Source organism: Lactuca sativa, chromosome 5, assembly GCF_002870075.4.
Source record: "Lactuca sativa cultivar Salinas chromosome 5, Lsat_Salinas_v11, whole genome shotgun sequence".
Classification (NCBI taxonomy): domain Eukaryota; kingdom Viridiplantae; phylum Streptophyta; class Magnoliopsida; order Asterales; family Asteraceae; genus Lactuca; species Lactuca sativa.
Genome location: NC_056627.2, coordinates 85,720,622 through 85,864,800, shown reverse-complemented (window position 1 = coordinate 85,864,800; position 144,179 = coordinate 85,720,622). Strand labels below are relative to the sequence as shown.

The 144,179-nt window shown below is 40.1% G+C and overlaps 3 protein-coding genes across 4 annotated transcripts; 1 reads left to right on the top strand and 2 right to left on the bottom strand.

Moving 5' to 3' along the window:
• Window positions 1-68,199: 68,199 nt before the first annotated feature.
• Window positions 68,200-71,132, bottom strand: LOC111912091 (uncharacterized). Its single transcript, XM_023907834.1, has 3 exons — window positions 70,950-71,132; window positions 70,242-70,898; window positions 68,200-68,226 (listed from the first exon to the last, which is right to left on the bottom strand). The coding sequence occupies exons 1-3, from the start codon at window positions 71,130-71,132 to the stop codon at window positions 68,200-68,202; spliced, it is 867 nt and encodes a 288-aa protein (XP_023763602.1).
• Window positions 71,133-75,478: 4,346 nt separating this feature from the next.
• Window positions 75,479-76,885, top strand: LOC111912096 (lactoylglutathione lyase). Of its 2 annotated transcripts, XM_023907840.3 has the most exons (4): window positions 75,482-75,664; window positions 75,735-75,962; window positions 76,126-76,201; window positions 76,626-76,885. In XM_023907840.3, exons 1-4 carry the CDS (start codon window positions 75,584-75,586, stop codon window positions 76,652-76,654), a joined length of 414 nt encoding a protein of 137 aa, XP_023763608.1. In that variant the 5' UTR covers window positions 75,482-75,583; the 3' UTR covers window positions 76,655-76,885. The 2 variants fall into 2 exon arrangements, with proteins under 2 accessions (XP_023763607.1, XP_023763608.1); XM_023907839.3 differs by lacking the exon at window positions 76,626-76,885 and having other exon boundaries at window positions 75,479-75,664; window positions 76,126-76,324.
• A 7,423-nt stretch (window positions 76,886-84,308) lies between these two features.
• Window positions 84,309-129,195, bottom strand: LOC128134162 (zinc finger BED domain-containing protein RICESLEEPER 2-like). Its single transcript, XM_052771630.1, has 5 exons — window positions 128,800-129,195; window positions 89,014-89,136; window positions 86,384-86,455; window positions 84,418-86,272; window positions 84,309-84,328 (listed from the first exon to the last, which is right to left on the bottom strand). Exons 1-5 carry the CDS (start codon window positions 129,193-129,195, stop codon window positions 84,309-84,311), a joined length of 2,466 nt encoding a protein of 821 aa, XP_052627590.1.
• Between the last annotated feature and the right edge of the window lie 14,984 nt (window positions 129,196-144,179).

Here is a 144,179-nt window from a genome sequence, read left to right as displayed (position 1 = left end):
TGCGAGATTTTCAAATTAGAGGGGCTGAAACTGTGATTTTCTGTAAAACAGGGGACTACTAGTGCTCCAAGTCCATTTCAAGGGTTAAAAATGCTTTTCATATTTAAAAAGGACCAAAGATGCAAAAAATTTCTATTTTGGGCCAAAAGTGTAAAAACTGCGAAAATGAGGGTTTCAGCCAAGAAAAACTTTATTTGATGGACTAAAACTGTTTTTCAAATAACTTCGAGCTGAAAAATAACTTTTCTACAAGTTTTGATACTAAAGTGTCAAGAAAATGGTTTGAGGACTAAAATAGAAATTTATTTTATACAAAGGGTTAAATGTGTAAATTATCCAAAAGAAAGGGGCTGCAATAAAGAAACATCCTAATGTTTTAAAATACTAGCATCTTGACTATCGGCAAATTATAATACACCTTCAACACCAAAAATCGTTATCAAACGAATTGATTCGGTCTCGAATCAATAATGAATTCGAAATTACTAACACGACGAAACTTCAATACACACGCGGAAAATTCGGGAAGTCAATACACACGTGAGAATACACCAGACGTCAATACACCGTCTTTGGGCCCAAAAGTTTCAAATCGTGTTTGTTGGGCCTAGCTAGCCCAATGGCATGATCTTTAGGCCCGAAGGAAACTCGCTTACATGGAGTTGGATTTTATACGACCTAATTTCGTGTAAAAGGACTTTTACAGGCTTTGTGCTGTTGGACCCCAAGGGCCCTCTGGTACTGCTAGTAAAGTCGAGAATTCACCAAATGCGAGTCGGGCTAAGGGCCCTTCGCATTCACGATAGCCTTGAACGACTCACGGAAAATATCGGGGCTTCGCACCCTCTTTTCCTCCTCGGTTGTGGGGCTACATGAAGTCCGGGTGTTTGGATTAAGTGAATAGTGCGAGTGACGCCTAAGGGATCGTTTGTATGGTTGTAAACTAGTCATTTTCATTAATGTGTGTTTATAAGAATTCACAATTCATAATTAATCCAACGTCACCGGGACTCAACGAATACACCTGTCGTAACGAAATAACAAGATACAAATTATTTGATGCAAAGTATTAGGAAAACATCGGGTTTTCCTAGGGTTTTCAATTAATACACCTACGAGTTACATACTGAGTTTTAGAAATTGTTCTTTACATTTATAGAAACAAACAAGCATACTTACGGATCTTCACGCTTTTTGTACTAAGTTCGTTTCAGAAAATATCGGATTTTCTGGTGATTTTCAAAACAATACAAACCACTATATTTCAAACATTACTTATGAACTCACCTACATTTCATATGTTGACGTTTTTCAAAATACTTGTATTCTCAGGTAACAGGTAAATCGAAAGGGAAATATGTATTCAGTAACGTCTTGCTATGGTTTTAATTAGTACCGAACAATTTACTTTTGGACATGTAATGTTTTGAAACAATGTACTGAATGTAAACGCAAACAGTTGTAATATTCCAATGCTTGGTATTGTATGATGTTATGCTTCATGTATATTCATTGTGATGGTATTCAATTGAGTCACAACAGCCCCCGGACGTTTCCGCCGTCTGGTTCGGGGGTGTGACAGGTTGGTATCAGAGCTCTGTTTATAGTGAACTAGCATATCGAACCATACATTGATATGCAACTATAAACCAAAAGAGGGACTAACATAACTCTGAACAAAACAAGTAAAATACAACAATAAAACACCTTTGCTTGCATTAGGAACAAGGAACATAACGCCGAACCAAACAAAATAATGTTAGTATCTCGGTTAATTCAGGACTGTTCTTAGCGGTACCAAGGAGTGGATGTAGCCTGATCAACTACATTCTCTCCAAAGTATAACTAACACACGTTCTGATGAGATCGTGATAGCTAGGGAACCTAAAACTATACCCCTTTATCACCAAAAAGAGAACGTCTGTTTAGTCTGCAATAGTGGAAGAGGCATAGGATAATATTAGTGAACTTTTACATGTTTGCTATGTGTTGCGAATCTAGGATTGTATGCTAAATGATAGAAGTACTTAAGTTCATGCCATACACCTAGTCAGTAGGACCACAACCCTACGGAAACCACGTACACCCAACATCTTTCCGTTTCATGACAGAAAGATGCCTCGCCGACCTACTCGCGGAAACCCTGGACCAACCCACCTGAAGTTGACTCCACTGCATTCCAGGCGGCCGTGTCTGCTGCGGTCACCGCAGCTATGGCACAACTCCACCAAGGGAATAACGGAGGAGGCAATGGGCAAGGGGCCGGGAGTTCGAACAACGGGATGAATCAAGGACCTACTAAAACATGTACCTACAAGGGCTTTACAAATGTCAAACCACGAACTTTTAACGGCACTGGAGGAGTGATCACTCTGAAGCGATGGATCGAGAAGGTGGAATCGGTATTCGAGATATGCGATTGTCCTGAGCAGATGAAAGTGAAGTTCGCGGCCTGCACTTTTGTCGATCAAGCGCTCACCTGGTGGAACGGACATGTGGAAGCCATGACACTCCCTGTAGCCAACTCCATGCCGTGGGCAGAGATGACAGAAATGTTGATGGCTGAATACTACCCACGAGGTGAGATTTAGAAAATGGAGCAAGAGTTGTGGCACCTCACTGTGCAGAATGCGAATATCGATGCCTACATATCGAGATTTAGTGAACTGTCTCTATTGTGCCCGGGTATGATCACCTCGGAAGGAAAGAAGATTGAGCGATTCATCTGGGGACTAACATCACCAATTCAAGGAAATGTGATAGCTGCAAACCCCGAAACATTTGACAGTGCAAAAAGATTGGCAAAGAAGCTGTATGACCATAACAATAAGAAGGGTGAGAAGCTAGCGGAGGCTGAAGGAAAGAAGGAAGATGATGGCAAGAAGGGGAAGAACAATAAGAGGAAGGGGCGTCAGGGCCCCGAGACCTCTAAAAAGCAGCAGACAGTGGTGGTTAACGCTGTCACCGCACCGGTTCCAGCCACACCACATGCTCCAGCCTCAGCTGCTTCAAATGCTTCCAGACCTTATTCTGGTAATCTTCCCAAGTGCAACAAGTGCGGTTTCCATCACAATGGAGAATGCAAGGAGTTGTAGTGCACCAGTTGTAACCGAAGGGGACACACGGCGAAGTACTGCAGGACCTACCCTCCCCAGAACCAACAACAGGGAAACAGCAACAACAACAACAATTGCAACAACAACAACGTCACCACCGGCGGCAACAATGCAGGGCCTAGCCACACCTGCTATGGGTGTGGGAGGACTGGGCATTTCCGCCGAGACTGCCCTAACAACAACAATCCAGGAAACGGAGGAACAGGAAGGATGCTGACCATGGGTCAGGGAGAGGCGATTCAGGACCCCACTGTTGTTACCGGTACGTTTCCCCTAAACCACACTTATGCATGCATCCTATTTGACACCGGAGCGGAGCGAAGTTTCGTAAGCAATAAGTTTAAACATTTATTAAAACAACAGCCCCAGAAGCTAAATGAAACCTTTACGGTGGAAATGGCCAATGGGAAAACCGAATCCACCGGAGAAATCTACATCGGATGTACCCTAACCCTCAATCAACACGTCTTTCGAATAGACTTAATGCCGGTATCAATTAGGAGTTTCGATGTGATTATTGGCATGGACTGGTTAAGCCCCCATCATGCTGAAATTATGTGTCATGAAAAGGCCGTTCACCTTCGCCTCCCCAATCACAAAACCCTAGTAATTTACGGGGACAAACCTAGCATGAACCTTCGCCTCATCTCGTGCATCAAGGCACAAAAACATCTACGAAAGAACAATTTGGCGTTCCTGGCTCACATAGTGAATAAAATCAAGGAAGAGGTTAACGTTCAAGACATTCCCATAGCATGTGAGTTCCCAGACGTGTTTCCTGAAGATCTTCTAGGAGTACCCCCAAAGAGACAAGTGGAGTTCCGAATTGACCTCGTTCCAGGAGCAACTCCTCTCGTTAAGTCACCCTATCGGCTAGCTCCTGCTGAAATGCAGGAATTGTCCAGCCAACTCAGTGAACTCTTGGACAAGGGATTCATCCGCCCTAGTTACTCGCCATGGGGAGCTCCAGTCCTCTTTGTCAAAAAGAAGGACGGATCTTTTAGAATGTGCATCGATTACAGAGAGTTAAATAAACTCACTGTTAAAAATCGCTACCCACTCCCACGAATCGATGATCTATTTGACCAGCTCCAAGGAGCTAGTTATTTTTCTAAGATAGATCTACGGTTCGGATACCACCAACTCAAAGTCCGGGAAGAGGATATTCCAAAAACCGCTTTCCGAACTCGCTACGGACATTATGAATTTGTCGTAATGCCCTTCGGTCTAACGAATGCCCCTGCCGCATTTATGGACCTGATGAACCGGATCTGTCGACCATTCCTTGACAACTTTTTCATCGTCTTCATTGAAGATATTCTCGTCTATTCCCGAAGCGAAGAAGAGCATGGCCAACATCTCCGACAAATCCTAGAAACTCTACGATCGGAAAAGCTATACGCAAAACTCTCCAAGTGTGAGTTCTGGCTCCGGAGTGTGAACTTCCTAGGTCATGTAGTTAGCCAAGATGGAATTCATGTGGATCCCTCTAAGGTCAAAGCTGTTGAAGGATGGGCAATCCCGACAACACCCACGGAAATCCGTCAATTCTTGGGTCTAGCAGGCTACTATAGGAGATTCATTCAAAACTTCTCTAAGATCGCCAAACCACTTACCTCGCTTACACAAAAGGGCGTACCATTCAAATGGATGGACAAACAAGAAGTCGCATTCCGAACCCTGAAACAAGCTCTCTGTAGTGCCCCGGTACTATCACTACCGGAGGGAACAGAAGATTTCGTGGTCTACTGTGACGCGTCAAATCAAGGCTTAGGTTGCGTTCTCATGCAGCGTGGAAGGGTGATAGCTTACGCATCCCACCAACTAAAGACGCACGAAGCAAATTATACAACCCATGACCTAGAATTGGGAGCCGTGGTCTTTGCCCTAAAAATTTGGAGGCATTACCTTTATGGTACAAAGTGCACCATCTTCACGGACCACAAGAGTCTCCAGCACATCTTGAACCAGAAGGAGTTGAACATGAGGCAACGAAGATGGGTTGAATTACTAAACGATTACGAGTGTGAGATCAAGTACCACCCAGGCAAGGCCAACGTGTTAGCTGACGCATTAAGTCGGAAGGAGTACTCTAATCGTCGTACGAAAACTCTCTCAATAACCATTCAATCTCACCTAGCCACCCAAATTACAGTAGCCCAGTCAGAGGCCATGAAGACGGAAAATAGAGCAAGCGAAGCATTGCGCGGAATGGAGAAGAACCTAGAAGCAAAGGAGAATGGAGTATACTATTTCATGAACCGTATTTGGGTCCCTAAACTCGGAGGATTTAGGGAGGTAGTAATGAAGGAAGCCCATAAGACGCGATACTCCGTTCATCCCGGCTCAGACAAGATGTATTTGGATATTAAACAACACTATTGGTGGCCCAACATGAAGGCGGAAATTGCCACCTATGTTAGTAAGTGCCTTACGTGTGCCAAGGTAAAGGTGGAATACCAGAAGCCCTCAGGGTTATTACAGCAACTGGTAATCCCTGAGTGGAAATGGGAGGGGATTTCTATGGATTTCGTGACCAAGCTACCCAAGACGTCGGATGGACTAGACACCATATGGGTAATAGTTGACCGACTGACGAAATCTGCCCATTTCCTACCCATAAAGGAATCCTACAAGATGGAAAGATTGACACGTTTATACATTCGAGAAATCGTGAGACTCCACGGAGTACCAGTGTCTATTATCTCGGATAGGGACAGTAGGTTCACTTCACGTTTTTGGCAATCTCTCCAGAAGGCACTGGGAACTCATCTCGACATGAGCATCGCTTATCATCCACAGACGGATGGTCAAAGTGAACGAACCATTCAAACGCTCGAAGACATGCTCCGCGCATGTGTGATAGACTTTGGTAAGTCTTGGGATACCCACTTACCCTTAGTAGAATTCTCACATAACAACAGTTACCATTCGAGCATCAAGGCCGCTCCTTTCGAAGCACTATACGGGCGTAAGTGTAGATCACCGTTATGTTGGGATGAGGTGGGTGATACCCAACTAGCAAAAACGCATACATCGGACAAGGCACTAACAGGACCGGAGATCATTCGTGAAACCACGGAAAAGATTATTCAAATCAGAGCTCGATTACAAGCATCGCGCGACCGACAAAAGAGCTACGCAGATAAACGGCGAAAGCCCTTAGAATTTCAGGTCGGGAATCGAGTACTGTTGAAAGTCTCACCCTGGAAAGGAGTTATTCGTTTTGGAAAATGGGGAAAACTGAACCCACGATACATTGGACCTTTCGAGATCGTCGCCCGAATAGGTCCAGTGGCGTATAAACTGCAGTTACCCGTAGAGCTAAACAGTGTACACCCCGTGTTCCATGTCTCTAATCTAAAGAAGTGCCTATCAGATGAAACACTCGTCATTCCCCTTGACGAGATCGAAATCAACGAGAATCTCCTGTTCTTTGAAGAACCGGTTGAAATCATGGATAGGGAGGTGAAGCGTACTAAGCAAAGTCGCATCCCAATCGTGAAAGTACGTTGGAACACGAAGCGTGGGCCAGAATTCATGTGGGAACGCGAGGATCAAATGAAGCAAAAGTACCCTCACCTATTCTAGCATTCTCAAATCTAGCTTTCAAACAGAATCTCGGGACGAAATTCCCTCTAACGGGGGGATGATGTCACAACTAGAAATTTTGTGTCTTGTAATCACTACACTCAAGTAAAATGTAGAATCAAAAACTTAAGAGCATGTATGATACTTACTCTATGAGAACAAAATTTCAATCCAATACACCATACAAGTACTACAAATAGTCAACAAGCAATTGGAAATCCTAGAAGTTCTTGTTAGGTCCATTTTGGACTAGGAGTTACTTATTGGACTCAAGGGCTTTTCAAGGAGATTTTTCACAAAAATCACCATCCAAGGTAAGGTTATACTTAAATCTATGAGCTAGGTTCCTTGATCTATCAAACATCTCTTCTTAACTCATAAGAAATCATGATCTTGCATCCTAGAATCACCTCAAGGCCGAGATCTTCATCAAAGTGTGCTAGGGCCGAAAATCACCTCATTTTCTTCCATCTTTTCTCCAAAACCGAAACCACACCCAAAGGTGAGCTTCATACCCCATATTTTTCGGTTTTATAAGTTTTGTGGGGGGGGGGGGGGAATACAAGAAAATGTGTAGATCTATGAGTATATGTATGCTTTGTATGATTTCTATGCTTATTTACATGTTTATACGTGATTATGGTGTTGAAACTAGTCAAAAGGTCCTTAAAATTGAGATTTGCATTAGGATGTATGAAACAAGTGTTAAACATATTATTACACACAAATCATTTCTAGAGAAATAACCAAGTTGGTTAATATGAACTCATTGGGCTAAAAATCCCATTTTTGGACTCAAAATGTTAAAAATATAAAGTTATAGGGCCCAAAATGACAAAATACAAATTCTGATGGATGAAGTGAGTCAAAACAGTTTCAATAAGGTATTTTCCAGAAACTTACTCTTTGGAAGGATTAAAATGTGAATTTTTAAGCATAATGGGCCAAAAATGAACTTTTCGGCCCAATAAAGCCCAATATGCGAGATTTTCAAATTATAGGGGCTGAAACTGTGATTTTCTGTAAAACAGGGGACTACTAGTGCTCCAAGTCCATTTCAAGGGTTAAAAATGCTTTTCATATTTTAAAAGGACCAAAGATGCAAAAATTTTCTATTTTGGGCCAAAAGTGTAAAAACTGCGAAAATGAGGGTTTCAGCCAAGAAAAACTTTATTTGATGGACTAAAACTGTTTTTCAAATAACTTTGAGCTGAAAAATAACTTTTCTACAAGTTTTGATACTAAAGTGTCAAGAAAATGGTTTGAGGACTAAAATAGAAATTTATTTTATACAAAGGGTTAAATGTGTAAATTATCCAAAAGAAAGGGGCTGCAATAAAGAAACATCCTAATGTTTTAAAATACTAGCATCTTGACTATCGGCAAATTATAATACACCTTCAACACCAAAAATCGTTATCAAACGAATTGATTCGGTCTCGAATCAATAATGAATCCGAAATTACTAACACGACGAAACTTCAATACACACGCGGAAAATTCGGGAAGTCAATACACACGTGAGAATACACCAGACGTCAATACACCGTCTTTGGGCCCAAAAGTTTCAAATCGTGTTTGTTGGGCCTAGCTAGCCCAATGGCATGATCTTTAGGCCCGAAGGAAACTCGCTTACATGGAGTTGGGTTTTATACGACCTAATTTCGTGTAAAAGGACTTTTACAGGTTTTGTGCTGTTGGACCCCAAGGGCCCTCTGGTACTGCTAGTAAAGTCGAGAATTCACCAAATGCGAGTCGGGCTAAGGGCCCTTCGCATTCACGATAGCCTTGAACGACTCACGGAAAATATCGGGGCTTCGCACCCTCTTTTCCTCCTCGGTTGTGGGGCTACATGAAGTCCGGGTGTTTGGATTAAGTGAATAGTGCGAGCGACGCCTAAGGGATCGTTTGTATAGTTGTAAACTAGTCATTTTCATTAATGTGTGTTTATAACAATTCACAATTCATAATTAATCCAACATCACCGGGACTCAACGAATACACCTGTCGTAACGAAATAACAAGATACAAATTATTTGATGCAAAGTATTAGGAAAACATCGGGTTTTCCTAGGGTTTTCAATTAATACACCTACGAGTTACATACCGAGTTTTACAAATCATTCTTTACATTTATAGAAACAAACAAGCATACTTACGGATCTTCACGCTTTTTGTACTAAGTTCTTTTCAGAAAATATCGGATTTTCTGGTGATTTTCAAAACAATACAAACCACTATATTTCAAACATTACTTATGAACTCACCAACATTTCATATGTTGGCGTTTTTCAAAATACTTGTGTTCTCAGGTAACAGGTAAATCGAAAGGGAAATATGTATTCAGTAACGTCTTGTTGTGGTTTTAATTAGTACCGAACAATTTACTTTTGGACATGTAATGTTTTGAAACAATGTACTGAATGTAAACGCAAACAGTTGTAATATTCCAATGCTTGGTATTGTATGATGTTATGTTTCATGTATATTCATTGTGATGGTATTCAATTGAGTCACAATATCCCTCAGACGTTTCCGCCATCTGGTTCGGGGGTGTGACATCATCAAGGATACGGATAAAGTTTTCATGCACCATTTCTTCAACTCCATCACGACACGTAACATAAAATCTGAGAACCATGGATTGGTTAGTGCTCTTGTAACGCCTCGATTCTCAAGTATTGTTCAAATAAGATTTCTTGGGTTAAGCCCTACTCAACGAGTTAGTTTCCCTACTCGTCGAGTAGCAGCGGGGTAGGATCGTGAGTTAAGTGACCTACTCGACGAGTCCATATTGGGACTCGGCGAGTAGGATCTGGCAGATGAAACCCTAAATTCCGGGGTTTGCCCCCTTATTTAAAGGAACTTCGGCCTCCTTGGGCCACTTTATAGTTCTAGAGAGTCCTGCAGAGCCCTTATACGTGTTCTAGAGAGTCCAGGGCCCCCCGTGTGTGTGCCATTGTGTGTGTTTGAAGCTTGGAAAGAAGGTTGGCTAGAAGAGAAAAGCTATAAGTGCAAAGGAATTGAAGTAAGAAAGGTGTGGGAATGGGGGGGAAAGTTTAACTTGGTGTGTGTTTTCTCTATTTGTGTTTGAATCCTCTTGCAGGTTCCTTTCAATTTTCACTTATGTTTTAGAGGTAGTCGCAAATCATCTTGAAGGACCTCTCAATTGCATTCATTGGAGTTGGAGAAATCCCATGAAGGAGGAGAGGTAGTCGCAAAACACCTTGCAGGATCTCTCAATTGCATTCATTGAAATTGGAGAAATTCCATGAAGGATCTCATATTCGCATCTGGAGGATCGTCAAGGAACATATAGTCCGGAAGAACCTAGTCTTTTGGAGGGGTAGTTTGTTTTGAAGCACAACCAAACGGTCGGTGATGTCTCAACAAAATGTCGCCGATGCCTCAAGCACCCTAGGCGGAGAATCTGGTTGTAAACAAGTTTTGGTTTCCAATTAAATTTCCTAGACCAACATTAACTTAATCTAGGTTGTCTTATCCGCATCTATTTTCTCTCTTTCTTACTTCTAATCATGAATGTACTGTGATTGCCCAGCGTCCTGCTGGCTTTTTTAATGAATATTTTAACCTTGCCGTTAAAAAAAAAAGGTGTGGGAAGCAGAAATTACCTCAGCTAACATCCCTTGGAGGTATCAATTTGCCATACTTACTTCCCTTTTTCCTTTTGTTGAGTTTATTTGGGGGTTTTCATGGATTTTGAGGTTGATAAGGTGGGCTATGGGCTAGATCTGAAGTTGTAACTTCAGATCTGGACCCTCCTTAAGTTTTAGAATCATAAAGTTGTTGTATTGGTCGTGAATGAGGCCCTCCTTGGGCATCGGACCCCATTAAGAGCTTAAATTTGGCATTTAGAACCTTTGTAGCTATGCATGCATGTAAAGTTTGCAACTTTATGTGAAAAGCATTGTGATTTGGATCCGCTTCATGGATCAAAACAGGTCTGAATGGACTCGGCGAGTCACATGAAGATGGCCGTGAACTCGACGAGTTGAAAGAACAACTCGGTGAGTCCAATGAAGATTGCCATAAGACCCGATGAGTTGAAGAACAACTCGGTGAGTCGGATGAGTTTTCTCCAGGATATGTTTGCATGTGTATACGTCGAGTTGCAAGGAGGAAACTTGATGGGTGGCCTTAAGGTTTGATCGAGAATCAAAGGAACTCGACGAGTCACCCCGATGACTCGGCGAGTTGGAATGTGCTTCAAGGAACTCGGCGAGTAGCTGAGGGTACTCGGCGAGTTGAGGTCAACATGGACTGTTGACCATGAATGAGGACTTTGACTTTGATCAGGGGTTGACTAGTGGGTTATGGAGTACCTTATAAGGTTAAGGACTTATGAGTATATTGTACTATGATCATAGGTGGTGGAACCTGTGTCGAGTGATCCGAGATTTGGACTTTACCTTCCGAGTTGACATCTGCGAGGTGAGTTATCATCACTATATCGATAGGGTCTACGACACTAAGGCCGACCCTTTAGTTGTTATTGTTATGATATGCTACATGTGATTATGATCTGTTTGATCGGAATCAAGGTAGACAGTATGTTATGCTTTTATAATCCATAGGGATTTGTATGTTAGTGACCTGCTAGGTCGGTGCCCTAGTTACGAGAGGCCAAGATACCCTATGAGCAGTCTGGGGAGACTGTAGGCTCACGTGGCAGACCAATCATGCTGAAGGCTCGGGATAGATCCAGACAGACTGTAGGCCCAGTAGGGCGGTCCAGTCAGGCGGATGGCCCAGTATGCATGTTGATTGATTGATTGTTACCGATATGGTATTGTCAGTGTGGTATTGGTATTTTGGGGGTAGCTCACTAAGTCCTCGGGCTTATAGTTTTCAGTTTATTGTTTCAGGTACTTCGGGAGATCATGGCAAGGCGAAGGCGTGACCGTACCGCTCCTCATCCTTATGTTATGATTTTGGGACACTCTGATGGATATTGATTTGAAAACATTTTTGTGAACAATGATATTTGATTTTATTTATGATTGAAAAAGTTTAAATTTGGCATAAAATTTATGAATGTTACAAGTTGGTATCAGAGCCTTGGGTTGAGTGAATTGGAGGAACACTCGTGTGAATCCAGTCTCAAATCAAGGAGATTTTCGGAAAGTAAGTTTTTAAAATGGTTTTCAAAATAAGGATGGAGGATGCAGAGGGTACGATCAGGAGGAGCCTGTAAGTAAACCCCAAAATACCATACAGTTATTTGATATTCTGATATTTTAGAACAGCATGCTAGTGCTAGGCTAGGTGTGACAACCCGAAATTTATCCCGTCATTTTAACCACATCTTCCGTTAATAAAACCCGCTTTATTAATTTTCCGTTAACCTTTTGGATTAGGTTAATTAATTTGGGACTTTTATAATGACTTCTTAAGGGTTTCATTAATCCCTTGAAAAGTTCTAGTTACAAACAAGTCGAAATATGACCATTTAATCGGGTGCGACCAAAAGCCTCGTTTAACGTCAGTATTGGGTAGATTTCCACTGAGCCACAAACTCAAGCCCCTATATAAGGGAGAGTAAACCTCACTTCCACCATTTTCACTCTCTCTCTACAACTCGCTTTCGATCCAAAAACACCCATTTCATGCCCCAAACTAGTAAGTAATCTACCCTAACTTGTTGTTTAGCTCATTTATCATGCAAATTCGTGTTTAAGACATCAAATAGGGGCCAAATCATGTGTTTACGGACCAAGAACATTCTTGGACCATGAACACCCATAAGTGGGGTTTTGAAGCCCAAAAACCCTCCTAAATCACTCCTAGGGCTTAGATATGACTTGTGGACTTACACCTTCAAGCTTAGAACACCAAAACCTTTCATTTTGGAGAGTAAACTTGAGTTTACGGCCCAAGAACACTCTTGGACCGTAAACCCCTCTTCAAGGGCCGTGAACACCTTTTAAGGTGTTAGAATTGCCCTCAAACACCTCCTAAGGCTTGGGGAAATGTCTAGAACCAACCACAAACGAATATGGGGCTTTAAACATCAATTAAACCATGAACTTAGGATTTTACGGCCGTAACCCCCCTAGGATTGGTCCATGGGCCGTAAACTCCCAAAAAGTGGCCAAATGATGCCCTAACTTCTCCATTTGACTTGGAAAAATGCATAGAACTTTATTCTCTATCATTTAGGACCTTAATACACCAAAGGAAAGAGAATGTAAGAGTTTACGGCCATAAAATCCTAGTTTAGGGCCGTAAACTCCTTAAATGGTCCATTTGGAGCCTTAAACCCCGTTTATATGCCTTATATTTAGACCTAGCCTAATTCTACTAGTGAGATAAGACCATTAAGCATCCTAGAACACCCCCACCATGATTTTACGGCCGTAAACTCATGGGGAGTTGGTCATTTGGGCCAAAAACTCTATAAATAGTTTACTCTTGAAGAGTAAACTCTCTAACTAGGCCATACACTCCTTTAGATGTTACCCGGGACACCCCTAGCACTTAACCAAAGTGTTTTCCGCACTTTTGGATGCGTATACGTGTCTAATTAGTATTATATTTACTAATTGTATGTAAACATATGTTATCATATGTTAATAGGTCACTAAGTGTGTTCAAGTCTTTACTTGGCACCGAGCACCCAACCGGCACCTTCACCCGATCCACTTACAACAGGTGAGTTCATACCCCTGAATGAACCTTTTAACGATTTTAACTGCTTTTATAGGTGGAATACAAGTTGATCTATACAGTAATTATATCAATCACATGTGATTGATAACTGTATAGCAAAATCGATTTTTGTATGTTATACTGTTTTATAAAGCTTAAGATTTTCCAGTCTCGTTTTCAACTCTTGTTAACGGTTTTTCCAAAGGTTTTTCTTCACTTAATCTATTTTATACAAATCTTTTTCAAAGTCGTTATGAAAGGTTTTTCAAAGGATTCCAAAGATTCTCAAACTTGTTTTACAAACTGACATCAAGTAAATTTCTTATGTGTTAGTTTTCATCAAAGTTTTCTTCTATGCTTTCATTTCTTTAAATGCATGCCTGTATTTGTATAGTTATATAAATAATGTTTAAAGGACTTAGGAAGGCTAGTTCGCCCTATTTCCTTTTCCTTGTTTGGATGTGGTCTGGTGGGTATCGGTTATCCGTCCGAAGGTCGTTTAAACATTAGTTATATATCATGTATACATATACGGACATAAAGGTTTCCATCGGCCAGTTCATTTTCCTTGGGTAGCAAGGGCATCCTCCGACTCGTCACTCATAGATCAGAGACACTAGTAAATATTATAGGAATAGTTAGGAAGCTCTATTTACTCTTTCTAGTATGAGAATTCCAAAGGATTCAGTTCATTTGTGAGTCTCTATCATTAGTCCAGTACCTACATCAGAATTCAGTATACGAGATGCATCTTCAGGACACGAATTTCCTCGTTGTCATGTTGGTAACCAGAGTCTCCTGTAGGGAGAGTGGGCATTGTGTTTATAGATCTATACGAGACTGACACTCCTGTACCCTGACTGCTAGCTACAGTCCACGGCCTACCAAGCCAAGGGGTGACAAATGTCACATTTATTCCGATGCTTGCAGGGCGTCAAGTACTCTAGTGTCAATCAGTATGGTTACGAGTATCTCCATGTTTACCTTATAATTTAGGGCCTTAAGGTAACGAGAATTAACACTGTATTCTTAGAACAATACTCTTAGGATTACTTCTTTGTTTTAGACCTTACTAGCCGTATCGTTCATTTGATACTATCTGGGGTCTGTGTCTCTTTGTTTTAGACCTTGCTAGCCGTATCGTACATTTGATACCGTCTGGGGTCTGTATTTCCTTTTGTTAGACTGAGCCAGGCGTATTATTCATTCGATACTCTCCTGGAGTCTATGATTTCTTTTGCCTTAGTCGACAGTATTTTCTGCTGAGGCATATGTTATTTTCCCTTAGTATTTTTACTAGTGATATTCTCCTACTTTCTTTAAAGTTAAATACCGTATTTTGTGTAATGATAGTATTTCAAGGAATATTTCTCTTTAAAACATAACATTGTCAAGTCTTGGTAGAAGATTGTTTTTAAATAGAAAATATAGGATTTTCTAGAAAGGACGCTAATACATCATAGATTCTAAACTACTACTTTTATAAAGTTATTTTGAATAAAAGGCTTACTTACACAAATGACACTAAATACTTATGAACTCACCAGCATTTATAAAAATGTTGATACTCGCTTTCAAAATAACTTGTATTCTCAGGTCAGCAATAGACAGGTACATCCCAGGAGCTTTTGGTGAAGACAGTTTAGTACCGAGCTGCAAATATATTAGTTTATGTATTACTTTGATGTTTCTATGCAATGTAACCTATGTAAAATTATTACTATTAATGCAATGGTTGTTGTACTTTGATTACTATACTGTATATGTTGTGATACTTGACATGACGTCATCCACCCCAGAACGTTTCCGCCGTTCCTGTTTTGGGGTGTGACAGATTGGTATCAGAGCATTGTTTATAGTGAGCTAAGTATATCAATTCATAAAATATGTACAGCCTATAAATACATAGGGATAAAACACTATGACCAAGAATTATACTTTAAAATATAACCATATTTTACCAAAGTATAAGAACATCCAGAATCTAAACACTTGAACACAAGTATCACAAGAAGAACAAGAATAAAAGTCTTCGGATGTTGAGCATTACCGTCAAACCTGGGCAGTTATGTAATCATAAGCTGGAATAAATGTAACCTGATCAACTACATTTATTCGAGATGCGATGAACGTGTGCTTGGGAGTGATAGTGGTGTTGCAACAGGTCTAAAACTTACCAAATATGAATGCCAGAGCCAAACTTAAAGTTTAAAAATACTATGGGAGTATTTTGGAATACTAAAAGACTCACATTAATCCCAGAATCATATTCAGAAGTTAAGAATCAAACAAGAAAAATTAAAATACCATAGGGGTATTTTAGGACCCATACATAACCTTTTGTAAAAAACTAAAAAGATCCTTATTGATATACCTATGATTACAAAGGGTATACTTCCAAGGTTATATATAATAAGGATCCCATAGACTAAGAATGTGTGGTTTCGCTCTACTTCCTTTTCTTGGTTTGGATGTGGATATAGAGTAGTATCACATATTCGAAGGCCTATCGGGTCTAAACTATGTATAATTTGTGTACCCTATGTAATTGTAGCAGGACTCGATATGGATCACCCAGTGAAATGTTAATAATCTCTTAGGATTCTCTAGACATTTCCATTCTCGCACGAACCCTGTAGAAAACCCTATCCACTTCAGTGTTCGACAGAAGAGTTGATTCATACCCTGAAGAGGTTCATTGAGAAGATTTCCAGTTCGGAAAAAAAATGAACCAGGACGAGACTATTGAAACCACCAAGTGCCTATGCCTTTTAGGGACATTGGTGTGAAGTCCGCCTGAATATCTGGAATTTCCAGTCATCCATCCTGAAGCGATGACACTCAGAGTCGGGATCAGAAGAAAGGCGGAGTAGAGATTCAGTATGACTATACGAGAAGAAAACCAACACCGGTCCCGGTCAAGGATATGAGGTAGACAGAGGGAGCCAGTACATGGAACCCGAGAAGTGTCTTTTCTTCGTATCCGTCACGCTAATACACCCATAAAATAATACAATTTAGCGAGTTAGTGATTACACTACTCACACTATGTGTTAGGCAAATCGCCTTTTCCCCGTCGCAAATAATACGATTAGATCATATCTCAAAACCATGATTAAGAATGTTTAGCCATAAGCCCTCATGAACCTTTTCTTCGGTGATTTCATTCCGAACTTCCCTCAAATCTTTCCAAGCCAGCGAGTGAACCTTTCCCAGTATAAAGGTAACTTAGTAGGAACGACTTCCATCTCATGGCTTCCGATACTTTTACTCCTACCTTGAATACCCGGATTACATCATAGGGATGTAGGTCGACACTCAGACAACCAATATCCGAGGCGCGGGAAAAATTTATGCCTAAAATAGTAAGGATAGATACGTCCAGGCTTAACCATTGTCTCTCATCAGCTTGTGTTCCTTTCCGTGTAGGAAAACCATGCCTCCGAAGAAGCGTAACCAATCCGCAAGCAAGAAACCTACTCTCTTATTCGATGAAGCTACGTTCCAAGCTACAGTCTCGGCAGCCGTAGCAGCTGTCATGGCTCACCTGAATGCTAACAATGCCAATGTTGGCAAGAGCCCTATCAGGATTCCCAATCTTAGCAATGGACATCAGCAACCAACATCTGTATACCCAGCCATCCAAGAACCTCAGCCAACTCCACTGAAGAGAAAGTTCAAGAACGAGGAGGGAAGTACCTCATCTCAAGGATCTTCCGAAGGTCAGCGGGCTGAGACGGTCAATACCCCTGTCAACCCTTCCATCCCGGCTTCAAGAAGACCATACCTAGGAAGCCTTCCCCACTGCAGCAAGTGTAGCTACCATCATCATGGCGTATGCCGGGAACTCTGTTGTACGAGGTGCAACATGAAGGGGCACCTAAAGCGAGATTGAGTTTATTACATCAACCACCAGTGCGACGACCAATCCAGTATGCCATCTATGTGGTGAGATTGGGCACCTAAAGCGAGATTGCCCAACTGAAAGAAGAGACAAGGACACAGGAGGAGTCTAACTCTAAATGCCTAAGGAGAAGCATCAAGGAACCCGGTAGATTTTGGTACGTCTCTCAATCTCAGATAACTAACCGAAAACATTAAAAGGCTAATTCTAAATGTAATTACTTCCCCGTTAAGGTGAAAGTTACAGCACTGTTATAAAATTTAAAATTTCATCAGGTAAAACTATAATGGCTAGATATATACGTTACGACCGTGTATAATTAAGATGGATAGACCTAGAGTGAGTGATGCCGCCTCATTTCATGTTCCTCGTTTGGTTGTGGATTTAGGGCGGAGTCGCTCAGTCAACAGTCCTCCCCACCTTAATTATACATGACTAGTATATGTTAGGCGATTATAGAAAAGCCTCGTGAGAATCCATTCATGAAAGGTACTCTATTCAGAAACACTCAGGACCCTCTATAGTTCCGCGTCGACTCTATCAATCCAAGTATCCATGACAGTGATACACGGGACGAAACCCGAGACGCCTAGGACAAGTGTGCCCGTTCCGCACACGACTCTATCAACCCTCATTCTATATCATGTCGATGTATGCCAACTTCGACACCTCTATCAATCATGGTTTGACTTAGTGCAACCGTGTGTAAATCCCTAGTGCCGCGTAAAAAGAATTTTCACCGTAGCCATTTCGGAAAATTAGGGTTCTTCCGAACCTAAAAATAATAAAACCTAATGCGATCTGTCAGACGTCCCTCTCATCTCAAACCTTCCGAAGTACCCAGGAGAAGGGCACCGCGCGCTGTTAACCAACCCCTTCTTAGACAGATAGAACCTAAAGCGAAAGACACTGCAGGTATTCCAGAAGACGATAACCACCCGAAGCCTACTCCCTAGATCCCCCAGAAAGACCCCTTCGCACTTCACAATCAGGTTCGTGAAGCTAGAAGAAAGAACTCATGGGATTGACTACTATTAACTGAGTATATGCATGAGTGGTATATAATTGAGATAAAAAAGATTTAAGATGTGTGCTTCCTCCCTACTCCCTGTTCCTCGTTGGGTTGTGGGTCTTGGGTGGAGTCGCACAACTGAACATCCTACCGACCTCAATTATATACGACTTGCGTACACCAAGTACTAGTGGTTAAGCCAAGTATGAGCTCTACCCCGAACCTCATAGTAAAACCCTTCATCCTATCCCATAGAATAGGAACTAGAGTCAAGAGAACCACTGCAAGTTGAGCTACTATAACGACCACAAATCCGAAATTTGTTGTCATCCCGATTCAGCCAGCATAGTAGCTAACACCCTTGGTTGGTAAAGAAATCTGAGTCGTAAGAGTCAAGGACATTGACTACGACAATCCATTCACGCTTAATCCCCCGAATTAAGCATCTCAGCGGATATCCCTGAAATCCGGAAGCTGCAATAAGTTAAACTATGAGAAAAGTGGATGAGAAGATAGAAGTTCCAAGTAACGAAACCCTATACTTCTATACTTAACCTAAATCAAGAAAACTCAGAACCCCCGGAAGAGTAGTTGCTGAAGATGCTCGCACTACTCAGGCACTTCGTCCTCCCCGTTACCAGCGAGTAGTGCCCGGGACACTCTGCCTCCTTTCGTGGAAGAAGTAACCGTCGTCCTGTAGACGATAGACTGCATTCCCGAAGTAAACACTAGAATGCCAAGAACCACAGGATAACCTCTGCAGCCAAGAATACTTGAATAAAGTACGAAAGTAGGTTGCGTTAAGCCTTATAACCCAGATTCCGAAGGGATTATAGACTTGACGCCAGCCTAGGTGTCAGTCGATGGGTTATACTAGAGCACACACTTTTCTGCAACTAAAATAAACCGATGCCTTGGAGATTAGGGCATGTCTTAGAGATTCATTAGGACTACTAGGTGTCCCAAGAATGCTATCTCTCGCAGTGATGGTAGAACCACCTCCTGAGATGGTCCAACACTTCAGAAAATCTCCAAAGATTGAGTTAGCCCTGAGCAGAGCTTGCTGTCTATGAAACAACAAGGCAAGTAAGAGCATGATTCTTTCCCGTTAGGAATCATATGGTGAAGGCGCTAACTAGATGATAATGTAAATTTTAAAAACTTTCTCAACAATCGTTTGGTTGAAACCCTATCTCACCAACCCTAAGAGTTTCCATTAGAAACATCTCAAGAATCAGAAGTATAGATTCATTTTGCACAAGATTAAGATAGTCACCCTGTAGCAGATAGATACCCGTAGACATCCAATTCACCCGATGATCCAGAAAACCTCTGAAAGCCAATCGATAGGAAACACGAATCCAACGACAACTCGCGCTTTCTAGGACCCAACCTGAAGAACTACACTTCCGGTACGAGAGAACGTTTGGAACTTCAGAATGACGATCACGCCAGTGATGATCTGGCTATAGAAATACACTATGTTCTAAGTACTGAAAAGCTATACCCTTCCAAGAGCTTAGGACCATCCGAGATTCTTTACAAAGATTGGTCCAACCCTCGTCAGACCACGACTACCATCGGAAATTTCTTTCAAGTTTCAAACCAAGTCAATCCACTTCTTAGACTTGAAAAGAGTCGCCTGACGTCACTCTTTGTATCCCACTCATCTTGATAGAAACCATTGAGAACCCTAACTTCGTAGACGCACCTGTAGGAATCACTAACTGAACAAAGCGGAATCCGCATCCCGTAAGTGAAGGATTGTTAGAATGCCAAACAAAGGCCAGAGTTCACTTGGGAGTACGAGGACCAACCGAATAGGAAGTACCCTCATACCTCTACCCGATTGTTCATGATAACTTCCTTGCCTAAACCTAAATTTCGGGACGAAATTACCTCTAACGGGCGGATGATGTGACAACCCGAAATTTATCCCGTCATTTTAACCACATCTTCCGTTAATAAAACCCGCTTTATTAATTTTCCGTTAAGCTTTTGGATTAGGTTATTTAATTTGGGACTTTTATAAAGACTTTATAATGGTTGGAACACATTAGAAACACCCTCATTAATCCCTTCAAAAGTTTTAGTTACAAACAAGTCGAAATATGACCATTTAATCGGGTGCGACCAAAAGCCCCGTTTAACGTCAGTATTGGGTAGATTTCCACTAAGCCACAAACTTAAGCCCCTATATAAGGGAGAGTAAACCTCACTTCCACCCTTTTCACTCTCTCTCTCTAGACTCTCTCTCTACAACTCGCTTTCGATCCAAAAACGCCCATTTCGAGCCCCAAACTAGTAAGTAATCTACCCTAACTTCTTGTTTAGCTCATTTATCATGCAAATTCGTGTTTATGACATCAAATAGGGGCCAAATCATGTGTTTACGTCCCAAGAACCTTCTTGGACCTTGAACACCCATAAGCGGGGTTTTGAAGCCTCAAAACCCTCCTAAATCACTCCTAGGGCTTAGATATGATTTGTGGACTTACACCTTCAAGCTTAGAACACCAAAACCTTTCATTTTGGAGAGTAAACTTGAGTTTACAGCCCAAGAACACTCTTGGACCGTAAACCCCTCTTCAAGGGCCGTGAACACCTTTTAAGGTGTTAGAATTGCCCTTAAACACCTCCTAAGGCTTGGGAAAATGTCTAGAACCAACCACAAACGAAGCTAGGGCTTTAAACATCAATTAAACCATGAACTTAGGAGTTTATGGCCATAAACCCCCCTAGGATTGGTCCATGGGCCGTAAACTCCCAAAAAGTGGCCAAATGATGCCCTAACTTCTCCATTTGACTTGGAAAAATGCATAGAACTTTATTCTCTATCATTTAGGACCTTAATACACCAAAGGAAAGAGAATGTAAGAGTTTACGGCCATAAACTCCTAGTTTAGGGCCGTAAACTCCTTAAATGGTCCATTTGGAGCCTTAAACCCCCTTTATATGCCTTATATTTAGACCTAGCCTAATTCTACTAGTGAGATAAGACCATTAAGCATCCTAGAAAACCCCCACCATGATTTTACGGCCGTAAACTCATGGGGAGTTGGTCATTTGGGCCAAAAAATCTATAAATAGTTTACTCCTTAAGAGTAAACTCTCTAACTAGGCCATACACTCCCTTAGATGTTACCCGGGACACCCTTAGCACTTAACCAAAGTGTTTTCCGCACTTTTGGATGCGTATACGTGTTTAATTAGTATAATATTTACTAATTGTATGTAAACATATGTCATCATATGTTAATAGGTCACTAAGTGTGTTCAAGTCTTTACTTGGCACCGAGCACCCAACCGGCACCTTCACCCGATCCACTTACAACAGGTGTGTTCATACCCTTGAATGAACCTTTTAACGATTTTAACTGCTTTTATAGGGGGGAATACAAGTTGATCTATACAGTAATTATATCAATCACATGTGATTGATAACTGTATAGCAAAATCGATTTTTGTATGTTATACAGTTTTATAAAGCTTAAGATTTTCCAGTCTCGTTTTCAACTCTTGTTAACGGTTTTTCCAAAGTTTTTTCTTCACTTAATCTATTTTATACAAATCTTTTTCAACGTCGTTATGAAACGTTTTTCAAAGGATTCCAAAGATTTTCAAACTTGTTTTACAAACTGACATCAAGTAAATTTCTTATCTGTTAGTTTTCATCAAAGTTTTCTTCTATGCTTTCATTTCTTTAAATGCATGCCCGTATTTGTATAGTTATATAAATAATGTTTAAAGGACTTAGGAAGACTAGTTCGCCCTATTTCCTTTTCCTTGTTTGGATGTGGTCTGGTGGGTATGGTTATCTGTCCGAAGGTCGTTTAAACATTAGTTATATATTATGTATACATATACGGACATAAAGGTTTCCATCGGCCAGTTCATTTTCCTTGGGAAGCAAGGGCATCCTCCCACTCGTCACTCATAGATCAAAGACACTAGTAACTATTATAGAAATAGTTAGGAAGCTCTATTTACTCTTTCTAGTATGAGAATTCCAAAGGAGTCAGTTCATTTGTGAGTCTCTATCATTAGTCCAGTACCTACATCAGAATTCAGTATACGAGATGCATCTTCAGGACATGGATTTCCTCGCTGGCATGTTGGTAACCAGAGTCTCTTTTAGGGAGAGCGGGCATTGTATGTATAGATCTATACGGGAATGACACTCCCGCACCCTGACTGCTAGCTATAGTCCACGACCTACGAAGCCAAGGGGTGACAAATGTCACATTTATTCCGACGCTTGCAGGGCGTCAAGTACTCTAGTGTCAATCAGTATGGTTACGAGTATCTCCATGTTTACCTTATAATTCATGGCCTTAAGGTAACGAGAATTAACACTGTATTCTTAGAACAACACTCTTAGGATTACTTCTTTGTTTTAGACCTTGCTAGTCGTATCATTCATTTGATACTGTCTGGGGTCTGTGTCTCTTTGTTTTAGACCTTGCTAGCCGTATCTTACATTTGATATTGTCTGGGGTCTGTATTTCCTTATGTTAGACTGAGCCAGGCGTATTATTCATTCGATACTCTCCTGGAGTCTATGATGTCTTTTGCCTTAGTCAGCAGTATTTTCTGCTGAGGCATATGTTATTTTCTCTTAGTATTTTTACTAGTGATATTCTCCTACTTTCTTTAAAGTCAAATACCGTATTTTGGGTAATGATATTATTCCAAGGAATATTTCTCTTTAAAACATAACACTGTCAAGTCTTGGTAGAAGACTGTTTTTAATTAGAAAATATAGGATTTTCTGGAAAGGACGCTAATACATCGTAGATTCTAAACTACTACTTTTATAATTTTATTTTTAATAAAAGGCTTACTTACACAAATGACACTAAATACTTATGAACTCACCAGCATTCATAAAAATGCTGATACTCGCTTTCAAAAAACTTGTATTCTCAGGTCAGCAATAGACAGGTACATCCCAGGAGCTTTTGGTGAAGACAGTTTAGTATCGAGCTGCAACTATATTAGTTTATGTATTACTTTGATGTTTCTATGCAATGTAATCTATGTAAAATTATTACTATTAATGCAATGGTTGTTGTAATTTGATTACTATACTACATATGTTGTGATACTTGACATGACGTCATCCACCCCAGAACGTTTCCGCCATTCCGGTTTTGGGGTGTGACACTAGGGATCTTCTGGAATCGCATGATAGATTTTCCTGATTATATGATGCCTATTCGCCTAGGGTTTCTTGTAAATGGAATTGACATCATAACTGTAGATGTTTAGTGTATGCATCATGGTTGTGTATAGTCAATATCTTATAGCCTGGGAATGTCTGATTCGACCTTAGTGTAGGATTAGATATTCGTAAGTTTATCGGGTCCAGCGTTATGTGCAACTAGCATACACTAGCACTGCTGGGGCTGATGGAAGTCTCATGGATGTGTGAGTTGTGCGGAGCTGTAGGATCAGTTGTGAGATAGGCGATGTCCCCTATTAGTGAGGGTTGAGCGCATATTATGTTGAGTATAGTATTAGGGCGTTGTGGTGATACTGGAGACGAATATGGGTAGGTGTGGAAGGTAGTATGGGCCTGTACTACTGGAAGCATAGGACCCATACGCGTAGCAAGGAAGTCACAACCTCTAGGTTTTGAGGGTATTGGTCTCCTGACATTATATTGTTTATCTGACATATTGAGTATATTGCAGTGTGGTGGTGACGAGACGTTTTGCTGATGGATCCGGGTCAGGATCGGGGATGTGAGACGGAGGGTCAGAGGTGCCGGTAGCACTTGAGCCCGTGGTTCAGATTGGGACTAAGGAGCTGGATGCCAGGATCCGGTAGATTCTGCATGATGAGGTCGCTGCGGCTTTCTGAGCGCAGCTACCAGATATGTTTGGGTCGATCAAGATCGCGATGGTTGAGTATTTTGATGAGCGATATGCAGGTCTGGCAGAGACAGCAGCCGCTGCAGCCACTTCGGTTGTAACTACGGCAGGGGTTGGAGGAGGAGACGGCAGGGCTTTCTAGTACCGGGACTTCGATAATACGAAGCTCCCAACATTTGATGGTACACAGGATGCGATCAGGGCTATGCAGTGGTTATCTGACGTGGAGGGCTGTTTCTTCATGTGCTCATGTCCTACTAACCAGAAGGTCAGATGTACTCTGAACCTGCTTAGGCTCAGGGCAAAGGATTGGTGGAGATTGATGACAGTTTCATATTCTGATGATTAGCGGGCTGCTATTACCTGGGAGGAGTTCCGGGATATGTTTCACACCCGCTACGTTCTGCGCGTGGAACAGGAGCGACTTGCTCAGGAGTTTTTAACATTGAGAAAGGATGGGGAATCTGTGATGGAGATTACCCAGATGTTCACTGAGAGGGATATGTTTTGCCCAGAGTTTGCGTCAAAGCAGTCTCAGATGACTCGTTATCTGATTATGCTCAAGACGGATATACGGCGGTTTGTGTCTACACAGCGTTGTGATACCCACCTGGATCTTCAGGAAGCCGCGAGGCGGCGCGAGTTGGAGATAGAGCTGCAGCTGAAGGAGCAGCGTCAGGCACCGGCACAGTCTCAGCCGGCGCCTAAGCGGTCTAAGACCGCTGATACATGGTCTAGGGGTCAGTAGAGTCGCACTTCCGAAAAGTGTGGCAGGGTTCATTCGGGAGTTTGTAGAGTAGGAGGTGGGTGCCACAAATGTGGCAAGGAAGGGCACTATGCTAGGGACTGTCGTTAGTCCGCCCTTCCCGCAGATATGAGGATTTGTTATCATTGTCATTAGGTTGGTCATGTGAAGACCAACTGTCCGCAGCTCACCGCCAAGCCGGCACAGGGTTCCACGCCAGCTACTGTGAGGATTGGAGATGGGAGGCCAGTCAAGGTAGAGCCTCCGAAGGCTCAGGGTCGCGCCTTCCAGCTCACGGCTGAGGAGGCCAAGGCAGCACCGGATGTGGTTGCTGGTACATTTTTAGTGAATTCTTTGCCTGCTTTGGTTTTATTTGACTCGGGGGCGAGTCGGTCGTTCGTATCTCAGACATTCAGTAGAGGGTTTAGTGTGCTGATAGATGATCTTGAGTGTCTGTTGCAAGTTTCGATCGCCAACGAGCACGTGATTTCTGCTTCTTTGGTCTACCGGGGATGCGAGTTGGAGATTTTCGGGGTGTTCTTCCTGATAGATTTGATTTCTATCCCCATGGGGGATGTATGCGTGATTGTAGGGATGGATTGGCTTAGCCGTTTTGGCGCCATGATCGACTGTGAGGGACAGCGGGTGGTGGTTCAAACCCCAAGTGGGGGAAAACTTGTAGTATATGGTGAGGGCACTAGGTTGGGATCAAGGTTTTGTTCGGCAGCCAGGGCTCGACCGTATATTCAGCACGGGTGTGCCGGTTATTTGGCGTATGTGGTAGATACGCAGGTTAGAGAGCAGCTCTCAATTTCAAAGGTCCCGGTGGTTAGAGAGTATGCTGATGTGTTTCCGGAGGAACTACCCGGAGTGCCTACGGAGAGACAGGTTGAGTTCAGGATTAATCTAGTGCCAGGTGCTGCTCCTATCGCCAAGGCACCGTACCGTTTGGCACCGTCTGAGATGCAGGAGCTATCATCTCAGTTGCAGGCGCTACTGGGTAAGCAGGTTATTCATCTGAGTAGTTCACCCTGGGGAGCACCGATCCTTTTCGTCAGGAAGAAGGACGGTTCGCACAGGATGTGCATTGACTATACGGAGCTGAACAAGTTAATGGTGAAGAACCGTTATCCGCTCCTGGGGATAGACGATCTATTCGATCAGCTGCAGGGTGCATCTTGGTCTTCCAAGATTGGTTTTCCAAGATTGATTCGAAGTCCTGGCATCATCCAAAGGCGTTATTTCGTATTCGTATTCGTATTTGTATTCGTATTCGTATTCGTTCTATCCTAATGGTTATCTTTGTATTCGTATTCGTATTCGTTCTATCCTATTGGTTATATTCGTCTTCATATTTGTATTCATACTATCCTAATGGTTATCTTTGTATTCGTATTCGTATTCGTTCTATCCTAATGGTTATCTTCGTATTCGTTCTATCCAATTGGTTATATTCGTATTTGTATTCGTATTCGTACTATTGGTAATTTATTAGTATTATTATTAGTTTATGATTAGTATGATTCCTTTTACAAAGCTTAATATGAAACATGGATTATATCACTTTTAAAAGGAATCCACATTTAGTCTGACAGTTTATTCTGCAATTCGAACCATTGATTAGTACGATTTTCGGTATTAAAAACATATGTAATATAAAACATTTGAACTGAAAATAATAAGTTTAAGTACAAGATTTCCTTGTACTTTTTCTTGTATTCCCCCCTGAAAACATTTGAAAAACACGGAAAAAGGGTAGGGGTATGAACTCACGGGTTGAGGAATGCGTTGATTTGGATCCTAAAAGTCAGTTTTGGGTTTGCAAAGGCACAAGATTCCTATGTCTTATGAAAAGATACACATTTGTATCTAATTAGGATTTGAATTATTTATTAGTTAGGGAAAAACACTTCTAGTTGCGAAAACACTCCATTACAAGTGTTCGAAAGGACCCGGGTGACACCTATGCACACATAAAGCTTGGATATGGAGTTTACTCTTCAAGAGTAAACTCACACAGGAGTTTTCGGCCCTAAAGTCCCATTCCCCATGAGTTTATGGCCGTAAACTCATGGTGGGGTGTTCTATGGTGCAAAATGGCTTTGAATCATTTGAGGGATAATTCTAGGGTTAGATTCAAGGCATGGGAAAGTGGTTTGAGCAATTTAGGGACCATTTAAGGAGTTTACGGCAGTAAACTATATGTTTACGGCCGTAAGCTCTTGTATACATAACCAAGATGTGTTTTTGGTGGTCCTTAATTAATCACATGTGATTTCAAGCCATTTTACAAGCCAAGGAGTAAAGTTTGGGCACCATTTGACATTGTTTTAGGAGCTTACGACCCAGGACCCCATCTTTGGAGGGTTTATGGCTATGAACTCCTTAGGGGGTTGTTTTCCTCATGTTTAAGGTCCTTAAATCGATTGTGGTTGCTTCTAGATTTTTGTTCAAGGCTTAGGAGGTGTGTAAGTGGCAATTTAACACCTTAGAAGGAGTTTACTCTCCATGTTAATGAGTTTACGACCCAAGCATATTCTTGGGCAGTACTCTCATGTTTACTCCTCAAAAATGATGTTCAAGGTGTTCTAAATCCGATTTGATAAGCCATTAAGTCATATCTAAGCCTCAAAGTTGGTTTGGAAGGGTTTTAAGGCACAAAAAACCCCCATTTTTATGTGTTCACGGCCCAATCATGCTCCAAGGCCGTAAACACATGTTTGTGGTCCTAAATCATGTTTTGAACTCGAAATTGAAGGCTAAAAATGTTATACTGGGAGTTAGGGTAGTTACCTTGTTGATTTGAAGCCTTAATTTGATGTTTTTGGACCCTTAGATTTGATTTGAGGAGAGAGGTTAGAGAGAGAGTGAAAAAGCTTCAAATGAGGCTTAAACCACTTTATATATGGTTCAGGTTTGGGATACGGTGGAATTCTACCCGATACTGATGTTAAACGGGGCTTTTGGTCGCACTCGATTAAGTTATCATAATCCGGCGGGATCGAATTTAGAAATTTTCAAATTAATGATTTTGGGCCATTTTCATGAGTTTCTAAGGGATTTGAACACTCATGAGATTAAAATAAACTTATAAATTTAAATAACTTAGCCCAAAAACGAAATCGCTAAAGACGGGTTTTACGGACGAAATGGGTTTCGGCAATTGACAACTCTGGGTTGTCACATTATCCCCCCGTTAAAGGGAATTTCGTCCCGAAATTCAAAGATTAAGATACAGATCATGAATTTAAAAAGAGATGTGGATGGATCTGTTGCTTCGGGTCTTTACGCTCCCAAGTGGAATCGGGTCTCCGCTTGACATTCCAGCGAACCCTCACTATCGGGATGCGGCTTTGTTTCGCACATTTGATCTCTCAATCCATGATCTCAATTGGTTCTGCCATGGGGTTTCAGTCTTTCGTTGATTTCGGTCTCATCAAAGGAATTGCTAGGGTTTTGTTAAGCAGGCGCTTCTAAGGATTCGATATGTGGATGACAGAACGGATACTGCTAAGTCCTTGAGATAATTGAAGTTTGTAGTTCATGGTTCCGATTCTGGCGGGGATTTCGAAAAGTCCGATGTATCACGGGTGAAGTATTTTGCGCTTCCCAAAGCATATCTTGTCTTTATGGGATAAGACCTCCAATAGGACACAAGCTCCAACCAGAGGGTGCATCTTCATGTGGCAGAGTAGCTAATGGTTAGATGATTCCGAAAGAAATTTCTAGGTGGTTCTGCAATAATAGACGGCGGGACCCAAGAATTGATGGGTTTCCATGGGTATCTCTGGTGCCGACTAATTCCCTATCGCCTTAGTGTTTGGAAAGGTCCACGGGATGACTGCTTTGCTTATCTACATGACCAGGGAAACTGGTTTGACCGAAGGGCACCACTACTAACTCGTAGTGATCATATCAAGCCTTGATTGTTGTATTGGAAACATCATCCTCACTGAGGTTTGGCTACGAGATAGTTCCATGGATTAGGCCATTGCTAGACCTGACAAGACGTGCGGAAGGAATTCTCGGTAAATCTTCGGAAAAGACATCAGGGAAAGAGTTGCAGACTTCCCATTTCCTGATGATCACATGGACGAGGAATGCATGGGAAACTTTTTAAGCTTTGATGCACGAAATGATGCGAAGGTTGGATTTAGGTTTGATGCCAAAGATCATGAGAGTCGGGTCAGAGGAAAGATTTAGATGGACGACCCTTTCGAAATCAAGAATAACAGCATGAATGAGACTCAGTCATTCCATGCCAATGATCGCATCAAAGCTTTTCATGAAAAATTTGCCATTTAATCGAATGGAACAGAATAATCGTCCGGATTGAGGATACGATCTATGGGTATGACGTTAGTGTTCTCTTTCTCACTTGTTAACCATCTTAAAGGTACACGTTTCGGTTACTAACGAAGGACTAAGTTTAGAAAGGTGTTTGAATGGATAGTTAGCAAATTTCTTTCAACATTTGAATCGAAAAGGATCACAGGCATAAAATTAATCGAGGAGAAATATACTTGTGGCAACGGTGGGTTCGGCGGCTATCCTTTCTTATCCCATAGTTAGGACTCTCCCGGTGTTGCCAGATGTTTTTGCCTTTGGGCAGTTTCGCTTGTAATGTCCAACATCTCCACAACTGTAACAGTTCTGACCGATACCAGCTCCGGAAACCTAACTAGTTGATTGGGTTGGTGCTCTGCATCTTCGCATGAGGTGACCTTCCTGGCCACAGTTCTTACAAAACATTGCACGACAAGGACCAGGGATACGATGGTGGTAACTACATCAGTTACCCCAAGGGAGGATACCAGCATATCCGGTGATAGGTGCTTGTGCTGAGGAACCGACAACAGAAACAGTAGCAAGGGTAGTGGCAGCATGGACTGCCACTACCTGTTGTTTCTTCGAGGGCTCCGAGGAAGACAGACTCTTCTTCTTCTTCTTCCAAAACTTTCTTTTCTCACCACTCTTCTCTGTTGGCTCAGGAGTGGTGGCCGCTTCCTCTGGGTCATCGCTATGGTCGATCAAGGTTTGCGCTAAGCATTTGGCGTTGTCATAGGTATTGGACTTCACAGCTAAAACATTCCCTTTGGTTGGCTGGGTCAATCCCCAGATGAACCTCTCAATCTTTTTGCTATCCGGGGTAACCAATTCCGGACAGAGGAGCGCTAAGTCGTCAAATCTGGAAGTGTAGGCGGCGATATCGGAACCCTTCATCTTCAGGTTCCAGAATTGGTTACGACAGTAAACTATATGTTTACGGCCGTAAGATCTTGTATACATAACCAAGATGTGTTTTTGGTGGTCCTTAATTAATCACATGTGATTTCAAGCCATTTTACAAGCCAAGGGGTACAGTTTGGGCACCATTTGAAATTGTTTTAGGAGCTTACGGCCCAGGACCACATCTTTGGAGGGTTTATGGCCGTGAACTCCTTAGGGGGTTTTTTTCCTCATGTTTAAGGTCCTTAAATCGATTGTGGTTGCTTCTAGATTTTTGTTCAAGTCTTAGGAGGTGTGTATGTGGCAATTTAACACCTTAGAAGGAGTTTACTCTCCATGTGAATGAGTTTACGGCCCAAGCATGTTCTTGGGCAATAAACTCATGTTTACACCTCAAAAATGATGTTCAAGGTGTTCTAAATCCGATTTGATAGGCCATTAAGTCATATCTAAGCCTCAAAGTTGGTTTGGAAGGGTTTTAAGGCACAAAAGAACCCCATTTTTATGTGTTCATGGCCCAAGCATGCTCCAAGGCCGTAAACACATGTTTATGGTCCTAAATCATGTTTGAACTCGAAATTGAAGGCTAAAAATGTTATACTAGGAGTTAGGGTAGTTACCTTGTTGATTTGAAGCCTTAATTTGATGTTTTTGGACCCTTAGATTTGATTTGAGGAGAGAGGTTAGAGAGAGAGTGCAAAAGCTTCAAATGAGGCTTAAACCACTTTATATATGGTTCGGGTTTGGGACACGGTGGAATTCTACCCGATACTGATGTTAAACAGGGCTTTTGATCGCACTCGATTAAGTTATTGTAATCCGGTGGGATTGAATTTAGAAATTTTCAAATTAATGATTTTGGGCCATTTTCATGAGTTTCTAAGGGATTTGAACACTCATGAGATTAAACTAAACTTATAATTTTAAATAACTTAGCCCAAAAACAAAATCGCTAAAGACGGGTTTTAGGGACGAAATGGGTTTCGGCAATGAACAACTCCGGGTTGTCACATTATCCCCCCGTTACAAGGAACTTCGTCCCGAAATTCAAAGATTAAGATACAGATCATGAATTTAAAAAGAAATGTGGATGGATCTGTTGCTTCGGGTCTTTACGCTCCCAAGTGGAATCGGGTCTCTGCTTGACATTCCAGCGAACCCTCACTATCGGGATGCGGCTTTGTTTCGCACATTTGATCTCTCAATCCATGATCTCAATTGGTTCTGCCATGGGGTTTCAGTCTTTCGTTGATTTCGGTCTCATCAAAGGAATTGCTAGGGTTTTGTTAAGCAGGCGCTTCTAAGGATTCGATATGTGGATGACAGAACGGATACTGCTAAGTCCTTGAGATAATCGAAGTTTGTAGTTCACGGTTCCGATTCTGGCGGGGATTTCGAAAATTCTGATGTATCACGGGTGAAGTATTTCACGCTTCCCAAAGCATATCATGTCTTTCTGGGATAAGACCTTCACTAGGACACAAGCTCCAACCAGAGGGTGCATCTTCATGTGGCAGAGTAGCTAATGGTCTGATGATTCTGAAAGAAATTTCTAGGTGGTTCTGCGATAATAGACGGTGGGAACCAAGAATTGATGGGTTTCTATGGGTATCTTTGGTGCCGACTAATTCCCTATCGCCTTAGTGTTTGGAAAGGTCCACGAGATGACTGCTTTGCTTATCTACATGACCATGGAAACTGGTTTAACCAAAGGGCACCACTACTAACTCATAGTGATCATATCAAGCCCTGATTGCTGTCTTGGAAACATCATCCTCACTGAGGTTTCGCTACGAGATAGTTCCAGGGATTAGGTCAATGCTAGACCTAACTAGACGTTCAGAAGGAATTCTCGGTAAATCTTTGGGAAAGACATCAGGGAAAGAGTTGCAGACTTCCCGTTTCCTGATGATCATACGGACGAGGAATGCATGGGAAACTTTTTAAGCTTTGATGCACGAAATGATGCGAAGGTTGGATTTAGGTTTGATGTTGAAGATCATGAGAGTCGGGTCAGAGGAAAGATTTAGACGGACGACCTTTTCAAAATCAAGAATAACAGCATGAATGAGACTCAGTCATTCCATGCCAATGATCGCATCAAAGCTTTTCATGAAAAATTTGCCATTTAATCGAATGGAACAGAATAATCGTCCGGATTGAGGATACGATCTATGGGTATGACGTTAGCGTTCTCTTTCTCACTTGTTAACCATCTTAAAGGTACATGTTTCGGTTACTAACGAATGACTAAGTTTAGAAAGGTGTTTGAATGGATAGTTAGCAAATTTCTTTCAGCATTTGAATCGAAAATGATCACAGGCGTAAAATTCATCGAGGAGAAATATACTTGTGGCAACGGTGCGGTCGGCGGCTGTCCTTTCTTGACCCATAGTTAGGACTCTCCCGGTGTTGCTAGATGTTGTTGCCTTTGGGCAGTTTCGCTTGTAATGTGCAACTTCTCTACAACTGTAACAGGTCTGACCGATACCAGCTTCAGAAACTTGACTAGTTGATTGGGTTGGTGCTCTGCAGCTTCGCACGAGGTGACCTTCCTGGCCACAGTTCTTACAAAACTTTGCATGACAAGGACCAGGGATACGATGGTGGTAACTACATTGGTTACACCAAGGGAGGATACCGGCATATCCGGTGATAGGTGCTTGTGCTGAGGAACCGACAACAGAAACAGTAGCAGGGGTAGTGGCAGCGTGGATTGCCACTATCTGCTGTTTCTTCGAGGGCTCCGGGGAAGACTGACTCTTCTTCTTCTTCTTCCAAAACTTTCTTTTCTCACCACTCTTCTCTGTTGGGTCAGGAGTGGTGGCCACTTCCTCTGGGTCATCGCTATGGTCGATCAAGGTTTGCGCTAGGCATTTGGCGCTGTCATAGGTATCCGACTTCGCAGCTAAAACATTCCCTTTGGTTGGCTGGGTCAATCCCCAGATGAACCTCTCAATCTTTTTGCTCTCTGAAGTAACCAATCCCGGACAGAGGAGCGCTAAGTCATCAAATCTGGATGTGTAGGCGGCGATATCGGAACCCTTCATCTTCAGGTTCCAGAGTTCATTCTCCAGTTTCTGTGTTTCACCCCGAGGGCAGTATTCTGCGAACAGTAGTTCCTTCATAACTTCCCAACCCATAGCATTTGCTACAGGTAAAGTTAAGGACTTGACTCGGCCGTTCCACCAAGTCAGAGATTTATCGGTGAACGTGCAGGCGACAAATTTTACCTTGTCAGATTCTAAACAGGCACAGATCTCGAAGATAGATTCGATTTTCTCTAACCACCGAGTTAGAGCAATGACACCCCATGTGCCTTCGAAGAATGTGGGTTTTGCTTTCATGAAGTCTTTATAGGAACACTCCTTCCGGTGTCCCTGATTACCTTCCTGGTTTTGGGTTTGGGTACCACCCCCTGAACCACTGGGGTTTCTGTGGGACAGGGCGGCTGCCACCACAGCGACAACAGCTGCCTGGAACACAACAGGATCAAACTGAGGAGGAGGTGGTGGTGGCGGAGGGTTTTTATTCTTTGAACTGGGTCTTTTCCCCGGAGGCATCTTGATCTAAAATAGCCAGGAAAGAGAGGATCATAAGTCCTCTGAATTGAATCAAGAGATATGGAACAGAGGATATCTCATTAAGACAGATATAGAATTCTATTGAGCGATAAAACAGTAAAGAGTTATAAAAGCAGATAAATTATCGCTAAAGGAATGATCAAGGAACAACGCTTGAATGAGGATTTCTACAATGGACTGGCTCGAGAAATACTCCCATAGTATTTCATGATTCGCTGCAACAACGGCTCGTTGTTTGGGGTATTGAGTAAGTTTTAGGTATGCTGCGTACCACAGTCATAGGAATGGCAACGGGGCGGGTTCGGGGCGGGGCGGCATATCCCATACCCGAACCCGATATTTATATTTGTCCCCGAACCCGACCCGAAACCCGACGGGTTTCTTATCGGGGCGCCCCGTCGGGGCTAAAAATATCCCCGAACCCGACCCGAAACTCGATATAGACCCGAAACCCGACCCGAAAATGGTGGCAGAAAAAATTAGGAAAACTACAATGAAACAATTGAGAAATTAAAACCTTACAAATGCTTAAAATACAAATAAGTTCTTAACATAAGTGAACCAAATAGAAATTACTAAAGTCTAATATCGTAACTAAATTCATCACAATAGTGAGAAATTGGGAATACGTGATGGGATTGAAGGTTAAAGTCTTCGGGTGGCTGAAATGGGTAAGAGGGATGAAATCTCATTATATATATATATATATATATATATATATATATATATATATATATATATATATAATTTTTCGGGTCGGGGCGGGTCGGGGCATGCATACCCCACTCCCTGACCCGAACCCGAACTAAAATCCCGATAATGACCCGAAACCCGATCCGAAACCCGATAAGAGTGACCCGACCCGCCCCAAAATCTTCGGGGTTCGGGTATTCTCGTCGGGTTCGGGTTTTTTTGCCATCCCTACACAGTCACTCCCAAGCACATGTTGGCCGTCTCTCGAATGAATATAGTTGGCCAGGCTATATTGATCCTAGACACGACTACATAACTGCCCATGTTTAACCGCAACATACAACACCCATTTACTTATGTTTTGTTCTATTTGTAGTTACGGATTTCGACGGTTGGATATACTTGTATACTTTTGAAAATACTTATATTTTAGGGTATACTTTTAGTTCAGAGCACTTAGGCCCCTTAGTGTTTATAGTCTTATACCATGTAAGTTTTGGTATACTACTTCACTATAAACAAGGGCTCTGATACCAATCTGTCACACCCCGAAAACCAAAGGCGGAAACATTTTCAGAGCGGACTCCACGTTGAGTATCAAATCCAATGTACATAGTAACACAGTAAACACAAAACATTACATTACATAGAATTGTTTACATATGTTTGAAAGAAAGTTATACAAGTGTGATATACATATAACGTATGAACAAAAGCAAAGAAGAGTCTTCTAACACTCCGTCTTCTCCAAAAGATGGCGGTGTACCTGTCTAATGCTGACCTGAGAATACAAGCAGTTTGAAAATCAGCATAAAGCTGGTGAGTTCATAAGCGGTTTAGTTTTGAAAAGAATGAGTTTCCTTTGGTTTTTCTGAAAAAAAGTGTATCCAAGAAAATCCCATATTTTCTTATGAAAACAGTTTAGTTATCTTTTGTTACCAATTTGATTACGGGTTGTTACGTTATTCCAGGAAAATCCCATATTTTCCTAATAGTTTAGTTATCCATTCTTTTCTTAATTCGTTTACGAGTTGTTATATTATCCCAGGAAAATCCCATATTTTCCTAATAGTTTAGTTGTCCATTCGTTATTTAATTCGTTTACAAGTTGTTACGTTATCCCAGGAAAATCCCATATTTTCCTATGTATTGTGGTTAGTTCTTAGTTTAGATTTCGATGTACTAGTAACTACCATACTTAGAGTATTAGTTAAGTATTTTGATATCTTAGTTATCCTACATTCGAATGCCGATTATCTGTTATACTTAGTTGTATTTTTGAATATTTGGATTCACTCAGAAACGTACATTAACAGTATTTTCGATGTTCTGGTGATTTCCAAAAGAGTACATTAGACGTATCTTCGAAACTCTGTCGACATCCTAAGGCGTATGTTTTCGAAACTCAATCGATGTCTAGAGGCGTACTTTCGAATTATTTTCGAAACTCTGGTGACACTCAAGGTGTACCTTAACTGTATATTCAAAGTCTTGGCGTCATCCAAAGGCGTTATTACGTATTTGTATTCGTATTCCTATTCTTATTCGTATTCGTATCCGTATTCATTCTATCCTAATGTTTATCTTCATATTCGTATTCGTATTCGTATTCGTTCTATCCTATTGGTTATATTCGTACTCGTATTCGTATTCGTATCCGTACTATCCTAATTGTTATCTTTGTATTCGTATTCGTATTCGTTCTATCCTAATGGTTATCTTCGTATTCGTTCTATCCTATTGGTTATATTCATATTTGTCCTGTTGGTACTTTATTAGTATTATTCTTAGTTTATGATTAGTATTATTTCTTTTACAAAGCATAATATGAAACATGGATTATATCACTTTTAAAAGGAATCCACATTTAGTCTGACAGTTTATTCTGCAATTCAAACCATTGATTAGTACGATTTTCGGTATTAAAAACATATGTAATATAAAACATTTGAACTGAAAATAATAAGTTTAAGTACAAGATTTCCTTGTACTTTTGTTTGTATTCCCCCCTGAAAACATTTGAAAAACACGGAAAAAGGGTAGTGGTATGAACTCACCGGTTGAGGAATGCGTTGATGTGGATCCTAAACGTCAGTTATGGGTTTGCAAACACACAAGATTCCTATGTATTATGAAAAGATACACATTTGTATCTAATTAGGATTTGAATTATTTATTAGTTAGGGACAAACACTTCTAGTTGCGAAAACACTCCATTACAAGTGTTTGGAAGGACCCGGGTGACACCTTTGGACACATAAATCTTGGATATGGAGTTTACTCTTCAAGAGTAAACTCACACAAGAGTTTTCGGCCCTAAAGTCCCATTCCCCATGAGTTTACGGCCGTAAACTCATGGTGGGGTGTTCTATGGTGCAAAATGGCTTTGAATCATTTGAAGGAAAATTCTAGGGTTAGATTCAAGGCATGGGAAAGTGGTTTGAGCAATTTAGGGACCATTTAAGGAGTTTACGGCAGTAAACTATATGTTTACGGCCGTAAGCTCTTGTATACATAACCAAGATGTGTTTTTGGTGGTCCTTAATTAATCACATGTGATTTCAAGCCATTTTACAAGCCAAGGAGTAAAGTTTGGGCACCATTTGACATTGTTTTAGGAGCTTACGACCCAGGACCCCATCTTTGGAGGGTTTACGGCTGTGAACTCCTTAGGGGGTTGTTTTCCTCATGTTTAAGGTCCTTAAATTGATTGTGGTTGCTTCTAGATTTTTGTTCAAGGCTTAGGAGGTGTGTAAGTGGCAATTTAACTCCTTAGAAGGAGTTTACTCTCCATGTTAATGAGTTTACGGACCAAGCATGTTCTTGGGCAGTAAACTCATGTTTACTCCTCAAAAATGATGTTCAAGGTGTTCTAAATCCGATTTGATAAGCCATTAAGTCATATCTAAGCCTCAAAGTTGGTTTGGAAGGGTTTTAAGGCACAAAAAAACCCCATTTTTATGTGTTCACGGCCCAAGCATGCTACAGGGCCGTAAACACATGTTTATGGTCCTAAATCATGTTTTGAACTTGAAATTGAAGGCTAAAAATGTTATACTAGGAGTTAGGGTAGTTACCTTGTTGATTTGAAGCCTTAATTTGATGTTTTTGGACCCTTAGATTTGATTTGAGGAGAGAGGTTAGAGAGAGAGTGCAAAAGCATCAAATGAGGCTTAAACCACTTTATATATGGTTCGGGTTTGGGACACGGTGGAATTCTACCCGATACTGACGTTAAACGGGGCTTTTGGTCACACCCGATTAAGTTATCGTAATCCGGCGGGATTGAATTTAGAAATTTTCAAATTAATGATTTTGGGCCATTTTCATGAGTTTCTAAGGGATTTGAACACTCATGAGATTAAAATAAACTTATAAGTTTAAATAACTTAGCCCGAAAACGAAATCGCTAAAGACGGGTTTTACGGTCGAAAAGGGTTTCGGCAATGGACAACTTCGGGTTGTCACAAATTTCATGGAATTGCATCAATTCACTTTTGCCTAAAGTAACTAAGATTGGGAATTTGTAAAACATTTAGTTACTTTTGTATTTCTTTATACTTATAATGGAAGGTTTCTGTCCTATCCTACCCGTTCGGCTAACGACCCTCCACTAGTCAAGAGTGCGGTGGGTAAGAGTGGATACCCATTCAATCGCCATTTTATAGACAATTTCCTTAAACACCCCTTATAGACCAGCTTCGTTAATGGGGCCTACTAACGGTAAGACTGACTTTTACTGATACATATATATATAATGTTAGACTTTTTTATGTTATATATAGTATAGGGTGTATTTTACACTTTTAAAATACTAGGTGGCCAAATTTAACGATTATACTTTTAATTCAATTAAATTTGTAACATCCGGATTCCCAGGTATATTATTTTGTTCATCTAATTTTTGGAGTTTGTGGAGGAGCTCGGCGAGTTGGTGCCAAGACTCGCCGAGTAGGGTCGCGGATGTTCATCCTAGTTCACGTCCGGATTCGGCAAGTCCATGGGTGGACTCGGTGAGTCCACGCTGTTTAGTGAAGCCCTAATTTCCAGGGTTTGGGACCTATTTAAAGGCCCTAATGGCCGTCTCTAGCGGCTACTACACCTCAGAGAGAGACCTAGATCGTTTCTGAGGTAAGGAGTGGACATTGTTGATCATTTGTTGGTGTATATTGAAGGACAAGGTGATCAAGGCAAGATAAGGCTAAAGGAAGTGCAAATCTAGTGATTTCAGAGTTTAAGGGCTTCATATTGAGGTAATCTTTCGGGCTTCTCTAGTTTTGAGTGATTATTCATAGAGTTAGGGTTTTCTCTCCCCTTTGAAAGATGATTGTGTAGAGTATTTGGTCCCTACTCGAGTTTGTGCCTTGGATCTGGACTCAATGAGGTCCGGAGACCTTAACCCTTGGAGCTTTATGAGTCATTTTGGGGTTATTGGACTTAGGTTGCCATTTTTGAGACTAAATCACCACTTGATGCCATGTTGTTGATATATAAGCATCAAGATTCGGACTTTACGTGACATTCATGCTTGGGAAGGCGAGATCTATGCATTAGGGGCACAGATCTGACCTCAGGAGGTCAATAGAGTTTGTGCATAGCATGAACTCGCCGAGTTGTTCTTGAGACTCGGCGAGTAGAGTTAGGGTTTCACGTAAATCACTCAGTGAGTAGACTTGCCGAGTTGGGGGATAACTCAATGAGTCAGAAGGGGATTAGAGGACTGGAGTTCAAGGCGGAACTCGAGGATTTGTTCTTGAGACTCGACGAGTTGAGTCGGGGTGGCCCCACAATTCATGCCCGGTGTGACTCGTCGAGCATAGGGAGGGACTCAACGTACCAAGCGGGACAAAGAGTTAGTGGACATGTGTGTATTCACCGAGTCACCGGAGTGTACTCGGCGAGTTGGGTCAAAGTTTGACCGTTGACTTTTGTTGACTTTTAGGGTTTGGTCAACAATGGGGTCCTTGAGTCAAGAGGGGGGTAAAATAGTCTTTTACCCATCTGAGGGTGCCAATAGAGGGTTAAGTCTAGTCTCGGGAGTTATATTTATGACAGTATTTACTTTATGTGAATAGGTGGAGGCTAGGCAATATTTCTACCTAGTCAGAGATTTACCGAGACATCTGAGGTGAGTCTTCTCACTATGCCTTACCCGATGGGGTAATTAGGTGACCCTGAAGGGTCTTACGTGTATGATGTATATGTGATGTAAGTTATATGTGATATGTTTTGTGATATGAGTATGATGTGGGCCGGAAGGTCAAGATGATATGGACCGGAAGGTCAACGGAGTTATGGGATGGAAATCCCCTGAGACACTTGGATCGGAAGATCCTACAGAGTTATGGCCTGGAAAGGCGTATGTGTTAGAGTGGTATTTTGGGGAACTCACTAAGCATTTATGCTTACAGTGTTGTGTGTTATGTGTTTCAGGTACCAGTGATGATCGCGAGAAGGCGCCGGCATGATTCGTACACACACATATTGGAGTTTAAATATTTTGATCTTGGGGTTTTGTACTGATACAATGTTTTTATTTATGAATGCAAATTATATTTCATGGTTCTCAAAAGAGAAAAATTGTTCATATTTTTACAGTGTTACAAGTTGGTATCAGAGCCTTGGTTTGAGGAATTTGGATACATCTTCGGGCGTATCTGAACTCAAACTGGGGATTTGAGGAAAAACATTTAATAATAAAGTAATTTTTTGAAAAAGTGTAAAAAGAGTTTTGAGACAAACAGAGCAGAGCCGTGTGTACGATCAGCCAGCGCCCGAACGATGATTTCCCAAAATACCCTCATAATAGGTGTTATCAGATATGCTATGTTATGTTATATGATGAATTACGATATGCATGCTAGAGTAGACTAAGTATTCTTATTAGGACTAGAGTGGTCTGATATATGATGCCTTAGTCTAGGGGTTTTGCTGCTAGAAGTGCTTAAGAGTGTTTGGATAGCAGCGAGGTACTTATGGGAGATTTGCTAGTGAGTAGCACATGATAGAGAGAGTAGAGTACTTGGGATTTGGGGCTCAAGGAGGAGGACTTGGGATGAATGCTGATGCGGTATGGACGGTAGTTTTGGGCCCGTACTACTGAAGATACCAGGTTGGTGCGCAGTCCAAGTAAGAATCCTTAGGGCACTAAGGAACAAGTGGGGTGGAGTTATCGAGTGCGATTATACTCGAGTGGGTCCACAATATTGTTATGTTGTATTTCAGAGGGAGATCATGGTTGGGACACGCCACACACCAGAGATCAGTGGGACGAGTGATGAAGAGATCTGTAGGATCATCCACGAGGAGGTGGCTGCGGCCATCAGAGCTGAGATTCCAGAGATGTTCGGGTCTATTAAGACCACTTTGATTGAGACTTTTGATGAGCGGTATGTTGCTCTTTCTGATGCTGCTGTTGCCGCAGCCACTGCGGCCGTTGCTGCTGCCAGGCCGCAGGGGGGTGACTCGTTGTTGTACCGGGAGTTCAGCAACACGAAGCCACCAGAATTTGACAGGACTCAGGATCCGATAGCCGCGATGAGGTGGATTTCTGACATAGAGGGTTGCTTCTACACATGTTCCTGTCCGAAGCATCTGAGAGTTTGGTTCGCGCTGAACCAGCTTCACTTGGGGGCAAAGGACTGGTGGAAGTTCGTGACAGCGCACTATTCCTTAGCAGAGCTTGCTGCGGTGACCTGGGAAAGGTTCACCGCTATGTTTCGTGATGAGTACGTTCCCCCGGTAGAAAGGGAGCGTTTGGATCAGGAGTTCTTGACCCTCAAGCAGGGTACTGAGTCAGTTACTGTGATTACTCGGAAGTTTCACGAGAGGGCGATGTTCTGCCCTGAGCACGTATCAACCGAGCAGGCACGTATGAGCCGAAATCTGAGCATTCTGAGGAGAGACATTCGTGAGTTTGTGGCAAACTCATCATACCGGCCATTTGCTGAGCTTCATGCAAATTCCCAAAAGAGGGAGATTGAGTTGGAGACGCAGGCCAGGGAGGAGGCCGAGTCTCAGAGGATGGATCGGCGGCCGGAACAGACTCAACCGGCAGCCAAGCGGGCTAAACCCGCCAATTCGAGGTCTGGGGGTCAGAAGGGCCGCAATTGTGGAAAGTGCGGCAAGCGTCATGATGGAGTTTGTAGGGTTGGTACTTGCTACAAGTGTGGCAAGGAGGGGCATATTGCCAAGGATTGTCCCAAGGGATTCATGGTCTGCTTTCATTGCAACCAGACCGGGCACCGGAAGGCGGAGTGTCCAAAGTTGCGAGGGACGACACAGGGAGCATCTCAGGGATCTGCCCCTGCTGCTGCGAGAGCTAGTGAGACGGCCGGTGAAAGCCGAGGCGCTGAAGGCGTGAAGGAGGGCGTTTCAGCTGACAGCGAAGGAGGTCCGTGCAGCACCTGACATCGTGGTTGGTATGTATTCTATCATGTATTCATTTTTATGTTGGGATATTGTTCTTATATTATGTTGTGCGTAGGTACTTTTCTTGTGAGTTCTGTACCTGCTCTAGTGTTATTTGACTCGGGTGCGAGTCGATCTTTTGTATCATTGGCATTTAGCCGACACATCAGTATTAGTCGAGAGGCGTTAAGTTGACCTCTTAGAGTTTCCATAGCGGATGAGAGAGCGGTGTATGAAACCGAGGTGATTCGAGGTTGTGTACTTGAGATTTTCGGGGTAGATTTTCGGGGTAGATTTTCCGATCGATTTAGTCCCCATTGCGATGGGAGATGTCTGTGTCATCGTGGGCATGGACTGGTTGAGCAGATTTGGAGCGATCATCGACTGCGAGCGACAGCTGGTGACCATGTGATACCCTGGTGGGGGAGTTCTTACAGTGTATAGCGATGGTACACGTTCTGGGTCGGCATTTTGTTCAGCCGCCAGGGCGAGACAGAGTCTTCAGCAGGGATGTGAAGGATTTATAGCATATGTGATGGACACGAGGGTTGATTCAGAGAGACCGAGGTCAGTGGAAGAGGTTCTGATAGTGCGTGAGTTCCCGGATATATTTCCGGAGGAGTTGCCGGGTGTGCCTCCCGTGAGGCAGGTAGAGTTCAGTATCGATTTGGTCCCGGGGGCTGCGCCTATCGCCAAGGCACCCTATCGCCTTGCGCCTCCAGAGATGCAGGAGTTGTCCTCGCAGATTCAGGAGCTGCTAGGGAAGGGATTTATTTGGCCGAGCAGTTCGCCATGGGGAGCACCTATCTTTTTCGTCAAGAAAAAGGATGGTTCACACCGGATGTGCATTGATTACCGGGAGTTGAACAAGTTGACGGTCAAGAACCGTTATCCGTTGCCGAGGATTGACGATTTGTTCGATCAGTTGCAGGGAGCATCTTGGTTCTCCAAGATTGATTTGAGGTCTGGATATCATCAGGTGAGGGTGCGAGATGAGGATATCCAAAAGACAGCGTTCAGGACTCGTTACGGGCATTACGAGTTCGTGGTGATGCATTTCGAGCTTACCAACGCACCAGCGGTGTTCGTGGACCTCATGAACAGGGTGTGCAGACCGATGTTGGATTGCTCGGTGATTGTATTCATCGACGACATTTTGGTGTATTCGAGATCTAGAGAGCAGCATGTGGAGCATTTAAGGGAGATCCTAGGGGTTTTGAGATCGGAGAGGCTTTATGCCAAATTCTCCAAGTGTGATTTCTGGTTGCGAGAAGTCCAGTTCCTGGGACGTCTCGTTAAACAGAAAGGGATATTGGTCGACCCGGCCAAGATTGTGGTGGTGATGAGTTGGGACGTGTCGAGGTCACCAACGGAGATCAGGAGTTTCCTAGGACTGGCAGGCTATTATCGGAGGTTCATCAGGGATTTCTCCAAGATCGCCGTGCCACTCACTAAGTTGACCCGGAAGGGTGTAGCTTTCGCTTTGGGTCCAGAGCAGCAGGCCTCCTTCGAGACACTTCGCCAGAGACTATGCGAAGCCCCGGTGTTAGCCCTTCCGGAGGGAATGGAGGATTTTGTGGTATATTGCAATGCGTCGATATTAGGGTTGGGAGCAGTGCTTATGCAGAGAGGTCATGTGATAGCATATGCATCGAGGCAGTTGAAGCCTCATGAGGCGAGGTATCCTACCCACGATTTAGAGTTGGGGGCAGTAGTGTTCGCCCTCAAGATCTGGCGTTACTATCTGTATGGAGTTCGGTGTACCATATACACGGATCACAAGAGTCTGAAGTACTTGATGGATCAGCCCAACCTGAATATGTGACAGAGGAGATGGTTGGATGTGGTAAAGGATTATGATTGCGAGATCCTGTGTAAGTCCCAAAACTAAGGATCCAATTTAGTAATCAATGAAGTTAATTGCAATTAGATTGAGATTGAGATGAAGAAGAAGTAGAATCAAGCATGCACACATCTATATTCAGTAAATGTCAAGTACATCTTGAGAAAAGTACAACTACTGCAGAGTTCTGACACCAAGCCAAAAGTACAGACTGACACAACTCAGTTGCTATAAATAGTACTCCTCCTACCAGCACAAGAGTGTGCAGCCAAACACATGTGTGCGGCCGCACACACTGTGTGCGGCCGCACACACATGTGTGGCAGCACACATTTCATGACAACATACAATCATTGCAAAATGACACGATCATCTATACAAAATCATGCCTAGCTCAAACCACAAAATTATGTTCTTTCAGTCTCCCCCTTGGTTTGAGACTAGCATAGTCTTGTCATCACTCCTTTGGCTCCTCAGGAGGCTTCTCAAACAACCTCAGATCTGATCTCCCCATTGATCCCATCCACAATCTTCCATTTATGATTGTAGCTACCATTGCAGTGTATTCTTTAGCAACAGCTTCCATTACGTCTGTTCTGCAGATTATCTGGTGACGAGCCAAATTCCGGATATCCCTTTCTCGAAAACGAAGAAGATATTTTGCATTAATCAGCCTCAAAACATGTTCTTGATCTTTGAATTTGATAGCGGCAGTTGCAGTTTTGTCATCGTATGCCCAAAATTCCATATTGTCAAGATATCCCTCCTGGAAGTGCTGAGGGATTGGAATTTCTTTTTGCTTTTTTGTAGCAGGCCATAAGATAATCTTCATAGGTTTGCTTGTTTCTGGGTCGAGAACATCCTTATCCTTTCGATAAAGGGATTTGGCAGCCTTCATACTGGGAAAATTTTCTTTGACCTGCCTATCAAGGAACCTCTTAAAGTTAGATGCACTTGCATCTTGTGAGGGATTGTGAAAGGGGACCCTAGATAATTCTGCTAGATCAGTCTTAGTCCAATAATTGAAATCATGGGTGCTTTTGTAACACTCAGATATTCCTGAGTTTCGCTTTACCACCCACAAATTCGTTTCTGGATCGAAAGCCCACATATGGATACCAGATCTGTCACCATACTCATCGCCAAACTTTCTCTTTTTTAAATCTGTTACAGTTAGAGCAGGGTCTTTTTCTTTGCGATTCTCATTGGTATTTTTCATGAATAGAAGTCCTTCGCGTTGATTTGCAGTCACAATCCTTTTACCCTGTTTAACTGTGATTCAGGCTCTACTTCCTTCTGGTTCTTTTTCAAATCTGTCGACAATGGTAGTTGTTCTTGGAGCAGGTGGGTCAATAGGTAGACCATCAGTTGCAGGAGGTGATTGAGCAGAAGGAGGATCAACTACTCCATGAGGCTGTTGGAAGAGGGCTTTGACTTTTTCACCAAAAGCATCATACAATACGTTCTTGAGATTGAAATAACTAGCTAGAACATATCCAAGACTCGTTTGTAGATCTTTGATTTGTTTGGTCTTTTCTTCATCCTTTTCCCTGAGCTCAAAGATATATGTAGAAAGTTGATCCATTTGAATTGACTTTTCAATGAGCTGTTGGCGGAGAACTCCAATTTCCTCTCGAAGATCAGACGAAGAGAATTTGTCATCATCTGTCCGACCCTCGTTAAATGATATTCCTTTCCCGCGTGAAGAGGTTGGACTAGATTGAGCAATTGGATCTGATTGATGCTCCTTACAATAGATTCTCTTTCACACACCCACTTTTTTTCTCTAACTTTCTCTCTCCTCTCTAGCCTTCTTACCTTTCTAACCGTACACTCCCACATGCACTCCTCTATGTATATGGACCTCCAGCCATACACATGTGTACAGCCGCACACCCTGTGTACGGCCGTACACAGGGTGTGTCGCCGTACACACAAACCGCAAACACATACAACATTACATAAAAATATATTTTCCTAGAAAAGCAAAGTATAAATCATATTTTTGACCCAACATCCTGTATCACCAGGGTAAGGCTAACGTGGTAGCTGATGCCCTGAGTCGTAGGGCGGAGAGTGTTCCGATGCGAGACGTTTGTATGAGATTTACAGTGATGACTCCGGTGTTGGACACCATTCGAGGAGCCTAGGCCGAGGTCGTGAGACCAGAGAACCAGAAGAGAGAACGAGTTATCGGACAAGTATCGGAGTTCGTTACCGATAGCCAAGGGCTTATGACTTTTCAGGGTCGGATTTGGGTACCGTTTGTGGGTGGGACGCGCACCATTTTGATGGAGGAGGCGCATAGATCGAGGTTCTCGATCCATCCCAGGGCCACTAAAATGTACTTGGATCTAAAGAGGGAATATTAGTGGCCCTGTATGAAGAGGAACGTCGCATGGTTCGTTGAGAGGTGCCTAACCTATCGTAGGGTTAAGGCCGAGCACCAGAGACCACATGGTAAGTTGCAGCCATTGGAGGTTCCCGAGTGGAAGTGGGAATAGATTACCATGGATTTTATCACCAAATTGTCAAGGACTGCAAGGGGCGTTGATGCAATTTGGGTGATTGTGGACAGGTTGACGAAGAGCACTCACTTCCTTGCTATCAGTGAGAGCTCTTCCGCTGAGAGGTTGGCAGAGGTGTACATGAGGGAGGTGGTATCACAGCATGGAGTGCCGATCTCGATTGTCTCATACCGAGATGTTCGTTTCACTTCCAGATTCTGGAAGAAATTTCATGAGGAATTAGGTACTAGGCTGCATTTTACTACCGCATACCACCCGCAGACTGACGGACAAAGTGAGCGGACGATTCAGACGCTCGATGATATGCTCCGGGCATGTGTGTTGGATTTCGGCGGGAGTTGGGACACGTATTTTCCCCTGGCGGAGTTTTCCTACAACAACAGCCATCATTCGAGCATTGGTATGCCATCCTTTGAGCTATTGTATGGGAGGAGGTGTCGGACCCCCATTTGCTGGGGAGAAGTAGGGAAGCGTGTGTTGGGTAGTACAGAGATCGTGCTTCAGACGACTGAGCAGATACAGCAGGTCAAGTAGAGGTGGCTGACCACTCAGAGTCGTCAGAAGAGTTATGCGGACAGGCGTCGGTCCGAGCTCGAGTTCCAAGTTGGCGACTTCGTACTCTTGAAGGTCTCTCCTTGGAAAGGGGTGATCCAATTCAGGAAGAGTGGCAAGTTGGGGCCCCGATATATTGGTCCTTTCAGGGTGATCGCGAGGGTAGGTAGGGTAGCCTACCGTTTGGAGCTACCTGCAGAGCTAGGTCAGATTCACGACACCTTCCACGTATCGCAGTTGAGAAAGTGTATAGCCGACAAGTCGGCGGTGGTGCCATTAGAGGATATTCAGGTGGATGTGGACCTGAACTACATGGAGAGACCAGTGGCGATTCAGGATCGAAAGATCAAGGTTCTGAGGAACAAGGAAGTGCCTCTGGTGCAGGTCCAGTGGCAGCATCGGAAAGGGTCAGAGCTTACTTGGGAGCCGGAGCATGAGATGCATGAGCAGCATCTGGAGTTGTTTTCAGAGTGAGACTTCGAGGGCGAAGTCTGATTCTAGTGGGGGAGAATTGTAACATCCGGATTCACAGGTATATTATTTTGTTCATTTCATTTTTGGAGTTTGTGGAGGAACTCGGCGAGTTGGTGCCAAGACTCACCGAGTAGGGTCGCGGATGTTCATCCTAGTTCACGTCCAGACTCGGCGAGTCCACGCTGTTTAGTGAAACCCTTATTTCCAGGGTTTGGGACCTATTTAAAGGCCCTTATGGCCGTCTCTAGCGGCTACTACACCCCCACTACAAGAAAAAGAGCCTTTTACGACGCGCAAACCACGACACTCAGTGATTTATGTTACGCAAAAGAGAGTGACATTAAAGACATGTCATCTCTTCAAAAAATTTAAGGATTTATGTCACGCATTATTGCGTGCCCTTAGGTTAGTGTCTCATGTAAAGAAAATAAAAACACGGAGTGCACTTGTGCGTCCACTAACAGTGTCGCTTTATAATTATTTAATGAAACACGCCTTTTAGGCGGGACTTATCAAACACGGAGGAAAAAAAATCCCCAAAATTTTGGAAGACCCGCTCATTCTTTCCTCTCCACTGCCGATGACCTTCAATTTCTCCCCTCCTTCTCTCTGTAAAACCTAGCAGCCGCCACCATCAGAAACATTGGCTTCGTTCTGTGTTGTAAGAACGCGAGTCTGATCCTTCATTAATATCTAAAGGGGGAAAATCCCCAAAATTTTGAAGAACCCCGCTCACTCTCTCCTTAGATCTCCACCCGACGGATCGACCTTCATTCTTCCCCCTCTCTGTAACACCCTCGCTTCTTTCAAGAAATCGAGGACCATTCTCTTTCGATCGTATCTTTATGGTGACGATTAGACACAATAATCTCAACATAAAATTGGTAACTGAACCCCTCTTCACCTCTACCCTACTCCATCTACAACGAATCCTCACATTTACAAACCCTAGTCCAGTTGCGCTTCTAGCCTTGGTGTTATTTCTTCATCTGTTCAGCAAATAAGGGGAACACAAATTCTCATTAATCCCTCAACTTCATCTTCTCAATCAAGCAAAAAGGATTCTGATTTTTTTTCGTGCATCTGCATCATCTCTGCTGCAATTTCACATGGTATTATCGCTTTCTCCTTTATGCCTCCCATTTTTCTTGCATCTACTTCTCAAACTTTTGATATTTTCCTGCATTCGCAAGTCAAACTTCTTATTTTTTGCTTGCATCTTCTTCTCAATTAAGCACAAAAGTATCACATTGTTTTGCAATTGATGTGAGTTTATAGTTGCATCATTTTTTCTTTTTGTGCAGCGAGCTTTACTTGCTGAGCCAGCTGCTCGATTAGAAATGACACCAATGGTCTGCTCATTATTTATATCTCTCTCAACTCTCAACTCTCAAGCGTCTTTGATTTGTTTTGCGATAATATTTACCATTTTGTCCTTGGCTCAGGCTGCTAATGCTGCTTGGAACATGGGGGAGTGGGATCAGATGTCTGAGTATGTATCTAAACTGGATGATGGTGATGAAAGTAAACTCAGGGTGTTTGGGAACAGTTCTGAATGCAATAAAAATTGCATCCAGATCATCTGCAACCCCAAAAAAGGCTTGAAGAGCAAGGAAGTGTTTGGCAACTGAGCTTGCTGCTCTGGTTAGTTTCCAAATTCCAACATCAAACCATAAACCCTAAACCCATGTGTGTACTGACTATGTTAAAATGTCTCTGAATTAGAAGAGGTATTCTTATTTCCTTTAATCATTTTGCTACTAATTTAATGAAATTTCTGTTCTAAAGGATCATCATAATTCATATTCATGTTATTCTTGTTTTTGACAGGTCATCGATTACTATACTCTTCTAGTTGGAAACTCTATTTCCTTAAATGCCATGTCATCATTAACTATTCTTAGTTGCTATTCCAGCACATTCGCAAGTATCTACGCGAGTTACTTTCTTTAATATCAGAATTATGGTCATCATTCAGTCTCCCAGCAGCTAATCGTCATGTTCATGGACCCCCGGAAAGTGTGCTTCTATTATCTATCTTTTGTACAATACACAGGTGTCAAAGGGCAATAATGTAATTTGACTTTCTGATCAGATCCTGCACCTAGTTGAACAACTTTGTCTGGCCCTAAATGATGAGTTCAGGAGATATCTTCCTATAATTCTTCTATCTGGAGATGGAAAGACTCCACATTATATGAAAGTTGATCGGGACAAATGAGCTGATGAAGATGATGATGCAGGTATGGTGATTGTTACTAATTTTGTCACCCAGCATTTCTATATTTAATCATGTTATATGTATATTGTATTCAGAAGTTTAGTTAAATATGTTTTTTAGGTCCTACTGCTGACCTTGACATGGGAATAATGGATTTCTCAGTAAGAAAATAGTTTCTTAAAATATTATTACTGAATTTTCTTTCTTTTTATATCACTAATGACTTATCCTCATACAGAAATTTGGTGACGTGGGAGGCATGGGCATGCCTGACATATCTCATGTTTATTGTGTAGAGTGGCCCTGCCATTGACATGACAACAGAGGATACATGGGGCGTCAACTACCGAGCCCTACAAGATCTGTTTGAATTAACAGAGGCAAGGATAGATTTAATAAAGTATGAGGTTGGAGTTCAAATGCTTGAAATATACAATGAACAAGTCAAAGATTTGTTGGTAATTGATGGCTCCAATAGAAGATATCCTTTCAATTCTCTACCCTTCCTTCTCATGTTTATTATTTTTTTTAATTTTTTTAAATCTTGACAACCTACACATTGGATATATGAAACAAGTCCCAACTTAATGATCTTAATGTTCCGGATGTGTCTTTGGTTTCTGTTAAATGTACACAAGATGTTCTTCATCTCATGAGAATTGGTCTTAATGTTCTGGATGCGTCTTTGGTTTATGTTTATTGATTCTAATTTAAACAATTTTGTACTTCAATTTTGCTCCAACAACATCAGCCATTTCGTTTCTCTTTTCTCCCATTCCCATACCACCTCTAAAAAAATTATGTGCTTCATTTTTTTGGTAATCAGGTGAAGTAGAACCTGGGATTGTTAAAATTCTCTGTGATGAAAAGTTAATTTGTTTCTAAACTCCTGAATTGAATCATAATTTTTCCCCTCTTCCTTTATCATGTCGTATATCCTTCTCTTTGCATTCTTAGATAGTTACACATATCTGTTATAAGGGCACATAATTCTAATTTTCTATCCATAGGAAGGTTATTACATTTACATGTCATCTGTTAAAATGTGTTTGAGTGAGTGGTCCTGTGTTGTCCTATTTCTATCTGTACATTTCTTATCTTGTATAACAGGCTCTTGAGTTATTATTTACAGCTTGTCTCTAAGACTAAGATATTGTTCATCCTTTAGTGTTTTTTTTCATTTATTAATAAATTTCTCAGTTTATTCATTCCAGATAAAAGTCAGATTTGATTTCCAATTTGGTGTATCTCCCAAGATTTTGGACCCTGTATACCCAGTACACGAGTTTCCTCTTCCTCTACATTTAGCAGAATCAGGTCTCGGATAAGATGGCATTCATCAGGGAGCACTTCCCTATGGAGTTAAGCTTATAGCATTTCCATTATTCTTTCTAATTAAAGCAAGACTGGACATTTGAGGTCATTTGTCTGCTACCCTTCTCTTCTAAGTAGTCATCCTTTTCGTTGTTGTGTGTTTGTGCATGATGTGTGTTGGCCTTCTGCTGGGGCTGGGAGAGTAAACAAGGGATCAAATTTATATATTCATGATGCTAATATTGCTGACAAGATAGAGAACCAGGATGGAAAGAAGCTGAAAGAGAAGGATATGCTTATAAATATTGCTGGAGGAATTTCCTTTATGCTCAAACACTTCAAGCTATACATTCTTTAAGGAATCGTTTATCCATATTTTAAAAGATGCTCAATTACTTGAGACTAAATCGGGGATTAGCAACAGATTAAGTCATAATCAATCATCGGTTAGCGCCATTATATGCTCAGGCCTTTTTCCTGGGATTGCATCTGTAGTGGTATGTATGCTTAATGCTTATTTATTTAATTTACAATTTACAATACAATTGATAGATATATGAATCCATATGTTACTTAATTTTGTTCTTTTTTATTTTTAATATGTGCAGCATAGGGAGACATCAATGTCCTTCAAAACTATAGATGATGTCCAAGTCTTACTCTATGCAGTATGTATTAAAGAAATAGCAATGCACTTTCATTCATTTGTTTCATATTTTTTTCACATTTCTCTAATGATATTTTTCCTTGAGTCATAGAATGATTGGTTCATATCTTGTTTTTTGATATTTATACGCAGTTTTTTTCTTACGTCGGTGGTGGCGAAGTTCAAGATTAAGGGAGACTTGTAATCATGTTTGGCTTTCCTTTCCAGTAAGAAACAGAGTTGTATGATTATTTGTTAGTTTTATAGGAATGTATAACACATGTTAGCAATGTATTATTTTTGTTTAACATTTGAATGATTTTTTGTATGACATTATAATTTGTGCAATTTATTTTATATTATGCAATGGATTGTATTTTTTGTATATGGTATTTTATTTCTGTTATAAGAAATTAAATGAAAATTTAATTTAAAAATTAATAAATATATAAATTTATTTTTTTTAAACATTTAAATTTACGATATGCAAAAATGTATGTCATCTTCATTTATGACATGGCCTTTCTTGACAGGGGCTTTCTTGATACGCATTGCGTGTCATTAACACGCGCGTCGTAAGGTTACGACACGCGAATGCGTGTCGTCTTCCTTTATGACAGGGCCTTCCTTGATACGCATTGCGTGTCGCAACCGCGCGTCGTAAATGCGCGTCGTCTATAGACGACGTGCAAAAGCGTGTCGTCTCTCTTTATGACAGGGCCTTCCTTGACACGCATTTGCGCGTCGTCTGAGCGTTTTACGACGCGCAATGAGCGTCGTAAAAGACCTTTTTTCTAGTAGTGCCCAGAGAGAGAGCTAGATCATTTGTGAGGTAAGGAGTGGCCATTGTTGATCATTTGTTGGTGTATATTGAAGGTGAAGGTGATCAAGGCAAAAGAAGACTAAAGGAAATGCAAATCTAGTGATTTATGTGACAACCCGATATTTCAACTCTATGTAATGACCTAAAAAGTCAAGTATTGTAACCACTTTTATGATAATGAAATTAACTTCGAAAATAAAATGTCCAAAAAGTTTCTATTTAATTACCTACTATGTTAGATGTCATTAAACCGTGATCGTCCGTGAAAAGAACGCCCAAATCCGACTTCGTAAATTGAAGTTATGATTTTTCCAAGTTCGGCTTAGCGACAGACAGCTAAAAACTCGAATCGGAGATCGAGCGACTTTTGACCAGAATGACCTAAACGAGAATCAAAGGTCTCGACAATGGTATTTCAGCGGTAAAAAGTCTGGCAAAAACAGACGTCAGATAAAGAAGTTATGAATTTCTAACGAAATTTCCATAACGCGACCTTTTAAAAATAAATAATAAAAATAATTTCAAAATTTGCCGACGGAATCAAAACAAAAGTTGTAGAGAATAGTCTCACCTACGCGTGGATATAAAGAACGTCGAAAACGGAGTTCGTATGAAGAAGATATGAATTTTAGAAGTTTATTAAATAAATAAAATATAAATTTTATTATTAATCCTTGGTATTATCCGAAGGAAGAGTCAGCAAGTCTATCCGAGTTACGCCCAGCGTACAGGCATACGCCCAGCGTACTCAAGGGCTAGGCTTCAGATCGTCCACGTCTTGCCCTATGCGAAGCTAGCAGCCCGTCCCATCCGAACTCCGAGGCAGTTGAGGATCCGGTCATGCGTGATGCACGCGTACGCCCAGCATACCGAGGCGGTTCCCACCCCCTATAAAAGGGATGCGAGGGTTCCGAAGAAAAGTGCCATTCTCTCTCATTTCTCTTGCGTTGTTGCCTCGTTTTCCGTGCCCGTGCTAAACCGAAGCCCTGATCACTTTGCTCAAGTCCCGAAGGTCGTTTGTGCTCCCGAGATTCCCGAGAATCCCAAGAAAATCCGTTTTCCCGAGAAGAAATTATGCCCGGTTTTCATCTCACCTTTCTTCGATCTTTCAAGTGAGTTCATACCCCTTAATTAAACCTTTTTAAATATTCTAAATGCTTTTATATGCTTTCAAGGGGGGGAATACAAGTAAAACACACGATTATTATCGTGTGTTATATAAAGATTTATTATACACTTTTATTCAACCGAATCATATGTGGTTTATAAACTTTATAGGGAACTTTCGTATATAAAATAGATTACGATAACATTATATCTTTTGAAATGTAAAATGTTGTCATATATGTATAAATTAAACATTTTGCATAAATTACATGTATACGGGTCTATCTTAGACACTATAAAAATCTATACTTTCATAACAAGTGATTCATTTTCTAGGTATTTCTAAACAAACGAGACACACTTTTAGAAAGCTATAATAGGTATAGTTTTACGAGAATATTGCTAACTTTTACATACTAGAAACACAATTTTCAAGAAGTCACTTTCATATACAAGAACAAACGAACATTTTAACACGTAAATCTGTTTTTATACTAAGATTTGTGAGACATTAACTTCACGTATTTTCGAGTACACATTTCAAGTCCTGTATTATATACTAGAATCCCTTGGAGGGGGAGCATGGTGTTTGTGTATAGATCTATACGGGCTTGACAGCCCGTGCCCTGACTGTTAGCTATAGTCCACTATTTGGGGTGACAAACGTCATAACATTCCAACGCCTGAAGAACGTTGTGTATAGGCAATCCGAGTCAATAGTATGGTTATAAAACTCACATGGGGTATTAAAAATACAATGATTTATGAGGTTTTTCAAACATATTGGATATTTTACACGTACATAGATTTTCTAGAAACAAACATTTGTCTTGATAGAAGGCTACATTTATGCTAGTAGAAAATATGGGATTTTCTAGAAACAAACAAAAACCAAACATTTCATTTCATACAAACATTGTCATTTAATACTTATGAAACTCACCAGCTTAAATGTTGATCTACTCTTTCAAAACTACTTGTATGTCCTAGGGATTCAGTAATTACAAGTATCAAAACAGCTTTTGAAGAAGGGACGTTGCGTCGTCGGTTTAATTTCATATTTTGGCATCATACTATAATCGGTTTTGAACATGTACTTTTTAACAATGTAAACTTTCAATTATATATATGATGGTTGTATTGCTTTCTTTACTATGTATTCATTTGTTATGCTACCACATGAAGTCATCCGCCCCCGAACGTTTCCGTCGTTCCGGTTTGGGGGTGTGACAATTTCAGAGTTCAACGGCTTTATATTGAGTTAATCTTTCGGGCTTCTCCAGTTTTGAGTGATTATTCATAGAGTTGGGGTTTTCTCTCCCCTTTGAAAGATGATTGTGTAGAGTATTTGGTCCCTACTCGAGTTTGTGCCTTGGATCTGGACTCAAAGAGGTCCAAAGACCTTAACCCTTGGAGCTTTATGAGTCATTTTGGGGTTATTGGACTTAGGTTGCCATTTTTTAGACTAATTCACCATTTGATGCCTTGTTGTTGATATATAAGCATCAAGATTCGGACTTTACGTGACATTCATGCTTGGGAAGGTGAGATCTATGGATTAGGGGCACAGATTTGACCTCAGGAGGTCAATAGAGTTTGTGCATGGCATGAACTCGCCGAGTTGTTCTTGAGACTCGGCGAGTAGAGTTAGGGTTTCACGTAAATCACTCAGTGAGTAGACTTGTCGAGTTGGGGGATAACTCAGTGAGTCAGAAGGGGATTAGAGGACTGGAGTTCAAGGCGGAACTTGCCGAGTTGTTCTTGAGACTCGGCAAGTTGAGTCGGGGTGGCCCCACGATTCATGCCCGGTGTGACTCGTCGAGCATAGGGAGGGACTCGACGTACCAAGCGGGACAAATAGTTAGTGGACATGTGTGTACTCGCCGAGTCGCCGGAGTGCACTCAGCGAGTTGGGTCAAAGTTTGACTGTTGACTTTTGTTGACTTTTAGGGTTTGGTCAACAATGGGGTCCTTGAGTCAAGAGGGGGGGTAAAATAGTCTTTTACCCTTCTGAGGGTGCCAATAGAGGGTTAAGTCTAGTCTCGGGAGTTATATTTATGAGAGTATTTACTTTATGTAAATAGGCGGAGGCTAGGCAATATTTCTACCGACTCAGAGATTTACCGAGATGTCTGAGGTGAGTCTTCTCACTATGCCTTACCCGATGGGGTAATTATGTGTGACCGAAGGGTCTTACATGTATGATGTATATGTGATGTAAGTTATATGTGATACTTTATGTGATATGAGTATGATGTGGGCCGGAAGGTCAACATGATATGGACCGGAAGGTCAACAGAGTTATGGGATGGAAATCCCCTGAGACACTTGGATCGGAAGATCCTATAGAGTTATGGCTTGGAAAGGCGTATGTGTTAGAGTAGTATTTTGGGGAACTCACTAAGCATTTATGCTTACAGTGTTATGTGTTATGTGTTTCAGGTACCAGTGATGATCGCGGGAAGGCGCCGACATGATTCGTACACACGCACATTGGAGTTTAAATATTTTGATCTTGGGGTTTTGTACTAATACAATGTTGATACAATGTTTTTATTTATGAATGCAAATTATATTTCATGGTTTTCAAAAGTGAAAAGATGTTCAAATTTTTACAGTGTTACAAAGTTGTGAACCAAGACTTTATGGATTTATTAAACCTCTTTTAATTATACACTTTAATTAATTAATAAAACCATAAGGGTGTGATTTGAACTTTTCAAAACAATATTAGGGTTTTAGAATTTAACATTTCTAAATTAAACTTTTAATCAACTTTTAAATTCCAAAAAACTTGAGGGCAAGTTTTGAAACATTTCAAAACATTAGGGTTTTAACTATTTAAATTTCAAAACAAAACTTTTGAGTTCAAACTTAAACTATAAAACCTAAAGGGGAAAAATTAAAACTTTTTTTTTCACAAGATAATTCAAATCTAAAGTACAAATAATCAAACTTTATCTAATAAAATAAGTGATTATCTAAATTTTGACAATTATCTTCTATTTTGGTAAAGATAATCACCAAATATTCATAAAATTCGGATTTTATAACAACATGTTTATGGTAATTATCCAAAACCAAAATAGGAAGAAAATCGCGAATATGAGCTGTCAGACGCTTTGAGTCGTCGGGTCTGGACTTGGACTCGTCGAGTACAGCTGACTCGGCGAGTTCACCAAGTGACTCGGCGAGTTAAACACTCAGAAGCAAAAAATTTCAATTTCAGTGTTGATTTCGATCAAATATGCATCAATACAATAGAAGCCAATCAAGGCTCTGATACCATTGAGGGGTTTTAGCCATAAGAACATCCTATGTGCTCATACAAACCCTAATGCCTAGATCTAGGTTTCTCTATTGTACATGCAATTCATCCAAGACTTTAAACCCTAGATCTAGCATACAATTAATCAAATTAACTTATGAATGGGTTTTAGATCTTACCTTGATTGTTATGTAGCAATAACAATCCCAAATCCTCCTTGTAATGACTTTAGAAAGCTTAGAGTCACAAATATCACTCCTCTAATGGTTCACAAACACCAAGAGCAAGAGGATGAAGAACAAGGAGAGGTGAGGCTGCCCAAAACGTGTGAAAACCCTAAGGAACAAGTTCACCCCGTTTTTGAGTCTCTAGGATCCTTTAAATAGTGAGGCTATTAGGGTTATCTAACAAGGAAACCCTAATTTGGATGCTTAAGCCCTAAGCAACCCATGGACTCCTTCCTTAGAGGCCTAGGACGATTTCCAATGGGTTTCCCCATAGAATTCATCCACCCCTCTAATATGGAGTCCATTAGCTGAATATTCAACTATCACACAATTGACAATTCTAGTCCCTTAAGTTTAATTAATGTCTTTTAGCCACAAACTTAATTCTTATTAATTCTTGACTAATATTAATTAAACAATATGATTTTTCCTTTAATATATTATTCTCATAATATATTAATAAATCATAATTAATCCTCTCTCTCCATAATTCATCCTATCAAGTTGCTTTGGTGAAGGCAACCCAAAAGGACCATGCACCATCGGGTCAAGTACATTCCAAAATAGTTATGGACTTAGACACTAATCCAACAGGAGAGGATTAAGGGAGAAACCACCAGGTTTATTCAGGATAGCAGCAGATTGCTGATCCGTTACGGTCAGTTTTGGGTTCTGATGTCCAGAGGGTTCCGGCAGACGGTGATGGAGGAGGCTCATAAGTCTCGCTTTCCTTTTCACCTAGGAGCCACCAAGATGTACCGTGATTTGAGTTCGAGTTATTGATGGCCCGGTATGAAGCGAGATATTGTTTGGTTTGTTAAGAGGTTCTTGACCTGTAGGATGGTCAAGGTCGAGCATCAGAGGCTGCATGGTAAGCTGCAGCCTCTGGAGATTCCCATGTGGAAATAGGAATGGATCGCGATGGATTTCATCATGAAGTTGCCGAAGACGGCAAAGGGGTTCGTTGCTATATGGCTCATCGTGGATCGATTGACCAAGAGTGCCCATTTCCTATCCATACGGGAGAGTTCGTCGGCAGAGAAGTTGGCCGACCTGTATGTCCACGAGATTGTCTCTCGCCATGGGGTCCCAGTTTCCATTGTTTACGATCGGGATGTCAGATTTGCTTCCCGTTTTTTGTAGAAGTTCCATGAGAAACTGGGTACAAGACTGCATTTTAGCATGGCGTTCCATCCGTAGATTGATGGGCAGAGTGAGCAGACCATTCAGACGCTCGAGGATATGTTGACGGCGTGTGTCATTTATTTTGGTGGGAGTTGGGATTCCCACCTACCGCTTGCAGAGTTCACCTACAACAACCGCTATCATTCCAGTATTTGCGTCCCGCCTTTCGAACTGTTGTATGGGTGGAAGTGTAGGACCCCAGTCTGTTGCGGCGAGGTTGGGCACAGGGTGATGGTTCGGACAGAGGTAGTTCTACAAACTACTGATATGATACAGCAGATTAGACTGTGACTAGAGACCGCTCAGAGTCGGCAGAAAAATTATGCCGACCGACTTCGATCTGAGCTGGAATTTCAGGTGGGCGACATGGTTCTCCTAAAGGTTTCACCCTGCAAGGGTGTGATCCACTTCAGGAAGAGGGGAAAATTGGGTCCCTATTACATTGGGTTGTTCAGGATTGTTGTCAGGGTTGGCAGGGTGGCTTATAGGCTAGAGCTTCCGGAGGATCCTAGCCGGATCCACAGCACATTTCATGTTTCGCAATTGCGAAAATGCATTATGGACCAGGAGGAAGTGGTATCGTTGGACGATATTCAGGTCGATGAGCACCTGAACTATGTGGAGAGGTCTGTGGCTATTTTGGAAAGGAAGAAGAAGATCCTGCGGAACAAGGAAATACCTTTAGTAAAGGTACAGTGGGAACATCGGAGGGGATCCGAGTGGACATGGGAGCCGGAGGCGGAGATGCAGGAGCATTACCCGACATTGATTATTCCCGCGGACTTCGAGGGCAAAGTCTAGTTCAGTGGGAGAGAGTTGTAACGCCCCGATTCTCAGGTATTGTTCAAATAAGATTTCTTGGGTTAAGCCCTACTCGACGAGTTAGTTGTCCTACTCTTCAAGTAGCAGCGGGGTGGGATCGCGAGTTAAGTGACCGACTCGACAAGTCCATATTGGGACTCGGCGAGTAGGATCTGGCAGATGAAACCCTAAATTTCGGGGTTTGACCCTATTTAAAGGATCCTCAGCCTTCTTGGGCCTCTTTACAATTCTAGAGAGTCTTGGAGAGCCCTTATACGTGTATGTGTGTGCCATTGTGTGTGTTTGAAGCTTGGAATAAAGGTTGGCTAGGAAAGAAAAGCTAGAAGTGCAAAGGAATTGAAGCAAGAAAGGTGTGGGAAGCAGAAATTACCTTAGCTAGCATCCCTTGGAGGTATCAATTTTCCATCCTTACTTCCCTTTTTCCTTTTTTTGAGTTTTTTTGGGGGGTTTTCATGGATTTTGAGGTTGATAAGGTGGGCTATGGGCTAGATTTGAAGTTGTAACTTCAGATCTGGACCCTCCTTAAGTTTTAGAATCATAAAGTTGTTGTATTGGTCGTGACTGAGGCCTTCCTTAGGCATGAGACCCCATTAAGAGCTTAGATTTGGCATTTAGAACTTTTGTAGCTACGCATGCACGTAAAGTTTGCAACTTTACGTGAAAAGCATGCCTTAAAAGCTTGGATCTGTGATTTGGAGCGCTGCATGGCTCCAAATAGGTTTGTATGGAAAAAGGAATGAATGGACTCAGCGAGTCACAAGGTTGACTCGGCGAGTCACATGAAGATGGCCATGAACTCGACGAGTTGAAAGAACAACTCGGCGAGTCCGATGAAGATTTCCATAAGACTCGACAAGTTGAAGAACAACTCGGCGAGTCGGATGAGTCTTCGCCAGGATATGTTTACATGTGTATCCATCGAGTTGCAAGGAAGAAACTCTAAGGGTGGCCTTCAGGTTTGGTCGAGAATTGAAGGAACTCGACGAGTCACCCCGATGACTCAGCGAGTAGCCGAGGGTACTCGGCGAGTTGAGGTCAACATGGACTGTTGACCTTGACTGAGGACTTTGACTTTGATCAGGGGTTGAATAGTGGCTTATGGAGTACCTTATAAGGTTAAGGACTTATGAATATATTATACTATGATCATAGGTGGTGGAGCCTGTGTTGTAACAACCCAAATTTCGAGGCCAAAAATATCATTTTTAAAATTTAACATGTATTAAAGCGTGTTACTAAAACATTGTCAAAGCTACATTAATTATAAAACATAAGGTTATGTCTCAAAACAATATCATCGGAAACAAAGAAAATCAGAGTACGATCCCATAAAATCCAGTGAGGAAACCATGTGTGTGATGCGCTGCTACACCGTCGGCTCTTTCCCCTTCGACGAAGAGGTACCTGAAACCACAACTAAAACTGTAAGCACGAAGCTTAGTGAGTTCCTCCATCATACCATATAACATATAATATCATCAATATCTTTCAACCGGTAACAGCCATTGGTATCTTTCAACCGGTAACAGCCATCGGTATCTTTCAACTGGTAATCATCATCGGTATCTTTCAACCAGTAATCCTCATCGGTATCTTTCAACCGGTACTGGGGACTATATCACCCCCTATCGCTAGCATACAATAACGAGATATGAACATACAATCAGGCATAACTGGGTACTGACCTACCCTACGGTCCTAGAGACCGATGTCAGAGAAAACTAACTCCTACTACAGACAGCATATCATACATGCATATCTCGTAACCAAGGCACATAACCAAGCCAAGATAATTATAACGAAGACAACCATCTACTAGATACTTCTTTTTGGTGGCCCGGCATTATGGCCTCAGACCCACCCCTACTAGAAGGTAACTCACCTCGAAAGGCTGGTTGCAAAAAAGTTGATCCGCAAATGTCTGACTGCTGCTCCGGTGATCCTTCGGCTATATTTCCATAAAACACTTAATCAGACATTGATACTATTCCCAGGGTAAAATGACTATTTTACCCCTGACCGATTCCAAACCAAAGTCAAGACAAAGTCAAAGTCAACTTCCAGTTGACCTGGCTCGCCGAGTTGGCTTGCCAACTCGTTGAGTCCATATCCAGTCGATTGTCCTTACTCCCGTCCCTACTCGTCGAGTTAGGCATTGACTCGTCGAGTTCTCTTCCTAACTGATACTCAATGGTCCTTCATCCAACTCGTCGAGTTGATCTTCATCCGATGAACACTCTAGACAGTGACTCGTCGAGTTAATAAACAACTCGTCGAGTCTATTCTTGAGGCAAGAAGATTGCCTTGGACCCGCCGAGTCAGGGCGTTGACTCGCCGAGTCCCTCCATTGTTTAGTCTAGCGTCCGACTCACTGAGTCCACCTATGGCTCACTACTCTACTTACATACTTAGAAGGGGAAAAATCGGGGACTCGCGACTCGACTCGCCGAGTCCGAAGAACAACTCGCCGAGTCGCGTACATGCAATCTCTATACACTCGATTCTGCTTGAATCCAATGCATTCCATTCATAGATCTGGGTTCCTAGGGCTCGATTAACACGTAAAGTTTCCAACTTTACGTGTATATAATCATCAATGGGGATTTTAAGGCTCAAAACACACTAAAAGGGGGTAGATTTAGGGCTTTCATGCAATATGGCCCCATAAAGGTATTAGATCTAGGCTCCTGGAACTCGAACATAGCCAGATCTAGTGGCTATTCAACCCATTATGATCCCTATACTACTATCAAGCTTGGAAATGGTTCAAGGATAGCTTTAACGGTGTTCTAATGGGGATTAAAGCATAGAAACAGAATAGATCCGAATTGTACCTCAATGAACTCTAGATTAGGTCCTAGATCCTTTCTTTTCACCTTCTCTTTTGATCTTTCCTTCCTTCTGTTCTTCAATCTTCAAGAAACAAGCACAAAAACCTTCAAATCACAAGAAGAGGGTTAGGGCTCGGTATAGGATGCTCTGAGGGTGAAGGAGACTAGCTTGGGATGCATAAAGGGGGTTGAAATAGGGTGTGGGATGCGTAAGGGGGGTTTAAATAGGGTGCAAACCCCTGAAATTAGGGTTTCTTCCATACTAGTGGACTCGCCGAATCCAGAGCATGGACTCGCCGAGTCTCCAACTTAAACGTGCTCAATATCTCATCGCTACTCGTCGAGTCTAACCTACGACTCACCGAGTCCAAGGCTAAAAATGTAAACTACTCAGATAAATCATACATACCAGGAACCAGGTGCTACAAATCTCCCCCGCTTATTTTAGACTTCGTCCTCGAAGTCTGTTGCTCGATCCTGAAACATCTCGGGGTAATGCTCCATCATTTCCTTCACCGGCTCCGAAGTCCAGTCCGAACCCTTCCGGTGCTTCCATTGCACCTTCATGAGTTCCACCCTCTTATTCCTCAAATCCCTTGACTTCCGGCCGAGGATTGCCACTAGTCGCTCAATGTAATTCAGGCTGCCATCGACCTGAATATCCTCCAGGGGTACTACTGTTGAGTCGTCTACCAGACACTTTTGCAACTTAGATACATGGAAAGTGTTGTGTATCTGACTGAGTTCAGCTGGTAGGTCCAGCCTATACGCCACCTTGCCCACCTGGGCCAGAATCCTGAAGGGTCCAACGTACCTGGGGCCCAACTTGCCCCGTTTCCTGAATCGGGTGACGCCCTTCCATGGTGACACCTTCAGGAGAACCATATCCCCGACCTGGAACTCCAGGTCTGATCGGCGCTTGTCGACGTAACTCTTCTGCCGACTCCGTGCAGTCTGAAGCCTGCTCCGAACCTGCTGAATCCTCTCGGTCGTCTTGAGCACCACTTCGGTGCTCCCCAGGACCCTCTGACCAACCTCACCCTAACATATCGGGGTCCTGCACCCCCATCCGTACAACATCTCAAAAGGAGGACAGTTAATACTCGCATGGTAGTTGTTGTATGAGAACTCAGCCAAAGGAAGATAGGTATCCCAGCTACCACCGAAGTCTAGCACGCATGCCCGCAACATATCCTCTAGAGTCTGGATGGTCCGCTCACTCTAACCATCTGTCTGCGGGTGAAAAGCAGTGCTAAAATGTAGACGAGTACCCAGCTCGTCATGGAACTTCTTCCAAAACCTGGAAGTATACCGTACATCTCTGTCTGAAATCACGGAGACCGGCACTCCGTGCCGCGCCACCACCTCTCGGATGTAGATATCGGCCAACTTTTCAGCCGAGATACTCTCCTGGATCGGTATGAAGTGGGCGCTCTTGGTGAATCGATCCACGATGACCCATATAGAATCCACTCCCCGTGCGGTCCTGGGAAGCTTGGTGATAAAATTCATCGTGATGTCTTCCCATTTCCACATTGGGATCTCCAACGACTGCATCTTGCCGTGTGGCCTCTCGTGCTCGGCCTCTACCTTCCTGCAGGTCAGGCACCGCTCCACGTACCAAGCTATATCCCGCTTCATGCAGGACCACCAATAGTCTAGAAGAAGATCCCTATACATCTTCGTCGCCCCCGGATAAATGGAGAAGCGAGATTTGTGCGCCTCCTCCATCAGAACCTGGCGCACACCCCCGTGATATGGCACCCACACCCTATGATGTAGTGTTAGCAATCCTCTATTGTCATAGTCGAAGGAGGAAACCTGTCCTAAAATCCTCTTGCTTTTCCGATGTTCCTCCTTCATGGCCTCCTGCTGGGCCTCCCGAATCCGCTCCAACAGCGGAGTCACCACTGCCATCCTTAGGCAGATATCTCGGATCGGTGCTGCCTTGCGGCTAAGCGCGTCAGCCACCACATTGGCTTTCCCCAGATGGTAAAGGATCTCACAATCATAATCCTTTACCACGTCAAGCCACCAACGTTGTCTCATGTTCAGATTCGGTTGGTCCATAAGATACCTCAAGCTCTTGTGGTCCATGTAGATGGTACAACGAACCCCATAGAGGTAATGACGCCAAATCTTGAGAGCGAACACAACAGCCTCCAGCTCCAAATCATGCGTCGAGTAGTTCGCCTCGTGAGGCTTCAGCTGCCTCGAAGCGTAAGCAATAACGTTCCCTCTCTGCATCAACACTGCGCCCAAACCTGAGATGGACGCATCGCAGTACACAACAAAATCTTCCATGCCCTTTGGCAGGTCTAAGATTGGTGCCTCGCACAATTTCTGTCTCAACGTCTCGAATGCGGCCTGCTGCTCGGGGCTCCAACGAAAAACCACGACTTTCCTCGTCAGCGTGGTCAAGGGTACGACTATCTTGGAGAAGTCCTGAATGAATCTCCGATAGTAGTCTGCCAATCCTAGGAAGCTCCGAATCTCGGATGGAGACCTCGGGACCTCCCATTTCATCACGACCTCTACCTTGGTCGGATCCACTGATATTCCGTCCTGGTTGACAAGGTGCCCCAAAAACTGCACCTCGCGCAACCAGAACTCACACTTGGAGAACTTAGCATATAAACTCTCTCTCCTCAAAGTACTCAGAACCTCACGCAAGTGCTCCTCATGCTGCTCTCGCGTCTTGGAATAAACCAAGATATCGTCAATGAAAACAATCACGGACCGATCCAACATCGGCCGGCACACGCGATTCATGAGATCCATGAACGCGACATGAGCATTGGTGAGCCCGAAAGGCATCACCACAAACTTGTAATGACCATAGCATGTCCGAAAAGCAATCTTCTGCACATCCTCCTCTCTGACCCTCATCTAATGATACCCTGATCGCAAATCAATCATGGAGAACCAAGATGCTCCCTGAAGCTGGTCGAAGAGGTCATCGATCCTCGGGAGTGGGTAACGGTTCTTCACTGTTACCTTATCCAGCTCCCGATATTCTATACACATCCGATGCGACCCGTCTTTCTTCTACACAAAAAGAATCAGGGCTCCCCAGGGTGAATTGCTCATTCTAACGAATCCCTTTTCTAACAGCTCCTGCAGCTGTGTAGACAACTCCTGCATCTCAGGAGGAGCCAACCGATACGGTGCCTTGGCTATCGGGGCCGCACTAGGGACTAGGTCGATCCTAAACTCCACCTGCCTCTCTGGAGGTATCCCAGGCAACTCCTCGGGGAATACGTCCATAAACTCCCGCACCACGGGCATGTCGCCCACTGTCACCTTACCCGCCTCCCGGGTGTCCACAACATAAGCGAAATACCCTGCGCAACCCTGCTGCAGGTAACGCCTAGCTCTCGCTGCTGAACATACAGCTGGTCCTCGTTGTGGCCTCTCGCCCTGAACTACCAACTCTCCCCCACTTGGGATCCTGATCCACACCAGCTGATGTGCACAATCTATCACTGCCTCATTGGGGCTTAACCAATCCATGCCTATAATAACCTTGTTCCCCCGCAACGGTATGCGAACCAAGTCTACCAGGCAACGTTCCTCGAAAAGCCTCAAAACAAAATCTCGGTAGACCTCCGATGCTTGCATGGATCGGTTGTCTGCAATCTTGACCTCTAGATGACAGTCCAACATGCCCGAAGACTCAGGAAACTTCTTGCTAAGCGCAAGAGAGACAAATGATCGGGTAGAACCCGAATCAAACAACACCTAAACTGGGATACACAGAGCACATATCAATATCATAACATCATACAAATAAATCAGAGGGAAAGAATCATACTCATCACCACATCGGGTGCAGCGCGTGCCTCCTCAGCTGTCAGCTGAAATGCCCGGCTCCGAACCACTGGAGCCTCCGACTTGGCCTTCCGACCATCCATAGCCCGTGTTGTCGCTGACGCTGGCGCCACTGCCGGCGTTGCTGCTGCTGCTGCTGTCAACCTGGGACAATTGTCCTTTTTATGGCCCCTCTGATTGCAATGGAAGCAAATCAGGTCTGATGTCTGAATCGCAGAAGTAGGGGCAGTACAATCTCTGCCAAAATTCCCAACCTTGCCGCACTTATAGCAGCCTGAACCCGGCCCAATGCGACAAACTCCCTCATGTGACCGACCGCATTTCCTATAGCGGTCCCGCCCTGACTCGCCTTTCGGCCTACCATCGGGTCCCTTGGGCTTCTTCCCCGAAGCCCCCATCGTCTGCCCCTCAGCGGCCTTCCTCTTCCGTATGTGCTCCAAATCAATCTCTCTCTCTAGCCTTGGCAATCATGAAATCCAAGGTACGGAAAGCAGAGAAACTAACATGCTCATGAATATCATCCCGTAGCATGTCATGGTGTTGGGTCCTCCTCATATCCTTATCCTCCGCATACTGGGGCACCAACAAGGCCCTCTCCCAGAACTTGGCGGTGATCTCCGCCACAGTCTCCGCAGTCTATCTCATATCCAAGAACTCTCTGGCCAGCTGTTGAAGCTCCACAGCTGGCGAAAACTCAGCCCTGAATCGGGTCACAAAATCTGACCACGTCATAGCCTCAATGGCTAGGACTCCAACCGTATCACCAATCAACTCCCACCAATCTCTGGATCTATCCCTCAAACAACCTGCAGTGAAACGGACCTTCGAACCTTTCGAGCAGAAGCTCGTCAGCTGCACAGACTCAATGTCTGCGATCCATCTCCTAGCAGCAATGGGGTCCTTCACCCCATGAAAATCCGGTGCACCACTCCCACGGAAGTCCTTAAAGGACAGTGTACGTGTACCCACCTGGCTAGACGCCAGATCACTCCTGAATGCCCGGAGGCGATCCTCCATCAGCTCGATAATCCCTTCCTTGATCGACCCGAAAATGACCGGGGTCGCCTCAAGGGTACATCTCGTAATCTCAGACACGATAAACTCGCGTAACCCATCATCGACATGCTCGGATCCCGCTCCCGAACCAGATCTCGATCCCCCTGCTCCATGACGTGTGACCACCATTCTTAAAATAAAAACACAATTGTCAGGATCACATATACCCCTGAAAGGTCTCACACATTCTCCAAGTTTCCAGGTTCCATCTCGACCCTCCTTGAATCGAGTACGGATCCTCTGCTTTCAGTAGTACGGGCCCATACTACCTTCCACATCTATCCGTACTTTCCTCAAGGATTGCCTTTACTTCACCAAGTCCCTTTCACTGATACTCTTCCCACTGATCACATCCTACGCTTCTCTAGGGCACTCTCCGACCTACTCCCCGCCATCAACTGCATTAGGAGTCCTTACCGCGTTCCCCTAACTAGCTTGAGGATACTGCTACATATCCGTTCACTAGTTAGTCGAAGTTGGCCAGAACCCCCATAGCACAAAGCAAGCAGCATTCGTGCATTGAGTAACCAAACTAGGCATAACCTACGCAGGCCATCCTACTGCTGACTAAACAGTCCTAGCTTACAGCTCATACAACAAGCATATAAGGCATCCTTCCTAGATCCTTAGCCCTAACTAGCATGCAATTCTCAGAATCATATATCAGGTACACAAGGCATCCTCCTACATCCTTAGTCCTATTCTAGCATGCAGTTTTCTGAATCAAAGCCATACAACATAACATAACAAGTATGGGTATCTTAGGAAAAACTTACTTGAGCCCGGCCGGTCGCACGCATCACACACTTCGTCTTTCTTAAAACTTCCCATTTTAAATTTAAGAAAACCATTTTCCTTGTAAAAATTCTTTTAGTCCCTCGTTTTGAGTCCAGACACCCCCGAGGGTGTGTCCGAATCCCTCAAACTAAGGCTCTGATACCAACTTGTAACATCCCAAATTTCGAGGCCAAAAATTTCATTTTTAAAATTTAACATGTAATGTCTCAAATCAATATCATCGGAAACAAAGAAAATCAGAGTACGATCCCAGAAAATCCAGTGCGGAAACCATGTGTGTGATGTGCTGCTACGCCGCCGGCTCTTTCCCCTTCGACGAAGAGGTACCTGAAATCACAACTAAAACTGTAAGCACGAAGCTTAGTGAGTTCCCCCATCTTACCACATAACATATAATATCATCAGTATCTTTCAACCGGTAACAGCCATCGGTATCTTTCAACCGGTAACAGCCATCGGTATCTTTCAACCGGTAATCATCATCGGTATCTTTCAACCGATAATCCTCATCGGTATCTTTCAACCGGTACTAGGAACTATCTCACCCCCTATCGCTAGCATACAATAACGAGATATGAGCATACAGTCAGGCATAACTGGGTACTGACCTACCCTACGGTCCTAGAGACCGATGTCAGAGAAAACTAACTCCTACTACAGACAGCATATCATACAGGCATATCTCGTTACCAAGGCACATAACCAAGCCAAGATAATTATAACGAAGACAACCATCTACTAGATACTCCTTTTTGGTGACTCGACATTGTGGCCTCAGACCCACCCCTACTAGAAGGTAACTCACCTCGAAAGGTTGGCTGCTGAAAAGCTGATCCGCAAATGTCTAACTGCTACTCCGGTGATCCTCCGGCTATATTTCCATAAAACACTTAATCATACATTGATACTATTCCCAGGGTAAAATGACTATTTTACCCCTGACCGATTCCAAACCAAAGTCAAGTCAAAGTCAAAGTCAACTTCTAGTTGACCCGGCTCGTCGAGTTGGCTTGCCAACTTGTCGAGTCCATATCCAGTCGATTGTCCTTACTCCCTTCCCTACTCGTCGAGTTAGGCATTGACTCATCGAGTTCTCTTCCTAACTGATACTCAATGGTCCTTCATCCGACTCGTCAAGTTGGATGAACAACTCGTCGAGTTGATCTTCATGCGATGAACACTCTAGACTGTGACTCGCCGAGTTGTATGAAAAACTCGTCGAGTCTGTTCTTGAGGCAAGAAGATTGCCTTGGACCCGCCGAGTCAGGGCATTGACTCGCCGAGTCCCTCCATTATTGAGTCTAGCTTCCGAATCACTGAGTCCACCTATGGATCACTGCTCTACTCACATACTCGGAAGGGGAAAAATTGGGGACTCGCGACTCGACTCGCCGAGTCCAAAGAACAACTTGTCGAGTCGCATACATGCAATCTCTATGCACTCGATTCTGCTTGAATCTAGTGCATTCCATTCATAGATCTGGGTTCCTAGGGCTTGATTAACACGTAAAGTTCCCAACTTTACATGTATATAATCATCAATGGGGATTTTAAGGCTCAAAACACACTAAAAGGGGGTAGATTTAGGGCTTTCATGCAATATGGCCCTATAAAGGTATTAGATCTAGGCTCTTGAAACTCGAACATAGCCAAATCTAGTGGCTATTCAACCCATTATGATCTCTATACTACTATCAAGCTTGGACATGGTTCAAGGATAGCTTTAATGGTGCTCTAATGGGGATTAAAGCATTGAAACAGAATAGATCTGAATTGTACCTCAATGAACTCTGGATTAGGTCCTAGATCCTTGCTCTTCACCTTCTCTTTTGATCTTTCCTTCCTTCTATTCTTCAATCTTCAAGAAACAAGCACAAAACACTTCAAATCACAAGGAGAGGGTTAGGGCTTGGTATAGGATGCTCTGAGGGTGAAGGAGACTAGCTTGGGACGCATAAGGGGGGTTTAAATAGGGTGCAAACCCCTGAAATTAGGGTTTCTTCCAGACTGGTGGACTCGCCGAGTACAGATTATGGACTCGCAGAGTCTCCAACTTAAAGGTGCTCAATATCCCGTCCCTACTCGGCAAGTCTAGTCTATGACTCGCCGAGTCCAAGGCTAAAAATGTAAAATACTCAGATAAATCATACATACCAGGAACCAGGTGGTACATGTGTCGAGTGATCCGAGAGTTGGAGTTTACCTTCCGAGTCGACACCTATGAGGTGAGTTATCCTCACTATATCGATAGGGTCTACGACACCAAGGCCGACCCTTTAGTTGTTATTGTTATGGTATGCTACATGTGATTATGATCTGTTTGATCGGAATCAGGGTAGACAATATGTTATGCTTTTATGATCCGTAGGGATTGGTATGTTAGTGACCTGCTAGGTCGGTGCTCTAGTTACGAGAGGATTCTATGATTGATGATCAGTGAGATAGATATGCTTGATGTTTGTATATGTCAGTATATGATAGTTATGCGCACATGGATATTTGCTTGTTGGTTGGGTTGAGGCGGTCCTGCTTTGTGTTGAAGGCCAACATACCCTATGAGCGCCCCGGGGAGACTGTAGGCTCACATGTCATACCAGTCATGCTGAAGGCTCGGGATAGATCTAGAGAGACTATAGGCCCAGTAGGGCGGTCCAGTTAGGCTGATGGCCCAGTATGCATGTTGATTGATTGATTGATTGTTACTGATATGGTATTGTCAGTCTGGTATTGGTATTTTAGGGGTAGCTCACTAAGTCCTCGGGCTTATGTTATGATTTTGGGACACTCTGATGGATATTGATTTGAAAACATTTTTGTAAACAATGATATTTGATTTTATTTATGATTGAAAAAGTTTAAATTTGGCATAAAATTTATGGATGTTACAACTCTCATATTTATAGTTAATCGTAACTTGATAATCGAAGACCAAAGAGGTGACATCCGTATGCTAGAATCCACGGTTTGTGCTCGTGTTCCACGTCTAACGACCAACAACACTTGTCTGAAATCACCTCCCAAAACCATTATCTTTCCACCAAATGGGAGCATCACCCCAGTGATATCTTTCATTGTACGGTCAACCGCCTCCAATGCATGTCTTTTAGCCATCGACGCTTCGTCCCATACGATTACCTTTGCAATCCGAAGTAGTTGAGCAATACCACTTTGTCTTGAAATCATGCAAACTAATTTATTTTCAAGATTGTGAGGAATTTTAAAGCGAGAGTGAGTTGTTCTCCCCCCAGGCATGTTATTAGCCGCAACACCCGATGGAGCGGTTGCAAGTGCAATATGACCACACGAATGAATATTAGCAAGTAGAGCTTTGTACAAAAATGTTTTTCCTATTCCACCAGGACCGTCTATGAAGAACACTCCAGGAATATCATTATGGACATGCCGCATGATCTCATCATATGCAAATTTCCGTTTAGGATTAAGAAAATCTATTGCTTGTAAATGTTCAGATTCTAACATTATAGAACACTCTTCTTGTACCTCACAAAAAACTCCAGATTCTAAATCGACATTTCCATTTATCTGTGGAAGATCAAAATCATCAATATTGTCCCCCATTTATTGTATGAATACCATGATGTCAGTGAGGACCATATTCTGGACTCTCTCAACACTTCCGTATTGTCGCCTATAATCTTCTGAAATAGCATTGTAATGGTCATCCCATAACTTACGAACATCTCCTGGCTCACAAAAAGTCAATATCGTTGCAAATAGCCTTCTAAGAGCATTAGGAAATAAAAAAGAAGTTACCATCATAAATAGTTATCTTTTTATAAATTTGCGAATATCTTAAGATACCATAATAACAAAAAAGGAAAATAAAAACATCCATAATTTATAATGTATAATAAAAAAAGAACAACTTTTATCGTGTGTCCATCTAACACCTTGAATGAAAAAAGACATGAATAGTAATTATATTTACTAATAATTACTCCAACATATAATCCTTAGAGTTTTAATGGTATTTCCATATGTATTAATAATCTAAGGTATCACCATATAAATCATTCTAGCACAACAAAATAAGTCTCTATGATTATTATATTGCATCTAATATATAGTTATGGTAGCCTACTTTAAAGCATTCATATAAAAAAAGTACAAAATATGAATAAATCATAACTCAAATAAGATAGTGCAAAAGAAATTATAGATTTTGTAAATTACCTGATAAGATATGAGAGTTGTTGAGTATGTATGTTGACGAGAAATGAAGTGGATGGGGTGATAGTGGCAATGAAGAGGACTCTGGAAGGGATGATAAAAGAATAATGAATAAGACTCAATAGAGGGGTTACTACCATATATTAGTCATTTTTGATAGTTTTTTTTATTGCTTTTAGAGTTTTCAATATCATTATTTCTAAATTCAGCTTTAAAACGATGGTGTTACATAAATTGTCATCTCTGTTGACTTCTTTTGAGTTTTTAGTCTCAATATTTCCATCTTGAGCTTCTAGCCTTCCATCTATTGCAATTTTGTAAAAATGAAAATAAGATTTCCAGTAGCGTCCTGTTCCCAATTAGGAATGATGTCTTTCCTCCTTTTTTTTTTTTTTTCATAAAGCTACTGTCACACTTTTTCTTTTGAACAGTATCCTACTCTTTTTCTTAGGGTTTGAATTAAATGATGCTGGTGCATGAAGACAATCAAAATCTTTTTATCATACGCTTAATATAAAAAGACAAATAAATTTTAAATTACAATTGAGTAGACCAAGCATTTCTATTGATAACTTTCTTTATATTTTTCTACAATATAATAATATAAAGCATTTTTCCATTTAAATTTACCATATGTAGAGTATTGGGAATATAATCAAAATGAAAACCATTTGCATTATTAATTTAACAATATCTCCTTTATATTGAATATATCCTTTTCATATTGCTTTATGAGAACCATATGCTTATTTTCAAACTTTATACCATGTGGTCATTATAGATTAAGTAACATTCCTCTCATCTACATACTTATTTTCTATCGTATATAATTTTTATATATTAATATAGAAGACAATGTATATGCTCTTTATATGTTAACATAATAAAGATATAAATTGAAAATATATAAAAGAAATATAGATACCACATGATCGTTATAGATTAAGTAATAATCGTCTCATCTATAAATATGACAATGTATATGCATTTTATATATTAACATAATGAAGATACCACGTGATCATTATATATTAACATAAAAGACAATGTATATGCATTTTATACATTAACATAACAAAGATATAAATTGAAAATATATAAAAGAAATATAGACTAAGTCATTTTCCTATATAATAGATGGTAAATTGAATTAATAATTATGAAATGTTTTGAAAATAAACGGAGCTTGCACACATTTTCAAGTTTACGAAAGGTTGATTGAGGTACACACTTTACCATGACAACATGCATTTTTTTATATTTTATATTGTTATCTTTGCTTTCAACTCACCGATTGTCTTTTTTTTATCCTCTATTTATCTTCTTTTATCATATATTGTGAAATTGAAAGATATTAATTTTATTTGTCAAGAGTGTCAAAATTTTTTTTGTAAATGAACCTATATTCTACATTATAATTTATTATACATTTCACTACACAACTCAGTTAAAATACAATGTTATAATAATATAAAAGTTCAGTTTTAAATATTTTAAATAAAAACTATCATTTTATAATCTCAATCGCATAGGAAATTCACTCATAATATTATATCTCGTATTAAATTCAGTGTTTTAAAGAACAATATAACTTTTTAATATACAAAAAGAAATATAGACTAAATCATTTGTCTATATAATAGATGGTAAATTTCAATAATAATTATGAAATCTTTTGAAAATAAACGGAGCTTGCACACATTTTCAAGTTTACGAAAGGTTGATTGAGGTACACACTTACCATGACAACATACATTTTTTTTTATATTTTATATTGTTATCTTTGATTTCAACTCACCGATTGTCTTTCTTTTATCCTCTATTTATCTTCTCTTATCATATATTGTGAAACTGAAAGATATTAATTTTATTTGTCAAGAGTGTCAAAAAAATTTTTTGTAAATGAACCTATATTCTACATTATAATATATTATAAATTTCACTACACAACTCAGTTAAAATACAATGTTATAATAATATAAAAGTTCAGTTTTAAATAAAAACTATCATTTTATAATCTCAATCGCATAGAAAATTCACTCATAATATTATATCTCATATTAAATTCAGTGTTTTAAAGAACAATATAACTTTTTAATATACAAAAAGAAATCTAGACTAAATCATTTGTCTATATAATAGATGGTAAATTACAATAATAATTATGAAATCTTTTGAAAATATACGGAGCTTGCACACTTTACCATGACAGCATATATTTTTTTATATTTTATATTGTTATCTCTGATTTCAACTCACCAATTACCTTTTTTATTTATCCTCTATTTATGCAATAAACTTTCATTTACATACGGATATTTGATAATATATATATATATATATATATATATATATATATATATATATATATATATATATATATATACCATAACATGTAACAATATTAAGAAAATTTTATCATATTAGACAGAGAAAATTTCATATCTATTGATAAGAACATATTTATATAAACAAAGTAATATTCCTATAAAAATTTAAAAACAAATCTTGTAGATATGTAGATATAAAACTATAATCACAACTATAAGGACATAAACAATTAGATCAGGGAATACAACCAACAAAAATAATACACACAAACATTTAAACACATATACATAGATCTATAACACATTTGTCAGATTAATACACATACATACAAAGATATTGCTAAGAACCACCCTAACAACAAAAATAAGAAGAAGTGAAAGTTACTTCAAAGATCTGTAACCGATCTATATTGTCTCTTCCACCCTCCTAGTCATCTCTCTTTCTTTCTCATATCAGAAAAATGTGAAGATGCCTACTTACTCAGATCCACATATCGACATAGGTATCTGCAAAATACCACACAATCTAATGAACATGCAAAACCCTATGTTAAATAACGAAGCTCCAGAAATACGATACCAACGATGACCTTCTCCATGTTCTAAAAATCCCAAATATAATACTAATTTGGGTTTACTTGGCAATTTGGGGTCTCATGAAACAAAATATTACCTGAACATGAGGGGTTCAAACACCGATGAGGCTACTCCCACTTCTTGTTCCCTACAAGCAAAGAAAACAACCATGACCTAATTATATAAAGAAACAATTAAGATACTATGTATTAATAAGCTTTGCTTTTATACCTTGATTATATGAAGCAAATCTGAACATTTTATAAATATGAAATCTTTTGATTGCGGTGAGGAAAGGATGCGTTGGGTGCTTTAAAAAAATGTTCAAAAAATGGCGGTGGTGGCCGTTACATCAATGGATACTTCAACGACTAACGACTGTAGGAGACGGGATTGAAGAGGGAAAGACGTAAAGCTGAGATAAAGATGGACTTTCAGTCTTCGACTTCAAAGATGGAAGATGGAGGTTACGAAGTTGGATCTGGTGCTCATACGGTGGTTAGTCATGGTGATGGATGATGGTGACAACTCGGGTTGTATATGGTGTGATGAAGAAGACATAAGCTAAAGAGTTAGGGTTTATGAGGTGTGTTTTTATGTTATCAATGAGGAGTCCATGAATGCTTTGCAAATCAAAGATTCATATTAAACACGTTGGCAATCCATGTAACTGCCATGTAAGCAATCCGTGTCATTTTGTCTTTTAAGACAGTTGTGCTACACATTGTTGTATATTGTGCACATTAAATTGTATTTAAGAGTTATTGCTTAAAAAACATGTATTTTGTGCATGATAACTTGTATTTAAGAGTTTTCCCATAAATGCTTTATAAGTAGTAAAGATAAAGATAACCGAACAACTGGGACCGAAACCGGTATTGAAACTGACGGTTCAATTACCGATTCTTATACTATCATAATACCAATTCCGGTTCCGATTCGAATTCCGAACCAGTTCAGTTTTGGTTCGGTTCTAACACTCATCCGTAGACTCCATCCTAAAGAAAAAGAACCAAACGTTTCCCACAAGTGCTGCATACAGTGGACACGCGTCCCTCCCTATCTGACTCACAAAAGCAAGCCTTCCTAAAGAACTCAGATTACAGAAGAAACAAAATCATTTTATGGAAAATGGCAGCAGTAGGAGCTTTCCTCAACCATGTCGCCAGGGAATCCTCGGATATCGATCGACTTGCTAACTTTTACCAAGAGGTTACAACTGACATCTATTAACTCCAATTTTCGACTCTATTTACTGTAACGATGATTTGATTTCTCATAGATATTCGGATTTGAACGAATAGAAAGCCCTAAATTCGACTGCAAGGTCATATGGCTAAAGCAATCGCCATCTTTTTGTCTCCACCTGATTGAAAGGGACTCAAACACGAAACTGCCAGAAGGTCCATGGAGTTCCAACGATGCTGTCGCAGACCCTAAAAACCTTCCCAGAGGCCATCATCTTTGTTTCTCTGTTTCTAATTTTGACTCCTTCGTCAAAACCCTAAAGGTATCTTCTCTCTTTTCCCGACATACATGTTTCACCCAAAACTTCAAATTCAACTGAAACACTGTAATAATAACTAATAAGTGATTCAGATTTCAGATTCAAGTATATCTTCTCCATGCATTAAGTAGAAAAACATATTAAGTCGTTCTTTTGTGAAATTCAGGAGAAAGGAATCGAGACACATGAGAAGGCTCAACCGAATGGGAAAACCAAGCAAGTCTTTTTCTTTGATCCCGATGGTGAGTTTTACTCAAAAAAATCTGTTTGTTATGAATTTTTTCGACTTAATGTTGGGACTTAATGGGGAAAGACTTGTTTTCCTTACTTTCTTTATCAATTAAGATATGTACCCATTAATGGCCTGTTTGGATTAGCTTTTTAGCTTATTGTTTATAATTTGTAGCGGGAATAAGCAATAAACATGAGGAGGGATGCTTATTAAAATTAGCTTATTTTGTTTAATAAGCTGGATTTTATCGAAACACTCAAATTAGCTTATCGTGAGAATAAACAATAAATATCTTTTTTTTTTTCTGTCCAAACACCCCTAAGTCCATCAAGAAAAAAAAAACACTACCTCGTTTTTTTTTTCTTTTAGTTTTATTATATGGATGTTTTCTTTGTAAGATATGTTGGACATCATGTGTTGTGTCCCCTGTGTAGGTAATGGATTGGAAGTTGCTAGCGAGTGATGAGCTAGAATAGAAATGCTTTGTGTCCTTTTTGGTAACAAAAAAATGACAATATTATGTACCTTAGTTATGTAATAGAAAGTTAGAAACACCTAAAAGTGTATGATGTATGGTTTTGATAACGTAAATATTTTCTCATAAACTTTAGTAGCTAGTTATATGTTTCGTTAATAATGTTATCAGACTTTAATGGTTCTATTGTTATAATCAAACGAGGGACTATTTGCATCAGGGGATGTAGGATTTTTTTTTGTGAGGCCTTTTGATACAAGAATTTATGTCATGATTTATGCAAAATAGTTATTCTTCTGTCCCATGAGTTGACTATGTCATGTCCTAAAAGCGTCATGATGTTGTCATGTGGATATAAATAAGGTACATCTTCGTCCATTAGGTAGTTGGCATTAGATATTAGATAGTTGGAACTCTTATATCGTATGTAATACCCAAAACCAAATACAAACTACATCAAAAAAAAAAAAAATCCATAACATTTAGATGGAAGTTTTTCTTCCAAAACAACATTTGTACCTTGGAGTGTACTTCGTACTAACAAAAGGGAAACGAGTAATATCATATAACGATAGTTATGGAAAAACTATACATCAACCTAACCGGGTGTAAATTTGCATGCACAAAAACTGTAACACTTAAACAATTTCTAAATTTTGTCATGCATTTTAAAATTAAGCGATTTCTTTGCATTTACTACCTGTACATGCATCGAAAATGAGACATGGAGGTAACAATAAACTATATGTAGCTTAGGTTCTTTTTCTTCTTTTTTAGTTTCTTTCTTTTTTTTTTATTTTATATATAAAATTGAAAGGTTTGGTACTAAATGATATAGACGTTTTGAATGAATTTTGTTCCAAACGAAACATGTTGTTTGGTTTGGTTGTTAAATGTACATTTTAACCTTTGTGACGTCTTTGTGCTGAATGAAATATTGATTTTGATGAAATATCTTAGGTCCCGTTTAATAGTACTGAGAAATATTTGCGAGGGTAATAAATTCTGACTGTGTAAAAAACCATGTTGTTTGATTGTACATCTGACTGAATGTGCTGATTGATAAAAGATAACCAATTTACCTAGCTACTCTATACAATTATAGACGAAGTTGCTGAATAATTTTAAAAACATATAAATTCTCATACAAATGTTAATTAAACATAAATCATAACTAGAAAAATCGAATATTTTTTTATTTAGTTTTATTTTTATATAGTTATAAAAAATAATACATTTTTTTATTATAATCTAATTTTTTTGAGAGAAAATAAAACATAATTATGATATTTTAAAATATAACATACGAAACACAACCAACCCATTTACTTATTGTATGTTTCATATGTACAAAACCAACCCATTTTTATTCCATATCTTTTTTAGAACACATGAAAATTATAAAACTAGAAAAACAAGCATGTGAGATGTTGGGATATATATATAAACTATACTAAATACATGAAGTAAAAAAATGTAATTATAAAGACAATTAATAAGAAACAAGAAACGATAAAATAAGCAACTATCTAGAACAACACCAAGGTTAGAAGGAGATACATGACTCAAGAGCTTTTAAAGCAACAAACTTTGATAACACCCCTAAATTAGCATCCAACTAGCATATTTTGAAGGATTTGGCTTGATATCATCATAAAACAACAAAAATCAACCGGGAAATGGGATTTCTTTTGATCACTAATTTATTCAAAAGATTTATGGGAACTTTACTGTTGTGTTTCCATTCCATCATCTCCTAATCACAAATATCATAAAAGTTATCAATACAATTATTATGCTATATCCACAAGTTAATCATGTATTAAGCAGATAGATTTTGAGTCAATTTTATTGGGTGAAAAAAGGAGCTCGACACAATAACTATAAGAACTTGAATTGAGTTCTTAATAAGCCAACATTCAGAATACATAAGTAGTTCATGTAATTAGCCGCAATTCAAAACTTTAAACAATAGAAAATGAATTGTAACATCCCAAAATTCATGACAAAAAATTTCATTTTTAATTATTAAATAAAACCATAATTATCAAAGCATCCATAAGTCAAAGTATCCAAACATCAAATCAGAGTATAATATCAAAACATCAGAGTAAACATTACAGGCTAAACATCGTAGTGTGTATAATGCAGTCATCCCGAGCTCTTCCTTTTGCTACCAGAAGTACCTGAAACTAAAACTGAAAACCGTAAGCACGAAGCTTAATGAGTTCCCTATACTACCACACACATAATCACATATACTGGGCCCCCGCCCGGCATCAGGCTCTACTTGGCATCGAGCCCCACTCAATATACAGATTTGTTTATCCCAGGTCCTGCCTGTCACTAGGTCTCGTCCGTTATACATATACAATCAAAATCACATAATCATGCTAGCACATAAAGACAACATACGCATATCTATAAGTTCTAGTCCTAAGGCCTCATCTATCATGGGCCCCGCCCCTACTTTGCTAATGGTAAGATATGGAACCCCGTCTACACTCAGTTAGTGGTGAGATACGGGACCCCACTTACACTCACTTCCCTAACCAGGCACATACAAGTATCACACAGACAACAAGTATAACTAAACATGCACACATTCATTGGGCACCGCCCGACATCGAACCGTAGTCCGGAACATACATATTCCTCGAGCCCCGCCCGACATCAGACCGTAATCCGAAAAGCATACAAACATTCATCGGGCACCGCCCGACATCGAACCGTAGTATGGAAAACATACAATCATAAATATGGGCCGATATTGGTGCCTTCGACCCAGTCAAACAGGAGGAAACTCACCTCAATGCTGAATCTCACAGTAAGAAATCTCTTGCGACTGCTTTGACGACTCCCTGAGCTATCAGTACATAATAACACCCAGTCAAATCCCTTAATCTAAGCTTAAGATAAAATACCATTGCGCCCCTTACCTATCTAGTCCATGACTAAGGCCCAAATCCATACATAAAGGCCCAATTACTAGTTAGCCTTTCCAAGCCCACTAATGGCCCAATTTTCCAAATTGGGCCCAACTCCTCAAGTAGGCCTTCCCCTTAAGCCCAAACATATTCTTAGCCCAAAATGTCTGATTTTTGATGGTCCACTAAGGCCTAAAGTAAAAAGTGTAAGGAATGGCCCAAACCAAAGCCCACATATGTGAAGCCCACTTTGATTGAGTACGCAGGGCGTACTCAGTTGTACGCAGCGCATACTGGTTCATGACCTGTACCCTGCGTGTACCAGTTTGTATGCCCAACGTACTCTTTTGTTAAGTCTTTTTTGTTATTCAGCACTTAATGCTTCAAACAAATGGTCCATATTACAGATTTAAGCCCTACTTAACATCTAAGCCCATAAAGCCACTGACTTGGTGGATTTCATCCCCAAAAATGACAACTTTATGACTCTAGGTCCCAAATAACACTGAGAGGGGCAACTTTAAATTCCCAAAACGACATGGACTCAAGGGACTTCATTAATGGGACCTAAAGAGTCCATAAACTCAACTCAAAGGGATCTAAGAAAATAACCACCAAGTTTAAGACTTTATACCTCTAATGAGAGCCAAAAGCTGATGAGTTTTTGGATCTAAAAGCTCACTCTTATCCAATAAACTTTCAAGAGGGAATACATTCTTCAAAAACACCAAAATGCTCTTCTAATGGCTTTCTAAGCTCCAAGAACACACAAGGTAGGATTAGGGTTTCGTGGGAGCTGCTAAGGGTGTAATGCCCCATTCCTGGTATGCATCAGTTCATTTAATGTTAACTTTGTAAAAAGCTACTCGACGAGTTGGTAGCCCTAACTCGTCGAGTAGATGCCGGATTGGACGCGGGGTTCTAAATGGTCTACTCGGCGAGTTGAAGCCTGGACTCGACGAGTAGCTCTATTAGGAGGAAACCCTATTGTCGGGGTTTTGCACCCTATTTAAGCCACTTAACCCCTTTTGGGCCTCCCTTACCAGCCTCTATGTCCTCTAAAACCCTAATTCATTGTGAGCTTCATTCTTGAGAGATTATTGAGGTTTTGAGTGTGTTTTGTGATATAGAAGAGAGTTGGAAGAGCTTGGAGTGGAGAAGATCAAGATCTAGGATTTCATCCATCTTTGGCAACCTTCTGAGGCAAAAAAGCTCTTAGCTTGATAACCCATAGCTTAGATCTCTTTTAGTGTTGATTTATGGGTCTTTTTGATCCCTTTGAAAATGATAAGTTACTCTCCATGGGTTGTATGCCAATGAATCCCTTTTTCTTGTGATATTTAGCCTCTAAAACCATAAAAGAGGTCTTGAACCCGTTTTTTCCAAGAAATGGTCAATTTCCTGGAAGTAGGTTGCTATAACTTGAGTTTTGGTCCATTTGAGGTGTACAAAGCCATCAAGTCTCCAACTTTATAGAAATGGACCATGGAAACGATCTGGATCTGTATTTTAGAGCCTTAGAAGTGTGAAATTAGCTGTTTAGGTTAGATCTGCAATGGACTCGACGAGTTAATATGGGAACTTGGCGAGTCCGATCAAGGACCCTCGATGATGTTCATGAAACTCGGCGAGTTGTCAAGGAACTCGACGAGTTGAATCATCTTGTCCCTTTTTTTACTATGCTAGGACTTGGCGAGTCTGAGGACGACTCGACGAGTTTGTTCGTCCAGTCGCAATGATGGGTAGCTTAGGAACTCAACGAGTCATAGGGTGACTCGGCGAGCCGAGTCGTGATTTTAGGGTTTCTGAGTTCTAGAACTCGACGAGTCAATAGGCTGACTCAGCAAGTTAGGTCAACCTGGAAGGTTGCCTTTGACTAGGATGTTGACTTTGACCAGGGGTTCCTCACTCGATTTTTTGGCCCATATATGTGATATGTTAGTAGGTGAGTGTGGGCGCAGCCCGAATCTCCTAGCAGTCGAGTATGGGCGGGGCCCGAATCTCGTAGTATTATTTGAGTATAGTTATGTGATTGCTTCATAGATATACTTGTTGTCTGTGTGATAGTTGTATACATGTTAGTAGCGGAGTGTGGGTGGGGCCTGAATCTCTTAGACATCGAAGTGTGGGCGGGGCCCGAATCTCCTAGACAACAGAGTGTGGTTGGGGCCCTAATCTCCTAGACAACAGAGTGTGGGTGGGGCCCGAATCTCCGAGACAACGGAGTGTGGGCAGGGCCCGAATATCCATGAGAGTGGGTTGGGCCCGTATCTCCTAGTTGAATGCTATTTGTATGGTATGTGGTAGTTTAGGGGAGCTCACTAAGCTTCGTGCTTACGGTTTTCAGTTTTGGTTTCAGTTACTTCCACTAGCAAAGGGAAGGGCTCGGGATGATCGCATAACACACACCATAGTCTTTAGCCTGGGAGATTTACTCTGATATTTGATATGAGATCTTGATATGTTGACAGATATTATGATATTTTGAGACACATGGTTTATGAATTTATACTATGGCGATGATATTATGGTTTTAATAATGATTTAAAAACAAAAATTTTGGATTGTGTTTTTGGGACGTTTCAAGTTGGTATCAGAGCCTTGGTTTGAGGGATTCGGGCACACTCTCGGGGGTGTCTGAACTCAAACTAAGGAATTTGTATGAAAATTTTGAAAAGAAAATCATTTTTATAAAAAGAACTTTAAGAAAAAGAAAAGAATTTTAGAAAATGGAAAGAATTTTGAAAGAGAAAAAGTGTGTGGTGCATGTAATCAGCCGAGCTCAAGTAAGTACTCCCAAATTACCCATACAAGTTTATGTTATGATATGTTTATCAGCCTTTTGAGAACAACATGCTAGATTAGGACTAAGGATCTTGGAAGGATGCCTTATGTGTTTGTTATATGTGTATCGGCTTTATGAGAATTGCATGCTAGTACAGTTTAGTCAGGGATAGCCTGAGAAGTATATGTTTGATTATGTGCACCAATGCTCGAATGCTGCTTGCTTTGTGCTTTTAGGAGTTCTAGTTGTCTTTTACTAACTGGTAAACGAATGTGTTAAGTTACATATTACAAGGACTAAATAATTTCAGAAGGTTAGGTCCAACTCTATTTCGCAGATCTTGTTTGAGTCCAACCGTTGTAGGGTAGGATCTCTCATTCGAAGAATTATCTAGTCTGAGTGATATGTAATAGTATTCGCGAGCTAGTTAGGGGAAGACGGTAGGGACATCTTATGCAGCTGATGGCGGAGAGTGGGGTGGTGATTACCCTAGGGCAAGCCTAGGATGAGAGTAGCGCATGAAGCAGTAGTAGTAGTAGAAAGGGCTTGGTGGAGTCAAGGCAGTTCTTGAAGAAAGTACGGATAGATGTGGAAGGTAGTATGGGCTCGTACTACTAAAAGCAAATGATCCGTACTCAAATCAAGGAAGGTTGAGATGAATCCAGGGAACTTGTAGTGTATGTGATCCGTCGAGTTATGTTAGTATTCAGATGTTTGTTATGATGTGTTTCAGTATGCTGGTTCTACTCCCTAGACCAGAAGTTGGCAGTTCAGGTGCCGGTGAGGGATTGAGCTCAGGCCCTGGAGATGAGCAGGTAGACGAGCAGACTAGTGAGTTCATCTCCTTAGAGATCACGTGCAGCATAGTAGACCAACTCCTGTGATCTTTAGCACGATCAATGAGGGCATTCTTGAGCTTTTGGATGAGAGGTTGAGTGTTTTCCGCACTGAGGTGGCGGCCATGATGGGGTCGTGTACACTGACTTTCAGCGAGTTCAAAAATTGTGGAGCTCCCGACTATCATGGGGCTCGGGACCCCATTGCGAGTACCAGATGGTTGGCGGATGTCGCCAACGCATTCCGCACCAACAAATGTCTCAAGGGGGACAAGGTTCGACTTTCGTCCTGTCTTCTGAAGGACATGGCACGTGATTGGTGGGAGGAGGTTGGACGAGCCATTGGTGATGATACAGTTTTGGATGCGATGACCTGGAGTGATTTCAGGATCAGGTTTAGGGCTGAGTTCACACCTGTTATTGAGGTGCAGCAGCTTAGTAGGGAGTTCCAGGATCTCCAGCATAGGGGTGTTGATCGGGTAAAATTTTCGGGTTTCGGGTAATTCGGGTCGGGTAATTCGGGTTTTTCATGTTAAGAAAATTACCCGTTACCCGACCCAAATTAAATTCGGGTAATTCGGGTTCGGGTAATTCGGGTAATGGGTCGGGTTCGGGTAATTCGGGTATTACCCGATTTTTTTTTTTTTTTTTGAATAGATTTTATTGGCATCTAAAAATAAATTCAATGAAAAAAATATGTCATGATCTAACTTTGAACATTGAGATTTTTTAGTCAATTTAATCTAATCTAATAGAATAAAAAAATAGTTTAATATTTACACTAGATTTATTATACATTGTTTTAGATGAAAGATTTGTAAACTAAAATACTAGAAATAAGCCAAAATCGAATGACAAAGAAAAATATACACAAATGCATTTTGATTAAATAATAACAACCAAAGTCAACCATTTAAATTACTTGATATTAATGTATATGCATGTATTTTGCATTTACCAAAAAACTCAGGTTTTAAATCTAGAAAACATAGATAACCATTACATATTATAAAAATAATAACATGTCATGTTCAAAAAGACATTCATAAATATACTTGTTCTTCTTGCAACTACTCGTTCTTCTTGCACCTTCACTACTTCATCTTGCTCAATTCTATATAAAAAAAAGTCAAATAGTGTTAGTATTAAAAGGAAAAGATATTAAATTTACAGTCATTAAAATAATCAACGATAAACATTTACCTTTGTCAATTTTTTGATTTTCTTCCCAATCTTTTTCATAATCGATTGTGTCACTTATGCTACCCCGAATCCAATCTTGTGTACAAATTAAACTTTCAACAATCTTAGGAGTCAAAGAACTCCTAAACGGATCCAAAACCCTCCCACTAGTGCTAAAAACGGATTCCGAAGCCACGGTTGAGACGGGAATGGCGAACACATCTCTTGCCATCAATGATAGAATCGGGAATCTTGGACTATTCACTTTCCACCAATCTAGAATACTAAACATTTCTGAGTCGTCTTCAACACTCTCTTGCAAATACTTTTCTAACTCCCCAATTGATTCAACTATGTTCGTCTTCATCTTTTCTCTTAGTTTATTTCTCAAAGGGGGATTAGGTGCCATAAACTCCGGGTTTTGGCGTTTCCCTAGTATCGATGATGAAGTGGTAGACTCGGCGGTACTTGAAGTAGAACTTGGAGAATGAATTCTAATATAATCATTATATAATTCATACATAGAATCCATGATATATTTCTTTTTGGCCTCCACCCCCTTTTCTCCATAACGATCCTCAAGTAGTATAACCAAATACTTTACTTTGTTCCTTGGATCAAGAATCAAAGCAAAGTAGAGCAATAAATTCATTTTTTCTATGTCGCCAAAATACTTATCAAACTTTATTTTCATGGCCAATGCAATATCACAAAGACTAGAATCGGAAATAGCATCATCCAAGAGCGTACGAATGGAATATATATCTTCAATGCATGTGTTTGATGTCACATAAAGTGTCCCAGAAATCCTCAATGTAACATCATGAAAAGGTTTTAAAAAATGACATACATTCCTAACCCTTTCCCAATCGCTTGATGAAGGAATCGACAAACCCGCCTTTTCAATTTCACACCGAAAATCAAATTCCTCAAGATCATATCTCTCAAAAGTTTTTTCGTAAGCTTGGGCAATTTCCAACATCTGGTAAGTAGAGTTCCATCTTGTTGGAACATCTCTCTTCAAGTGTTTTGTTATACCGGGATTAGCAACCTTAGCAAACTCGGTAAACTTATGAATTCTAGAAGGTGATTGTCTAATCCATTTAACCGCCCATCGAACTATCTCAACCGCCTTATCAACTTTTTTTATGCCATCTTGCACCACTAAATTTAAAATGTGGGCAACACATCGAATGTGCATCCATTTCCCATTTAGAAGACACTTGTTGGAGTTTTGAAAACTTTTTTTCAAGAAGTCAATTGCCACATCATTTGCACTTGCATTGTCAACAGAAATTGTTAAAACATTTTCTATTTCCCACTCCATTAAACATTTCTCAACCATTTTTCCAATATCAACCCCACGGTGACTCTCTTGAGAAGAAAAACACAGCACTTTTTTTTTCAATTTCCATTCGTTATCAATAAAGTGGGCGGTGAGACACATATAACATGACTGTTGTTTAGAAGTCCACGTATCAGTGGTCAAACATATTCTACCAATGTTTTTTTTAATAAATTCACGAATTTTTTCTTTTTCATCTACAAACAATTGGTAGACATCCGTTGCACTTGTACTTCTACATGGAACTTTAAACAATGGTTGAGTAACACTATTGTAATACCTAAAGCCCGCACCTTCTACAAAGCTAAATGGAAGTTCGTCAACTACTAACATGTGGGCTAGAGCCTTCCGACTATCATTTTGATCAAATTTCCAAGTTGACAATTTGTTTTCATCACCATATTGGAAAACTAGTTGTGTTTGCCCACCACTAAGTTTATCCAAGTAAGCTTTACATTTAGTCAAATGATAACCTAGATTTTTGGTCCCATAACCACTTGATTCGCACTTGTATTTCCCGCCACCACAATGCTTACATTTGCATCTTTGCACACCATTTTCGTCCTTATACCTTTCAAATTCTTTCCAAACTTTCGATCTTGGATTAAATTCTTTAGTTTTTTTAACATTTTCTTGTGGAACTTGATCATTGGTTGGATTTTCAACTTCAATCGTCTCATCATCCACTTCAATATATTCATCCGTTTTTGACATCTAAAACAAAAAAAAAAATCAAAACAAAAAAACTGTTAAAAACATAATAATGAAGAAAAAAAAGATCATAATAGTTTATTGTCTAAATCGGTATAAGATCATGATAAAAAATTACACAATTTGACTAAGATCATTTAACATATTATCTATCCAACTTACCTGTTTAAGATAATAAAAACTTCGGTAGAAAACAAAATTATTACATGTCTAAAGATGAATAAATTTGAAAAGAGTAAACAACAATTCGTCATTATTCACTATTATTACATTACCCAAAAAGAAAAAAAAAATAGAGCAGGTGATATCTAGAACTCATTTAACTTATTGTGCCAAACTTGGTGTCTCACAGTAATTCTTCTTCCATCATATGTGATAGGTTTTGTGAGAGAAGTTTTATAACAACCCTTGTTATACTACATTCCAATTGTCGTTACTAAACATCTATTTTAAAAAAAGATGTTTAATTCCCATAATGTATCTTTATGACAAATTTATTATACTACATTACAGTACACCGATCCACCATTCATTTGTTTGACATAAAAAAACTCAAGAATGCAAATAGAACACCAAAAGTTGAACATAACCAGGTAACAAGATTCAGAATGCAAACAGGAGAGCAACACAGCATAAAGGAATTAAAAATAAAAAAGAAATAGATGCACACTACAAAACCTTAACTTCAAAATTGAAATCGTTAGTTATATTTGGTGGTCGATTTTTCACACTAAATCAAAGTGTATAGCTAAAATCGAAGTAATCAGATTTAGAAACCAAGATTGCACACCTTAATATCATATGATTAACTAAAATAAATGGCGAGAATTGATGACCGGTACAAGACTGAGAACTAACCTGCGATGACGAGCTGCTGACCGGCGACGACCTGATGACCGGTGACGATGACCTGATGACCAGCGACAACGATTGATGACCGGTGTTGACGATACGAGGAATGACGGACGAGGGTTTTTTTTAATAAAAAAAAATCTAGTTGTGGAGAGTAAAGAGAATAGAATGAGGGGATTGGGAGGGGAATTAGGCGGATTACAGACAATCGGACATATACCATACAGGGATCATAAATGGGTTTTAGTATTGGGCCATTATTTTTAAGGAAAAATCGGGTAATCGGGTAAACCCGAAACCCAACTAAGATACCCTTTACCCGACCTGAAAAAAAATCGGGTTACCCGAATACCCGAAAAAGCTAACCCGATACCCGATTTACCCGACCCGATTTACCCGATACCCGAAAAAATCGGGCGGGTAATTCGGGTAACGGGTATTTTCGACAGGGCTACTCCAGCAGACGACAGAGACAGTGGCAGAGATTACTGCTAAGTTTAGGGAGAGGTCCCTTCTCGTTCCACAATACGTAGCGGACGAGGAGATGAAAAAGGCCCGATACCATGAGATGTTGAGGAGTGATATCAGACAGTTTATGAGCTGGTTCAACTGCAGGACGCTAGAGGATATGATTTTGAGGGCTCGTGAGAGGAAGCCAGAGGCAGTGTCTGGCACGGAGGGCTCGGGAAAAAAGTCTACGGTAGATTCCCGAGTGAAGGGCCAGTAGGGCCAAGCCACTGTGGCAGGGGGCATGAGGGGCCGTGTAGGGCGGGTAGTTTGGGCTGCTTCAAGTGCGGATGAACTGGACATGTCAGCAGTGATTATACTGCTACTACCACCACCACTATTACATCTGATTAGATTTGCTTTCAGTGCAATTATAGGGGACACAATAAGTCCTAGTGCCCAAGTCTAGCATCAGCAGGACAGGTGGTGGCACCCGCTCATACCAATTTAAGGATTACATACGGCCGTCAGGGCCGGGCTGAGGCGCCAGTGGCGGAGAGCAGAGCCTTCCAGTTGACAGCAGAGGAGGCACGTGCAGCCCCTGATGTGGTTACGGGTATGTATCTCCCCCATTATCTCTTTATTATTTCTGATTATTACTCATGTTTGTGTGTTTGTTTATAGGATCGTTCTTAGTGAACGGAATATCGGCAATGGTACGGTTTGAGCTAGGTCTAACCGATCTTTTGTGTCGCGCACACTTAGCAAGCGATTTAGTAGAGCTCTGGGGGAGTTGGATTGCCCTTTGATGTAGGACAAAATTGCAAGAATGGTCCCTGTGGTATGTCGAAAATTACTACTTTGGGCCAAACACGTTTGGACTAGCACCAATAGTCCAAAAGTTATCATTTTGTTGCGGTTTTGGTCCAAAACAGCTTAAAAAATCTAAAAATGACGGATTTGCCCTTTTCCATTTGTTTTTTGCTTTTCTTTTTGTTATTTAATTATTTTATAACTAAAAAAATATAAAAAATAAAATAAAATATTTCTCTCTCTCTCTCTCTCTCTCTCTTCTCTCTTCTCTCTTCTCTCTCTCTCTCTTCTCTCTTCTCTCTCTCTCTCTCTCTCAGGATAACAACGAATATACCCTCTCTTCCATCATCTTCCTCACCGAGCTCTCCATTAAAAGCACATCATAATCTCTACAAGTTGAAGCCGAAAAAGATGAATCACCGAACCAATTCATCAATTCTTCAAATTACAAACATCTTCTCAAAACCCAGACCCTCACCTCTAAGGAAAATCCACTCTCCAGAAAATCTTCCGACATTGCCACCGTTCGACCACCACCCGCCACCACCATAGTCCATCATCTCCATCTCCACCTAAATCAGATCAGATGAACATACACACAAAATCAGATCAGACAAACACACACATACATACACTAAATCAGATCAGATCAGTTAATCACACACATACACACACTAAATAAGATGAACACGTATACACACTAAATAAGATGAACACATACACAAATGAAATTTGATTAAAACACACAGATTAACACAAACATCCATCAATTTTACAATAGATTTAACACAAACGCACACATAGATTAAATACACACACAAACTCGAACAAGACCAACAAGAGATTAAACACATACACACAAACACCACAGTAGATATGAAAAGCATTAGACACCCACACAAACGCCACAATAGAGAAAGGGTTGCACTAAGGTTTTTACAAAGGTTGTCATCAGAGAAGAAGGGAGAGGAAGTCGTCTGTGGCAAACCTCCATAAAGAGAAAGGGTTTCTCTGCCTTCACCTTCTCCGCCTTCATTGAATCACATTTGAGTGTATGTGTCTACTTAGAAATCTGAAGAAGAAATGAGGTGCTGCAAACCCTAGCAACTCGAAACGACCACCGCTATGATCTTCAACCCATTGTTTGGGAGGAACATAGATCTGAAGAAAGGGGGCGACTGGTGAAGGAAGAACTGATAAAGAGAGACGAACTGATTCGGGTTTGTTTTCATGTTCATCGATGTAGGGTTTGCAAAGGCGAAGTCTTCGTCAAAGCAAAGGAGATAGAGGATGACGACGACAGTGGTGGATTCTGGACGAGCGATTTCTTGCGGGCACAGTTGACACAATCGATGCACAAATCTTGAAGGTGGATTTCACAGATGAAGTTGGATTTGGGGCAGGATTATGGTGAATTTCCGATTGAGAAGATGCATCTTTTTCTTGAGCTTCTTTGATTAAGGTTCCTCCCGTTAATTTCTTTTCAACCAACGAGAGAGAGAGAGAGAGAGAGAGAGATTTTATTTTATTTTTTATATTTTGCAGTTATAAAATAATTAAATAACAAAAAGAAAAGCAAAAAACAAATGGAAAAGGGCAAATCCGTCATTTTTAGATTTTTTAAGTTGTTTTGGACCAAAACCGCAACAAAATGATAACTTTTGGACTATTGGTGCTAGTCCAAACGTGTTTGGCCCAAAGTAGCATTTTTCGACATACCACAGGGACCATTCTTGCAATTTTGTCTTGATGTAGAGATAAAAGATGATACGACCGTCAGGGTTGCGAGGGTTCATAGGGGATGTATGTGTTGGGTTTTGATCATTCTAACACTCCTAAGTGTACATGCAACCCTAAATACCTTGGATCTATGTTTTCTCTATTATACATGCAAATATGAACATCCAAGGTATTATCCTAATCTAGCATACATAAACAATGAATATAACAAGGTAGAATACATACCTCTTTGATGTAGAATGTCTTCATGAAGCTTGAGTGCCTAGTGCCCCAAGTGTAACACCTCAAATGGTTCACACAACACCAAATACACTTGGAATAACTTGAGAGAAACTTGAACACTCCATGAAATCGTTTAGCCCTCACCCTCACACATAGTGCACGATTTCTTGAGCCATGGGATTCTTTTATATGGTGGCTATTAGGGTTACACCATGTAACTCATGACTTTAACCATTCCTTATGCTCCATGGATTTTAACCTCCATGGAGCATCCATGGGTCACCCCATGGACTTAGTCCAACATAAGGAATCTTGGATCACAAGCCCACATATATAAGAATGAATGATTTACACAATCAACCCATATATTTAATTAGTCTCCTTTTGATCACTTAATTAATTCCAAATTAATTCTTGATCAATACTAATTAAATAACCTTATTAATATATTAGAACTTATAATATATTAACAAACCTTAAGTGTTATTTCTCTCATTTTAGTCTATCCAAATGCATGATGTCATGCAACCCAAATGGACCATGCCGGGTCGGGTCAAGTCTTACTAATTATAGTTATGGACTTAGACATTAATCCAACAGTCTCCCACTTGGATAAGTCTAAAACTATTATTGCGTATGACTTCAAGAACTGACTGGAAATCGTAGCTCTCAATAGCTTCTGTCGAACTCTGAACTTGTAGATGAACTCTGACCTTTGTCAATGACTTGTCCATTAGATAAGGGATCGTATATTCCTCCATTCTAGATATCATATGTACTGAGACATGGATTATAATCATTCTCTCTGTCCATTTGTTGTTTCCCGATTTCCGATTTATGACGACTGACTAATTGAACAAATCAAATCAGTCCTGGCCCGGCCGAGCACTTCCATTTGTCATCATCAAATCATCAAGGGGCCCACATATATCACTTTTATCCCGAAAGTAAAAGGAATGGATAAACTTCGACTCATATGACTTGTTCTACTACTTGTTGAATCATACACAAAGGCAAGTTTTATAACACCGAGTTACCGTATGCGTTTTCGTGCAATCAATGTACAACCAACTCATAGTAACAACTCATATCTCTAGGTTTGAAGAATATAAGATATTATCGTCTCATGATTACTCATGATAAAATGCATGAAGTGATTCCAATGAGCGCGGGTTGAATCCAATACTCAGAACTTATGAGCACTCATGAGTGTTGTAGCCCTTTGTCCAACATCTTAGACCTCTACAAGCCAACCCATGACAGTCTTGATTCATATCTACTTCCAACATATGACCGACTGTGGATGGTTTGAATAACTTAGTCATTCCGGAAGAATAACCTAGTTTATTCTGGAAGTCAAAACATGCAAAATGAAACCCAAGAATAATTGAATCTAATATGGTCTCAGAGCTTATGAATATAAATAAAACACCTTTTATTTATCACCATATGATTACAAATTATTCATTGTATACTGTTTCAACTATCAACTTTATTCTTGAATTAAAACAATAGTTGTCCCATGCTCCAAGCATGTACACTATGTTTTTCTAAACACTAGTCATGCCACACACCAAGTATGCATACTATGTTTGTCTATGATCTTTACTTTGTGAAATAGATCAATTGAACATAACTCCAATGATTCTTATTTCACAGTCCCAAATCTTTACTGCAAATGCAAGAATTCCAAATTCATGCCATTTACTGAAATCTGTTAGATTCTAAACTTATATGCATTGATCCTCTTGTGATGATTATGCACAAAGTCAGAAAGACTTGACAACAAACATTACAGAGCATTCCAAAGGATATCAGCTCCTTGGAAACATCCTTCTTGCATTAAGTTTCCTAATCTTACATAGATTAAATAATTTCTAACTTTGAAACATTTCCAGATTCCATTTTGACTATCACTTCTGAACACGAGTTGCCTCCTTACATATTATGTCTATATGGTCCTTCCAGAATTATCACTATACTTCCAACTGTCCTTGAGCACCCAATCTTTGGTAAACCTTAGATTGTCCTCGACAATTGATTAATCCTTTTAGTCATATCCAATTCTAGACCTTTTCCCTTCTTAATGCCCCAGGCATTCGGAAAATTTTAGAAAGGATGAATATAGCACATGTAATCGATCCTATATCTGAAGCATATGGGACACGATTCATGATGTCTCACATAAAGACTAAACCAGTGTTTTGCTATAACATTTCCATTTATATTTGCCAAGTTCTCATAATTTAGATTATGAAAAGGAATGCCGTAATCATAATTGAATTTTAGAACGCATATAATGGACCCATATACAGAATTTCCTTATGTTGAGCCATTCCAACATGAAATTCATATATATATATATATATATATATATATATATATATATATATATATATATATATATATATATATATATATATATATATATATCCTTGACTAAATACGATTAAAACCTCAATCTAAGCTTTTAGATTTGAGATGAAGTATAATTTCCTCTCCCTTAATTATATCAAAACAACTTTTTCCCAATTGAAACCTTTTGTTTTCTATAATTAACATTGCTAACTTGCAATACTTATCATAATTATCATGCTCCCACTAACATGATGATTATTAGCATAACACTTATGCTCCCACTAGCTTTGACATGTACTCAGAAATCAGCTGGACTTCTAGAAATCAATACTTCATTGACTTTCTTACCAAAGTTCATATTTCTGATACTAGATTGTTTTGATAAACTTTATCAAAATCATACACCTTCCCTTAGATAGCACACTTGTATATCTAAACAATTATGAAGAGGGGTGTCGTAATCATAATGGTTAGACCTTTTTGCCACTTCTCACAAGTCCAGGTTAGTGTGCCGGTAAACCACACACACTCCACTAACGACTTTGAGAATGCAAATATAACAATTGCTATCTAGCTAAAATCTACTTAGTGAAAGTGTTTCCTCACCATCATTTTCATGAATCGGAGAGAAACCTTATGACACTTAGATTTACTGGTGTATGTGTTCTTATCCATGTGAATTGTCAAAACCATAGTCACAAGACAAGGATAATGAAAAATCCAAACTCATATGGACTGAACTCAATCTTAATTTCTTGCCACCTGGCAGCTCAAGGGCCTGCCATTGCTTCCAAGTTGTTGTGCAACCAATTGAGAACTCTAAGAACTCATATGCAAAGACAAATTTAATTGGAATGAGCACAAAATATGTCAACACGATAGGTTATAAACCTTAATTTGTGTGCTAGTGAAGAACTTTAGGTTTTATTCTTGATTAGTTCTTGAGACTTTCAAGACTTTTAAGACTCCCACTGTCCTCTTGACATATAAGACTTTCTTGTCAGATATTCAAGAGATAGTGTGGGTTCTAATCAAGACAAACACTTCACACAATTGGCCTAAGTTGGTCTTTGTTTTAAGCAAAACATCACAACTTACCAATTTCAAATGTACAAGAGTAGTAAACTTTTACTCTTACATTTGACGAGTGTTTTAAACCTTCTTTAAGGCATGTCACTCAAGTTACAATCTTAGAGTATGACTCTAAGACTTGTATTGGAACGAAGTATGACTCATCTTCTTGATTTAACCATTTCAACAATTCAAGTTCCACTTCTTAGTCATAAGAATGCACTAAGATTTCCTTAGAGAACTAATTGTGCTATGGTTTCATAATCATTAAGATGATCACAAAACTGATACTAAAGTACTCTCCCATCTTTTCAGATTTGAGAAACTTTTATCTTTCTGCCTAAGTTGATTCTTCTAATTTGCTCTGCCTTACTTTGGAACCTTTTCCAATGTCTCAGAATTACACTTAAGCTTGTAAGTATAACCATATTTACTGAGCTTTAGTAAATTATGACGAATAATCTTATCGATCTTTTGTGGTGGACTTGACCAGTGGACAAGAATGTGTACTCGATCCCTTAGTCCTTCACTTGACTCACACATCCATGTGAACAAGTAATTAGTCTTAATTTTCCAATACTTGTAAGTTCTCATTCATCATGCTATACAACTTGCATGATTCCAAGTTCCAGTCCAATTGAAACTTGGGTGATGAGAATCTTTCCTTATTTGGTAAATCTAGACAGTACCACAAATGAAAAAATCAAATTCATATTTCCACTCTTGCTCATAATGGAATCTTATAAGCAACAAAATTTTCCACAGATGCCATTGTAAGGATATTTTAAAATAAATAAAATCAAAATTTTCCTTTTATTTTAGAAAACTTTGCGGAAGAACTTATCCTTACAATCCATATGAAAACTTGTTGTTATTTATTCGTAAGCAATATCTCATAACTCCTAAGAAGTAGCTCAAGAATCTGATCTTCAAACTATGCGATAGAAATCCATCTACGCGATCAGATTCAACATATTCTCTCTTTAAGTTTCTTTACTTTTCTTTGATTCTTAAAACATCTCTATGTGACCCAGTCACATTATGTATCAAGAATCTCAGAATAGAAACTTAGCAGAGTTAGATAGTGGAATTTTTACCTGAAGTAGAGTCAAACTTATTGACTTTAACACCCTTAGGTAAATTGGCAGCTTCGCAACCAATGCCCCTTCCTTTGGCAATATAAACATATGGACCCTTTGGTAATGGTACACGGGACTGTCACAGACTTAGCTTTTCTCTTTACCATTTGGTCAACCGAGTTAACTATGGCCGATCCCTTTCCATTGGGAAGAGAGAGCTTTACTGGATATCCAATGTCACCATTGTCAATGTCCATAAAGTTTTAGGAAGATGATCTTAGCAAATAGATAAGATCATTAAGGGTCTTGTTATAGTCTGTTTCATAGGAATTCCAAAGAAACTCACTATGTGACTTAGAAATTGATTGAGCCACCAACTTTCTCAAGACTTTGACACCCAACTCTCCCGGCTTGTCAATATGTGACTACATCTCCAAGATGTGATCACACCTAGACCTTGCCTTGCCAATAGGGCTTGAGTGACCTTGAACTTGTGGGTTAGAGAGAATAATTGGAGGAGGTGAAACAAGTATGATTTCCATAGGACATTGTCTTCATTTAGGAAAGCTTGTTTCAAGAGATTTGGGAAGATCATAAATGTCCAAACCAGACATCTTTTGGGAGATATTCAAGATAGTTGATTTAAAGTCCTTAATATGACACCCAATATGAAATATTAAGGCTAGGACCCAACAAACTATTTTATAACTTAGAAGAGGGATGCCGTAATCCAAGCTATAAAATATTTGAAGGTAGGTGAATGACGATTCACCAATTTCCACCAAGATAAACGAAATGTATTATTAGGTTTTAATTGGTTTTTGAAACTCCTAGATCTTTGAGATTCATTGAACTTTTCAATGGCATGTTTCAGTCTTGAGTGTGCCCTTTAGGTTTTATGACTGGGATGCCGAGGATCACAAAAGAAGGTGTGAAGTAACCATGCAAACTACTTGGTACCCTTAAGTGTTTACCACTCAATCGATGTGCCGGTTAACCACACACGCTCCATCGATACTATGATAAACATTAAGTTACCATTTGCCTACCTTGTTAAATACGAGTTAGTGTGCCGATTAACCACACACGCTCCACTAACCGACTTAAACAAAGTGCAAAGTGTAATTTCATGGATTAGCACCTTATTCACATTTTCCCAAGAAACTAAGATTGGGTATTTATAAGAGTTAAGTTACTTAGTATTTATCATTAATACTTTTAATGAAGGGAGAATTCTAGTCCTTGTCCTACCCGTTCGGCTAACAACCCTCCACCGGTCAAGGAAGCGGTGGGTGAGAGTGGACACCCATTAAACTGCCATTTTATAGGCAGTAACCTTATACCCCCCTTATAGACCGGCTTCGTGAATGAGGCCTACTAACGGTAGGACTGACCTTACTCTTATACATATATATAAATATTATTAACTTATAATATTATAAAGTATAAGGGTTGAATTTTAACTTTTAAAATTCTAAGGGCTAACTTGGAATTAAAGTATTCATGGGGAAAACTTTACAAATTCCAAAACTTGAGGGCAAGTTTTGAAACTATTGAAAACTCTTGGATTTTCATAACTTATGAGTTTAATTAAAGTTTTAAAAACTTTAATGAAGTGACTCTTGAACATCCATAACTTGAGGACAAGTTATGGAGTCATAAAACAATTTAATGAGGAAAAAGACTCTTCATTTTGTAACCTATGGCAACTTTTATGAGTTTTAAGATTCATAAATGTGACTTATAAGTTACATAAACACATTTTATGAACTTCTTTTAGATTAATTTGGATTAAAACCAACTATCACGTAATTTTATTCATTAATCTAAATTCACTCATAAAACAAGGTAACACAAAAAACTTTTGGTGATCCATAACTTATTCTTAAGTTATGGAATCCTTTAAAACATTAACACCAAATTTTGTAACTCCATAAAAACTTTGAATCAATTTTTTTTAAAACCTTTTCATATCCATAACTTATGGAGGTTTCAAAAAATAAAACTGTTTAGATCAAACTTTTAAAACTAATAAAATAATCATATCATTTTATCTTTTATTAAATTTGACCTAATTCAACTCATAAAGCAAATTATTCAAATTTTACAAATAATTAGTTTTTCACAAGAACAAGTAATTATCTTAAAATTTGACAAACTTCATGTTTTTTTTCCTTTTTTTTCAACTTTGAAAATAAAATATTTGCATAAATATAATAGAAAACAACCCGTGTCTCTGATACCACTGTTGGGTTTTGAGCATTCTAACACTCCTAAGTGTACATGCAACCCTAAATACCTTGGATCTATGTTTTCTATATTATACATGCAAATATGAACATCAAAGGTATTATCCTAATCTAGCATACATAAACAATGAATATAACAAGATAGAATACATACCTCTTTGATGTAGAATGTCTTCATGAAGCTTGAGTGCCTAGTACCCCAAGTGTGACACCTCAAATGGTTCACACAACACCAAATACACTTGGAATAACTTGAGAGAAACTTGAACACTCCATGAAATCATTTAGCCCTCACCCTCACACATAGTGCACGATTTCTTGAGCCATCAGATTCTTTTATATGGTGGCTATTAGGGTTACACCATGTAACTCATGACTTTAACCATTCCTTATGCTCCATGGATTTTAACCTCCATGGAGCATCCATGGTTCACCCCATGGACTTAGTCCAACATAAGGAATCTTGGATCACAAGCCCACATATATAAGAATGAATGATTTACACAATCAACCCATATATTTAATTAGTCTCCTTTTGATCACTTAATTAATTCCAAATTAATTCTTGATCAATACTAATTAAATAACCTTATTAATATATTAGAACTTATAATATATTAACAAACCTTAAGTGTTATTTCTCTCATTTTAGTCTATCCAAATGCATGATGCCATTCAACCCAAATGGACCATGCCGGGTCGGGTCAAGTCTTACCAATTATAGTTATGGACTTAGACATTAATCCAATAGTATGCTATAGTTATTCAATCAACAGTTTTCAGTGGATCTGGTTCCTATTCCCCTGTGCGGGAATAAGGTTATAGTGGGTATTGATTGGCTATGCCCTAATGGGGCAATGATTTACTACGAGCAGCAGCTAGTTAGGGTTCGTACTTCTAATGGGGGAGAGTTAGTGATTCAGGGTGAGAGGCCACATCATGGGTTAACTCTATGTTCAGCAGTGAGAGCTAGGCACTACCTTCAGCAGGGGTGTGCAGGTTATATCGCCCATGTTATGGATACCCGGGATTATCGTAAGGCGACAGTGGACGATGTACCGACAGTGCAAGAATACCTGGACGTATTCCTGGAGGATCTGCCTGGGATACCTCCGGAGAGGCATGTTGAGTTTAGGATTGACCTAGTCCTTGGTGAGGATCTGATAGCCGAGGCACCGTATCGGTTGGCTCCTATCGAGATACAAGAGTTGTCTACGTAGCTGCAAGAGCTGCTAGAAAAGGGTTTTATCAGGCCGAGCAGTTCAACATGGGGAGCCCCAATCCTATTTGTGAAGAAGAAGGACGGGTCACATCGCATGTGCATAGACTACCGAGAGCTGAATAAGGTAACGATGAAGAACCGTTACCCAATTCTAAGGATAAATGACTTATTTGACCAAATTCAGGGAGCATCTTGGTTCTCCAAGATTGATCTACGATCAGGGTATCACCAAATGTGAGTCAATGAGGATGATATGCAGAAGACAAATTTCAGGACTTGCTATGGTCATTATGAGTTTGTGGTGATGTCGTTTGGGCTCACCAATTCTCCAGCCGCGTTCATGGACCTCATGAACCACGTGGGAAAACTGATGCTAGGTCGGTCTGAAATAGTTTTCATTGACGATATCTTGGTTTACACCAAGACTTGGGAGTAGCATGAGGAGCAACTGAGAGAGGTGCTGGAGACACTGAGGAGGGAGAGATTTTTCGCAAAGTTCTTCAACTTTTAGTTCTGGTTGCGCAAGGTGAACTTCATTGGGTATATCGTCAACCAAAAGGGTATTCTGGTCGATCCGGACAAGATAGAGGCCGTGATGCGGTGGGAGATTCCGAGGTCTCCAACAGAGATTTAGAGTTTCCTGGGTCTAGCAGGGTATTATAAGAGATTTATTTAGGACTTCTTCAAGATTTTAGTTCCGTTGACCCGAATGACCAAGAAGTCGGTGGTTTTTCCGTTGAGGGCCTGAGCAGCAGGCAACCTTCGAGACCCTCAGACAGTGGTTATGCGAGGCACCGATTTTGACCTTGCCAGAGGGTGTAGATGACTTTGTAGTTTACTATGATGCGTCATCGTAGGCATGAGAGCAGTTTTGATGCAGCGGGGTCATGTGATAGGTTATGCTTCGAGGTAGTTAAAACCTCATGAGGCTAACTATTCGACACACGATTTAGAGCCGGGGGCAGTGGTGTTCACCCTCAAGATTTGGCGGCATTACCTCTATGGGGTCCAGTGTACCATTTACACGGATCACAAGAGTTTGAGGTACCTCATGGATCAACCGAATCTGAACATGAGGCAGCGTCAGTGGTTAGATGTGGTGAAGGACTAGGATCGTGAGATCCTTTACCACCCGGCCTAGGTCAACGTAGTGGACGATGCCCTAAGTTGCAAGGCGGTAGCATCCCCAATCCGATATATCTGTCGAAGATGACAGTGATTACTCCATTACTGGAGCAGATCCGAGAGGCGCAGGTTGAGGGCCTGAAGGAGGAGCGCCGAAAGTGTGAGCGGATTATAGGCCAGGTGGCCTCCTTCGATTATGACAGTCGTGGGTTGTTGACCATGCATGGGAGGGTATGGGTACCATACTAGGGCAAAGTACGACAGGTATTGATAGATGAGGCCCACAAGTCCAGGTTCTCCATCCATCCAGGAGTTATGAAGATGTACATAGATCTTTGACCTGATTACTGGTGACCCTGCATGAAGTGGGACGTAGCATGGTATGTGGAGAGGTGCTTGGCATGCAGGAAGGTCAAGGACGAGCACCAGAGACTGCATGGCAAGATGCAACCGCTAGACATTACCGTGTGGAAATGGGAGCATATCACCACGGATTTCATTACCAAGCTTCCCAAGACGGCACGTGGGGTAAATTCGATATGGGTCATCGTGGATCTGTTGACCAACAACGCTCATTTTATCCCGCTCCAGGAGAGAATATCGGTCGAGAAGTTTGCCTAGATTTATGTGCGCGAGATAGTGGCACGGCATGGGGTGCCTGTCTCGGTGGTGTCAGATCGAGATGTCTGTTTCACTTCCGGATTTTGGAAGAGGTTTCATGAAGAGATGGGTACTCGTCTCCACTTCAGCACCATTTTCCATCCCCAGGCAGACGGACAGAGCGAGAGGACGATTTAGACTCTCGAGGACATGCTGCGTGCATGTGTTTTAGATATCGGTGGTAGTTGGGATACGTATCTTCCTTTAGCGGAATTTTCGTATAATAACAATTACTACGGTAGTATAGACCGGCCTCCCTTCGAGATGCTCTACGGGAGGAAGTGTAGGACCCCAATCTGTTAGGGTGAGGTCAGTCAGAGGGTCATGCGAAGTATGGGGTGGTACTCAAGACCACCGAGAGGATCCAGCAGGTTCGGAGCAAGATCCAGACTGCTCAGAGTCGGAAAAAGAGCAACACCAACAAGTGGCGTTCAAACTTGGAGTTTCGGAAGGGCGGCATGGTTCTCCTGAAGGTGTCGCCCTGGAAGGGAGTCATACAGTTCCGGAAATGGGGCAATCTAGGCCCAAGGTATATTGGCCCCTTCCGAGTCATAGCCCGGGTGGGCAAGGTAACGTACATATTGGATCATCCTATTGAGCTCAACCAAATCCACAACACTTTTGATGTTTCCCAGCTACAGAAGTGCTTGGTAGATGATTCAGCAGTGGTAACCCTACATGATATTCAGGTTGATGACTGTAACATCCATAAAAATCAGGCCAAATTTAAACTTTTAAAAACTTTAAGAAACTAAAAATTATTACCAATTTGTTTTCAAAACAATTCTATATCAGGGTATCCCAGAAACATAGTTAAAAAAGGTGAGGAGTTGTACGATCACACCTTTGCCTTCCTGCGATCTTCTGATGTACCTGAAACAATAAACTGAAACTGTAAGCTCGAGGCTTAGTGAGTTACCCCCAAATAGGGGTGTAAACGAGTCCAGCTGAGCCCGAGCCTGACCAAGATCGAGCTCGGATCGTTTAATTTTGAGGAAGCTCGAGCTTGAGCTCGATTCGAGCCTTAAAATGAAGCTCGGGCTCGGCTCGTGAACAATTCAGTTGGCTCACGAGCCTAATCGAGCCTCCATGTATATGTGTATATATATATATATATATATATATATATATATATATATATGTGTGTGTGTGTGTGTGTGTGTATATATATATATATATATATATATATATATATATATATATATATGACAAAACTTTGAAAATGGTCCCTGTGGTTTCCAAAAATATCAAGTTTAGTCCCTAAGTTCAAAAAACCTCATAGATGGTCCCTGTGGTTTCAAAACTTTTAAGAAATGGTCCTTCCGCCTAACTCCGTCACCTTTCTACCGTTAAGTGAGGGGCATTTTCATCATTCCAATACACAGGAACCATTTATGAGGTTTTCTCTATATAAATAAAATTATTTAATTAAAGGGCCCCACCCTCTCTCTCTCTCTCTCTCTCCTTCCTTGGCCGTCTTTCATTTGCCATCACTTACTCTGATCATTGATCAAATGGATCTGAAGTAAAAAAAACCTGTCGATTACTCACCCAAATTTGTTTCTTCAAGGACCTATCATTCATGGTGTTGCAGGTTTCTGAGCTCATCTAGATTCATGTCGCTTTCCATTGGATTAAGCTCAATGATTCAGGGGATTCTTAAAGATTTTCAAGATTTAGGTTTAGTGTTAATTAAACACAGTTATGCAGAACCACATAGACGAGGTCAAGGGTTCGGTGGTCATGAGATGGGATCAAACCACAAATCAAATTACACGGAAGATGAGGTGGTCCAGTGAATCAAAACCACAAGGATCTATTCTTTCTTGGGGGCGACAATGGCTCACATAAACCGCCGTGAGGATCGACAACGCCGATCTCTATTTCTATCCCTAATATATGCTTGTTTTAATTAGACACTTGGTCCAAAGATTACGACAACCTTTATCCAAATAGATTTCCTTTATCTCCAATATTAGATCTGGGTTGTTTTTATAGGTTTGAAAACCCATCAGAGATTCCGAAGAGGCATTCTTGGGTTTTAAATCTGGTGGCTGATTCCGACAAGTCATTCATGGGTTTCTTCGGCTCTGATGATGTGTGCGTATAAGTTGTGTGTGTGTGTGTGTTTATTACTTGCTTTTCTTTACAGTCACCTCCGGTTTTCTCAACTGATTCTACGGAGAGGATTTGATGAAAACAAGTCGACAATTTGTGTATTTGTATGAGATAAAGAGAGCTTCATCGGGAGGTTATCTTCGGAATTGGATTGATATTGGTGAGGAAAGTGATTGCAGTGGAGGCAAAAGGAACATGTCCAAATTTTTGTGGAGAATTTGACGATGGAAAAAGGGTTGAGTATGAATCGGAAATTATAGTTTTGGAGAAGGAGTAAGGGAGGAGAGGGTGATGTTGGGTAAGGGTTTGATCGGAGTGTAGATGGTCGGAGATTGGGATGACGATCTTGGGTTTCCAAATCCAAGAACTGTTTCATATTGGGTTAAATTGAGAGAGAGAGAGAGAGAGAGAAAGAGAGAGAGAGAGAGAAAGGGGGGCCCTTTAATTAAATAATTATATTTTTTTTCTTCCTTTTTTTATATAGAGAAAACCTCATAAATGGTCCCTGTGTATTGAAATGACGAAAATGCCCCCCACTTAACGTTAGAAAGCTGACGGAGTTAGGCGGAATGACCATTTGTTAAAAGTTTTGAAACCACAGGGACCATCTGTGAGGTTTTTTGAACTTAGGGACTAAACTTGATATTTTTAGAAACCACAAGGACCATTTTTGAAGTTTTGTCTATATATATATATATATATATATATATATATATATATATAGGCTCGTTTAGGCTCGCGAGCCCACTAACTGAAGCTCGGGTCGAGCTCGTTTAATAAATGAGCCTCATATTTAGGCTAGAGCTCGGCTCAGGCTCGTTTAATTTGATCTCGACTCGAGCTTTTAACGAGTCGATCCCGAGTAGCTCACGAGTAGCTTGGCTCACTTACACCCCTACCCCCAAAATACCGATACACATACAGTCCACATAACAATATCAACAATATCATAACATAACAACTGAAACAGAACAACACGTAACAGTTCCACAACTTCATAGACTGGAATACCCCTAGGCCCACAGTGTGAGTCTGGAATGCCTACCGAGCCCTCAGCTCACATCTGGATTGCCATCGAGCCCTCAGTACGAGTCTGGAATGCCTATCGGGCCCTTAGCTCGTATCTAGAATGCTCCCGAGTCCTCAATATGAGTCTGGAATGCCTACCGGGCCCTCAGATCATATCTGGAATACTCTAGGGTTTGTTGGCTACCGCACGGAGCAGTACCACCTCAACCCATCCCACATAACATGTCGACATGTAACATAACTAATGCACATACATATAATCATACAATATCGCAGGTATTCCTACAGATCTACCAGACTAGCATATCAACTGGCATACATCACTAACTCATACTCAGCATATCAATAACTACTAGAGTATAAAATCCAATGGGCCGGCCTTGGTGTCTTATACCCCTTAGTATAGTGAGGATAACTCACCTGACATTGCTGAAGTCCCACAGATAAAACTCCAGCTGCTGGTTGACAGATCCCCGAACTGTCAACATCAAACAATACCCAATTAATAATTGGGTTCCAAGCCCAAGGTCCAACTCACACTACAAACCCCAAAAGTCAAATAATGGACCAAAGCCCAACATATGGCCTAATTTCACATAATCATAAAGGTCCAATTATGGACCATCTATGGCCCAATTTTCCAAATTGGGCCCAAGTCGTCACACAGGCCTTATCCTAAAGCCCATCTAATTATTTTGCTCCATTAACTTGTTCTTGGATAGCCCGTCAATAATCCAATTGCCAAAGCCCAATAGGATAGCCCAACTCAAGGTCCAAGTGAAATTAGGGTTTCACATAAAATAACAATTAGGGTTAAGTGTTTCTCTCTTAACCTATTAAGGACTTAATCCATTAAGTCCATTATTGCCTTAAGCTAGTTTGCCAATGCTTATTAATTATTATTTTAGATTTAATAATTAATTATCGTATACAATTAAGGTTTTATGCCCTTAGGGTTTTCCAAACCCTAATTAGGGTTTTCCAACCCAATACCAGCCCATTAGTCCATTAGTTGGGCTTTTAGGTCACATTGGGCCTTATTAGCTCATTAGGGTTCCTTTGGACCCACTAGGGCTTCTTTGGGTCCATTAGGGTTTCACTGATTCTACATTTGTCTAAACATCCCCCAAACGAGGTCTAAACGCAATGAAGCAAACCGCCACCCAACACGGCAGCCGGTGGTTTGGAGTTTCCCTATTATTATTCCGGTTACAATTACAATGCTGAAAATCAAAATAACGCACACACACTCACACCTAAATACATAGCAAAAGGCACACACAGCCAGCACCACACAACGGCTGGCGGCGGCAGAGCAACAAAGGCAGCGGTTACCACCATGGTTGGCAGCCATGGTGGTCTTCCTCGGTTTCCGGCCAATCTAACACCATACACGAGTCTAGACAATGACACCACCACCCTCCTAGGGACGTATGGTGGTGGCAGCGGCTGAGCTTGGCGGCAGCATCACCGGCAGCTACATCCTACTAGTTCGGCTTCTTGACATCAGCGACCCCGGTGGTTCACGACCAACTCCTTCACTATTTTCTCCATCTCCAACCTTCGGTGAACCCCCAGACGTCGCTATGATGGTAGAATAATGGCTGGCGGAAGAGGGCTTCCACGGTTGAACTAACAACGTCACAAGAAACCCTTCGCACCTCTGGTCTTCCCGACTGGCTGTCCTCAGCAGCTTCGTCTTCCACAACAATGGCGTAGCGGCGGCTGGAGGAGGATCGTCGGCTAGTCCTCTCGATAGTCTCCAGCTTCTCCGGTCATGGAGAATTCATCGCTAGCCTCGGCTGGTCATAACAGGCAAAGTGGTGGTGGCGATTGGGGAGTCACAAGGTGGTGCAACACTGACTTCAGCAATGGTGGTGCAAGGTGACTCTGCAGAGAGAGGGCGTAGCGGCGCCGAAGTTGGAGTAGGGTGAAGGTGGAGTTGCGGCTGCTCTTCGCTAGGGTTAGGGTTCCATGTGGCGATGGGTTTAATATCCCATGCCCTAAACAAGTTTATCCCATATTAACAGGATCAGTCCCTCCTTCCCCCAATTCTTTCAAAACTAATCCAAATGTTACCATTTCAACACTGACTCCAGAAACTCCTTTCAAATTAAATCCGTAAATTACCCAACAGCCCCTCCTTTTACCATATCTTTCTAATATATGTCCAAAATTTGCTCTTTTAACCCCAACCATTCAAGACCCTTTCAAAATAAGTCCAATATTATTCTTTAACCCCCAAAACTAACATTCCAATATTTATCATTTTATTTTTGGGCTACGATAATATGAAATAATAATAAAATTACTTCTCAGGGTTCCTAGTTTATTATTTAATTACTCTATTTAAAACGAGATGTTACAACTCTCCCCCATTTAAATTTGATTTCGTCCTCTAAATCGTTTCTTATCCTTTCCTTACACACCAGACAACTTGAACTGCTTGGCTACAATCGCGAGCATAACCCCAGCCTTTCCAAGGTAATCACGACCAACCCTCGCAGGGTTCTGAAACCTGAAATTAAACGAATCCCTTACTACATGATCATATTTACTCAACCCGAAACTGGAGACTCAAGATGGTCCGTCTCCTTGATAGACCGCCCACTCTGAATCTTTGTCGAGTTCATAGCACTTGTCTCCCAACTAGCTACTCAATTGCTAGTAACCCTGGGGTTCCCACCTAAAAACGGAATTAAAAATCCCACACTGCGCCTATAATTCTCTTTTCGGCAAGTGGTTAGGTACTCCTTCAAGAGAAACTCATTCTGATAACCAATTCCTAGCGATATAATGAACTACGAGATGTAAATTGGGTGATGAACCCTATTGGATTAACATAACAATGTTTCCTTTGGTTCCTGAATCACATACATATAATGACCGGCTCATACGCTCAAACACTCATACCTGGCCCAATTAGCCTCGGGCTGGAATACCAGGCATGCCCACGACGGGTCCAGTCATCCTCAGGATGCAATACCCTAGGTCAAATTACCACTATATACGAACTCAGGTCTAACTCACAACTTGAGGTTTAGGGAGCTAGCCTTGTATTTCGCACAAACTTTCTGATTTCTCGCAGCCGATTACGACTTGCTCGAACCTCATCTATTTGTCCATTCCGAAAGCGCTCCAACAGATGGATGAACTACTAGGATCACTAGGCCCACAGCCTATGACTGGAATACCCCTACAAGGCCCTCAACATAGGTCTGGATTGCCTCTGAGCCCACAACATGAGTCTGGTATGCCTTACCTGGCCCTTAGCTCATGACTGGAATGCTCCTGATAAACTATCAACCTTATCCAAAAAAGAGAAGGCCTACTCAACGTCCTTTACAACACCAACCTGTGCCACCATGATGAAATCCCACTATGCACGATCCACCTATGGAACAAGTTGCTTATCCAAGAAAAATCCTGCAGCCCTTGGTCGCACACAACCCCCGAATAGAATGATAGTCAAAATCTAGATCCAATTTGTAGACTATAACTCAGACCTGGTCACACATAAACCGAACCAAACTCTAATGTCACCTTGAATACCCACAGATAACCACGAAGAGTCACTACCATGCACATATTTGGGAATCCCTAACTCCATAATTACTTGCCACACTGCCCATACTCATTCAAGACTGATCCGATTCTACTAATACCAAAACTAGTCCAAGAAAACTTCCACGATTATCCTGAAGATTACTGAAATACAAGTCCGATAAGAATCAAAATTGTATTCTACCCTTGAGGGGAAACATACCCCAAAGACTTAGGAAATACAAGCACACTGCACTAGGAAATTGGTGACGCGTTCCTAGCTTCTTAACTATTGTCTCTTGAATTCCTTCGGAGAATTCCCGCTTCCTGAGAGGTTCACCGATTAATGCCTGTCCAACCCCTGATGCTTGAATACTCCCACATAATACCCTTCTTCCCAAGTGTTCCAAACAAATCTATCGCTCTCGAGCTCTTGAAATAATATCATTCAGGGTCTCGCACCCTGGCTCACTCACCAACTCAATTGTCCATAGCTGAACTGCAGTAATCGAAGCAACTCTGGCCCCCAACCGGGCTACAACTATTCCCAAAACATAGTCTCCAATCCCGAAAGCGCAATAGTTCTCACAACCCATCCTTACTACCCAATACAAGATATCCAAGGTGAAACGGATCTCACAAGATACTTATGTCACATCGACCTACCTGCACTCACCTGCACTGAATCATTGTCGCTAATCCCTGTGGCTAACTAACCCCGAGCTGGAATACAACCTGATCCAGGGTCACAAGCCTGTTCAATCCTTTAAGCCCGTAGACTGGAAGGGCCAAATCATTGCCCTAGAAAACGACATTCTAATCTATCAAATAATCATTCTACTTCTAGCTACAAAACCCGAGTCGAACATAATCATCACTCCCCTCCGGAGTCCCTACGACTCGAATCCCGACCTCAGACAAAACCCCCGAAGCCTAAATTTCAGAAACTCTTATGTCATCGCCTACCGCTCGATTCGCGGAACGTAATGAACATGGACCACCCTCTGAACCAATCTCAAGTAACTACAGCTCTCTGCTCATCAAAATACATCTAGTAACAAGTTCCCAACAGTCTTTCGCCCCAGACCTCAGCAGGTGCAGAGCGGGCCTGACCTTCTGGACAGTAGAACATGAACATGTAAAGCAACATCCCTCCACGTCAGATGGCCACCTCATGGCTATAACCGGTTCCTGAACCCTATCAACAGTCGGGGCTTCACATCATCGAAGTCCCGATACTAGAAAGCCTGACTGGGTCCTCCCCTTGCCGTTGTTACATCTGCTATAGCTGCCACAACAATCGTGTCAACACTAGCTGTATAGAGCTCATCGAAATACTCAACCATGACGGTCTTGATAGACCCAAACATCTCCGACAGCTGTCCCCGAACAATCTCGATCACCTCCTCCCAGATGATATCACTGACATGATCCTTTGACAACACTGGCCTATCCTGCCTGCCAACTCTCGATCCAAACCCAGATCCGTCTCGAGATGTCTCATAACCACCATTATGGTAAGACACCAGAAAGGTCTCTAATAATCCATATGATAGGGATGCAACTCCCTACCCAACCCTAGGGGTTGTGACTTCCTCGATACGCGTATGGGTTCTGTGCTTTCAGTAGTACGGGCCCATACTACCTTCCACACCTACCCATATTTGTTTCAACTATCACCACAACACCCTATCTGTATACATAACCTAGAAAGCGCTCAATCCTCACTCCTAGGGAAGGCTAATTGTCTCACAACTGACCTACCAGTCTCACACAATCCACCCATCCATGAAACTTCCACCAACCCTACAACACTAATGCATGCTAGCCATACATAACGCTGGACCGTATAGACTTTCGAATATCCAATCCTACCCTAAGCTCTCAATCAAACAAGAACAAAACGTAAGGCCAAATCAAACATTCTCATGATATAAGATCTTAATTATTTATAACCGTGATGCATACACTAAGCAACTGCAGTAATGATGTCAATCTCATATAAAAGAAACCCTAGGCTAGCAGGCATCATGTAATCAGACAATTCTATCATGCAATTCTCGAAGATCCCTAGCCTAGTACTAGCATGCTGTTCTAACATGTCACATAATTAAATAACTGTATGGTATTTTGGGGTTTACTTACTGGATTTGGCTGATCATACACCCTGCATTCTCCTTTACTTATTTTGAAAACCATTGTAGAAATTATTTTGAAAACCTTTCCTTGATTTGAGACTGAATTCACATGAATGTTCCTCCAATTCACTCAAACCAAGGCCATGATACCAACTTGTAACATCCATAAAAATCAGGCCAAATTTAAACTTTTTAAAACATTTAGAAACCAACAGTTATTACCAATTTGATTTCAAAACAATTCTATATCAGAGTATCCCAGAAACATAGTTATAAAAGGTGAGGAGCTGTACGATCATACCTTTGCCTTCCTGCGATCATCTGATGTACCTGAAACAATAAACTGAAAGTGTAAGCCCGAGGATTAGTGAGTTAGCCCCAAAATACCGATACACATACAATCCACATAACAATATCAACAATATCATAATATAGCAACTGAAACAGAACAGCACGTAACGGTTCCACATCTTCACAGACTGGAATACCCCTAGCCCACAGTGTGAGTCTGGAATGCCTACCGAGCCCTCAGCTCACATCTGGATTGCCATCGAGCCCTCAGTACGAGTCTGAAATGCCTACCGGGCCCTCAGCTCGTATCTAGAATGCTCCCGAGTCCTCAGTATGAGTTTGGAATGCCTATCGGGCCCTCAGCTCATATCTGGAATACTCTAGGGTTTGTTGGCTACTGCACGGAGCAGTACCACCTCAACCCATCCCACATAACATGTCGACATGTAACATAATTAATGCACATACATATAATCATACAATATCACAGGTAGTCCTACAGATCTACCAGACTAGCATATCAACTGGCATACATCACTAACTCATACTCAACATATCAATAACTACTAGAGTATAAAATCTAATGGGCCGGCCTTGGTGTCTTATACCCCTTAGTATAGTGAGGACAACTCACCTGACACTACTGATGTCCCACAGATAAAACTCCAGCTTCTGGTTGACAGATCCCCGAACTGTCAGCATCAAACAATACCCAATTAATAATTGGGTTCCAAGCCCAAGGTCCAACTCACACTACAAACCCCAAAAGTCAAATAATGGACCAAAGCCCAACATATGGCCTAATTTCACATAATCATAAAGGTCCAATTATGGCCCATCTATGGCCCAAATTTCCAAATTAGGCCCAAGTCCTCACACGGGCCTTATCCTAAAGCCCATCTACTTATTTTGGTTCATTAACTTGTTCTCGGATAGCCCATAAATAATCCAATTGCCAAAGCCTAATAGGATGGACCAACTCAAGGTCCAAGTGAAATTAGGGATTCATATAAAATGACAATTAGGGTTAAGTGTTTCTCACTTAATCAATTAAGTCTGTTATTGCCTTAAGCTACTTTGTCAATTCTTATTAATTATTATTTTAGATTTAATAATTAATTCTCATATGTGTCCCAAAAAATTTCCACAACTAAGGTTTTATGCCCTTAGGGTTTTCCAAACCCTAAGTAGGGTTTTCCAACCCAATACTAGCCCATTAGTCCATTGGTTGGGATTTTAGGTCACACTGGGACTTATTAGCTCATTAGGGCTCCTTTGGGCCCACTAGGGATTCTTTGGGCCCATTAGGGTTTCATTGATTCCACATTGTCCAAACATCCCCCTAACGAGGTCCAAACGCAATCAAGCACACCGCCACCTGACACGACGGCTGGTGGCGGCACGAGGCGGCAACCACCACCGTTGGAGTTTCTCTATTATTATTTTAGTTACAATTACAATGCTGAAAACCAAAATAATGCACACACACACTCACACACCTAAATACATAGCAAAACGCACACACAGCCACCACCACGCGGCGACTGGTGGTGGAAGAGCAACAAAGGCAACAGTTACCACCATGGTTGGCAGCCATGGTGGTCTTCCTTGGTTTCCGGCCAATCTAACACCATACACGAGTCTGGACAGTGACACCACCACCCTCCTAGGGACGTACGGTGGTGGCAGCGGCTGAGCTTGGCGGCAGCATCACCGGCAGCTACATCCTACGATTTCGGCTTCTTGACAGCAGCGACCCCGATGGTTCACGACCAACTCCTTCATTATTTTCTCCATCTCTAACCTTCGGTGAACCCCCAGATGTCGCTATAATGGCAGAATAATGGCTGGCGGACGAGGGCTTCCACAGTTGAACTGGCAATGTCACAAGAAACCATTCGTACCTCCGGTCTTCCCGGATGGCTCTCCTCAGCAGCTTCGTCTTCCACATAAACGACGCAGCGGCGGTTGGAGGAGGATCGTCCGCTAGTCCTCTCGATATTTTCCAGCTTCTACGGTCATGGAGAATTCATCGCTAGCCTCGACTGGTCATAACAGGCAAAGTGGTGGTGGCGATTGGGGAGTCACAAGGTTGTGGAATGCCAACTTAAGCAATAGTGGTGCAAGTTGACTCGGTAGAGAGAGGGCGTAGTGGCGCCGGTGTTGGAGTAGGGTGAAGGTGGAGTTGCGGCTGCTTTTCGCTCGGGTTAGGATTCACTGTGGCGACGGGTTTAATACCCCATGCCCCAAACAAGTTTATCCCATATTAACAGGATAAGTCCCTCCTTCCCCCAATTCTTTCAAAACTAATCCAAATGTTACCATTTCAACCCTGACTCCTGAAACTCCTTTCAAATTAAATCCACGAATTACCCAAGAGCCCCTCCTTTTACCATATCTTTCTAATATGGGTCCAAAATTTGCTCTTTTAACCCCAACCATTCAAGACCCTTTCAAAATAAGTCCAATATTACTCTTTAACCCCTGAAACAAACATTCCAATATTTATTATTTGATTTTTGGGCTACGATAATGTGAAATAATAATAAAATTACTTATCAGGGTCCCCAGTTTATTATTTAATTACTCTATTTAAAACGAGATGTTATAATGACAGCCTGAATTACATTGAGAGACCTGTGGCGATTCTGGATCGCAAGATGAAGGAGCTGAGGAACAAGAGGGTCGAGCTAGTGAAGGTGCAGTGGCAACACCGTAAGGGTTCGGAGTGGACATGGGAGCGCGAGGAGGATATGAGGGAGCACTACCCAGAGTTGTTTTCAGATGCAGCAGACTTCAAGGATGAAGTCTAAAACAAGTGGGGGAGAATTGTAACGCCACATTCCTGGTACACATTAGTTCATTTAATGTTAATTTTTTAAAAGCTACTCGACAAAGTTGGTAGCCCTAACTCGTCGAATAGATGCCAGATTGGACACGGGGATTTAAATGCTCTACTCGGCGAGTCGAAGCCTGGACTCGTCGAGTAGGTCTGTCAGAAGGAAACCCTATTGTCGAGGTTTTGCACCCTATTTGAGCCACTTAACCTTTTTTCGGCCTCCCTTACCAGCCTCCATTTCCTCCAAAACCCTAATTCGTTGTGAGCTTCATTCTTGAGAGATTATTGAGGTTTTGAGTGTGTTTTGTGATATAGAAGAGAGTTGGAAGAGCTTGGAGCCATCAAGCTTGTGCAGAAGATCAAGATCCAGGATTTCATCCATCTTTGGCAACCTTATGAGGTAAAAGGCTCTTAGCTTGATATCCCATAGCTCAGATCTCTTTTAGTGTTGATTTATGGGTCTTTTTGATCCCTTTGAGAAGGATAAGTTACTCTCCATGGGTTGTATGCCAAGCAATCCATTTTTCCTGTGATATTTAGCCTCTAGAACCATAAAACAGGTTTTGAACCCGTTTTTGTCCAAGCAATGGTCATGTTCATGGAAGGAGGTTGCTATAACCCGAGATTAGGTCTATTTGAGGTGTGCATAGCCATCAAGTCTCCAACTTTATAGAAATGGACCATGGAAACGACCTGTATCTGTATTTTGGAGCCTTAGATGTGTGAAATCAACTATTTAGGTTAGATTTGCAAGGGACTCGACGAGTTCATATGGGAACTCGGCGAGTTCGATCAAGGATCCTTGATGATGTTCATGAAACTCGACGAGTTGTCAAGGAACTCGACGAGTTGGATCATCTTGTCCCTTTTCTGACTATGCTAGGACTCGGCGAGTTTGAGGACGACTCAAAGAGTTAGCTCGTCCAGTCACGATGATGTGTAGCTTTGGAACTCTACAAGACATAGGGTGACTCGGCGAGTCGAGTCATGATTTTAGGAAGTCTGAGTTCTAGAACTCGACGAGTCAATAGGCTGACTCGGCGAGCTAGGTCAAACTCGAAGGTTGACTTTGACCAGGGGTAAAATGGTTATTTTACCCTAAGAAGGCTTATTAGATTTTGAATAAGTGTTGTATGGAATTGGTAGCCGGAGAGTCGCCGGTGCAGCAGACAAGGATTCCTCACTCGAGTTTTCAGCAGTCATTCTTGCGAGGTGAGTTCCCTTTCAGTAGGAACGGGTTAAAGGCACCAAGGCCGAATAGTATATGTGATATGTTAGTAGCTGAGTGGGGGCAGGGCCCGAATCTCCTAGCAGTCGAGTGTGGGTGGGGCCCGAATCTCATAGTATTATTTGAGTATAGTTATGTGATTGCTTGATATATATACTTGTTGTCTATGTGATACTTGTATGTATGTTAGTAGCGGAGTGTGGGCGGGGCCTGAATCTCCTAGATAAAAGAGTAGGGGCGGGGCCCAAATCTCCTAGATAACGGAGTGTGGGCGGGGCCCGAATCTCCTAGACAACAGAGTGTGGACGGGGCCCGAATCTCCATGAGAGCGGGCGTGGCTCGTATCTCCAAGTTGAATGATATTTGTATTGTATGTGGTAGTTTGGGGAGCTCACTAAGATTCATGCTTACGGTTTTTAGTTTTGTTTTCAGGTACTTCCATTAGCAAAGGGAAGGGCTCGGGAAGATCACATGACACACACCACAATCTTTAGCCTGGGAGATTTACTGTGATATTTGATACAATATTTTGATATGTTGACAGATATTATGATATTTTGAGACACATGGTTTATGATTTTATACTATGGCGATGATATTATGGTTTTAATAATGATTTAAAAACGAAATTTTTGGGTTCTACTTTTGGGACGTTTGAAAGGGTGAGAGGGAGACATCTCTTTAAGGACAATAATGTTCTTTATATAGGGATCAACCCTAAAAATTTGGGTTTGGGTACCCTGAACATACGATGGGCGTACTTCGTGTATGTTGGGCGTACGCCTCCCACACTCGCGTCTACTTATCCCTCCTACGATGGGCGTACCCCAGCTTACAATGGGCGTACTCTCACGCATGCCACCTTTCATGCATCGGATTGTCTTGCCACTTATCTCCATTAGGGACCAATATTGTCAATAACTTCAAAGTGCCATAACTTCCCCATTCGAGGTCCGTTTCCAACAAACCTTATATCCATGATAAGGTGGTGAGAAACCCTACGTTCCTAACAACACGCACAAGCCTTAAAAACCTTTTGAAAAAAACTAAAACCCATAAAAGACCAAATCATCAAATTACAATTATACCCTTGGCCACCAAAGACACAATCGAACACTTGAATCACTTATGCCCTAACGCCCACATCCGAAATAGGCCAACTCCTTTCTTTCCCAAGGCCCTAAAACTTATGACAACTGATGATTGGGTCGCAGCCCCGAGTAACGTAGCACTTTCAAAACTGGGTGTTACAACTCTCCCCCACTTAAATTAGATTTCTTCCTCGAAATCGTTCTTTACTAACACCCCAATCAAAACCACAATATGAAGATAACCATCCCTAAGCCTCCGAAGGAAACCACTTTTACCTTCCTAAACCAGAAATTCGTATTGTTCTGACTTCCTGAAAGACCCCCCACGTTGGGCTTAACCATGCTTAGTCATGCTCGAATGACAGACCAAAAGCACACTTCCAATCCTAATTATCTCGATGCCACCATCAAAAATAAAATCACTGACCATAACCAGCTGTAGAATACTTATACTTGACAGAAGGCTCAGATTATCCTTCGAGTAGAAGATCCATCCCTACAATGGTTAGACTCAAACAAGAGCTGCACAACAGGGTCAAATCAATTACCCTGGGAATATTTAATCCCGCTGCAAGTGACTTAGCACTTTCGATCATCAAGCTACTCCACATGCTCAAATCCTCACATTACTACTTATGCCCGAACATCATGCTGCTTCTTATCTACTTTCCAAATGAACCGAGTGTTGGATTAGGTTTCTAAGTTCATAACTATTTCTGGTATGTACTTGACCCGGTTGGCATGGTCCATTTGGGTTGCATGACATCATGACACTTGGATAGACAAAATGAGAAAAGAACACTTATGGTTTATTAATATATTATAAGTTCTAATATATTATTAATACTATTTAATTATTATTGATCAAGAATTAATTTGGAATTAATTTTGTGATAAAAAGAGATTAATTAAATATATGGGGTTGATTGTGTAAATCATCCATTCTTATATAGTGGGTTGATGATCCGTGATTTATTGAATTGGGCTAAAACCCATAGGGTGCTCCATGGATAGTCCATGGAGGTTAAAACCCATGGATCATGGAGGAAATGAAAAGCCATGTCAATTAGGGTTTACATGGTGTAACCCTACTTATGACACACTATATAAAGACCCAATGGGCTACCAAAATTGGCACTAAGTGATTAACAAGAGGGCTAGCCGATTTTGAGTGTTTGTGTACTTCTCTCAAAGTTTTTCCAAGAGTTTTGGTGTTGTGTGAAACACTCGTGGCATCACATTTGGGCTGCTAGGCTCACAAAGTTCTTAAGGAATCCAAGCAAGAAGAAAGGTATGTTCTTCTACTAGCTTTTATGTTTCAAGTTGCCCATGCTATGCTAGTTAGGTTAAGAGCCTTGGAAAAATCAAATTTGCATGTATCTTAGTAAAACATAGATCCAAGGTTTCAACGGTTGCATGTACACCTTAGGAGTGTTAGAATGCTCAAAAACCCTCCAGTGGTATCAAAGCCTAGGCTTGTTTTCTTGTTACTTGATGCAAATTGTTGAAGAAACTCGAAATTTTTGCATTCCGCTGAGTGAACTTGCCAAATACATAGGGGACTCGACAAGTCCATGCATATATTCATCCTACTCATCGAGTAGGTTCATGCACTCGACGAGTAGGAGGCCCAAAGTGTAGTTTTCTGAGTTTTGTTGCTGGAAATGGACTAGAATCATTACCCTAAACTGTTTTGGACTTATAAAACCTATTTTTTATGTGGTAATGATTATGCTAATCCATTTACAATGGCTATTATCAAAATTTCAAGTTTTATATGTGTTTATATGATTCTTGAAATTGTTGATATGAATATTTATACACTTATGAGTTTGGTAGATCATAGAAATTATTTGCAAAATTGTTTGTTAGTTTAATTCTTGATCTAAATGTTTTTAATGGATTACCAAAAGTCTTTCTTTTAAAGCCCATTAAGAACACATAAGTTACATAAAATGAAGAGTCTTGATTTTAATAAACTATTAACTCATAAGTTATGAAGTTGAAAAGTTTTGAATAGTTGAAAAACTTGCCCTCAAGTTTTGGAACATGTAAAGTCACTTTAGAAAACTTTAGCTCCAACCCCTAGGATATTAAAAGTTAAAATTCAACCCTTACTTTATAATATTATAATATTATATATATATATATATATATATATATATATATATATATATATATATATATATATATATATATATATATATATAAGAACAAGTCGTTTTACCGTTAGTAGGCGTCATTCACGAAGCCGGTCTATAAGGGGGGGGGGGGGGGGGGGGGGTATAAGGTTGTTTCCTATAAAATGGCAACTTAATGGGTGTCCACTCTCACCCACCGCTTCCTTGACTTGTGGATGGTCGTTAGCCGAACGGGTAAGACAATGACTTTAATTCTCATTAAAAGTATAATCATATTATATAGTAACTAAATGTTTTATAAATTCCCAATCTTAGTTAGTTTAGGAAAATGTGAATTTGGTGCTAACCCATGAAATTACACTTTGCACCTTCCTTAAATCGTTAGTGGAGCATGTGTGGTTAACCGACACACTAACTTGGATTTAAGAAGGTTGGAAAAGGGTGCCTGAAGGTTTATCATAGATTGGTGGAGCGCGTATGGTTAACCGACACATCGATTAGGTGATAAACATTAAGAGTACCAAGTAATTTGCATGGTTATTCACACCTTGTTTTGTGATCCTCGGCATCCCGGTCACAAAACTTGATGGGCACTATCGAGATTGAAACATGCCATTGAAAAGTTCAATGAATCTCAAAAGAATCTAGGAGTTTCAAAAACCAATTAAAACCTAATAATTCATTTCGTTTTCATGTTGGAAACTGGTGAATCGTGATTCACCTACCTTTAAAAATTTTATAGCTTGGATTACGGCATCCATCTTCTAAGTTATAAAATATTGTGTTGGGTCCTAGCCTTAATATTACATTCGGGTGCCTTATTAAGGACTATCTTTATATCTAATCTAAGACTTGTCTTTCTTCCTTTTCAGATGTCTTCCAACAATGCTGCTTCTGGCTCAAATCCTACTGTCTCCTTCTTTCTCATGAACCTTTGTGGGAGAGTCATCTTTGATGGGACTAATTTTAATGATTGGATTAGGAACATAAGGATGGTCACTCGCTATGAGGACACGTAATATGTCCTCGACAAGGAGCTGAAGGATCTTGATGAGTCTACTGCTACTCCCGAGGAGATCGTTGACTTTAGGGCACATGAGAGAGAAGCTACCAAAGTGGCATGTTTCATGTTGGCCATGATGACAGTCGAGCTCCAAAAGTCCTATGAGGACTTTTATCCTTTTGTGATGCACCAGGATTTGATGGACATATACTATTAGAGTGTTCGTCAAGAACGATATGAAATAATCTCCTCCATGGTAACAACCCGAATGAAAGATGGTGAACCCATCACGGGCCACATGCAGAAAATGCAAAGGTTTGTGAGCCGTCTGCTGAAGTTGAATGTGAACTTCCATGAGGAGTTGGTTATTGTTATCATACTGCACTACTTACCTTCTTGTTATGATCAATTCCGAATGACCTATCATATGAACAAGGAGGAGGTCACACTCAACAAAATTCCAGGGAAGAAGAGGAAGAGCCCTTCGAAGGGTACCAAGGGAAAGTATCTTGATGACTCCTCTTCAAGTAGAACCAAAAGTGGTTATGTCATTCCTTCTGCCAACCCTAAAGAGGCTGAATGCTTCTATTGCCATGAAAAGGTACACTGGAAGCGAAACTGCCAAAGTACTTCTAACATGTTAAGGATAGGAAAGTAAAACCCAACCATGCAGGTATTTACACAATATTGTCTAATAACTCACCCTATTCTAATTCTTGGGTCCTTGATACAGATTGTGGTATTCACATATGTTCTGATTTGCGGGGACTAAGAAAAAGTGAGAATGTGGAGCACGGGAAGATAAACTTAATCATAGGAAATAGGAAAGCTTCACCTGTCACCAAGATTGGAGTTTATTCTTTGTTGCTAAGTAGTGGGTTAACATTAGATTTGAATAAATGTTGTTACTTGTCTGAAATGTCGAGAAATATTATTTCCTTTCACGGTTTGTACAAACAAGGATTTACTTTTACATTTGATGATGAATGTGGTGGTCTTCATGCTTTCTATAATAATGTTCTTTATTTTAAAGAATTACCTTGTGATGGTGTATATGAAACTGTGTCGAGTATAGGTAACCTAGGAAATAATGTGTTGTCTATCGATTCTTCCACTAGCTTGGATAAAGCATCATTTGAAGGGTTTTGAGCATTCTAACACTCCTATGGTGTACATGCAACCCTATAAACCTTGGATCTGTGCTTTCTCAATTATACATGCAAATATTCAGTATTCCAAGGTTTCATCCTAACTAGCATAATATGAAGCAACTCTACTACAAAAGTCTAGTTAGATGACATACCTTTTGATTGAGCTTGAAGTCTTGATCTTTAAGAGCTTAGCCCCAATAGTGTGGAAGCCTCAAGTGGAATCACAAATAACCAAAAATACCTTGGAAAACTTGAGAGAATAAAATGCACACTAGAAATCGGCCCACTCTTGCATCCTCATACACTAGTACCATTTCATGTGTCAAAGACCTCTTTATATAGTATGGAGGATTATGGTTACATTCATGTAAACCCTAATACCCATGACCTTTCGTTTCCATATGAACCATGAGTTAAAAAAAAAACTCCATGGACTATCTATGCAAGCTTAGCCCAACCTAAATGAACTTGGCCCATGCTATATATATAAGAGTCCATCTTTAATTAGTTCCTTTTGATCACTAAATTAATTCATGATCAATACTAATTACATAATATGATTCCATATTAATATATTAGAATTTATAATATATTACTATAAATCATAAACATACTATTCTCAAAAGACTATCCATATAAATTGTTTCGGTGAAGTGCTACCCAAATGGACCATGATATTCTCGGGTCGAATACATACCAATAATAGTTATGAGCTTAGAAATCTAATTCAACAGTCTCCCACTTGGATAAGTCTAAAACTATTATTGCATATGACTCCAAGATCCCGACTAGCAATCCTAGCTCTTAAAGCCGCTGTCGAACTCTGACCTAGTCAAATGATTTGGACATTAGATAAGGGATCATATATTCCTCCATTCTATATATCATATGGACTAAGACATGGATTATAATCATTCTATGTGTCCATTTGTTGTTTCTTGATTTCCGATTTATGACGACTGACTAATTAAACAAATCAAATCAGTCCAGGCTTGGCCAAGCACTTAGGTGTGTCCTCACTAAATCATTGAGGGGCCCACATATAACGCTTTTATCCCTTCAAGGGTAAGAGGAATGGATAAACTTCGACTCACATGCTTGTTCTACTACTTGTTGAATCATACATAAATGCACGTTCTATAACATCAAGTTACCAATGCGTTTTCGCACAATCAATGTATAAACAAATCATAGTCAACAAGTCATATCTCTAGGTTTGAAGAATATAAGATATTATAGTCTCATGATCACTCGTGATAAAATCCATGAAGTGATTCACATGAGCGTGGGTTTAATCCAATACTTAGAACTTATGAGCACTGAAGAATGTTGTAGCAACTCTTGCTATGTCCAACACTTTAGACTTCTACAAGCCAACTTCATGAAAGTCTTCATTCATACATACTTCCAACATATGACTGACTGTGGAGAATTTGAATAACCCAGTTACTCGGGAACTCAAAACATGCAAAGTGAAACACAAGAATAATACTAATGCAATATGGCTCCAAGCACCTTTGAGAGTAAATAGAACACCTTTTATTTAAACACCATATTGATTACTCATTATTCATTGTATAATGTTTCAAATTTATCAACTCAATAGTTGAATTAAAAAAATAGTTGTCTCATGCTCCAAGCATGTACACTATGTTTTCTAAACAATAGTTATGCTATACACCAAGTATGCACACTATGTTTGTCTATCATCCTTACCATGTGAAATAGACCAATTGAACATGATTCCAATGATGCTCATTTCGCAAACCCAAATCCTAACCGTAAATGTAAGAATTCCAAATTCCTGCCATTTACCGAAATCTATTAGATTCTAAACTTATATGCATTGATCCTGTCATAATGAATATGAAAAAAGTCACAAATACTTGGCAACAAACATTACAAAGTATTCCAATGGAAATCCTTCCATGGAAACGAAGTCTCAAATTCAAAGTACATTGCTTTGAACATCCTTCTTGCACTAAGTTTCATAATCTTACACAGATTTAATGAATAACTTCCACCTACGGGAACATTTCCATATTCCCATTTTGACTATCACTTCTGAACAAGAGTAGCCTCTTTTCAGAATATGTCAATATGGTCCTTTCCAAAAATTTACACCATACTTCCACTGTCCATGAGCAACAAATATTTGGTGAACCTCAGATTGTCCTTGACAATTGCTTAATCATCTAAGTCATATCCAATTCTAGACCTTTTCCCCTCTTAATGCCCTAGGCATTTGGAAAATTTAGAACGATAAATATTATAGCACATGTAATCGATCCTATACCCAAAGAATATGGGACACGATTCATGATGTCTCACATAAAGACATGATCCTAGATTAGTCTTTTGCTACAATATTTTTTATTTTTATTTGCCATGTTTTCATAATTCAACTATGAAGAAGGATGTCATAATCATAATCGAATTTGTGAATGCAATATATATAGAATTTGCTTAAGTTGAACCATTCCAACATAAAATTCATATATATATATATATATATATATATATATATATATATATATATATATATATATATATATATATATATATATATATATATATCCTTGACTAAAGATGATTAAAATCTCAATCTAAGAATTGAAATGAAGTATAATTTCCTCTCCCTTAATTATAGCAAAACAACTTTTTCCAATTAAAACTTTTGTTTTCTATAATTAACATTGCTAACTTGCAACACTTATTATAATTATCATGCTCCCACTAACATGATGATTATTAGCATAACACTTATGCTCCTACTAGCTTTGACATGTACTCAGAAATTAGCTGGACTTCTAGAAATCAATACTTTATTGACTTTCTTACCAAAGTTCAAATTTCTGATACGAGATGCTTTGATAAAACTTTATCAAAATCATACACCTTTCCTAAGATAGCACACATGTGTGTCTAAACAATTTTAGAACCATGAAAAGGGATGTCGTGATCATAGTCACAATTGTTTAGACCTTTGCCATTTCTCACATGTCCATGTTAGTGTGTCGGTTAACCACACACGCTCCACTAACGACTTTGAGAATGCAAATATCACAATTGCTATCTAGTTAAAATCACTTAGTGAAAGCATTTCCTCACCATCATTTTCATGAATCGGAGAGAAACCGTATGAAACTTAGATTTTATGGTGTATGTCTTCCTATCCATGTGAATTTGTCAAAACCATAATCACAAGACAAGGTTAGTGACAAATCCAAACTCATATGGACTGAACTTGTGCAGTCTTAACTTCTTGCTACCTGGCAGCACAAGGGCCTGCCATTGCTTCCAAGTTGTTATGCAACCAATTGAGAACTCTTAGAACTCATATGCAAAGCCAACTTTAACTAGAGTGGGCATAGAAGTAGGAATATGTCAACACGATAGGTTATAAACCTCAAGTCGTGTGCTAGTGATAAGCTACAGGTTTTATTTTTGATTAGATCTTGAAACTCTTTTAGGATCTTTTAGACTCCCAATGTCCTCTTGAAATATAAGACTCTCTTGCGAAGACTTTTTCCTTGACAAACAAATATTCAAGAGATAGTGCAGATTCTTATCAATACAAACACTTCACACAATTGGCCTTAGTTGGTCTTTGTTTTATCCAAAACATCACAGCTTACCAATTTCAAATGTAGAAGAGTAGAACACATTTTACTCTTACATTTGACAAGTGTTAATAAACCTTCTTTAATATGTATCACTCAAGTTACAATCTTGGAGTATGACTCTAAGACTTGTTTTGGAACGAAGTATGACTCATCTTCTTGGTTTAACCACTTCAACAATTCATGACTCCTCTTCTTAGCCATAAGAATGCACTAGGATGTCCTTAGAGGATGAATTGTGATATGGTCTCACAATTATTAAGATGATCATAAAACATGATACTAAAGTACTCTTCCAGCTTTTCATATTTGAGAAACTTTTATCTTTCTATCAAATTTGATTCTTCTCATTCGTTCTGCCATACATCGAGACTTTTCCAATGCTTCAGAATTATACTTAAACTTGTAAGTATAACCATATTTACTAAACTTTAGTAAATCACGATGAATAGTCTTATCGATCTTTTGTGGTGGGCTTAACCAGTGCACAAGAATGTGTACTCGATCCCTTAGTCCTTCACTTGACTCACATATACATGTGAACAAGGAATTAATTTTCCAAAGATGAAAATTCTCATTCATCATACAACTTTCATGATTCCAAGTTTCGGACCAATTAAAAACTTAGGTGATGAGAATCTTTCCTTATTTGGTAAATTTAGACATTGCCACAAATGAAAGAATCAAATTCATATTTACATTATTCCTAGAAACATACAAACATCAATTTTCCATAAATGCCATTGCAAGGAGATATAAAATATAGTAAAACAAAATTTTATTTATTTATAAATGCGGAAAAAAAAACTTTTTCCTTACAATGCAACTTTAAACGAAAACTATGCTATTACATATTTTCTAGCAATCTATCATAACTCCTAAGTATTAGCTCAAGAATCCGATCTTCGAACCATACGATTGAAATCCAACTTCGCGATTAGATTCAACATACTATTCCTTTAAGTTTCCTTCCCTTTGCTTGATCCTTCTAAACATCAAAATGTAAGCGAGTCACACTTTGTATTAAGAATCATGAATTAGGAACTTAACAGAGTTAGATAGTGGACTTACCTGAAGCAGAGTCAAACTTTTTGATTCTTCCTTCTTTCAGATCTTTCAGGTAGCCAGGACAGCTTCGCAACCAATGCCCCTTCTCTTGACAATGAAAACATGTAAACTCTTTGGGAATGGTACACGGGACTATTACAGACTTAGCTTTTCCCTTTACCTTTTGGTAAACCGGGTTGACCAAGACCGATCCCTTTCCATTGGGAAGAGAAAGTTTTTCTGGACTTTCAATGTTAACATTGTCAATTGTGACAACCGTCAAATTCTGGTCAAGTCAAAGTCAAATAAAGTCAACAAGTCAAACTGGTCACCTCAGTTAACCCTTGTATACTAGGGTTTACGTTATGTAATTACTAAAAAACTCGCTATTTTTATGAGAAAACATCAATTGGAAAATTCGTATGTTTGAATTTCTATAGCCGTGAATATGCTAAACATCGAACCAAAGCGATAAAACACTATTGCACACTCATCGAGAGTGTGTAAGGTCCTTGATCATGGCTTAACGAGGCTTACGGACCTTGCGTTGCGGAGCCAAACACTCACAAATGTCTCACACGAAACCTCTCTCAATCGTTTTCACTCTATCTCTCTTTATCTAGAATCTCTCCCAAATCTCTCTAAGTATGAGAAATCTCTCCCAAATCTCTCTCTATATGAGGAATCTCTCCAAGTATGTGAAATCTCTCCCAAATCTCTCTTTGTATGAGAAATCTCTCCAAGTATGTGAAATCTCTCTTTGTATGAGAAATCTCTCCAAGTATGTGAAATCTCTCCTAAATCTCTCCAAGAATGTGGAATCTCTCCCAAATCTCTCTTCGTATGAGAAATCTCTTCAAGTATGTCAAATCTCTCCCAAATCTCTCCAAGAATGTGGAATCTCTCCCAAATCTCTCTCCATATGAGAAATCTCTCCAAGTATGTCAAATCTCTCCCAAATCTCTCTCAAAACCTCTTTTGGTTTTTCGTAATCAATTGGGGCGTCCCGACACTTGATTTGGTGAAAAACCATGCGAAACGGGAAGATACCTTGGAAAATAGCCTCTTAGGGTCGGAGTCCTTCTATAGGGATCAAACCCTTCTTGAACCAAGGTCAAAGGAGTCAGGCCGAGGAGACCGCTGCCATCCAAAGCCGCAGCCAAGGAGACCGCAGCCATCCGAAGCCGCAGCCAAGGAGACCGCAGCCGTCCAGTCGCAGCCAAGGGGACCGTAGCCATCCAGCCGCAACGAGCCTCGCCTTCTGACCGCATCAAGCCTTCAGACCGCAGTCCCTTCTCCTCGGATCCTCCTCAGCAGCCGAGCCACTCCGGTTCCAAGGCTGTTGATGACCACACCCTTGCCTAGAACTTCGGATTTCACCCGGTTTTCGACCCCAACTCCGTTTTAAGCCCGTTTTTCATCATTTAACGCGGGATTTTCTCCAAAAATCATATTTTAACATATAAGACCCTAAATATTCATAATTTAGACATATTTTTATGGAAATATTTATTTAAGAATAGAATCTATTAAGTGAGATCTTGAAGTGGAGTGTGGATCTTGCCATAATATTTGACACAAACAACCACCCCATACCCATTTCTTTGACCAGCTATTGTACTCCCCACCACTCCTAGTCACCTCATGGTACTACCCCACTCATTTCTCAGCAACTCACGTCCAAATGAGTTGGGAAATCCTCTCTCTCACTCTTCACTTCACTCAATTTCCTCATTTCCACCAAGTATCAAACACCAATTTTCTCTCAAATCCTCTCACTCAAATTCGAGACTTAAAGGCTGGTCATCAAGTTTTCTCTCATTTTTGGTAAGTTTCATCACCCTCCATATGGTTATTACACTCCTTTTTACTCAAATCATTGATTCCTTACACAAACATCATCACATTCATGTTAGATCTTCGAATCTTCAAGTGATCCTTCAAGTGTTCTTGAGTTGAACACTTCTCTTCTTCAACACTCATCTACTGAAACCACTCAAGGTGAGTTCATACCCCTATATTTTCATGTTTTCTTCAGTTTTTAGAGGGGGGGGGGGGGGGGGAATACAAGTTAAAACATCAAGAACAACAATAAACTTTCCCAACAACTTTCATCAGAAAAGTTGGACTCCATTCACGGACTGTTTTGGGCAACTTAAACATTTTAGTTTTCAAAACTGTTTTAGGTGCATGTAGTTCCAGTTCTTAGCTTTAAAATGACTACTTGCACATCTCCATACTATTTTTCTACAGTTTATGGTGATTTTTACAAAACTGCCTAACATTTCGAACATCAATCCAGACCAGTCTGTGATTATGGACTTTTTCACATAGGTTGGAGGTCATTAAAATTCATAATAAAAATTATGAACAAACAAGACTCATTTCCCAAACTCCCAGAATTTGCGGATTCTGATTTGGACCTTTGATGATTTTTCTATAAATTTTCTAAGAACAGTAAATGAAAATATTAACAAGAGAAAAATGCTATCAATTTCATTTCACCTTGTAACATGTTGAGCAAGGTGTATATCCTTATGTTAAAATATGTTCTTACAAATAGATGACATTTTGACTTAGTATGTAGCCATACATCCGAAAACAAATGGATTTTTACCTACAAAAGTGTGGTAATTAATTTGTTGTTATAATGCATGTTGCTTCACTTTAGTAAAAAGTACATATACATATCGGTAAACAAAAGGGTTTTTACCTTCACAAATACACTAGTTAACCATAATAAACAAAATTATAACTATTACATTTAAATGTTTTGATAAACTATAATAGGTATGGTTTATGTTTCCATTAACACATCAAACACATTTCAGAAGGTTTTATTCTCACAGAAAAAGGTTTTACACTCACGCACACCACACGTAAACTTGTTAACTTAAATTGTGAGACATTTTCTTCCCGTACGTCTGAGTGCGGGATCCAAATTCCTGGTAGCTATATCCAGAGTCTCTTGTCGGGAGAACGTGATAATTATTTATAGATCTATATTGGGTTAGACACCCCACACCTGAGCTGCATGCAATAGCTAGACCGGCAGGTCTGTGGTTACAAATGTCATATCAGTTTCACGACGCCTGAGAAACTATAACATCCCAAAAATACAGGCCAAAATTTTCATTTTTAAATACGTCATTATAAAACCAACAGTGTAATAAAACATTTGCAATATCATGTCGTGTCAAAACCAAAGTAGAAATAATCAAACATGTTATCATAGAGCAATATCAGAGTGTAATCCCAAAGATCTCATGTATGGAAGACCATAGTGTGATGCACTGCGATCAAGCCGGCTCCTTTCCTTTAAGCACGAAGTACCTGAAACCAAAACTGAAAACCGTAAGCACGAAGCTTAGTGAGTTCCCCCATCATACCACATACCACACAATCATATAACATACATATATACTGTCAGGCATATCTAGGTGCCCGACCTCCCCCTTTGGTCCTCTCGACTGGATACTGCCTAGCATATCTGGGTGCTAGCCTCCTCTTCGGTCCTCTCAACCGAATAATGCCTAGCATACCTGGGTGCTGGGCTCCCCTTCGGTCCTCTCGATCGGACACTACCTAGCATATCTAGGTGCTGGCCTCCCCTTTAGTATCTTTCAACCGGTAACCGGGGACTATTTCACGCCTAACACTACCACATAAAAGCATATCATAAACACATAAGTCATATACTGCCTAGCATATCTGGGTGCTGGCCTACCCTTCGGTCTTGTCTACTGGTAAGTGGGGACTATTTCACCCCCTGCTACTACCAACTAATATCATATCACATATATCATAATCTTTCTAGCATAATTGGGTACTAATCTACCCCTTCGGCCCTATCGACCGGTAACCGGGGACTATTTCACCCCCTACTACCACTATCACATAACATCATATCATGCTAGCACATAAACATAACAGGTAGTAGCAAACATAGCCAATTATCACAAAGACAATCATCTAACAACAATTCCTACTGGTGGGCCGGCATTGTGGTCGTAGACCCACCACTACTGGAAGGTAACTCACCTCACACTGCTGAAGTCCCGTAGACATAATCCCACACTGCTGAAGTCCTGCAGACTCAACCCCGGCTGCTGGCTGACAGATTCCCGAATTGTCAACACCAAAATAACACCCAATTAATAATTAGGCTCCACTACATAACCATGAGTACATACTTTGGATAATTACTACGTTACCCTAGGCTTGGCTTATTTAAGCCCAAGGCCCAATCCTTAGGCCTAAAGTCCACTAGGAAATCAAAGCCCAGCATATGGCCCAATTTTCTAAATTGGGCCCAAACCCTTACAAGGTCTTACCATAAGGCCCAACCATTTAGTCCAGTCCAACATTCAACATTCTAATGGCCTAATATCACATAATCATAAAGGCCCAAACTATGGCCCATCTATGGCCCAATTTCCAAATTAGGCCCAAGCCCCTTACATGGGCCTTACCCTAGGCCCATTAAATTACTCTAGACCATTTGCCAGATCTAGGATACTCCATTTAATAACCCAATCATCAAGGCCCAATAGAAAGGCCCAACAATAACCCAAGTGAAATTAGGGTTTCACATAAAATGATGATTAGGGTTAAGTTTCCATTAAGGACTTAATCCATTAAGTCCAATATTGCTTTGATTAATTTCCACCAATGATTGTTATTTAATATTCCAAGTTATCAAATAATTCCCGTGTGTCCTGATTAATTCCCCAAATTAAGGTTTTATCGTCATTAGGGTTTCCAACCCAAATACTAGTCCATTTATTAATTTGTTGGGCTTTTAGGTCAATTAGGGCTTTATTGGGCCTATTAAGCCCACTAGAATAATATTAAAGCCCATTAGAGTCCATTAAGCTTTATTGGGCCCATTAGAGCTTACAAGGCCGACTAGGGTTTCAAGCACCCCTCCCAAGCAAATCCACTCACAACGCAAACACACCGCCACCCGACACGGCGGCAGGAGGCGGCATCCACCACCCTAAGGTGGTGGTTTTCAGTTTCCTTCCATTATTTCCATTTTACAATTTACAATGAAAATACCAAAATAAACACACATGCCTATTACACTAAAATAACAAACACACACAGCCACCTTGTGGTGGCCGGCGGTGGCAGATGGTGGCAGCCACCACCCTATGGTGGTGGTGATGCCTTTTCCGAGGACTCCGGCCAAACACCCACACACACATCGACTGAAACATGCACTTCTTCATTCCTTTACTCAGAGAGGGAAGCCAACCACCCACTTTGTGGCATAAGCCAGCGGCAACAAGGTAATGGCCACCACGGCGGCTGCCATGGTGGTTTCCACGCTTTTCTGGCCAACAGTAAGCAGGCATACACGCACGGAGACGAGCTGAGCAAGGAAACGCAACCCAACTCGACAGGTGATAACCCACACGAACTCGACAGCCCTTTGGGGTTGTGACCATGAATGGAGCAACAGAAACGAGCCCTTGGCGGCGGATGGAGCAAAAGGAAAAGAAAAGAACGGCGGCAACATGACGAGTTCGAAATGGGCAGCGGTCACAGGCCATCTCCGGCCATACACGACATAACCGACGGCAACAGGTGGTGGAATGGTGGCCTTCGTCGACAAAATAGTTGGCGGAGACGAGAGCTATCGAACTCGGAGATGCCATCGGCGGTTAAGGGGCTTCTATGGTGATGGCGGCAATCGGAAATAAAGGAGGAGGGTAGCGGCCTTGCTGATCAGGAAAACGGGGAAGTGAAAAGGGTTGGTGGCGGCCGCATTTGATTCTAGGTTTAGGGTTGCAAGTGACAGGAAAAGCAAGGAATTTATACCCAGATCCCAAAAATTTTCCCATAATAACATGACTAGTCCCTCCTTGTAATATTCTTTTCAAAACAAATCCCACATTTACCAACTAGACCCCGCCATCAAAAAATATTTCCAATCAAGTCCAAAATGTTACCATTCCTACCCTGGCTTCAAGAATGTTTTCCAAATCAAATTTCATAATTTACACAACAACCCCTCACTCAATGAGTCCTTTCAACATAGGTCCAGAATTTACTCTTTTAACCCCAGTCACTCTAGATCCTTTCAAATTAAATCCCATAAATTATCAGACAGCCCCCAATATCTTAATTATGACATAATCAATCCTTCCACCTCATTTCCTTTTAAATTAAATTCAAATAATTACCACAGAGCCCCTTTCTTCATAAATATTTATAAAATGTGTTCCAAAATCACGTTTTTAACTCGCGACTTCTAAAAATGTGGCAATTAACTCCTCGAACCCAACACCCTGCATATATAATTACTTATTTTAGGCTACCATTCGTTCATTAACTTATTTATTTAACTAATAAATAAACGGGTGTTACAGAAACATCGTGGCAGGTTCATTCAGTCATAGTATGGTTATAGCGACTCACATAAGAAGTTAACAACTCATAAAGTTTACGGGAATTTTCATAATCAAAAGGGGTTTTATGTCAATTTAAAATCACTTTCTATCTCAATATGTACGGATATTACTGTACACTTTTGGTCTTGGTATTTTAAGACTACACGTCATTCATTACGGGATTTTCCCTCAAATCAGATAGGGTTTTATGCCGATTTAAAACCACGGTTAGATCATTAAGTATGGAAAATACTTGTTTATTCTTGGTCCTGGGATTTAGGACTACATAACTTTTAAAAGGAAAATATAGGATTTTTCTTGGTGACACATAACACATTACAAAGAACGGTCTCCAAACTCTTAATCTCAAAAACTTATGAACTCACCAACCTTTTCACTGACACTTTTTCAAACAACTTGTATTCTCAGGAATTCAGTGAAACAGGAAATCAACAGCGTTTTGAGGATGGGACGATAAATCGTTAAACAGTTCATTTTGTCATCATAATGTAATTGATTTGAATCATGTAAACATATACTTTGGTGTAACTTTTTCAATTATATTTATGATGGTTGTATTTACTTTGAGCACTATTATACTTGTTGTTGTGATACTATACATGAAGTCCTCCACCCCTAGACGTTTCCGCCATCCTTGGTTTGGGGGTGTGACATCAATGTCCATGGAAGTTTTAGAAATAGACCTTCCACTCAAATTTGCTTGACCATTGCGCTAAATCATTTATGATTCAGCAGCAACAAGCAAATAAGATAGATCTATTGGGGTCATGTCATGATCTGTCACATAGTAGTTCTTAATGAACTCACTATATGACTCAGGAAGTGAATGAAGAACCCACTCAATAGCCAACTTCCTTGGGACAACGACACCAAACATTCTCAATATGTCAATGTGTGACTTCATTCCTAAGACATGAGTGCACACAGGTCTTCCATCTTTATGTTTCATTGCAAACAGAGCTTGAGTGATCTTGAACTTTTCAAGTCTTCGAGCTTGTGGGACAGGGAGAAAAATTGGGAGGAGGTGGAGGAAGATAAGTATGATTTCCATGATATTTAGGAAGATCATAGTTGTCTGAACCAGACATCTACAATGGGAGAAATTCAAGTTATTTGATTTAAGTCCTTAATAGAACACTCAATATGAAATATTAAGGCTAGGACCCAACATAATATTGTATAACTTGGAAGAGGGACTCCATAACCCAAGCTATAACATATTTTAAGGTAAGAGAATGACGATTCACCAATTTCCACCATGAAAAATGAAATAGATATTAGGTTTTAATTGGATTGAAACTCTTACATCTTTTGAGATTCATTGAACTTTTCAATGGAATGTTTAAATCTCGATTGTGCCCTCTCACGTTTGTGATTGGGTTGTCGAGGATCACAAAAAAGGTGTGAATAATCATGCAAATATACTTGGTACTCTTAACTTTTATCACCTAATCGATGTGTCGGTTAACCACACACGCTCCACCGATTCTATGATAAACCTTAAGAAACCATTTGCTAACCTTTTTAAATCTAAGTTAGTGCGCTGATTAACCACACACGCTCCACTAACGACTTAAGAAAAGTGCAAAGTGTAATTTCATGGGTTAGAACCAAATTCATATTTTCCTAAAGTAACTAAGATTGGGAATTTATAAAAGGTTTAATTGCTTTATATTTATCATTATACTTATAATGAAAATTATAGTCCTTGTCCTACCCGTTCGGCTAACGACCCTCCACTAGTCAAGGAAGCGGTGGGTGAGAGTGGACACCCATTAAACTGTCATTTTATAGGCAGTAACCTTATACCCCTCTTATAGACCGACTTCGTGAATGAGGCCTACTAACGGTAAGACTGGCTTTATTATTATACATACATACATACATACATATATATATATATAATTATTAACTATTAATATTATAATAGTATAAGAGTTGAATTTTAACTTTTAAAATTCTAAGGGCTTAACTTGGAATTAAAGTATTCATGAGGGGAAATTTTAGAAATTCCAAAACTTGAGGGCAAGTTTTGAACAATTCAAAAACTTTTGGTTTTTCATAAATTATGAATTTATTTAAGGTTTCTAAAACTTTTAATGAAGAGACTCTTGAACATCCGTAACTTGAGGACAAGTTATGGAGTCCATAAAACTATTTATGAGAAAAGACTCTTCAATTATGTAACCTATGGCTTTTTAATGGATCTTTAAAAGAAATGACTTTTGGTAATCTATAACTTGATGACAAATTATGGACTCCATTAAAACACATTTAGATCAAGAATTAACTAACAACAATTTGCAAATAATTCCTATGATCTACCATAACTCATAAGTGTATGAACAATCATATCAACAATTTCAAGAATTACATAAACACGCATAAACTTGAAATTTTGATAATAACCTTGTAATTGGTGTACCATAATCATTACCACATCAAAAACAGGTTTTATAACTCCAAAACAGTTTAAGGTAATGATTCTAGACCAATTCCATCCCTAAAACCCGAAGATATGATGTCATGGGGTCCAGCTCGTCGAGTGCACGTAGCAACTCGACGAGTTGGATGAATTTGCACATGGACTCGTCGAGTCCCTTAATGGGCTCAGGGAGTTAGCTGACCAGAAAGCATATAAAATTTGATTTTCAGCCTATATAAGCAAGTATAATTGAAAATTAGCCTAGGCTCTAATACCACTGAAGGGTTTTGAGCATTCTAACACTTCTATGGTGTACATGCAACCCTATAAACCTTGGATCTATGTTTTCTCAATTATACATGCAAATATTCAATATTCCAAGGTTTCATCCTAACTAGCATAATATGAAGCAAGTCTACTACAAAAGCCTAGTTAGATGGCATACCTTTTGATGGAGCTTGAAGTCTTGATCTTTAAGAGCATAGCCCCAATAGTGTGGAAGCCTTAAATGGAATCACAAATCACCAAAAGCACCTTGGAAAACTTGAGAGAAAAGAATGCACACTAGAAATTGGCCCACTCTTGTATCCTTACACACTAGTGCCATTTCATGTGCCAAAGACCTCTTTATATAGTATGGAGGATTAGGGTTACATTCATGTAAACCCTAATACCCATGACCTTTCATTTCCATAGGATCCATGGGTTAAAAAATTCCATGGACTATTCATGCAAGCTAAGCCCAACCTAAATGAACTTGGCCCATTCTATATATATAAGAGTCCATATTTAATTAGTTCCTTTTGATCACTAAATTAATTCTTGATCAATACTAATTAAATAATATGATTCCATATTAATATATTAGAACTTATAATATACTAATATAAATCATAAACATACTATTCTCAAAAGACTATCCATATAAATTGTTCTGGTGAAGTGGAACCCAAATGGACCATGCTACTCTCGGGTCGAATACAAACCAATAATAGTTATGGGCTTAAACATCTAATCTAACATCATTATGGCATTGTCGTCTTGGACATGTGAGTCTTGTTTACTTGGAAAAATAACAAAGTCACCTTTCACTGGTACTTGTGCTAGGGGTGAAGGTTTGTTGGATCTTGTACACACAGATGTGTGTGGTCACTTCAGAACCACCAAAAGGGATGCTAAATGCTTCTATATGAGTTTTATTGATGATTACATCAGATATGGTTATGTCTACTTAATCAAGCATAAGTCAGAAACCTTAGAAAAGTTCAAAGAGTTTAAATAGGAAGTGGAGAATCAGCTGGGCAGGAACATTAAGATTCTTCGATCCGATCGAGGCTGTGAGTATCTTAGTACATAGTTCCTTGACTAGCTTAAGGACTGTGGGATTGTATCACAATTGACACCTCCCAGAACACTACAGCTTAATGGTGTGGTTGAGAGGTGTAATCGAACCTTGTTGGACATGGTTTGTTCCATGATGAGTCGAGCTTCACTACCAATCTCATTTTGGGGGTATGCCTTAAAGACTGCTGCCCATATTCTTAATCTAGTCCCTACCAAAAAGGTTGCCAAAACACCCCACGAGATGTGGACTGGGAAAGTTCCCAATTTGTACCACATCAAGATTTGGGGTTGCGAGGCTTTCGTGAGGCGTGAGAGTCACGATAAGCTCGAACCTCGAGGTGAGCAGTGTATTTTCATCGGCTACCCATAAAAATCCTTTGGTTACCTCTTCTATAGACCCAGTGATAACGTGGTCTTTGTAGCAAGGAGAGGAGTCTAACACGAGAGAGAGTTCATAAGCCAAGGAAACAGTGGGAGGCAAATTAACCTTGAAGACATTCAAGAGTCAAGTGGTGAAGAAGCCTCAAACCCTAGCAATCAACCTGAGGAGGAAACTCCTGTTGATCTAAGTGACAAGTATGTACCTTAGAGGCATTCCACGAGAGTTAGGAATGCACCTGAGCATTACTATGGTTTCCATATTACTGCGGAAGGTGATACACTTATCATTGATAGTACACTGGTAAGTTTGGATGAACCTAACAGCTACAAGGAAGCCATGGCAGGCCCCGAGTCTACCAAATGGAAAGAGGATATGGACAGTGAGATACATTCCATGTATACAATCATGTTTGGAACTTGGTTGACAATGTACCAGGTCATAAGACAGTCGGATGCAAATGGATCTTCTAGAAGAAGACTGACATGGATGGTAATGTATACACTTATAAGGCGCGACTGGTTGCAAAGGGATTTTCTCAAACTCCGGGAGTTTATTATGATGATACCTTTTCACCAGTAGCGAAGATTAAGTCTATTAGGGTTATGCTAGCCATTACTGCATTTCATGATTATGAAATATGAAAAATGGATGTCAAAACCGCTTTCCTTAATGGAAAGTTGGCTAAGGATGTTTACTTGAGTCAGCCAGAGGGTCTTGTTAGCGCAGAGTACCTTAATAGAGTGTGTAAGCTTGAGAAATCCATCTATGGATTGAAACAAGCACCTCGCAGATCGAATCTTTGTTTCGATGAGAAAGTCAAAGAGTTTGGTTTTTTGAGGAGAGAAGACGAGTCATGTGTAAAGTATGTGGATGACATACTACTCATAGGAAATGACATCCCAACTCTGCAAGAAGTGAAGTCCTGGCTTGGGAAGTGTTTCTCTATGAAGGACCTTGGAGAAGCTATCTATATCCTAGGGACAAGGATTTTGAGAGACAGGAGTAAGAGACTAATTGGACTTAGTTAGAGTACCTACTTGGATAAGGTGCTGAATAGGTTCAACATGTAGGATTCCAAGAAAGGTGAGTTACCGATCCAGAGTAACGCTAGATTAAGTAAGACTCAGAGCCCGAGTACACAAGCTGAGATAGTTGAGATGAGTCGAGTATCGTATGCTTCCGTTGTAGACTCGATCATGTAAGATATGACTTGTACTCGTCCTGATGTGGCCTTTTCTTTGAGCATGGTCAGCAGATATCAAGGGAACCCTGGAAAGATTCACTGGACTGCGGTAAAGAACATTCTCAAGTACCTACGGAGGACTAAGGACTGGGTCCTTACCCTTGGTGGGAGTGATAACTTGAGAGTAGTAGGGTATAGTGATGCTAGCTTCCAGACTGATATGGATAATTTCCGCTTTCAATCAGGCTGGGTCTTTACTATAAACGGAGGAGCAATTACTTGAAAAAGTTCCAAGCAAGAGACAGTGGCTTATTCAACTTCCGAATCAGAGTATATAGCAGCAAGCGAGGAAGAAAAAGAGGAGATATTGCTGAAGAACTTCATTGGAGACCTTGGAGTAGACCAGCTATAAAGGAGCCTATGGAGATTTTATATGATAGTGAAAGTGCACTTACCTTAGCCAAGGAACCAAGGGATCACGGAAGATCCAGACACATCGACAAAAAATTCCATTTCATTAGGCATCGAATAGAAGAAGGACTCCCCGTAGCAAAGAGGGTATCATTGGATGAGAACCCAACAGATCCCCTCACGAATGGACTGGGTAGGGTTAAGCATCTTCAGCATGCGAGGCGCATTGGGCTAAAGGATGATATTAGTTTTAGAAATTAGATAGCTTTTGAAATTTGTAAAGTGTAATTGACATTTGATGATAAATAAAAGTTTTTCTTTATTTATAAGTAAAGTGTTGCTATCTTCTGTCAATCGTTTACTATCATTTCATTTTTTGCATGTTTTGACTTCCAGAATAATCATGTTATGTTATATCATATTATTCAAACCATCCATAGTCAATCATACCTTGGAAGTAGGTAATGAAGCAAGACTGTCATGAAGGGTCTGCAGTTTGTCTGAGACAAAGGGGCTGCAGTGTTCATGAGTACTCCTGGAATAGTGATTCGAGTATCAAATTCAACCCACACTCACTTGTATCACTTCATGGAATTTATCTCGTGTGATTGTGAGACGGTAATATCATATATGTCTTCAAACCTAGAGATGTGACTTGTCGACTATGAGTTGGTTATACATTGATTGTACGAAAACGCATTGGTAACTTGATGTTATAAAACGTACCTTTGTGTATGGTTCAACAAGTAGTAGAAAAAGAATATGAGTCGAAGTTTATCTGTTCCTTTTAGTCCTTGGAGGATTAAAAGCGATATCTGGGCCCCTTGATGATTTTGTTTTGACCTATGTACCGGGCCCGGTCAGAACTAAATTGATATGTTCGATTAAGTTCTATGTCAAAAAAATCAGAAATTAGGAAACAAACTGTTGGACAATAAGTACGACATTGTTCCATGTATGTGTCCGGCTGATATCTTGAGAGCAGACGATTATATGATCACTTATCTTAAATGACACGTCATCTTAGTTCCACGACACTTTGAAAGAGCTACGATTTTTGATCGGTTCCTGAAGCCATACTTACAGTTATAGATATTAGACTTATCCAAGTTGGAGACTATTGGATTAGGTGTCTAAGTCCATAACTATATTTGGTATGTACTTGACCCGACTCGGCATGGTCCATTTGGGTTGCATGGCATCATGCATTTGGATAGACTAAAATGAGAGAAATAACACTTAAGGTTTGGTAATATATTATAAGTTCTAATATGTTAATAAGATTATTTAATTAGTATTGATCAAGAATTAATTTGGAATTAATTAAGTGATCAAAAGAAGGCTAATTAAATATATGGGTTGATTATGTAAATCATCCATAATTGTATAGTGGGCTAATGCTCCATGGATTATCAAGTTGGGCTAAAACCCATAGGATGCTCCATGGTGTTTTTGTACCCATGGATCATGGAAATGAAAGGCCATGACAATTAGGGTTTACAAGGTGTAACCCTAATTGTGACACACTATATAAGCATCTTATTCTTGTCAAAACCGGACACCATGAGAGACTATGAATGAATGGTGAAGCGCTAGACGATTTCATGAAGTGTATCATTTCTCTCTAAGTTATTCCAAGTGAATTTGATGTTGTGTGAACCATTTGAGGTGTCACACTTGGGGCACTAGGTTCTCAAGCTTCATGGAGTCAAGCTACATTAACTAGGTATGTATTCTATATATTGTTATTACCCAAGTATCAAAGATTGTATGCTAGTTAGAGTAATACCTTGGACTATTCATATTTGCATGTATAATAGAGAAAACATAGATCCAAGGTATTTAGGGTTGCATGTACACTTAGGAGTGTTAGAATGCTCAAAACCCAACAGTGGTATCAAAGGCTAGGCTAGTTTTCTCTTATACTAGATGCAAACTTGTTTTTTTCAAAGTTGAAACTGTCCAGTCCATAAAAGTCGACGAGTTTATGCAAAAAATTCGATGGGTTCATCATTTTGGGCATGAACTCGACGAGTTTTGGGTGCTGACAGCTTACTCTTTGAAGTTTTTGGCTAGAATTGGACTAGGAACACTACCCTAAGCTGTTTTTGAACTTGTAAATCTGTTTTTGATATGGTAATGTTCATGCTAATCGAATTTCAAAGATAATTGTCAATAGATTCATGTTTTGTATTAGTTTAAGGATTAGGATAATTACATGAAAAAGTTTGATTTGAATTATCTTGTTCTTATGAGTTGCTTAGATTAATAGAAAAGTTATGTGAAATTGTTGTTTTCAATCCAAATTAATCTAAGAGTTGATTCTAAAATGTGTTTTTGTAACTTGTCCTCAAGTTATATGAAAAGTCAGATTTAAGATTCATAAAACTCATAAAGATTCCATAAGTTATGAATAAGGAAGAGTCACATTCTTTTAATAGTTTAAAGTCTTCCATAACTTGTCCTCAAGTTATGGAACTTGAAGAGTTTTTGGATAAAAACTACTTTAAACACATAAGTGATGGAAATTGAATAGTTTTGAATAGTTTCAAAACTTTCCCTCAAGTTTTGGAATTTGAAAAGTTTTCCCTTATGAATACTTTAATTCTAAGTTAAGCCCTTTGAATTTTAAAAGTTAAAATTCAACCCTTATACTTTATAATATTATAAGTTAATAATATATATATATATATATATATATATATATATATATATATATATATATATATATATATATATATATATTTAAGAGCAAGTCGTCTTACCATTAGTAGGCCTCATTCACTAAGCCGGTCTATAAGGGGGTATAAGGTTACTGCCTATAAAGTGGCAGTTTAATAGGTGTCCACTCTCACCCACCGCTTCCTTGACTGGTCGAGGGTCGTTGGCAGAACGGGTAGGACATGGACTATAATTCTCCATTAATTATAAGTATTAATGATAAATATAAAGTAACTAAACCTTTTATAAATTCTCAATCTTAGTTACTTTAGGAAAATGTGAATAAGGTGCTAATCCATGAAATTACACTTTGCACTTTGTTTAAGTCGGTTAGTGGAGCGTGTGTGGTTAACCGACACACTAGATTGATTTAACAAGGTAGGCAAAGGGTAACTTAATATTTATCATAGTATCGGTGAAGCGCGTGTGGTTAACCGACACATCGATTAAGGGGTAAATATTAAGGGTACCAAGTAATTTGCATGGTTACTTCACACCTTGTTTTGTGATCCTCGGCATCCCAGTCACAAAACCTGAAAGGAACACTTGAGATTGAAACATGCCCTTGAACAGTTCAATGAATCTCAAAAGATCTAGGAGTTTCAAATCCAAGTAAAACCTAATTAAATTATTTAGTTTTCATGGTGGAAATTGGTGAATCGTTATTCGCCTACCTTCAAATATTTTATTTCTTGGATTACGGCATCCCTCTTCCAAGTTATAAAAGAATTGTGTTGGGTCCTAGCCTTAATATTTCATATTGGGTGTTATATTAAGGACTTTAAATCAACTATCTTGAATATCTCCCAAAAGATGTCTAGTTCAGACATCTATGATCTTCCCAAATCTCTTGAAACTTAACTTCCTCCACCTCCTCCAATTATTCTCCCTTACCCACAAGTTCAAGGTCACTTAAGCCCTAATGGCAAGCAAGGTCTATGTGTGCTCACATCTTGGAGATGAAGTCACATATTGACAAGCCGGGAGAGTTGGGTGTCAAAGTCTTAAGAAAGTTGGATGTTCAATCACTTTCTAAGTCACATAGTGAGTTCCTTTGGAACTACTATGAAATAGACTATGAAATGACCCTTAATGATCTTATCTATTTTCTTGGTACTGTTGCATCAACAATGATTTGGAGCTTTGGTATAGCAAATTTGATTAGTAGATCAACTTTCCAAACCTTCAATAGACATTGACAATGGTTGCATTGGAAACCCAATAAAATCTTTCTCTTCCTAATGGAAAGGGATTGGCCATTGTCAACTCGGTTGACCAAATGGTAAAGAGAAAGGCTAAGTCTGAGATTGTCCCATGTACCATTCCTAAAGGGTCCATATGATTCTATTGCCAAAAGGAAAGGGAATTGGTTGCGAAGCTGCCAAATTTACCTGAAAGATCATAAGGCTGGTAAAGTCAATAAGTTTCACTCTGCTTCAGCAAAAGTACACTATCTAACTTGATTAAGTTTCTATTCTGAGATTCTTATTACATGATGTGACTGGGTCACATGTTGATGTTTTAAGAATCAAAGGAAAAATGAAGGAAACGTAAAGAAAGAGTATGCTGAATCTGATTGGGAAGATGGCTTTCTATCGCTTGATTGAATATTGGATTCTTGAGCTACTCTTAGGAGTTAAGATAGATTGCTAGGAAACATGTAATAGCATAGTTTTCATTCAAAGTTGCATTGTAAGGAAAAAAATTCCACAAAGTTTTAGAATAAAAGGAAAATTTTTGTTTTTATTTATTTTAAAAATATCCTTACAATTGCATTTGTAAAAAATTATTGCTTATATGATTCCATTAATAGCAAGAGTGGAAATATGAATTTGATTCTTTCATTTGTGGTAGTGTCTAAATTTACCAAATAAGGAAAGCTTCTCATCACCCAAGTTTTCAGTTGGATAGAAACTTGGAATCATACAAGTTGTACAATATGATGAATGAGAACTTTCAGCTTTGGAAAATTATGACTAGTTCCTTGTTCACATGTATATGTGAGTCAAGTAAAGGACTAAGGGATCGAGTACACATTCTTGTTCACTGATCAAGTCCACCACAAAAGATCTATAAGACTATTCGTCATTATTTACTAAATTTTAGTAAATATGGTTACACTTATAAGTTTAAGTGTAATTCTGATACATTGGAAAATTTTCGATGTATGGCAGAACGAATGAGAAGAACCAAATTAGGCAGAAGGACAAAAGTTTCTCAAATTTGAAAGATGGGAGAGTACTTTAGCATCAGGTTATATGATCATCTTAATGATTAAGAGACCTTATCACAATTCATCCTCTAAGTGCATTCTGATAGCTAAGAAGAGGAGCTATGAATTGTTGAAGTGGTCAAATCAAGAAGAGAGATTCATACCTCGTTCCAAAAACAATTCTTAGAGTCATACTCCAAGATTGTAACTTGAGTGACATATATTAAAGGAAGGTTTCTTAATTGTAGTCAAATGTAAGAGTAGAAGTATCCTACTCTTGTACATTTGAAGTTGGCAAGAGACTATTATATGTCAAGAGGACAGTGGGAGTCTTAAAGATCATGAAACAATTTCAAGATCTAATCAAGAGTAAAAAACCTGTAGTTTAACACTAGCACACGACGTGAGGTTAATAACCTATCGTGTTGACATATTTCTATTTTTGTGCCCATTCCAGTTAAAGTTGGCTTTGCATATGAGTTCTGAAAGTTCTCAATTGGTTGCATAACAACTTGGAAGCAATGACAGGCCCTTGAGATGCCAGGTGGCAAGAAATTAAGATTGAGTTCAGTCCATATGTGTTTCGATTTGTCATTATCCTTGTCTTGTGACTATGGTTTTGACAATTCATATGGATAAGAACACATACACCATAAAATCTAAGGGTCATAAGGTTTCTCTCCGATTCATGAAAATGATGGTGAGGAAACGCTTTCACTAAGTAGATTTTAGGTAGATAGCAATTGTGATTTTTGCATTCTCAAAGTCGTTAGTGGAGCGTGTGAGGTTAACTGGCACACTAACATGGACTTGCGAGGAATGGCAAAGGTCTAAACAATTGAGACTATGATTATGGCATCCCTTTTCATAGTCCTGAAATTGTTAAGACACACATGTGTGCTATATAAGGAAAGTTCTATGATTTTGATAAAGTTTTTATCAAAGCATCTCGTATCAGAAGTCTGAACTTTGGTAAGAAAGTCAGTAAAGTATTGACTTCTAGAATCCCAGCTGATTTCTGAGTACATGTCAAAGCTAGTGAGAGCATAAGTGTTATGCTAATAATCATCATGTTAGTGGGAGCATGATAATTATTATTAGTACTGCAAGATAGCAATGTTAATTATAGAAAAACAAAAGTTTGAATTTGTGAAGTTGTAGGGGTTGAAAAGTTGTTTTTGCTATAATTAAGGGAGAGGAAATTATACTTCATTTCAATTCTAAAAGCTTAGATTGAGGTTTTAATCATATTTAGTCAAGGATATATATGAATTTTGTGTTGGAATGGCTCAACATAAGGAAATTCTATATATGAGTCTATTATTTGCGTTCTAAAATTCGATTATGATTACGGCATCCTTTTTGATAATCTGAATTATGAGAATTTAGCAAATAGAAATATTGTAGCAAAAGGACTTGTCTAGTATCATGTCTTTACGTGAGACATCATGAATCGTGTCCCATATGCTTCGCATATCGGATCGATTGCATGTGCTATAATATTCATCCTTTCTAAAGTGATAGTCAAAATGGGAATATAGGAAGGTGGAATTCGTTCAATAAATATGTGTAAGAATAGGAAACTTAATGCAAGAAGGATGTTTCCAAGGAGTTGATCTCCTTTGGAATGGTCTGTAATTTTTTTGTCAAGTCTTTGTGACTTTGTGCATAATCATTACAAGAGGATCAGTGCATACAAGTTTAGAATCTAACAAGTTTTGGTAAATGGCATGAATTTGGAATTCCTGCATTTGCGGTAAGGATTCGGGACTGTGAAATGAGAATCATTGGAGTTATGTGCAATCGATCTATTTCACAAAGTAAAGATCATAGACAAACTTAGTATGCATACTTGGAGTATGGCATAACTAATGTTTAGACAAACATAGTGTGCATACTTGGTGTATGGCATGACTAGTGTTTAGAAAACATTGTGTACATGCTTGGAGCATGGGACAACTATTTTTTTAATTCAAGTATAAAGTTGATAGTTTGAAACAGTATGCAATGAATGATGGGTAATCAATATGGTGATAAATAAAAGGTGTTTTATTTATATTCATAAGTTCTGAGACCATATTGGATTCAATTATTCTTGTGTTTCATTTTGCATGTTTTGACTTCCAGAATAACTAGGTCGTTCTTCGTGAATGACTAAGTTATTCAAACCATCCATAGTCGGTCATATGTTGGAAGTAGATATGAATCAAGACTGTCAAGGGTTGGCTTGTAGAGGTCTAAGTTGTTGGACAAAGTGGTGCTACAACACTCATAAGTGCTCATAAGTTCTGAGTATTGGAATCAACCCGCGCTCATTAGAATCACTTCATGGATTTTATCACGAGTGATCATGAGACGATAATATCTTATATTCTTCAAACCTAGAGATATGACTTGTTGACTATGAGTTGGTTATACATTGATTGTGAGAAAACGCATTGGTAACTCGATATTATAAAACGTGCCTTTGTGTATGATTCAACAAGTAGTAGAACATGCATATGAGTCAAAGTTTATCCATTCCTCTTACCCTTGAAGGGATAAAAGCGATATCTGTGGGCCCCTCAATGATTTAGTGATGACACCCCTAAGTGCTTGGCCAAGCCTGGACTGATTTGATTTGTTCAATCAGTTAGTCGTCATAAATCGGAAATTGGGAAACAAAAAATGGACAGAGAGAATGATTTATAATCCATGTCTCGGTCCATATGATATCTACAATGGAGGAATATATGATCCCTTATCTTATGGACAAGTCATTGACAGAGGTCAGAGTTCATCGACAAGGTCAGAGTTCGACAACGGCTTTTGAGAGCTACGATCGCCAGTTAGGTTTTAAAGTCATACTCAATAATAGTTTTAGACTTATCCAAGTGGGAGACTGTTGGATTAGTGTCTAAGTCCATAACTATATTTGGTATGTACTTGACCTGACTCGGCATGGTCCATTTGGGTTGCACGACATCATGCATTTGGATAGACTAAAATGAGAGAAATAACACTTAAGGTTTGGTAATATATTATAAGTTCTAATATATTAATAAGATTATTTACTTAGTGTTGATCAAGAATTAATTTGGAATTAATTAACTGATCAAAAGGAGACTAATTAAATATATGGGTTGATTGTGTAAATCATCCATAATTGTATAGTGGGCTAATGCTCCATGGATACTGAAGTTGGGCTAAAACCCATAGGATGCTCCATGGTGTTTTTGTACCCATGGATCATGGAAATGAAAGGCCATGACAATTAGGGTTTACATGGTGTAACCCTAATTGTGACACACTATATAAGCATCTTATTCTTGTCAAAATCGGACACCATGAGAGACTATGAAGGAATGGTGAAGGGCTAGCCGATTTCATGAAGTGTATCATTTCTCTCTAAGTTATTCCAAGTGCATTTGATATTGTATGAACCATTTGAGGTGTCACACTTAGGGCACTAGGTTCTCGAGCTTCATGGAGTAGAGCGACATCAACAAGGTATGTATTCTATCTATTGTTAATACCCAAGTATCAAAGATTGTATGCTAGTTAGAGTAAT

Bases quoted from the DNA above. Each gene is read 5' to 3' on its own strand.
- LOC111912091 (XM_023907834.1), bottom strand. From the start codon at position 71,132: ATGGTAACTTCTTTTTTATTTCCTAATGCTCTTAGAAGGCTATTTGCA. The intron at 70,899-70,949 runs GTATTCATACAA...GATCTTCCACAG, and splicing joins TGGTCCTCACTGACATCATG to ATAAATGGAAATGTCGATTT. The intron at 68,227-70,241 runs GTAACATCCATA...ATGGAAATATAG, and splicing joins TAACTATAAATATGAGAGTT to CCGGAGGATCACCGGAGTAG.
- LOC111912096 (XM_023907839.3), top strand. From the start codon at position 75,584: ATGGCAGCAGTAGGAGCTTTCCTCAACCATGTCGCCAGGGAATCCTCG. The intron at 75,665-75,734 runs GTTACAACTGAC...GATTTCTCATAG, and splicing joins TTGCTAACTTTTACCAAGAG to ATATTCGGATTTGAACGAAT. The intron at 75,963-76,125 runs GTATCTTCTCTC...TGTGAAATTCAG, and splicing joins CCTTCGTCAAAACCCTAAAG to GAGAAAGGAATCGAGACACA.
- LOC128134162 (XM_052771630.1), bottom strand. From the start codon at position 129,195: ATGGCATCTCCGAGTTCGATAGCTCTCGTCTCCGCCAACTATTTTGTC. The intron at 89,137-128,799 runs GTGGGTGGTTGG...GATCTGATTTAG, and splicing joins CCGCTGGCTTATGCCACAAA to GTGGAGATGGAGATGATGGA. The intron at 86,273-86,383 runs GTTCCACAAGAA...TGCAAATGTAAG, and splicing joins AAAATCCAACCAATGATCAA to CATTGTGGTGGCGGGAAATA.